Below are 144,179 nucleotides of genomic sequence, written 5' to 3'. Positions count from 1 at the left end.
AAAAGGCCCCAGGACAATAACTCAGTCGATAAAGTGCCTGCCCCTAAAGCATAGGACCTGAATTTGGATCCCCAGCACCTTTTAAAGAGAGATGAGATACATAGACTTGGGGTCACTGGGGTTGTGAGTGATCAGAGGACTGTTGGAAGCAGAGCACACACTAAAAGGCAGCTAGCAAGTGAGAGCATGCTGGTCAAAGCAGAACACTTGAGATACCATAAGAGGAATGCACCATTACAGGTCTCGATAGGTTAGCAGTTCTGGCCACAAAAGTGAGCAACTGAGATGGGGCAAAGAAAAATTAGTAAAAGGAAATTAAATAATATATTTGGTACTTTTTAAAAGTTTTTTTCCCCCTGGCGCTTTTTTTTTTTTTTTTTTTTTTTGAGACAAGGTTTCTCTGTAGCTTTGGAGCTTGCCCTGGAACTAGCTCTTGTAGACCAGGCTGGCCTCGCACTCACAGAGATCGCCTACCTCTGCCTCCCGAGTGTTGGGATTAAAGGCGTGCGCCACCACCGCCCAGCCTAAAAGCATTTCTTTACAAAGAATAGAGGCCAGACACGGTGGCTCACACCTGAGATCCCAGAGCACTGGTGCCTGATGTCAGAAGATCACTGTGAATTGGAGGCCAACTCTCACAGTCTCGTGGAGCAGTGTAGGAACAACTACGGGGAGCTGAGTGGAAGGTGTTTTACTTTCTCTGAGACATCATGCGAGGAAGTGTCACATTTAGAATGTCTTGGATAGTGGGACAAAGGCAGGAAGCAGTATTTGTAGCTCCATTAGTCCATGATGGTCAACAGTGTTGAAGCTAGTGTGGAGGTCCCTTGCTCGGGACTAAAGTTTCGAGGGTGGTTCTGGAACCCGAGGCTTCTCTCTAAAGGGCTCTCTCTGTCCTCCATGAAGAGCCCAGCTCCGGAGAGCAGGACTGCACTTAGAGCCAAAGCAAGTCTGACCTTTCCAAACTGACATCCACAACCCACCTCTAGGCCGCAAAGGCTGGGAGAGCTCTGGTAACTCCCTCTGCCTGAGGCTTTTACCTGGCTACCAGGGATGACTCCTAGCTGGGAAAACAAAGCAAAGCCAAACAGGTGTGCCCAAAGCCGTGGTTCTCAACCTGTGGGTCATGAACCCTTTGGTAAACGTCTATCTCCAAAAAATATGTATGTTACGATTCATAACAGCAGCAAACTATACAGTTGAGAAGCAGCAACAAAACGATTTTATGGTTGGCGGTCACCACAGCATGAGGAACTGTTGTGGTGGGTTCACAGCATTAGGAAGGTTGAGGAGCCCGGACCTAAAGGGTGGTGTCCCGGAAGTAGCCCCAGCCAATAGCAGATGGGGGGATGGGGGGATAAATAGCCCAACTTCCTCCCTCCGCTGTGTCCCAGAATCCCCCAGCAGTTTCAACAGCAGCTTGTTTAAAAATTCCTCCTTGTCTTCTTCCCCTTCCCATTTTACTTTCCCATTCTTCCGTGAGTATTTCCCAGGATCGCTGTCCCAAAGAAATGCTTGCCTGGAAAACAAATGTTTGCATGGGAAGCGCACCTCGGAGTCTGCTTCTGCAGAACCAAGAAACTGAGGCAACAGGTGCAGAGGAAGAGGGGACAGAGCTGAGGACCAGGAGGGTTCCCACTTCCAGCATCTTTCAGAGACCGGAGCGGAGGGCCAGGGAATGCAGACTTAATGTCAACACTGAAACCTGGCAGCTTTGCTGAGACGGAGAAGCTAATAAAAAAGAATAAGCAACCACATAAGAACTTGGGAGGCTTAGGAGCTGCTGAGGTTAGGAGTTTGACTAATGCGGATGGTGTTTGTGCTTGGGTGTGTATATAAATATGCAGGTGATTTTGTAATATTCTCAGTAAATATAAATAAATTAGTTATTTTTCCTTCTGATGGCTGCAATCCATTTCTGTAGCTTAAAAAAAACCTCCTCGTTCATGTTTTAGGAGATAAATTTTAAAAAGAGTTAGTGGTTCATTTGCAGGACTGTGGAACATCCTAGAAAGGTTGTACAAACATATTCGAAGGAAATTAGCAAAGAAACAGAGGTGTTTCCGTCACACCCTCCTTTCTGTCAGCCACTCTTGATCTCCACCACTTAAGCCCCAGGTCTGTATGGACTATGTGATGTGCACACACATTGCCAAGGTGCCTGTCTCAGTCTTCCTGAGCTAAGTTGTCTCCAGAATGAAAGCGCATGCTGGATCTGCACACTGTTGGGATCTGCCCAGGACACGCAACAGGCAGGTCAACCTCAGTCAGACACCAGTTGGCCACATGCCAGCAAGCAAGTCACCAGCCTCCCTCGGCAACTGTTTTCTCATCCACTTCCTGGAGAACAGGGAGTGCCTGTCTCCTTCTTTACTCGAAGCTCTGTGCCTTATAAAGTGCTGGGCTCAGTAGATTCCACACATTATCTTGGGGCTAACAACAACTCAGATGATGGGTGTGGAAGAACATTCCTAAGTAAACACACACTCCCCAAGGTTAAGGGCAATCTGATGGAACGGGGTGTGGCTCATTTGGTAGTGTTTGTTTAAGATGTGTGAAGCTTGGCTTCGATCCCCAGCACTGCTCACATTAGGTACAGTGGTGCACACAGGTAATTCCAGAACTCGGGGAGGAAGGTGGGAGGATCAAAAGCACAAGGTCAGAGCTAGGGTGACGACTCAGTCAGTAAAGAATCTGCCACGCAAGCATAAAGACCTAAGTTCAAATCCACAGCGCCCACCTGAAAACCGGGCCCAGTGCTGCAAATCTGTAACCCCAGCTCTGGAGGACGGCAGACAGGCAAATCTCTGGAGCTCACTGGCCAGCCAGCCTCACTAAATCAACGAGCTCCAGGTTCGTAAGAGACTCTGTCTCAAAAAATAAAACAGAAAGCAATAGAGGACAACATCTGACACTGACCTCTGACCTCCACATGCATACACATGTCTACACGCATACACACAGACACACATGCACATACACGAGCATGTGCATTTGCCATACAAATAAATAAAATAATAATTTTTAAAGATATACTTATTTTTATTTTATGCATGTTTTGCCTGCATGTCTGTAAGGGCACCATGTGTGTGCAGTGCCTGAAGAGATCAGAAGAGGGCAATGTATACCCTGGAACTGGCATTATAAGCAGTTGTGAGCTGCCATGTGGGCGGTGGGAATCAAAACCCAGGTCCTCTGCAAGGACAGCAGTGTTCTTAACTACTGAGATATCTCTCCAGTCCTAAAGGGACAGATTTAAATTTAAAAAGCTAGTATCTTCTTCAGCTAGATGGCAAGCTCAAGGAAGGCCTACCCAGGCTACATAAAACCCTGTCACAAATAAAATAAAGTAAAATCTGCCTTCCTTTTCTGGCTCACGACCACCCTAGTTTCTATATAATTCTTGCTCCAGCATTGCCACTATGACCATCCTGCCTTTCAATCTGAAAGTCTCCCTCCCATTCCCCTCAAGAGTAAAAAACACTTTAATTCTCTCTCTCTCTCTCTCTCTCTCTCTCTCTCTCTCTCTCTCTCTCTCTCTCTCATGTGCGCACGCACACACACACACACACACACACACACACACACACACACGGGGGGGGGGGTGTTGGGGGTGGCCCCAGGTACTCCAGCACAGTTAGGCTTTCATAACCACCTGGATTAAGGCCACCAATGTCTCCCAGGATCAGAGGAAGCACAGAAGCTACTGCTGAATTGAACCTCCAAACCTTCCAAATGACCCAATTCTCCAGTCAAATGATTCCCCTGTAGCTGGAGGTTTCTCTACTGCCCACCAGCTCCCGAATAACCACTCTGAGGATTGATATTAATTACAAACTTTTTGGCTCAGGCTTATTATTAACTAGCTCTTACAACTTAAATTAACCCATTTCTATTATTCTATATTTTACCACAAAGTTCGTGGCTTCTCTAGCAGTAGCTAATGTCTCCCTGACTCTGCCCTTTTCCTCACTATATCTCTTGTTTAGATTTCCCACCTGGCTATATTCTGCCTGGTTGTTGGCCAAATCAGCTTCTTTATTAACCAGTGGTAATAAAACATATTCACAGCATACAGAAAGACATCACACATCAATCCCTTTCAAGACCACACACTCTGGCTTCTCAGCCCAGGCAGTTCCCTTTCTTCCTACTTCAGCCCAGTACTCAAAAAAAAATTGGGGGGGGGGTTTCGAGATAGGGTTTCTCTATGTAGCTTTGATGCCTGTCCTGCAACTAGCTCTTGTAGACCAGGCTAGCCTCGAACTCAGAGATCCACCTGCCTCTGCCTCCCGAGTGGTGGGATTAGCTAGAGAGATGCTTCAGCCATTAAAGGCTAGGCTCACAATCAAATGTTTTTTTTTTTTTTTTAAATAACCAGACTTCACCCTCTGGCCACATAGAGGGGAGGAACCACTCCCACTCTGCATCACTGGGATGCAGAACCCAGTGAGTTGCAGCCACGCTTGACCTCCCTTCTAATAATTTCATGGAGAGGAGGATGTGGAACCCAGTGAATAGCGACCACTCCTGACCACCCCACTCCTGACCTCCCCACCCCTGACCTCCCCACTCCTGACCTCCTCCCTCCTGACCTTCCCCACTCCTGACCTCCCCTACTCCCGACCTCCCCCCTCCCGACCTCCCCCCTCCCGACCTCCCCCCTCCCGACCTCCCCACTCCCGACCTCTCCCACTCCCGACCTCCCCCCTCCCGACCTCCCACCTCCCGACCTCCTCACTCCCGACCTCCCCACTCCCGACCTCCCCTACTCCCGACCTCCCCACTCCCGACCTCCCCACTCCCGACCTCCCCCACTCCCGACCTCCCCACTCCCGACCTCCCCCACTCCCGACCTCCCCCACTCCCGACCTCTCCCACTCCTGACCTCCCCCACTCCCCTTCTCTTTTCTGGGACTCTAAGCTGACTTTGAGGAGAACACAGATGCACCCTGGACTAATTCACCAGATTCGAATCAGATGAAGAGATACACAGATGACAGTAAAGAGGAGGTTGCTGGGGTTCAGATCCTGAGGGCTGAATGGTGACTCAGCTGGTTAAAGTGCTTGCCACAGAAGCCTGAAAACCCATGTTGTAGCCCTGGGTCCACATGATGGCAGGGGAGAAGGGACTCTGGGAAGTTGTCCTCTGACCTCCACATGTTGAAGAGCTCATGTACACACATACACATTCATGGAAGCATGCACTAAGGCACATGCACACAGTCATAATAAATATTTCTAAAACCCAGACACATCCAGGTTTAGTGTCACATGGCTTTAATCCCAGGACTCTGGAGGCAAAGGCAGCAGATCTCTGTGAGTTCAAGGCCAGCCTGGTCTATACAGCTACCACTAATTCAGTCAGGACGTCGTAGTGAGACTCTGCCTCAAATAAACAACAAAAGCCTGACTCCACTATTCACGCTGCTCATCAGATGTGTGGCAAACTGCCCACTGTCTCCAAGACACTGCCCCACCATTTGTAAAGTGAGGGGACTAGTGGCCTTTCGAGGAGTTGAGAGAGCTAATCATATTGCCCGGCACTTTACAGCCATGTAAATGTCAATTCTCCTCTCTCAACTCAATGGGATTTCTTACTGAACCCTTGGACTTGAAACAAGCCCTTTCCTTAATGCTATCCTCACGAGCCCTCTCCTCCATCCCCGGAGGACAAGTCTTTCACAGGCATACTCTCCCTAAATGGGCTCTGTAGCATGATGCTTTTTTACAGAGGCTCAGAGGTGTCAGGTGACTTCTCCAAGGTCACAGGGCTCCTGAGAGGATAGCCGATTCAGCCTAATTCTCTGCCATTCCAAAGCACATCCCACAGCACTCTCCTTCAAATGGATGCTTGTGAATCAGAGTCACACGCCAGCAAAAATGACTGCACTCCATCAGAGTGGAAAGCCTTCATCCAGGAAGGGCAGTTTACTCAGGGGACCTATCATCTTATTTTCCAATGTCCCACAGTCCTTGAGTTGCCTTCTCTTGGATGCATTTTCCTCTACATCCACAAGATGGCAATGTTCAATAAAGTTAAATGCAAAGCCAGGGAACTTAAGCACCCGACAGGGGCAGGAAGGCCCCTGACTAAGCACTACCCTAAAGTACACTGGAGTAGAACAAACCTACTACAGCAGAAAAGTCTGCTTCATCTCCCCACCCCCACGACAAAGTGCGCACTCTCGGGAAGGCTGACCCCTAGTTCCTACATCACAAACAAAAATCAATGAACCAGACAAATAAAGAATAAAAATGGGGTGCAAAGGGAAGGAGAGCCTGTCAGATGGCTCAGGTAAAGGCCTGATGACCTGAGTCTGATCCCACACTGTAAAGTGAGAGAACTGACTCCGACTTCCACAGACATGCAGTGGTGCTCACATACATGCACACATGCACATATGCACACACACATACACACACACACACACAGACATACACACATGCACAGAGACACGCATGAACACATGTACACACAGAGACACACATGACAAAACAAACAAATAATTTTTAAAGAAGAAATTAAAAGAAGTAGGAAAATGAAGAATGAGACCAGGTTTAATAGCAAAAGAAAGTGACAAATACCTGACAATAAGAAACTTCAGGTAGGAAGGCCTTCTCCGGGGTCATGTTTCAAAAGCACAGCTCAATATGGCTTGAAAGGCATAGTGGATACAGAAGCAGCTCTCAAATGCCCTTATTTCTCCCACAAAGAACAACTAAAGACCAAAAACATTAAAATAAACATTAGTAAGCTCTAAAAGTTGAAGAGAAGGCAGACAAACTCAGAGCCTCAAAATCCACGGCAAGACACAGGGTCAATTCTCAAGTTGATTTTTGTGACAAGACTAGTTATCAGAGAAACTGGCTACTTGAAAACACTACACACACACACACACACACACACACACACACACACACACACGGACGAGTGGACAGACGGACAGATGGACAAACCAAAAGCCTATCTCTTACCAAATGACCAGGAAATTGGCAGCCTAGTAGAAATGGCAGATATGCTTGTGTGTCTGTGGTATTATCGATAGGATCCACAATCAACTCATATCACTGAGCTATATTTCTAGTTCTTAAAAACATAAAATTTTTGGATAGTGATCACTCAGCTACAGTCAAATATCATAAGCCTGTTTCAGCCTTGCTCTCCCCAGAAAATGTGAAGCAGAAAGCCTGAATTTCCTCCTTTCTACACAGCATCCTCCCCTGCCCTCGCTACAGCTACGTCCAGCTGGCACAACTTCAGAAAGGGCCAGCAAAGGCTGGACTCTCATTCTTGCTGAGCCGTTTCAAGCACCACCTGACTATGCTGAGTGGTCAGTAGGTACCACATGGGGATCTGAGCTCTACCACCACCAGGTAGTAACGACCTTCCCCTGTGGTGTGATCTGGGGCCACTCGGAGAGCCTGAAGTCCCGCCACCCCCCATCAGCTACAAGAAGTCTCTATACCCTGAACATCCCTAAGGCCAGGAAGGAAATCTGAACTGTGTCTCCACCCAGCAATAGCAAGACAATATCCCCTTTCTTCTACCAAAGCTATGGCAAAGAGAATCTATTGAGATACAATATTTAAATAAAATTCCAAATCCTGTAACATCTAAGATGCTTGGTTTCAATTTTTTAAAATTTACTCATATGTCTTAGTTATTTTTCTATTGTTGTCGTAAGATACCACAACAAGATAACTTATAGAAGAAAGAGTTTATTGTGGACTTACAACCAGAGATAGAGCGTTTATGGCAATCATGGTAGAATTATCTAAAAGAAGAGTTAAAAGGAGCTACTTAATCAAAGGGAAATGACACCCCGCCGTGGGTGGTGTGTGCATGGTATGAGTATGTGTGGTGTGGTGTGTGTGTGTGTGTGTGTGTGTGTGTGTGTGTGTGTGTGTGGTATGTGGTGTGTATGTGTGTGTGTGTGTGTGTGTGGGATGTGTGGTGTGTGTGGTATATGTGTGGTATGAGTGTGTGTGTGTGTGTGGTGTATGGGTGTGTGTGGTGTGTGTGTCTATGTGGTATGTATATGTGTGCATGCAGTGTGTGTGGAACATGTGTGGTATATGTGTGTGGGGAGGGTGTGAATGTGTGTGTGTTTAGGCCCGAGGTTGACGGACATCAGATGCCTTCTCAATCACTCTCTCACTAAACCTGAAGCTCACTGACCCAGGACTAGCCAGTGATCACCACACACAGCTTTTTACATGGGTACTTGGGATCCAAATTCAGCTCCTCAAGCTAGCATGGACAAGGACATGATTGGCTGAGTCAACTCTCCCACCTTTGGGGTTGTTTTGTTTTGTTTTGCTTTGCTTTGCTTTGCTTTGCTGATGGAGGAGGGTTATCTGTCTATTGTGTTATTTTCATTGGTCAATAAAGAGACTGCCTTGGCCCATTGATAGGACAGAAAATTAGGTAGGCGGAGAAAACAGAACAGAATGCTGGGAAGAGGGCTATGAGGCAGAAGCCATGGAGCCAGCCACCAGGTCAGACATGCTGAATCTTTCCCGGTAAGCCTCACCTCGTGGTGCTACCACGAGATTATTAGAAATGGGTTAATATCAAGATATGAGAGTTAGTCAGTAACTAACTCTCTAGAGATAATGGGCCAGGCAGTGCTTAAATGAATACAATTTGTGTGTTGTTATTTCTGGGACTAAGCTAGCTGTGCGGGAGCTGGGCAGGACGAAAAGCAGGCCTGCCTGCAGCCCCTCACTACAGATGGCGCCCACGTGGATAACTGCATCCACAGAAAGCCTGAGAAAGTTTGGGAAAGAATGGAGTAAAGCATGTTTTCTTGGTAGCAGCAATTTCTCAGGTCTGCTCTGTTTGCTAGAGCAAGCATGCACTCTCATCTAAGGGAGGCTTCCTGACTCAGCTTTAGCTGCAAAACTTTGTAGCTCATTAAGAGGTCCTGCCACGAAACACTTAAATGGTGTTGGTGAAAAACTGAATGCATGCTTTTCGGTTTTCAGCCGTAGCAGGAAAAAAAGCTGCGCTGCTTTAAAATGTCATCTTTCTGGGCCGTCGTGCCAGGGCAATCTCTGACTGTTTCAGGCAGGCAGTCCGACTGAGTGTGGTCTGTGAGCAGAATGCTGCAGCTTGCTTGCTGACAAGGACCTTGAAACGCCATAGAGTTGTGGCAGTGAACACAGCTCTGGCTGGTACCTCTACCATGAGTCTGGAAAGCTAAGAAATGGACTGGGTCTAGCCATCAAAGCCACGGTTTTAGACTCATGTGGTCAGAAAAAGAGATATACAGTAAAAAGAGAGTCAAAGAGGAAGGAAAACCTCTAAATGGTTTACTATGAGTTAAAAATATATGTAGGCTAAAGGTTAAAGTTCTTAGGGTAAAAAAGGAAGAAAGAGAGTAGTTGGGTGTGGTGGTATACACCTTTAATCCCAACACAAGGGAGGCAGAGGTAGATTGACCTCTGTGACCTCAAGGTGTGGTAGTACACACCTTTAATCCAGTGCCTGGGAGGCAGAGACAGACAGATCTCTGTGAGTTCAAGGTGTGGTAGCATACACCTTTGAGCCCAGCACTTGGGAGGCAGAGACAAGTGGATCTCTGTGAGTTCAAGGACAGCCTGATCTACAGAGTTATTCCAGGACAAAGATATACAGAGAACCTGTCTCAAAAAGTAAAAATAAAAAAAAAAGAAATAGAGGTTAAAATAAAGCCACATAGAGATGGAAAATACACAGAGAATCTTGATACTGTGTGTTATTCTGCTCTCTATGAATTGTTTGAATGCTGAGGAAGGAGCAACAGCTGCTAAAAGATACTTGTTTATAAATGCTGCTGAACTAATCCAAGATAGATATGTTGAAAATACCTTGACTTCTGAACTTGGATCTAAGGATATGATACTTTGGAAAGGAGGTTCTTCTTTTGTTTTCACAGAGGATGAGACCCTGTGGATTGCTTCTATCCCAATATGGTATGATAGACCACGCCCTCCTGAAAGGTTGCTGTGAACACCCTCAAAAAATTTCTTCACTCAACTGCCGACTGAGATGAACCTGGCAGACAGGTTATACCATGAAAGACCTGATTAACTGCGCCCCTATACAGCAGGAAGAAGTTTGGAGAGAAATAATTACGTCCATATTCCCAAATATTGTTTATAAATGTTCCTTTACATTTAAAGGGGGATATGATATATATATGAATAATTTCATTGGTATGGATTTTAAGGTCAATTTTGTTATATGTATATATATTTCTGATCTTGACTGATGTATTGTGATTGTGTAGTTCATTTTAAAAATGTAATGTATAATTAGAAAATATAGGTTGTTAATGGATAATCATCGATAATAGTAAAGCTTGTAGTAATGTTAGTCTGATTTTCTAGAAGTGCATAGATATATTTCAGATAGACATTCATATCTTTCAAAGACTACAGAACATGGCATATAATGTTTTAATAACTTAGGACTTTTCATGACAATGAGACACGTCTGCTCCTGGCAGCACCAATCTACTTCAAGTGGAAGATGGGCATCGAAGAGGCTCCTTATGGAGTTGGTTAGCCATTTGGGCAAGAAACTGCTCTTGCCTGGACTGTTATATAAACTGGACACAGAGAACCTGCAGAGAGAGGACTGCTGAACTTGCCTAAAGGTGAGATGATCTTTCGGGGTTCCTGATTCATGAAAGAGTCTGCGAGACATTCTGCAGGACACAGCAGATAGTGACTGAATTGCCTTTGAAATTTCCTGCTTCATGAAAATGTCTCTGGATATTATGGGCCTGAAGGCTGAAGATGGGTGCCCCAACGATACAGAGGAACTTTGGGTGACTGTCCAGGCAGCGAGATGTCTCTGTCATTTCTAGAGTTTTGGAAGTTGCTTACTTCTTGTTTACTTAGGTAATATATCCTTCTGGAGTCTTTGATGGAGTTAAAGAATGGATAGTCGTAGTTATAGTTTTCCATTATTATGATAAAGATTTAGTTATAAATATTGTGACTGTAATTCTTGCTTGATAACTGTTTTGTTATGTGTAATTTTACTATGTTAAAATGAAAGCCTTTCTTTTTTGTTTAAACAGAAAAAGGGGAAATGATGGAGGAGGGTTATCTGTCTATTGTGTTATTTTCATTGGTCAATAAAGAGACTGCCTTGGCCCATTGATAGGACAGAAAATTAGGTAGGCGGAGAAAACAGAACAGAATGCTGGGAAGAGGGCTATGAGGCAGAAGCCATGGAGCCAGCCACCAGGTCAGACATGCTGAATCTTTCCCGGTAAGCCTCACCTCGTGGTGCTACCACGAGATTATTAGAAATGGGTTAATATCAAGATATGAGAGTTAGTCAGTAACTAACTCTCTAGAGATAATGGGCCAGGCAGTGCTTAAATGAATACAATTTGTGTGTTGTTATTTCTGGGACTAAGCTAGCCGTGCGGGAGCTGGGCAGGACGAAAAGCAGGCCTGCCTGCAGCCCCTCACTACACTTTGCTTTATTTGAGATAGGATTTCCTGTACCCAAGACTAGATTCAGATTCACAATGTAGTGAGACCAGGCTCTCATTCTTGATCCTCCCACCTCTGCCTCCAAAGTTCTGGGACTGTAGATATGTACCACCACACTCAGCTGAGAAAGTGACTTTTTCAAAAGGAACATGCCCATTAATAAGGGTGAGGGAGGACCACAGGCAAATGCAATAGAGCTTCCTTCTGCTCTTGAGTTTCCCACATTATGTTTAACGGTTGAAGCAAGAACTCTGTAACATGGCTCTTGGTGTAGGTGGAAGGTTTAAGACCATTGTAAATGGGACTGGCTGGAGGGCAACAAGTGGAGTTAAGCTGTCTGTACTTTACTAGAGTGGTAAAGCATGGACAGCAGTGGATACTGATGAACTGTGTGCACATACTACCTAGAGCAACTGCAATAAAATCCAACAAAGACACACTCAAAACACCACAGTTAAGACAGAATGCACTTCTTTAAAGTGTTCTACAAATTCAACACAATGGGGAGAAAAAAATAAAACCAAGAAGTAAAAGAATAACAAACAAACTAAGAAAATCGCACACTTCAGCTCTAACATTATCAGTAATGGCAGTGAACACAAATGGACTAAATGCAGACAAGAGAAGAGATTAAGCGGGCTTTGGTCAAAGGGTGCAACGCTGCTGCACTGAGACAGGAGAAGCAGTTAAGTACTAAAGGTGACATATGCTAATTAGCCTAGTTCAGTCATTCCACATTACACAAATCATCTCTTTGTCCTATATTATTACACATGGTCATGATTTGTTTAAAAAACCAAGACCAGCACAGGGCTTAAACACAATGGTTTAAGCATAGCGGTTAAACGCTGAGACATCTCTGGCAGAAACAGGAGCAAGCAAGGTGGTTGCAGTTTGTAATCCCAGCACTCGTGAGCTGGAGGAAGATGAGCTCTAAAGAGGAAGTTTATGGTCAGCTCAGACTGCATGAGACACTGTCTCAAAACAAAACAATATATGTATGTATAAAAGGCATTTGGAAAAGTGGGAAAAGATATATGATGAAAACATTAATTAAATAATATCTAAGTGACTCCACTCAGTGGTGGAAGGCTTGCCTGGCATGTGGGAAGCCCTGGGTTCCATTTCAAGCACTGCAAATTTTTTTTAAAAAAAAATTTATACTACCATCAGATTGAGTAAATGTCAGAGCAGAGAAAATTACCAGAAATGGGTATTATCAATAGTATATCCCTTTCACAACATGGCTTTCAGCAAATGCCTACCACAAGTTAAGGGCACAAGGATTCATTTAGCTCAAAACTTTCCAACCATCCCAGCAGGAAATCTGTTCACATCACGGTGAAAAGAAAGAGGGCAAGGGTTGGAGTGGATAAAGGCAGAAGGAGGGGGGTTTTCTCCTTCTTCCCACTTACTCTATCATTAGGACTCTGAGTTGTGGGATGGGGTACCCACATTCAATGTGGCTCTTTCTCCTTTACTTAATCCTCTCTGGAAGTAACCCCACACTCCCAATGTTTCATTCAAACTTAATTGTCACAGGCTGCAGAGATGTCTCAGTGTTTAAGAACATGTATTGTTCTTCCAGAGGATCAGAATTAAGTTCCCGCAGCTCATAACTATCCATAACTTCAGTTCCAAAGTGACCTCATTCTGGCCTCCATGAGCACCTGCACTCACACTCAGACAGACAGACACACACTTAAAAATAAACCTTTAAGTTGGGCGGTAGTGACACACACCTTTAATCCCAGAACTCATGAGGCAGAAGCAGAAGCAGGGGGATCTCTGTTAGTTCAAACCCAGACTAGTCTACAGAGTGAGTTCCAGGACAGCCAGAGCAGCAGAAAAACCCTGTCTCAAAGTAGAAAAAAAATTAAAATCAGTCTTTAAAAAATAAAAATTAATACATCCAGTGGACAACTGGCAAGTATTCACCCCCAGCAGAAAGTACATTCAAGGCGGTACGGACCACAGACTGCAGAGACCATATCCTAAAGCATATCAAACCTCACCAAATTTAGCGCTACTTCGCACACGTGGAGATCAGAGAGAACTTTCGGAAGTCAGTTCTCTCTTTCCACTGTGGGTTCCAGGAATCGAACACGGGTCGCCAGGCTTGCTCAGTAAGCACTTTGCCTGATGATCCGTGTCACCACCAACTTAAAAGAACTGAAATGATAGTTTACTCTTTGGCCTGGACAGAGGCTTCCATGAACAAAGTTGCTATGGCTCGCCTCCTCCACATTTGCGAAGCCCAGCTTTGTGCGGAAGGGAGTCAGTTAACACAAAAGTGCAGGACTTCAAGATGTCCTTGGCCTCAAACTTGGCTTTATTCCTGGATGAATACAGGGACTCCCTGTCCTTTGCCATCGGGCTCTGGCAAGGACACCAGAGAGCTGTTTGGGCTAGAGAAGGAAGGAGTTCCTCCTGCTTCTGTGTGTCACCTACTGAGCTGCTTCACCCTGGGTAGCCATTATCGGTGACTGCAGCACCTGAAACCAGTTGCCATGTCCGAGGACTTGAAGAGACAACCTTGCCAGGCTTTGGGAGTATATGCTGCTATCCCAACACTTTGGAAGAGGCCAAGAGAGGACAATTGTATTAAGTTTAAGGCCAGGCTGGGATACATAGTGAATTTCAAGCAAGGCAAGTCTGTGAAGTGGAACCCCGTCTCAAGAGAAGGAAGAAAGGAAGGAAAGAAGGAGGCAGTTATCAGGTTGCACCAGTCCAGGCTCTATCACTTCCTGTCACCTATCACTTCCTGTCACCGATCCTCACACTGGGTGTAACATGAGGGGGCCGGCTTGTTGGGGTTTCCATCCCACCCGGTACCCCGCAGCCGGCAAATCCCAAAGAGAAATCACACACAGGACTCCATAAGGTTATAAACTGATTGGCCCATTAGGTCAGGCTTCTTGTTAACTCTTATAACTTATGTTACCCCATTATCCTTAGCTACGTTAGCCACATGGCTCCGTACCTTTCTCAGCTGGGCAAGTTACATGCTGCCTCTTCGGTGGTCTGCGCAGGAGTGACAGAGGGAGCTTCCTGTGTCCCAGAATACTTTCAGTCTCTTTGCTCCACCCCTACTTCCTGTCTGGCTTTCCCGCCTATACTGCCTGCCTGGCCAATAAGCGTTTTATTAAAATATGATTGACAGAATACAGATAATTCTCCCACACCATTTCCCTCTTTTTTCTTTTTAAACAAAGGAAAATATCCATAGCCCATTTGTTGGGAATGTGGGTGTAGTATTTCAGGCTACTTCCTGCTGGTTGGGGGTGCTGATGATCTTATGGGAACCTAAAGAAAATTTAGAGTTATAATCAAGTCCTGACTGAAGTATCCTGTGAGTCTCGATCATCTCAGGCAGCAGTCTTGAATCTGTTCTGGATGTAGAACTCTGTCATCTGGGCCATCTGTTCCTATCGGAGATTTCTCAGGTGGTCTTCCTTTTTTGAACCTGATTTTTCTTAACTCAGAATGAATCCACAGCCTCTCAATTTCTGTGGAAACAAAAGCAAAATCTCTTCTCCAAAGTAACATACCTTTTGACTTCAATTTTGAAGCCAAGGTATTTTCAAAATACCTATCTTGGATTAATTCTGCAGCATTTATAAGCAAATGTCTTTTAGCAGCTGTTGCTCCTTCCTCAGCATTCAAACAATTAAAAGAGAGCATAATAACACACAGAATCAAGATTCTCTGTGTATTTTCCATCTTTATGCGGCTTTATTTTAATCTCTATTTCTTTTATTTTTTCTTTTAACTTTTGGCTTTTTGAGACAGGTTCTCTGTATATATCTTTGTCCTGGAATAATTCTGTAGACCAGGCTGTCCTTGAACTCACAGAGGTCTGTCTGTCTCTGCTTCCCCAGTGCTGGGATTAAAGGTGTGTGCTACCACACCTTGAACTCACAGAGATCCTTCTGTCTCTGCCTCCCAGGCATTGGGTTTAAAGGTGTGTGCTACCACACCTTAAAGTCACAGAGGTCAATCTACCTCTGCCCCTTGAAGTCACAGAGGTCAATCTACCTCTGCTTCACAAGTGTTGGGATTAAAGGTGTGTACCACTACACCCAACTACTCTCTTTCTTTCTTTCTTTTTTTTACTTTAAGAAGGTTAACCTTTAGCCTGCATATATTTTTAACACACTGTAAACCATTTAGAGGTTTTCTTTGTCTTTGAATCTCTCTTTACTGTATATCTCTCTTTTTCTGACCACATGAGCCTTTAATTTACTAAGCAATAGGGAGAGCCGTGGCTTTGACGGCTAGATCCAGCCCATTCCTTAGCTTTCCAGTCTCCCGCTGGAATACACACTAACAAGGCCGAGTGAGCAGGTGAAGGTCCACTCCTCTAAGCCTCTCCCTTTTCTTTTTGCAGACATAGCAAAGTCATGTGCTTTCTGAGGTTGTTACCTCCACTTTGTCTTAGTTTGGGGTGGCCTTCCCAGTTCTTCAAACCTAGTAAGCAATTCCTCCGAGTAAATGCTCTCAAGTGAGCTACTATGGAGATCATATCATATGACACCAGCTCCCACACTGGAAGACCACTTCCCAAGTATGATTGTTGCTAATGACCATCACTCACATCTGTAGATGGTGGGTACCCTCAGGACCCTGTAGGGGAGAGTTATCAATCAGTAACCAGTTCTCAAAAAGATGCACCAAGCATGGGAGTAGTAACGGTCAAGGCCTTGTTTGTGGACCCCACCAACCGGCTCCATCCTCCCCTGCCACCCCGGCTCTGGATTGCTCTTTTTGTCCTCAAGCCCCACTTCTTTTCCGTCTCCTTCCAAACCATCCATTGCAGTGTGCCCATGTTTCACTGAGGACATGTACACTGCAACCTATTTCCTGACAACCTATGTTGTTCGACTTTTCCTGAGAAGAACAAACGTCTATTTATCCCAGACAGGACACTAATGGCAGACCAAAGACATGATTCCAAACTCAACTTTAGCTCAATGAACCAGTGAGTTATGGGGGTTACTCACTGGGGCCTGAGCAGCTGCAGCACTGAAAGCCTACCCCAGCATCAGGACCAACTCCCGAAAGTATCCCTGGGACCCCTGGACAACATGCACACCGTTCAGCTCATCTCAGTCTCTTCTCCCCAGCAAGTGTCCACTGCTCTTACAACATAGGAGAGAGGCCTTGTGAGTCTCACCAGCTTCTGAACTTCCTGTTTCACTAACTTCCTGAGTCTTGAGAACCTCCCTCCCTTGGAGAATGCCTCAGTTCTGAGGAAACAGCTACATAACAACTACATTCTATGGTAGATGGAAAAGCACGCACGACAACTTTCGAGCGGTGATGGATCATCCTATTTACACAGGCTTGATTCCTGTGAGAACAGCAGTGCTGGTTACCAGGCTTTCTCATGCTTTGCCTTGGCAGCACTCATTAGGGTAACACCTCCTTCCTCCTCCTATGATCCACGTCTGTCAGTAAAATACAGAGGAAAATGATTCATCATTTGTAAGCAGAAGCATGGAAGAACTGCTACATGATCTCCATCACACACACACTGACCACTGCCTCTGGCAGCCAATGACCTCCAGGAGGTCAAACCTCCCTCCACCTTGTCTCTACGTGAGGCACAGCAATCTTGACGGAACTGGTGGCACAATCAAGAAATAAGCCTTTGTTTCCAATCACCAGGCTTGGGGCTTTATTTAGTTACCAGGGCAGGGCTCCTCCCTATTCTTAAGCTGGCTCTGAGTGCTCCTGTCTGGTTAGCAGGCTTTGGTGCTTTCTGGAGCCCCAGCACTGAATGTTAATTGGATAGTGGAGGACAGCACTCTGCTGTGAAGTCCTGTGAGGGACCTTTGGGTGAGTACACAGGCCTGGGAACAGGTTGACGCTCCTGCAGGTCTGGAACGGCAATAATGAGCCTTCCAAAGCTGGGGCTTGTAACATGAGGGCCAGCTTGTTGGGGTTTCTGTCCCACCCAGTACCCCACAGCTGGCAACTCCCAAGGAAAATCAATCACACAGAGATCTCTTTAAGTTATAAAGCTGATTGGCCCATTAGGTCAGGCTACTTATTAGCTCTTATGACTTATATTACCCCATTATCCTTATCTATGTTAGCCACACGGCTCAGTACCTTTTTCAGTGTGACAGCTCACATGTTGCCTCTTCGGTGATCTGGGCAGGAATGGCAGAGGGAGCTTCCTGATTCCCAGAATGTTCCTGTTCTCCTTGCCCTGCCTCTACTTCCTGTCTGGTTGACCCGCCTATACTTCCTGCCTGACCAATAAGCGTTTTATTAAAATACATGATTGACAGAATACAGACAATTCTCCCACACCATTTCCCTCTTTTTTTTTTAAACAAAGGAAAATATCCATAGTTCATTTGTTGGGAATGTGGGCATAGTATTTCAGGCTACTTCCTGCTGGTTGGAGGTGCTGATAATCTTATTGGGACCTAAAGAAAATTTAGAGTTATAATCAAGTCCTGACTGAAGTATCCTGTGAGTCTCAATCATCTCAGGCAGCAGTCTTGAATCAGTTCTGGATGCAGAACTCAGACATCCGGGCCATCTGTTCCTACCGGTGATTTCTCAGGTGGTCTTCCTTGATCAAATCTGATTTTTCTTAGCTCAGAAAGAATCCACAGCCTCTCATTTTCTGTGGAAACAAAAGCAAAATCTCTTCTCCAAAGTAACATACCTTTTGACTTCAATTTTGAAGCCAAGGTATTTTCAAAATACCTATCTTGGATTAATTCTGCAGCATTTATAAACAAATGTCTTTTAGCAGCCGTTGTTCCTTGCTCAGCATTCAAACAATTCAAAGAGAGCACAATAACACACAGTATCAAGATTCTCTGTGTATTTTCCATCTTTATGTGGCTTTATTTTAATCTCTATTTCTTTTATTTTTTCTTTTAACTTTTGGCTTTTTGAGACAGGTTCTCTGTATATATCTTTGTCCTGGAATAATTCTGTAGACCAGGCTGTCCTTGAACTCACAGAGGTCTGTCTGTCTCTGCCTCCCCAGTGCTGGGATTAAAGGTGTGTGCTACCACACCTTGAACTCACAGAGATCCTTCTGTCTCTGCCTCCCAGGCATTGGGTTTAAAGGTGTGTGCTACCACACCTTAAAGTCACAAAGGTCAATCTACCTCTGCCCCTTGAAGTCACAGAGGTCAATCTACCTCTGCTTCCCAAATGTTGGGATTAAAGGTGTGTACCACCACACCCAACTACTCTCTTTCTTTCTTTCTTTCTTTCTTTCTTTCTTTCTTTCTTTCTTTCTTTCTTTACTTTAAGAAGTTTAACCTTTAGCCTGCATATATTTTAACACACTGTAAACCATTTAGAGGTTTTCTTTGTCTTTGAATCTCTCTTTACTGTATATCTCTCTTTTTCTGACCACATGAGCCTTTAATTTACTAAGCAATAGGGAGAGCCGTGGCTTTGACGGCTAGATCCAGCCCATTCCTTAGTTTTCCAGCCTCATGGCAAAGTTGCCGCTGGAGCCATTTTTACTGCCACAACTCTATGGCATTTCAAGGTCCCTGCCAGCAAGCAAGCTGCAGCATTCTGCTCACAAACCACACTCTGTCGGACTGCCTGCCTGAAAGAGTCAGAGATTGCCCTGGCAAAACAGCCCAGAAAGCCGGCATTTTAAAACAGTGCAGCTTTTTTCCTGTTACAGCTGAAAACCGATAAGCATGCATTAGCTTTTCATCAACATCGTTTAAGTGTTTCGTGGCAGGACCTTTTAATGAGCTGCAGGGTTTTGCAGCTAAAGCTGAGTCAGGAAGCCTCTCTTAGATGAGAGTGCTTGTTTGCCTCTAGCAAGCAGAGCAGACCCAAGAAATTGCTGCCACCCTGAAAACATGATTTACTCTATTCTTTCCCAAACTTTCTCAGGCTTTCCATGGATTCAGTTATCCACGTGGGCGCCATCTGTAACATGAGGGCCAGTTTGCTGGGGTTTCTGTCCTGCCAGGTCAAGCAGGCCCTCATGTTACAATTGGTAGACTCAGGAAATTACTCTTTGGCTTCAGCCAACCATCTGAAAGGATTTAAGCAGAAGGCTTCTCTTTCAGATTGTAACAGAATAAACAGGCAGGAGAGATGGTTCAGTGGGTTAAGGAACTTGCCACAGAACCTGATGACCGGAGTTCAGTCACCGGAACTTGTGCTAGAGAGCTGATTCAGTGGTTAACAGTGCTTGTTGCTCTTCCAGAGGACCTGAGTTCCATTCCTAGTACCCATGTCAGGGCAGCTCACAACTGCCTGTACCTCGGGCTCTGCAGGATCTGAGGCCCTCTTCAGGTCTCCTTGGGCAGCCTGCATACACGTGGAACACACACATACACAAGAAAAATGAAATCTTGGCACCGGGCAGTGATGGTACACACCTTTAATCCCCACAGGCGGATCTCTGTGAGTTCGAGGCCAGTCTGGTCTCTTGGATTCACCTTGGATTCAGGAAGGATTCAGAACTGCAGGGTCTGCATATCAGAGAGGTAATGTCTGTTCCTGGATTTTTCGGTTTTGAGCTTGACTTGTCTCCGCATTGGGAAGGTTTCATACATGCTTTGATGCTTATCTTAGCAATTCTCTTATTTTCCATCAGAAATTGCTTAAAAGATGAATCTTGCCAAGTGGTTGTTGCAAAGGCGGAGGAAATTCAGGACAGAATATCAGAAACTGAATGCAGTGGGAGGTTACACGCGCGCGTGAGAGAAAAAATTAAGGAAAAAGGACCCTCCAGGAATTCTAAGGAAGTAGAAATGGGGGAGAATATTGGCCCACAAGGCCAAAAGTTTTCTGCAGGAGAAGAGGAAGGAGAAATGGATACAGAGGAGGAAGTAGAATTAGCCAACGGCAGGGCCATGAGGCTATCCCAAACGGCCCATCCGTCTCATTATAGGCTACACCTTCCCCCAATTGCCCCTTCGGCGCCTCCTTATGAGGAACGCCTTGGGCCAAAGACCTTTTCATTTATCCCTGATAAGGTCAAGAGAAAGCTACACTTGGCTTTCCCCGTTTATGAAGGGGAAAACGGGCGAGTACATGCACCTGTGGCAGCAGAGGCAGCCTTGTTGCTAGTAGAGGAATCCATTAAGGAGGCACAGCTGTGCCGTATTGATGAGACTCAACCATTTGCTCTATGCATGTTTAAAACAAGAAAGGACATTGTTCGGATTCGCAGCGGCCCAAAGATTTGGTTAAGTGGAAAGATGTGCTTTCTAATGAATGGAAAGGCCCGGATCCCATCTTATTGAGATCCAGGGGAGCTGTTTGTGTTTTCCCACAGGATCAAGAAAGCCCATTCTGGCTGCCAGAGTGATTGACCCGAACAGTGAAGAGTGATCCACAACACACGGATTCGCCTGAGGACCTGGCTGCTGTTCCTCCTGCCATTTTGCGGATGGATGACAGAGCACCGATGGAGGACACTCTCAGCCTTCCTGAAGTTGTTACCAGTCAACCATAGGATGGCTGTGTCTCCCCGATTTTTTACAACCAATAAGACTCTGGGCCCCCTCCCTACCGTCCTAGAGATGATTTATAAGTTTGGCTGTAGGACTTCAGTCCTGGGCCGTGTCTCTCATTCCCCTACTTCAAAGAATGGGTGGGGGTGGAAATGTTTTGGAACAGTCCTATGCTATGGATTAGTGTTTTTCCTCTGGATGGTCTGCTGACTCAAATCCCAAAATTGTAGGGACAAAGTGGTTATTGCACAAGCGCTGGCTGCCCTGGAACAGGGGGCCTCTACTGATGTGTGGTCATCTATGTTAAAGCAGTAGGGTTTAAGCCAACCAGCTCCTGCACCCCTAGGACTGTGGTCCATTGCACAGGGTGGAGTGCTTGGCTTAGCTAGCCCTGAAGGTTGTCGAGCTGAAGAGCATCGCACAGAGAATGGCCCTCTCTGAGAGATAAGTCGCTCTGCTTAAGGGTTTTCTGCTGTATATTCCCTTTCCCAGAAAAATGGCAGAGGGCAGGCCGGATAGGTTCCAGGTGTCATGAGCCTAGGGACAGATTCCGTGTAAGCCCATTTTTATGTTTTCATTTTGGGAAGTGCGACCTCTATCTTTACCTTCCTAGGGAGTTGCCTTTCTGCAAAGAAGTAAAAAAAGGGGGATATGTGGAGGGCCGGACCACATTCTCCATTGCTTCTAGGAACAAAGGTAGAGATTGACCTCTGTGACCCCAAGGTGTGGCGGCACACGCCTTTAATCTCAGCGCACGTGCTTTGTAACTCTCTACCGCTGCGTCCCTGCCTACTCCCGAGGTTTCACCTGGGACTGGGAGCAGTTTGACCAATCCGAGAATGACACGTCCGAAGCGGGGTCTGTTTCCTTTATAAGGGATGGGTTCCATCTTATCTGGGTCCCCTGGCTATGTTGGCTTATGCTCTGCTCCCAAGAGGATTAAAGCCATTCCTGCAGAAGGATCCTAGTGTTCCGTGTGGTTCTTGCTGGCGAGACGGTAGCGCGGGACACTGAGAATCTAGAGTCCGTATTTTTTTTTAATTTTTTAATACAGTAGGCATTTATTAAGTGCCCATTAATGCCAGATATTTTACTAGAAGTGAAATAATACACTGATAACACAAAAGGTAAAAAGAGACTGGGGATACTGCTCGGTGGTGGAGCCGTGGCCTAGCAATAGGGAAGAAGACAGCCTGTTACAGTAAGGACCACATTTCCATTTCTTGAGGGGTAATTCAACAAATTATTGTTGTTCACTGTATTAAATTCATGGTATTACTACAATTTTATAATCTTTTTTGTCAAGTTCCTATTTTAATTGTTAAGGAGAATGGTGACCATACCCAGGGACTGGGGCAACTGGTTGACCTCGTGTTCTGTCCCCAGAACCCATATTTAAAAGCCAGCACTGGGAAAACAGAGACAAACATCTCTGAGACTCTCTTAGCCAATCAGTAAGCCCCCTTGGTGAGCTACAGGCCAAGGAGAGACCCTGCCTTAAAATACAAGGCCGTAGCCAGGGAGGCTGCTCAGTCAGTAAAATGCTTACCATGAGAACCTGAGTTTGATGACCCAGTTAAAAAGCTGGGCACAGTGGTACAGGATTGTAATCCCAGTGTGGGGAAGGCAGAGAGAGGAGGATCCCTGGCACTCGCTGGCTGGCCAGCCTAGCCTAATCAGCGAATCATAGCCTAATCAGCAAGTTGCAGGTTGCATTGAGAGACCCTGTCTCAAAAGCCAATAGGAATGACACCACAGGCCCACAAGCATTGTGCACACATATACATGTATCAAGCCTCTACACACACTCACACATACACACACAATTTGAAGCTAGTTTGTTTTATACATATAATACCATCTACAAGGTGCCAAGACATCATTTTTCATTAAAGAAGTCTGTGTAGACTATCGATGTTGCTCAGTGTAGAGCACTGCTGGCTTGTGCAGGCCCTGGGTTCAGATCCCAGCACTACAAAGGAGAAAACAAAAGTCCATATATTGCTCAAATTAAGTGATAGTAATTAGCGCTTTAATAGGCACTTCTGATGCTTTTAACCTTTGGCCCAGATAGACTGGCCATGGACATGTTATGAAAAGTCAGTTGCTGTCTTCTTTTCAGCTGTCCATAGCGTGCAGTGTTGCTGTGAGCAGAGCATAGGTAAATGCGTGAGTGGCTCTTCAGGCCCCCACTTCTACAGAGCACGGCGACTTCAACAAAGGAGCAGGGATTTTCTTCTCTGCTTTATTTTTATTTGCAAAATAATTCCCTTGCCAGAGGAAGGCAGAAGGCCAATAAATGTTGAGAGGGGTTGGAGGGGTTACACCTGGGTAATAACACTCGTTGCTCTTACAGAGGAAACAGATGCTATTCCTAGCACCTGTATGGCTGGCTCACAGCTGTGTAAGTCCAGTCCCCAGGGATCTGATACCTTTGCCATTCTCCTGTACTGTTTATTTTAGACATGCATGGCCTGTTCCATCTGTGTAACTCGGGGGCTCATGCCCTAAGAAGAGCAGGATGAAGGTGACTGTTTACCCGCAACAGGGCCAGGGATTACTGGAACTGTAGAGCCCCCAGTGAGACAGGTTGGTCCCCCTTGGCAAGTACACAAGTAACGCCGCCATGTCTCCACTTTCAGCGGAAAAGGAGAACCAGTGACTGAACTCAGCTGGCATTCCTGTCGGCAACTCCTCTACCAAGCGGTGACCACAATGTTGGCCCATGCGGGCTTTGAGTGTGCTAACGAAAGTGTCCTAAGACCCTAACTGACGTAGCACATGAGTACTGCCTCAAGTTCACCAAGTTGCTGTTCTTTGCTGTAGACCGGGAGGCCAGGCTGGGACAGACCCCTTTCCCTGATGTCATGGAGCAGGTGTTCCATGAAGTGGGGATTGGCAGCGTGCTCTCCCTGCAGGAGTTCTGGCAGCACCGCATCAAGGACTATCACACTTACATGCTACAGGTGAGGTGACCCTGACTATCACACTTATATGCTACAGGTGAGGTGACCCTGGGGCAGTCGGCAAAGGTGTCATAGTCTGGGAATGTTCGGCAGGGTCTACAACATGTGTTCTGGAGCGTAGTGCACAGGTAACGTAACCCACTTTCTCATGGCCTGTTGTTTCTCTGTCCTCACACTGATCTAGTGAGATGTCAGGGCCTCTTTCAGTCAGCGGACAGCCCATTCATTGCTTCTGTCTCTGGAAGACATACACAGGTATCTGGAGTCGCAGACACTCGTCCTCAACAAGTATTTACTGAAGACTTACTATGAGTCAGGCATTGTGGGAGACTGTAGTTTACAGGTGGGTAAACGCTTGTGAGCTTACAGTAGTCATGAGAACAAAAGCAGGCAAGCAAGTAATAGCCACAGCAATTCAGACGTCCCTGAGGGCTGAAACTGAAGACCCAAGGAGTCCTGGAAGGGCGCCTGAGGGTAATGCAGAGCACAAACATCTCTCCACTTCCTGAGGGTTAGGCAGTTTCAATTCTCCACTTAAGATTGACCAGGAGCTTGGCAGTGATGGCACACGCCTTTAAACCCAGCACTCAGAAGGCAGAGGCAGTGGATCTCTGTGAGTTCGAGGCCAGCCTGGTCTACAGAGCGAGTGCCAGGACAGGCTCCAAAGCTACAGAGAAACCGTGTCTTGAAACACTAAAAAGAAGTGGAGCGGGGGTGAAGCGTGAGTGACCAGGAACCTTCAGCGTCTAACAGAAAGCCTTTGCTTAGGGTCCAGATCGCTGCTTCACTCAGTGTTTGCCTATATGTCACTTGTCTAACTTTTAATTAATGATCAAAACATTTTCTGACACATTTTCCTTTGTATGTCTGTATCATAAACTCTGACCGAACCCATTGCCAGTGGAAGTTGTTCTTGTTGCTTTGTGGTGCTTGGGATACCTGGCCTTGCACACCGTAAGCATGCACTCCCACTGAGCTGCACGCCCAGTCCTAGCAGCAGAAATTTTAAAATTCATCTTTCAGGCTGGCTCAGTTAGTAAAATGTTTGCCTCAAAAGCATGAGGACCTGATTCATATTCCCAGGGCTCATGAGATGCAAGGCAGACACGGTGATTCCTGGAGCTCGCTTTCTCAAAAAAGTTGAAGCACCTGAGGAAAGACAACAGAACTGACTCTTTGACCTCCATACACATGCACTCAAGTGTGCAAGTAACACAGACATACACATGCATGGACACATGTACATGCACATACATGCACACACTAGAAGGAAAGAAAAATAAACAAAAGTACACCTCATGTATTAACTTGTACTCTGCTGTCTTCTCGTTGGGTACCACCAGTTGACTATCCAATCTCCTTCTGAAATATCCTTGGAGAATTAATTCTTGTTTGCCAACAGATTAGCAAGCAGCTGTCTGAAGAATATGAAAGGACTGTCAATCCTGAGAAGGCCACAGAAGACACTAAGCCTGTGAAGATCAAGGAGGAGCCTGTGAGTGACATCACGTTCCCTGTCAGTGAGGAGCTGGAGGCTGACCTTGCTTCTGGAGACCAGTCCTTACCCATTGGGGTCCTGGGAGCTCAGAGTGAGCGCTTCCCGTCCAACCTGGAGGTGGAGGCTTCGCCACAAGCTTCAAGTAAGGAACAAAGTGTATTCATTTTGATCCAAGTTCTGTCCATCTTAGCAGTTAATGACATCTCAGAATCATACTCAGAGTAGGAGAAAAGCCGGCATGGGCAGAACGGAAGTTGCTGGGACAGACAGAGCTTAGGATACACTCTGGTTAAGTAACCGTGTTTCCTTGACAGAAGTTGTCTAAGAAATTGCAGACCAACGGGAATGAAATTGTTCTGCCTGATTTGAATAGGCTGGTCTCTTGTAGGTTATAGCTGTTATGACATTAGGAACCTGGACAACTATTCATCACTTTTTCATTTTTAGGGAATTATATGTCTATTTGTTTGTTTAGTTGTTGAGACAAAATCTTGCCATATAGTCTAGGTTGATCTGAAATTCAAGACCTCCTGCTTCAGCCTCCCTTGTGCTAGGATTACTACCCCACACACTGCCTGCTTCACTGCCTGAGTCAGTTAAATTGCAAATTCATTTGGATACTTACTTGTTTACAAACATAAATGTGTAAGAAATTTAAGTATCAAATCTTCAGATGTGACCCAAACAGAATTAGGCCAGTGTTAAGCATGCTGAAGGGAGGCGTCGCCAAGGAAGAAGTCACAGTTAAGAGCAGAGCTGCACTACCTGAGTACAGAGAGGTAGTGTTGGACCCTAGAGTCCAGTCACCGAGGAGGAGTTGCCCCAAGAGACCACCACAGTTGATGGAAAAGCATGAGGATTTTATTAGTTCTCTCACGACAGGGTCTTTCAGCATTCGAGAAGCCAAAAGACCCCAAATAGCTGGTATAGGCTACTTTTAAAGCAAAAAGCCACAGAAACAAAGGGGGGAATCTGGGGATTGTTTTTCCAACTATTAGGATTCGCTGATTCAAAGGGCTTTAACGATGATTGGTCTGAGCCAGGACTGGAGGGTGGTTGCCGGATCAGGTGAGGTAAAAGGAAACATTTGAGGGTTACTTTGACCCCTTCCCAGGGACTGAGTCAACATCTAAGGGTTATCTTGCCCCAATCTCAATAACTGAGTTCTATCTGGAGAACATCCACAAGGACACAGGGGGGTAGAAAATCCCCAACATTCCAGTACTTGCATGTGAAGTTGTTAGGTCCTTGGTTCCCAGGGGAGGAGGGGAAGCACTAAGGCACGGAGGCTGAGAGGGTTTGGAATTGTCAAAAATGGCTTCAGAATTGTCTAAAATCTTAAAGAGCGACAGAAGATACCAGCACTCTTCTCTGGCTTCTCCATATAGATGGGCACACATACCTACTGATTTATTTGTCTAATACACACACACACACAGAGGGTGGGGGGGAGGAAAGGATAAACTAGCTGAGTAAGGCCTGTAACTATATCTGCCTTTAAACATAATCTTTCCAGTGGGGGTGGGTAAGGTGAAGGAGAGAAAGATGAAAGAAGTTGGTAACTTGGGACTGACATTTTGAACCATAGACATCCTTAATCCAGGTGTAGAACAGCAATGAAAACAGTGCAAAGGAACTGGGTGGTGGTGGTGCACACCTTTAATCCCAGCACTTGGGTGGCAGGGACAGGCAGATCTCTCTGAGTTTGAGGCCACCTGGTCTACAAGAGCTAGTTCCAGGACAGACACCAAAGCAACACAGAGAAACCCTGTCTCAAAAAACCAAAGAGAGAAAGAGAAGCAAGCAACACAAAGTCAGCCCTGAGTGGGAGATTCAGTTGCTCCATTTGGCTCAGCCCAGGGCTTATACTCTTTGCCTTCATTTCTAGGTGCACAGGTAAATGCTTCTCCTCTTTGGAACCTGGCTCATGTGAAAATGGAGCCTCAAGAAAGTGAAGAAGGCAGTGTGTCTGGGCATGGCGTGTTGGGCAGTGATGTCTTTGAGGAACCAATGTCAGGCATGAGTGAAGCTGGCATTCCTCATAGCCCTGAGGACTCGGACAGCAGCTATGGTTCCCACTCCACTGATAGCCTCATGGGGTCCTCCCCCGTTTTCAACCAGCGCTGCAAGAAGAGGAAGATTTAGCTTCAAAAGGACACTTCCAGTCTGGACCTATATCAGCAGAAAGTGTTGTTTAGATTGTTTCTATAAGTAGTGATTGGTTGGTTTTGGGTTTTTTGTTTGTTTGGTGTTTTTGTTTTTCGAGACAGGGTTTCTCTGTAGCTTTGGAGCCTGTCCTGGAACTAGCTCTTCTAGACCAGGTTGGCCTTGAACTCATAGAGATCCACCTGCCTCCTGAGTGCTGGGACTAAAGGCACGCATTATCTATGCCCCGCTGGATTCTTATTTTTAAATACAATGGGCTTTCCGAATTTTGGAGAAAAGGTTCTTAACCTAGTTACATTTCACTTTGGCATTATTTTTGTACTTTTTCAGAACAGCTAAGCCACTGTCACAGATGGATTGTGATAGTGGCAGTAATCAGACCAAAGCACTGTCCCCAGCTGTTATTTTACTGTGGGACAACACACTTTTCCTAGCTTCTCTCAGCCATCTCTCTGGCAGGGTTGAGAAGAATCATGTCACTTTGATGCTCCCTGCAGAGGTGTGAAGCTGAGATTGCTTAATGCTTAAATGTCAAAGCTTGCATAGCGTCACAAATATATGGCATTATAGATGTCAGACCTTCATTCATTTATTTTGGAACAAGTCACGTCACTGGGATCCAGCAGTAATACAGGAGATAGTTAAACATAACGGAGCTCAGAAGGCAAGTTTCCAAGCCATTTCTGCTGCTCAAGCCTCTCACAAAATGAGAGCCCTGTGGTGACAGCCATTATCTTTATGCAAGCTGCTCTTTCCCCACAATTCTTCCTTTTCTAGATTATTCCATCCAGCCTCATCCTGCATTTCCCCCATGCTCATTTTCTGTGAAGAACGCAGACAGGGCCCTGCTGTAGTTGCTAGGTTGGCAGCCTTTGGTTTGCTTCAGGTTCTTTGTTGTTCTTTAAAAACACATTTAAGGAGCCAGAGAGATGGCTCAGTGGATGAAGACAACTTGATGCAACTTGAGTTCGGTTCCCGGGACCCACCTGGTGCAAGAAAACTCCAAGTTGTCCTTTACATGTCGTGGTGCATGCCGGGGCACAAACACAAATAAATTATTTTTGAAAAAAGTCATTTGAGTTATCCCAACTCTTTATAAAATTCTCTGACCATTCCATACATGTACATAATAAATATTTCCCTCTTTCGAACAAGTCCCATTCCTCATCCTTCCCCCACAATCGTCTCCCCCACCACACACACAGCTCCTTTCATGTCTTGTGTGACCCAGAGTTGCCTCAAGCATGGGTGAGAACTTACTGGAATAGGAGCAACTTAGCAGCCACTGTCTCACTGAGGAAAGGTTTGCACCACCCTCCCTCAACAACCATTCTTTGCCAACAGGCCCTGGGAGGGGCGGGGGCTCACGGGTGCCCTGGCATCACAGTGAATGCTGGCAGGCCTGTCCTGTGCAGTTTGTGAGTGCAATGGCTACATTACGTCCAGAAGGTAGCTTTTTGCTGTACATCTCCCATCCAGTGGTTCTGAAATTCTTCTCACCCCTTATTCAAGGTTCCCTGAGCAGGGAGGAGGGAACAGAGATGTCCTAATGAGCGCTTCACCATCACTCACTCAGTTCCGGGTTTCTGCATTAGCTGATGCCCACTGCTATAAGCACCAGTGAAGGCCGAGCTCAAACAGCAAGTTTAGACCCAATGACGTGTGTTCCCGTCTCAGAATGTTTCAGGATTTACTATGTGCATTTGTGTTAGCGCATGGCATGTGAGGGGGCATGTATGGGGAGGCCAGAGACAGCCGTGTGCAGTCAGTTCTCTCCTTCCTGCACACGGCTCCAGGGACCGAACACATGGCGTCAGGTTGGCATACTCTCCATTCCAGGTTTTTATTTTGTTTCTTTTTTTTTTTTTGGTTTTTTGAGGCAGGGTTTCTCTGTGAAACACTCTGGCTGTCCTGGAACTCACTCCCTAGACCTGGATGGCCTTGAACTCACAGACTTCCACCTGCCTCTGCCTCCAAAGTGCTGGGATTAAGGATGTGCACCACCACTGCCCAGTTAGTTCCAGGGTTTTCAAAGACAGTCACATCATATCCCCTAAACCAGCTTCCTGCAATCCTCCTGAAGTTATAACTTACTTAAAATATTTATAAATTTGCAGCCTGGCAGTGGTGGCACACGCCTTTAATCCCAGCACTCAGGAGGCAGAGACAGGAGGATCTCTGTGAGTTCGGGGTCAGCCTGGTCTACAGAGCGAGTTCCAGAACAGGCTCCAAAGCTACAGAGAAACCTGTTTCCAAACTATGTGTGTGTATGTATATATATATGTGAATTTGGAAATTAATCCTTAACATTCTTAAAAATCTATTCTGTTTCGATCCTCACTTTCCAGAATGAAGTGGCCAGCAGGCAGCTGGTGTATGTAAAGCTTTTAGCTCACTTAGAAAACATTAAGCACAGTGAGATAAAGACAAGCCGCTTGCAGAGCTGACGGCAGGAGAGGGAGGCGCCATGGAGAAGAGCAGAGTGTGTTCAGAGCTTTGCTTTGCAAACGGTTTCCCCTTACATAGGTCAGGCAAGTATGGTGGCCCCGCCCTATAGAGGCAGCACTCAGGTGGCAGAGGTGGTTTGAGATACACACAAGGGTGAGTCCTTTTTCTCTTCCTGTTTTAAGAAAGGGTCTCACTATGCAGTTCTGACAGGTCTTGAACTCAGAGATCCACCTGCCTCTGCCTCCCGAGTGCTGGGATTAAAGACGTGCACCGCAATGTCATGATGTTGGGCAGAGAAGATTTAAGCTTTGAAAAAAGAAAGAAAAAGCTCATATTTTTAGAGGTATGGAATATTGAATATTAAGATAAAATTCTATGTTGCTTTAAAATAATACTAGAGAACAGGCACCAAGTCTGAAAGGCAAATTGTGAGGACTGGGACTCAGGCTGAGCTGGGGCAATGCTGTGAAGGCAGAGCACACCAGGCCACCTGCAGGACTTCCTGAGCGGCCTGTTGAGCTCCCCACTCTGGTGAAGCCCATTGGAGAGGTATCGCTAAGACTCTCCTGGCTGCTGACCTTCCTTCTGTTCCACAGACTACACTCTGAGAACCAAGGTAAGCCCTTCTAGTTATGGATTATTGGGTGGATACCTAGCCAAACCCTGCGGTCACAAGCAATGCTTTATATTGTTCTAAGGACAATATAAACAGGACAGGTTTGGGGACCTGGTTAGGCGAATGCATCTGGGAAATTAAACTACAGCTTACAGCCGACCAGGTCTGCCTTTAATGCTCAGTTGTAACATCTATTAGTGATCACACAATTTCTAATCTGAAATCATGACACAGAGTTAAAGTTGAAAACTTTATCCAAGTCACCATTCAAACAGGATTCTTTATAACGTGTTACATGTCTTGTGCAAGCACACCTCACATCAGCACTGGCTGCCGAGGGCAACGCGCTGTCCCTCGGTTCAAACTCATTCTCCCCTCCCATTCTGCTTAAAGAACAGCAACTTAGATGCAGAGTCAAGAGCACAGTGCTAAAGAGCTGAGGCCACGGATCCAGCCTAGCCAAGGTCCAAAGTTGTCTCCAAGATGGAAGTTCTCCTTGTACAATCAGCAGCAAAAGACCTGAATTCAAACAATGCAGCTTGAAGTCTCAGGCTGAACGATTGTCAGCTTCCAGAGCAGTGAAAAGACACTTCCTTGCATAAATACCAGGAGAAGCTGACCAAGGACGGGTACCCACCTGCCAGCTCCACCTTCACCGACTTCATCTCAATCTGGAACCCTCAAAGAAGCTACTATCCTGCTCTTGACTGCAGCCCTGACTCACAGGAAGGGCTTCTCTGTGTGGAGACCCAGTACATTCGACTTCCAGCAACAAGTGGGATGGTCTATTTGTTTCTCTTCCAGTGTTGTGCCATTGATTCTTGCATGAAGTTCTGAAAGGCTGGCTCTTCACGGCTTTCCTCTGTAACTGTACGAGGGAAGGGTGATTCTTTGAAAACCCTCGGGATGACAAGCCAATCAGCAAGCCTGTTACCCACCCAACAGAAACCCCATTTTAAAATTATTTTTCACGTTTTCAAGACAGGGACTCACTATAGATCCCAAGCTGGCCTGGAACCCATAGTCCTCCTGCCTCGGTTTCTACCATCGAGGTTACAGGCATGTGCCATAACACCTGGCTAAAACTATTTTACGGCATTAAGGACTCACACCCTCCAAACATGCGGCATCTAAGTAAAGAAAACATCCCTTTCATAAATAATAACAATGAGGTCTACTCAGGTAGGCAAGAGACAAAAAAATATCCGTTGTAGATTTACCTACTGCTTCAGCCACCCAAGAGCTAGGAATAAAGTAGGGAACCACCAAACTTGACTGCTAAATACTCAAAACAAACAGAACAGTCAGGGCTGGAGAGGGGATTCAGTGGCTAAGAGCATTTGTTGCTCTTGCGTAGGCCCCAGTTTTGTACCCTGCAGCCACGAACCTCCAATTCCAGGGGATTTCTGACCTCTGTGGGGACCAGGCATTCACAGAGTGCATACACAAACATGCAGACAAGACTCTCACATACATAAAGTAAATATAAATATATCTTTAAAAAAAAAAACCAACATTAATGACTCAGGATGTAGCTCAGTAGCACATGCTTTTAGCAAGCAAGAGGTCCTGGGGTACACCCTTATCATCAATTAACCAAAACAGCAGTAACAGCCAGAACAGTGGCACCTGCAGGTCGAGTCAGCAGTTACAAGACATAAAAGGCATGGCACTGGGGTCGCCCACTGTGTGTAGCCCGTTCCTAGACGGCAGTGCTGAGCTGTATCAGTGGAAATCAAGCTGATCGCATACACTCAGGTGGAGCTGTACACAGGTACTGCTCTCTGCTCCTGACTGTGGATGCGACAGAACCAGCGTTTGAAGTCCCTGCCTTGACTTCTCCATCGTGACAGAACCTGGAATTTTGAAATAAACCCTTTCTCCTCTAAATTGCCTTCTGTCGGGCTGTTCTGTCACAGCAAAGGGATGAAATGAAAACATGCAGCGAGACCAGAACCCTCCACATAGGAAACTCTGCTGGCACCATAAGCTTTGCCACCTCCTATTCCTGCCACTGACCACAGGCTCAGGATCTTCAAGTCTCCGCCCACCACCTCTCACCTCTGTGGTCAATGTCATCAGTGTCACTCTCGGCTTCCTCGTCCTCTTCATCCAAGGTTCCTCGCGTCAGGATCAAGTCAGAAGGGTCCAGTGCAGGAGACAGGCTGTCTAGGGTTAAAACATTGATCAGTACAGACATGCCTTGGTTTCTGTTCGTCAAGAGTACTTTTCACGATTCACTGGCAGCATGAAAGTACTCTTGACGAATGGAAAAGGAGGAGCTGAGTCTTCTAAATGTATCAGAAACTTCACTTGTCATCTCTACAACTTCTACGATTGGTTCCACCGAGGAAAACCTAAGAATTGTATCCCTGAAACCCCAGCACTCTGCCTCACGAGCTTACAGACTGGAAGAAGCTGGTTTTTCCAATGAGAGATAAAGGAACATAAGGCTGCAAACTGGCAATAGTTCAAATAATGCAGACGCTTCTAGGGAGGATGCAGGTCAGGGGAGGACTGGAGAAAAAGGTTGAAATGATATGGAATATAGCAGCTGTAGCAACTTTCAAGCAATGGGAGCGGGGTAAAAAAGGGAAATCAAATATACTACTAGCTGGGCAGTGGTGGCGCACGCCTTTAATCCCAGCACTCGGGAGGCAGGGCAGGCAGATCTCTGTGAGTTCGAGGCCAGCCTGGTCTACAAGAGCTAGTTCCAGGACAGGCTCCAAAGCTACAAAGAAACTCTGTCTTGAAAAACAAAAAACAAAACCAAAAAACAAAACCAAAATACCACTAGAGGCAAAATTCCATACTCAGTGAGTAAGGACTAAGCCCTAAGAATGAGAAGTAAGTCTGATCCCGAAACTAAGTGGGACCTAAACCTACAGGAGGGTGTGACCACTGACCAATGTTCAAGTGACTGTGAGACTGAGAAGTTCAGCTGGGGAGGGTTGTGAGACGGGCTGAAGGCAGTAACAGGGAGGGAAACAGATCTCAGTGGCAACCGGGAGTGGTGGTGAATATCTTTAATCCCAGCACTTGGGAAGCAGAGGCAGGCAGATCTCTGTGAGTTCTAGGGCAGCCCTATCTACTGAACAAAGTTCCAGGACAGCCAGAACTGTACAGTGAGACCATGGTTCAGAGAGAGAAAAACGAAAATCTCGGGACAATGATCTACACAGCAATGATGACTAAAGACGCTAACAGTGAATGCCTCCTTCCACACCCAACTAAGAATTATGCAGATATCTGAGGGATGTTCCCCAAATCATCCATGGAAACTCTCCTTCCCATCTGGATGCTGCAGCAGGAGAATGAACACCTGTGACTCTGGAGGACCTTGGTGTGCACTCACACACAGATGGGGAGGGTGTCTGGAATGGCACGGAAGCATTTGTGTCGCTAGCTCTGCAGCCAGGTTCCCCTGTGCTGTGCTCTGATGAACACAAGGGAACAAAGGTCACAAATAGAAGCTTTTTTCTCTTAATAAGGTACCCCAAGAAAAAACTGTTGCTATATGGAGAAAAAAACCTCAAGTATATAATTTTTTTTGACACAATAAATACACCAAGCAGAATTTATATATTAAAAAATAAAGTCCATCTATTTGGTTTCTGGGTCCCACAACAAATTTCCACTCTGCTTTTTGTGGGCAGTCCATCATCTTGCCTCTCAAGGAGGTAGGACATATATATTTTAGACTTATTACTTTTATATGTATGAGTGTTTTCCCTACATGTATGTTTATGAATCACATGTAAGCCTGGTGCCCATGGAGGTCAAAAAAGAGTGTTGGATCACCTGGAACTGGAGTAGGTAGGTGGTCATGAGCATCATGTGGGTGCTGGGAATTACGCCCCAGTTCTCTGCAAGAGCTGCACTTAACTGCCGAGCCATTGCTGCAGCCTCAGGGGTGTGCATCCTAGACATTCCCTCTGAGGGCCAATGACAGAGTAACAGGAAGAAGGAAGGAAACGGGCAAACAGGAGGAAAGGAAGCAAAGAAAGGCGGGAAGGACAAAGACTAAGGTAGCAGGATAAAAGAGTGAAATACAGAACACAACACAAACCCACGCCCGTTGGAAGACCAAGCAGTTTAAAACAGTAACTCTTAATAAAGAAAATAAAATCCACTGCATAATGCAACAAGAAATATGCAAAATATACTCAGGATAACATTCCAGAAAGACACAAGAACGGCCAAATACAAAAATTCTTCCTGCTCGAGGAGGAAGAGGTAACCCAGTCATGTCGGTTCTTCCTGAACTATTTAAGAAGCACAAGCGAACCTCAACACAAATGCCGAACTTTCTGGGAAGCCAGAGAAGCTGATGAGGAAGTGCATGTGAGAAGAGCCAGGGAGGGGAAAGAGTACAAGGGAGACCAGTCTGCGCAGACACTGAAGCATTTTGTAGTTCTAACATGTACAGGCATGTAGGTAAAGAAATCAGTGTAATAAACAGGAGTTCAGAGCCAGCTAGACTGCTCAGTGGATAAGGGCTCTCGATCCCAAACCTGACGGGCACAGTCCTCTCCGAAGGGAACTGGCTACACCTAAGTAAGACCAAGTATTAGACAACAGTGTGTCCATGCTAATCTTCTCATTTTTCCTCACTGTACTGAGACGTTCTTTGCTTTGTTTCGTTTGGTTTATGAAGACAGGGTTTCTGTGTAACCCTGGCTGTCCTGGAACTCACTGCATAGACCAGGCTGACTCTGAACTCACAGAGATCCGCCTGCCTCTGCCTGCAGAGTGCTGGGATTAAAGGTGTGCATCACCACGCCTGGCTGGCTGTACTGAAGTTTTTGAAAATAATATCTTTACTTTTAGGAAGTATACACAGAGGATTAAAAGAGTATCATGTTTGCATGAGCTTTAATAATATCCAAAATTTAGTTATAACACACTATACAAGTACAAGACTTTCAGGGGAAACTCAGTGCAGTGTAAAGTGTGCACCATCATCAGGTACTTCTGTCCCAGATCACTCATGCAGAAGCGTGTATGTATGTCTCCCCATCGCCTGTCCTTTCTCTTTCCCGTTTACACAGACATCGCTGCTGTGTGGATCCACCCTCTGTTCTCTCCTAACACCAAGAGCCCTCCAATACCTTTGCCAGCCCCTGTGTCCAGGGCTACGGAGCCCATATCCTTCCGAAGACGCTCCAGCTGTTCCTTCTGCTGATCACTCTGGGCACTCGCCTACAGACGGGGGAAATGTCCTCACGTTAAATTAGGAGATCCCAGACTGATGAGATGGCTCAGAGGTGCCAGTGCTTGCTTGCAACTGTGTTGAACAATCCCATCTGTGGACCCCACATGACAGGAGAGAACTGAGGTCTGCAAGTTGACCTCCACATGTACTTCCCAACACAAATAAATTTGAAAAATTGTAATACTTTTTAAGGAGGTCTCTAGGACAGGGCTTATGACTGAGAAGCTGAGTGCTCAGCAGATGTGAAGCCCTGGTTTCAATCTCTGGCACAAAGAAATAAAATAAAGCAAGATAATAAAGATGTATAAATTAAGATGCCAGTTTTTTTTTTAAGGTAAGGTTTCATGTAGTATAAGAGGTAGGATTTCATGTAGTATAGGTCAGCCCAAACTCACTATGTAGCCATGGATCCATGATGACCCTGAACTTAACAGGGTCCACCACCATGCTTAGTTAGTACTAAAGAACAAGCTAAGTGTTCTTAAGCTAAACAAATATTCAACCAACTGAGCTAGGTCCCCAGTCCCCAAGTGCCACCCTTTTAGGAGATTAGGAATTATAAAAGTACTAGAAGCTGGTAAAGGGTAACAGATATGGAGACAGTCATGTGGGCCCAAGAGACAGCAGATTTCCAGTCATATGCTGAATGAAATAATTCAGAGCATATACCCAGAACCATGACCAGAGAACCCTCAAGTGGCGCTTGGCAAGAAGGCCCTATGATAAAGGACCGAATGCAGGCTCTGCCAAAGGGAGAGCCTCAACTTAGCATCTGGAACAGACCTTGAGATATCTCTCTATTCTTCAAAATCCTACAACAAGCCTTTATGTTGACCTCAGAGACTGGATGAGGTGGGGCATAAAAAGTCCTTGGTAAAGATATTTCAACAAAATTCTGATATTTTAAAACTTCAGATACAAAGCCTGTGTGGTAGCTCATGCCTGTAATTCCAGCACTCAGAAGGATGAGGTGGTAAACAAAACAAAACAAAAAGGATAAATATTCAAAGAGAAGAAAAACTGTTTGGAGGTCCTTCTGCATACAGACAACATAAACACCAGTTTACGAATTTAAATGAACAAGTGCTTGAGGTGGGATGTGGTGTCTCAAGCCTGCAGTCCTACCTGTTCAGGTGACTGAGGGAAGAGATCCCTACAGCCCCAAAGTTTCAGGCCTGCCTGGGGTACAGTGAGACCTCAACTCAAAACCAAACAGGGCTGGGCACACAGTTCAGAGAGTAGAGCACCACCAAAAACAAAGAAACAAAAAAAATGCAAGAATTTAAAAGAAACACATAGGGCTAGAGAGATGGCTCAGAGGTTAAGAACACTGGATGCTTTTCCTGAGTTCAATTCCCAGCAACCACATGGTGGCTCACAACAATCTATAAGGAGACCTGGTGCCTTCTCCCAGCATGGAGGTGTACAGGCGGGGGAACATTGTACACATAATCAGTAAATAAATCTTTTAAAATAAATAAATAAAAAATAAAAGAAACACACAAGTTCCAGCAGTTAATTATATCTCAATAAAGTCAGAAAAAAATTAAAATAACAAGTCAGGCAGTGGTGGCACAAGTCTTTAGTCCCAGCACTTGGGAGGCAGAGGCAGGCAGATCTCTGAGTTCGAGGCCAGCCTGATCTACAGAGTGAGTTCCAGTACAGCCAGAGTTATACCGATAAACCCTGTCTTGATAAACCTTTCCTTCTCATCCCTGCTACCTGAGTGCTGATTACAGCACAGGCCAGCATACCAGCTGGTCCCCAACTCCTCTGCTCAAGAGTCCCCTGCCCACTATGGTGACTGGCTGGGACTGCAGGCCTGTGCCATGTGTGGGTCAGACGGACTCTGACAGCTCTACCACACGCCCCTCTTACCAGTGATTTCTTCAGGCGCTCGTATTCAGGCCGATATTCCCTGGAGAAAGAAATGCCTTCTCAGTCCCTCTCCTGAGAGACCCACACTGCCCACCCCAACCTATCACTTCTGTCTGCTTAAAAACCTCCAGCAACAAGACCTGACATCACCAGTCTACCCCTGTGGAATTCAACAACTCCTGATGGCTGTTGTAGAGACTTCCAATGAAGACACCACAGCTGAGGGGCAAGGGCTCGTGCTGGTGTGAGGAAACAGCTGAGAAGACGGCTGCTGCTCGGGAAGGCCAATGTCTGAGGAAGCGATGGGCCTTAGGTCAACAAGACACACACAAAACCCTTGACGGCTCATCAGTGGGAAAATAATGTTGCCTGGCAACCACAATGTCTTTCTTAGGATCAAACTATGAAGCCAAAGCAGTATGCTAACAGGCAGGCTATGAGTCGTGGTCCCAGTGTCACAGGTGCTCTCCTTTAGGTGAATGGATCCCACTTTACACCAGCAGCTCTGGTTGTAAGATCGTGAAGAATAGAGAGGTGTCTCACAACTTGTTCCAGCAGTGACAACAGCTGTAACAGACATTCATGAACTGTCTCTATGATGGGGAAATCACTGTGCTAGAACTTCGCATATACGTCCCCTCGGTGCCAAATCCACACCACAGCTTCTACAGCTGATGTCTGACAGGGACAGAACTATCACCTCTTGTTTCTGAACTTTGTACAAGTCTTTTGTCCTACAATAACAGACCTGAGAAGTTGCCCTCGAAGCTGTAGTAACTATCAAGTGGCTCTTTTCAGAACAGGCTTGATGACCCCTGCCTGGCAACCACTGAGACCAGTGAACACTTTATATTTCTATCTTTTTAAAGACGGGAACAGACCCTGGTTACTTCTGAGTGTGGTCAGGCCTAATATACATATGCAAGTAAAAATACTTTACACAGAAGATGGAAATGCTTCTCCTGGCCAAATGACTACCGTATGAGAATGGGGGGTAATGGGGAACACATCAAGAGCCCCTCCTTCCTCACCTTTCGTACTCTTCTGCAGCACTGGTAACTTGAACACAGAGCTCATCAAAGCCGGTGCCCATCACAGCAGAGACACCCACCACCTGCCAAGAAGTAGCATGAATTTGCGTGTTAGACAAGGGCTCTGCTAATGAGCTGCCCCCAACCCATGAACAACACAGCACTACCAAGAACAAAATTACATACTTTACAGAATGTAAAGCTGGTTCGAAGCCAGTGAAGGCTTCAGTAAGACATTATCTGCAGCTACTGTCAACGAGGATAGGAGATAAAATTTACCCTGAGCGAGCTATAAAACTCATCTAACACCAGGCTCATGGAACGAGTCAGGTTACTGACGTAGGTAGTCTCTTGGTTCAAGGCATCTTGGAAAGTCTCAAAATCCTGCATCCACTCCACTGCAAAGCTGTGGTCAATGATGTCAGTCTGTGCCAGAGAGAAGGCAGTCATCAGCACGGCTAAACCATGGCAAAAGTCATCTAAGTAAGTGGTTGACAGCAAAGAACTCATCACCCACAGATGTTCTTTCTCTGGCGCCCGTTCCCAGCTCCACTGCAACAAACCATAAAGCAATCTGCCTTGGCTCTGATTAGTATTTCCAGAAGACTGTTCCTCTACTGACACAGAACCCCTGATGCTGAGGGACGGCTGACACACTCTGTCTGCCCTGCAGTCACTGGGGGAGAGGCAGCACTGAATACACACTCCGTCTGGCGGCATCTACTTCCCTGATGTGCCTGACTCTCCGCAGTAAAATCTCAATGTGCTAACACTGAAGTCACTTCTCACACCTACCCAGACCTTCTGACTCATTCCAGACTCTGTGTTAAAGACATGCTGAAACCCCCACAGGAAGTACTCACTTTGTTCATGACCACAATGAAAGGCAGCTTGGTTTTATATAAGATGCTGAAAAAAAAAAATCAAACATGGAGCCAGCATTATTGAAAGTATTTAAGGCCAGGCATAATGTCACATGCTTGGAATTCCAGCAGTCAGAAGGGAGAGGCTGGAAGTTCATGAGTTCAAGGCCAATCTGGGCATATAGTGAGAGTTTGTTTCTAAAAAAATCTAAAAGTATTCAAGTTCTGCGGACTAAGTAAAGACAACAGAAAAACCTTCAGTCTGAATTGTAGGTGGTATGTAGTCTCCTCTGCCAAAGGAAAATGACCACCAACATCAACCCCATATCATGTGTTAATATTGATCCTTTTTAATATTTTACAATTCTCTAATTTATTACTCAAGTGGAGGAAATGAGCATTTATTAATTACCCAAAATAGGACGGTTACTCTGGTAGGCACTTTTACATGTATGTATATGTGTGTGTGTGTGTGTGTGTGTGTGTGTGTGTGTGTATCCTTTAATCTATATAGATGCCATGTAAACATATACAATTTTTGCTTTGTTTTTAAGACAGGGTCTTATTCTGCGGCCTACACTAGCCTAGAACTAGTATGTGGTCCAGGCTGGCCTTGACTTTATAGCAATTCTCCTACCTCAGCCTCTAAAAATATTGTCCTACAGATTGAAAATTTCCCACATTTACTGAGGTAGATGCACATGATAAAATTATATATATTGCAGGTATGCATGATGAATTATTTTTAAAGTTGATCTCTCCGCTCCCTTTACTGATTTAGTGTCTGCAGTCCTGATGGTTGACCCAGGCCTCGAACGTGAGAGGCACACCCTCTCCTGCTGAGCTACATTCCCAGTCCTCTGACATTCTGATCCATGAATACACTGTGAAATTACTGCAGTCAGGATAATCAAGCAGCTGTGTTTTACTCATTAATATAACTGTGGAACAACGCTATCTTTCCATGTGGATCAGGACTTCTTGCATCCAATATGATGTTTGTTCCGACCTATCACACTGCTGATGGCTCCTGTCCATTCCCAAGCATCAGTTTCCGTAACTCTCCTTCAACATCAGTCTGAACTCACAGTGAACCAGGAAGCATCTTTTTTCTCCCAATGTAACATTTGGGATAAACTAAATGGGATAACATTTGGATTATAACTAAAAGCTGTTAATACTGTTCTTAATGCTATGGCAGGGTCTTACTCCTTAGTCTGTGCTGGCCTTGAATTTGTCCTCCTTCACCTCCTGACTTGGAATGCATTATCACACCTGGCTTCGACAAACTTTTATTAGTAATGTCTCCTCATGTTACATTTTTACATTACTTATACAAAACGTAAGCACCACTGACACCAGAGAACTCTCTCTGCTCTATCCAGACTTGGCTCTCCTCTGACAGGCGAGGAAGGAGGATGCTGAGAGAAAAGCCAATAGTACACGCCTCTCTTTAGGGCCTTCTCCTAACTGAGGACAATCAACTGAGTAGTAAATACAAATTATCACAAACCCAGGGGTATATAACCAGGACTCAAAACGAAGAGGGGAATAAAGTCAGAGAAAATAAAGCCGGAGAGATGGCTCAGCAGTTAAGAGCATTTACTATTTTTACAGAGGACCCAGGTTCAGTTCCCATCACCGACATGGTGACTCACAACTGCCTGTAATTACAGTTTGAAAAGATCTGACCACCTCTTCTAGCCTCCACAGGCTCCTGCACACATGTGTTAGACACACTCTCGTACAAGCCCACACACATGTAAATAAGTCATGTCTTTAAAAACTAAAAAGTAGAAAGAGAAAGAGGCCTCACAGCTGACAAAAGACCATGTCTACCAAGCATCGGTTACCTGCATGCATACAACATATTGGACATGAAGGTCACTGGGTTGGTACTTCGTGATGTGTCCATGACGTAGATGACCACTGTGGGAAATGAGGATGCCTAGAACACAGAATAAGTAAAGTCTTAATCAGAGGGCTCATTACCTGCTCCCATGCTCTTCCTCCCTTCTTGCCAAGAGAGAACGAGTGTTGACCAGGTGTGCAGAGCCCCGCCTTTCCATCTCATACTCAGCCCCAGGCAGCAAACAGAGGCCGAGCTAACTCTCCAGATGTTCTCATGAACAAGACCCAGAACACTCACCAGGGCCTCAGTGATGATTGTCCCAGAAGCTGACCAGGTGAATACTTCAATCTGTCCGGGTGTGTCAATCAAGACATACCTGGGTCAAGGAGACCATTAAAGGGTGTTATACTTGGGCAATTCTGAAGATTTCCCATCACAGAGAAAGCTCAATGTCTGCAGATCCAAGATAGCAATAACCTCTGCACATTGCCAAACAGTCCTATCGTGCCCAAAAGTTACATATTCCCAAAGCTCGTTCCAGGTCCAAGATTCATGCTACTGAGAAGAGACAGCACAGCCAAGCTGCTGTAAAGAATCGGAGAAAACTGTGATGATTACAGGAACACTGCACTACCAAGGGGACAAGAGGAAAACCAGAATGACACTCTCTGGGGAACCATCCTGTTTCTTAAGGACAAGGATGAGGAATGGAGGGCGTATAAGATCTACCTTAATAAATATACCTTTAGAAACAGGCAAACTTGGGGATGGGGTATAAGTCAGTGTAGAAAAAAGGCTGTACATGGGCTTAAGGTGTTCAACATCCTGGGTCCAAGCCCCACGGAAATAAAGCAGTAACAAAGTCAGCAAATAAACACAGGACAGAAACCAGGGAAACAGAAAGGGAAATTAAGGAGCGACTGCTAATGGTGGGAGGAGGGCTGTGTGAAATTAAGCAATCATGATCCATGCACCAGTATGTAAATATAATAAAATATATTTTAAAAAAAACTTCACAGAATGTGATCTCCAAAAAGCCTGTTTTGGTGATGGTACACGCCTTTAATCCCAGCACTCAGGAGGCAGTAGGTCGATCTCTGAGTTCAATGCCAGCCTACATAGCAAGTTCCAGGACAGCCAGGGCTACACAAAAAAAACCCTGTCTCAAAAAACCAAACCAAAACAACAACAAAAAAACCTGTCTTATTATTTTTTCTTATATTTCTGATAGTGAGCCTAGCCTTTAACAGCTGAGTCATCTCTCCAGCCCTTGTTATTTTTTTCTAATGAAAACAAAGATCGACCTCAATTACAATCCCATCTTTGTAAGACTTTATGCATAGAATAGGTGAAATGTCAATCCCTGAACAACAGTAATTGGTACTAGGACTGAGAATGACAGTTTCATGTTTTAAATATTATGTATTCTTTTAAAATAATTTTTCTATTAAATTTATTTAGTTTACATGTGAAAGTATAGAGCTACAGCAAGCATATGGGGGCCAGAGGTCAACTCATAGTTCTCTGCTTCCCTACCTGGGTCCCAGGAATCGGACTCTGGTTTGGTGGCAAGTGTCTTTGCCTGCTGAGCCATTTCCCTGACCCATGGAGATTCTTTTTCTTTGAGACAGGATTTCTCTGTGAAACCCCAGCTGTCCTAGTGAATTCTTTATAATGAGCTTGTTTCCTTTTTTGCTTTTTTTTTTATAAAACAGTAAATTATCTTTCTCCCTTAGAAAAGGTAAACATATCAAAATTTAATAATAGTTAATGAGAAATGATGCCTTCCCCATCATGGTAGACTGTGTTCCCTCAAATGATGAGCAAATATCTTCTTCCCTTAATCTGAGAAAGGAGAAAGAATTAAGTGTTTCTCCAAAAGTCATGTAAAACGAAGAGAAGTGTTGGGAGGTGGGGGGGAAGGTGTCACCGTAACTGGGAGTAATCCTCTGTATTAAATGTCATCTCAACAATTTTCTTGTCCCCTTTGTTTGCATTTCTAACAACTTGTCTCAGTTAAGAGTTTTAGAGGTCAAGGCTCTCCAGATCCTCTCAAAGTCTAGAAATGTGTCAATGACAGGCAGGAAATGAGTAGGCATTGAGACCACCTACTTGAATGTGTTCTGGGCCTTCTCGATAAATTTCATCACCTAGAAGAAAAAGAAGTCAATTGTAACAGGATCTGATTCCAACACAACACCAGAGGTCACCCTCCAGGGTGGCCCATGTTAAATCAGCATCACAAAGCACAACCCAAGGACACCAAGCAAGGGACTCAAGGAAGCAGAGCCAAAGTGGCAACTCTGTCACTGAGAAGTCAGGGTCCCTGGCACACTGGCCACAACTGTGTGTTTTAAAGAGCCAGGTCAAACTGTGTTATCCAGGCACACTGTGGACTTCAGGCCATTCAGCCTCCTGAGCTGGGAACTCTGGTACAAACCACGCTGCTGGCTGTTGCCAAATGTTAATGTCTCAAGTAGCAGAATCAGAGTAAAATGCAATGATTATAAGCCACTCTCATGGGAGTGACAGAGAGCAGAGGATGGCAAATACTCATTGCAAGAAAAAAGTGTATTATTTCACCATCCCTTGCTGTAGCTAACCGCAGCACCCTGTACCCTCAGTACCACCATATGCTGATAGCAGGCCAGAGAAAGAACCCAGGTCTCTTGGATTTTGTTTTGTTCTCACAAATATTAAATGCGAAGGACCCACCACACTTAGAGGCTGTTGTCTACCAAAATGCCTGCTTATTTTCAGTATGTCTCCACTTTAGCGGCCCTGCTTATTCTGTGATCAGACGAGAGCACACAAGAGTCAGGTTTTACAGTGCCATGCCTATAAATGTAAAGGAAGCCTTACCTGATCAAATCTGGTAGCAAAGAGATTGAGTGAGGTCACTATGCCACCATTTGGCCCAAGTCCATATCTGAGCATTCAGTTAAGGATTTAAACTGCACAAGTGAGATTATATAGTTCATACCTAGATTGTCATTCATCCAACAGCATTATGTTTAATCTTGACATTATGTTCAGTATATAACAGTATTAGTGTTCAATTAATGGGTACTGCCAACCCAGTCTTTGACAACCATATGACCTTAGTGTTACAAGAATCATTTACTAGCAAGGTCCTCCTTGTTCCTCTATCATTTTAGAGATGGTCATACAAGATAACGACAACAGAAGGGCCAAAATTTAGTGAGGACACACGTGTCAAACAGTGCAGACTGCTGGCATCAGTTATTAAAATCATCTACGGAGCCAGACATGGTAGCTCAACGCCTTCAATCCCAGCATTCAGGAGGCAGAGGCAGATCTCTGTGGATTTCGAGCCAGTCAGAGCTACATGTAACACTCTTTACTGAGCCTCACTAACTAAGCTACCTAAAGTTACTTACAGTGAGCCACATGCCATGCGGAAATCAATCCATAGGAATTAATTCAACTCATCGTATTTTTCTTGAGTTTCCAGGTCAAATTCATAGTTATCAATGACTATCTCACCCAAGGCAACATCATTTCACTGGACCCCGGCAGCTACCAAGTGGTCACTCATTTACTGATCTCTAATTACAATCCCTGTGGTCTGAGCATACTAAGAAACTGAAATCAAATGGCAGGGAAGTATTGCTGGGAATCTCTAATCTCTCCTACATTCATCTTATTTATCTGACATCTTTCTAATATGATGATTTAAAGGAAGCTGAGTGTTCTACTTGTGTATTTCACAGTTTGACAGGAAAACCACTCCCTCAAAGTGGGGAGCAATTCTGCAGGAACCAGTCAGTCCCTGGCAGATGAGGAAAATGATACTGCTTCATGACTTCTTTATACTTCACTGTGTCACGAATATCTGAGGGGAAAAGAGAGAGAATGGTTTATTTTCTGAGGCATGGTCTCAGTTGTCCAGACTGTCTTTGAACTTTCCATGTAGCCCAAGCTGTCCTCAAACTCTGAGCGATTCTCCTGCCTCAGCCTCCTGGGAACTGAGGTTGCAGAGTCTCACCATAACTGACTTAGGCTTCTGAACCAGCATTTTCTTATACCTTTCTCCATTTACAGTGGCTTCCTTCCTGACTAAGAGAACCACTGAGTATCCTGTGAAGAAGGTTAGGCTCCTGGGTGTGATGGTGCACACTTCTAATCCCAGCACTCATGAGGCAGAGTCAAGCAGATCTCTGTGAGTCTGAAACCAGCTTGGTTTACGAAGTGAGTTTCAGGACAGCAGGACTACATAGAGAGACCCTGCCTCAAACAAACAAAAGAGTTAGGCTAGAAGTTCTTAATTATGATAGCTATTGTCTGAAACAAGATTAAACATTTTAGAGAATTTCAATGGAAGTGGGCACATACACAGGGGCAAAAACAAAACAAACAAAAAGCCTCAAACCAAAAACTACGGCCTGGTAATAAAGGCAACCTACCCACCAGGGGCTGGAGAGCTGGTTCAGTGATTAAGAGCACTTCAGGCTCTTGCACGGGACCCAAATTCAGTTCCCAGCTCACAAAGGTCTCCAAGTCCCGTTGCAGGGGTTCTAGCGCCCTCCCCTGGACTCTGAAGGAACCAGGCACATACCGTGGTGCACAGATGCAGGTAAAACATCCACACACATAAAACAAAAATCAATGAATGAGAAGAAACCTACCCACCAGTCTGAAGATGACCAATATTACAATTTTACCCTCAAGTTTCAATAGGAAAGTTTTTGTAAAATCTTCCGAAAATGACTTATGATTCTTAAAACAAGATCTCCCCACCCTCCTTAAATTGCATATTTGGGGTATAAGAAGTTTAATAAGATTAACAAGTGACAGTTATGGCCAGGGATCAGGAAGCCTGAGCCCAGCAAGAACCCTGTCCCTGGATCAAATGAGTCTACCACTCACCCCCACTTTTTCTCTCTTTAAAAAACAAAAACACAAGCAGGGTTTGGCTATGAAGGTCTCACTGACCCTGACCTCTCAATATTCTGCCTCAGACTCCCTTGGATAACACCCATACATAATCTTCCTGATAGTTTCAGTCAGAAATTCTATTCAGAGCAACACACACACACACACACACACACACTGGTTTTTCAAGACACAATGCCTATTTTTAACGCCCCCCCCCCACACACACCACACAACTTTGGGAACAGAAAGGTCCTTCCTACTGATCAGAGTGAATTATATCAGAACCTATAAACTATTACTACACTCTGACAAAAGAAACTAAATGATTTATGTGTTATTTTTTAATAGACTTGATGTCACTTCTTCACAAATGAATTACAAGAGTTTCACATACTAAGGACAAAAGAGAAACGGGGTGAATGGAAATGATACAAACTTAGGAATTGTTAGAATAAAGAGAGGGCTAAGTCTCAACAAGGAGAAACCTGTTGTGTATCTCAGGCAAGTCCATAGTTAAAAAAAGAAAAAGAAGATAGTGAGTTAGTTCAGAAAAAATGAAAACTGAAGGCACTCACCAATATTGGCGGGAAAGGGGACTTCATGCACAGCTGGGTCCAGGTTGATGACGTAAGGCGGGGAGCCTTTCTTGTGGAGGTGTCCTGTGAGCCTCTGCAAAATAAATAAATAAATAAATAAAACAAACAAACAAACAAACAAAGCGGGAGAGGGTTGGAGGGTGGTGATAAACGCTAGGACAAGGACCAAAGAAGTCTCATTACTTTACTGCCAAGCCTATAAAATCTGTAGCAATTTCATTCTCCCCTCCACCGATTACACTGAACTCTCAATTTAAAAGCCATCTAGCTCGAATACAGACCTAGCAGACCTCCTCTGCCCTCCATCACCTCTCCACTAACTTTGAAAGTCCCTGTAAATGTCTTTTTTCCTATCTCCTTTACTAAACATTAACTCCGTGAAAGCAAGATCCCTGTCGATTTCATTTTCACTGGATAGTCAGAACTTAGAACGTGGTCAAAAAAAAAAGAACACCCAACTCCTCATGCAAAACCAGTGTATTGGCATTATATCCCCCTACTCTTCAACCTCGGGCCTTCAGAAAAGCTGCTAATTCACAGCCAGACAATTTCAGTGGCACCAAGCATGCCCTAAAGTTACAGAAGGTTGCCTTAAAGGACCCAGGCTAGGGTTCGAGGCTTCGGGAGTCACAGGCAAGACCCCAGAAAACCACGCGCCCAGACCCTCCAACTCCCAGACAACTTCCTCCCTTCCTCCCTGGCCACGGGCAACCTGCCGAGCGATACTACCGCTTCCGCGCAGTGCACGTCACCTGTACAAAGGTAGTTTTCCCGGATCCCGCCATTCCCAACACCAAGAGACACACGGGGAGCTGGGGAGCCCCGGAGCCTTGGGGCTCAGCCGGAGCAGCGGGCGCCGCCATCTTTCCTGAGCCCCGCCCACTGCTCCACGGAGACGCCTACAAGCCGGATATTCGCGGCACTCCGGGCTGCGATTGGCCGGAGAATACGCCCTCTCTGCACTTAGAACTGCGATTGGTCAGATGATCCGGCCTCGCTGCGTTTAGGGCTACGATTGGCTGGAATCCCCATACCTGCTGGGCCGCGTTCTGTGGGCTCAGAATGGCGTCTAGGCATCAGACTCTCTGGGGTTGTTTAGTTGCTGTAGCTGCCAAGTAGGGGCTTTGGACAAATGAAGGGGAGTGTAGGGAGCAGGGAGAGTTGACAGGTAGGACCCGGGAGGGGCAAAGTTTGTGTCTCGAAAGGCGCAACGAGGTGGGATCCCAAGCCTAGGGTCATAGGGTCACAAACCTGTCAAGATTGTGAGGTTAGCCTTCTATCTTATTGATTAAGAAGAAAAAAAATTTTTTTAAACGGTCATTATTTTCTAGAAAATATTAGGTAAAAACTGGGGTAACATTTGAAAGGATGAAGACTGTCCTTCAAATAACCATGGAATGAACAGTTCAGGCAGAGTCCTCACTGAATGCGAAAGGGATGAAAAAAGAGAGGGGTATTTGTGACCCGAGTGTAGCTGAGTAATTGATACTGAGGGATTTGAGTAGAGGCGAGTAGTAATGGAGGACCTTCACCCCTTATTCTCAAAGGGACGAGAAGAAATTTCCAACAGAATGTTTTCCCAGGAAGATAGTGGCCTTCCCTTCAGTCACTTAGCTCAGCCCAGTCAGCCACCTAGTACAGGCTGATAAAATGGCCTAACTCAAGAACAGTGGTCTTGCTCTAAGAACAAGGAAAAAGCTGACTTAGCAGAATGGGAGGGAGCAAAAGTCCTTGTACCCGTGCCAAAGCAGCTTCAAAGCCTCTTTGTAGTTATGCCTTTAAAAGCCTAACCCACAGAGGAGATACAACTCCCCTCTCTACCTCGCTATAACAGGGTCAGTAGACAGGGATTCCAAACATGTTTGTATTACGCTGATTAAACCTTGCTTATTACAGTCTGGGCCTCCCTGGGGGGTCGTAATCTGGGCACAACAGTATGAGTCTCATGAGGGAGAGACCGTATAACAAGAGACTGTGACCAGAAATGCTTTAGTTGTCCATTTGTATATCCGTTTGTCCCAGGGAAGAAGAAAAGATGGTTAAAGAAAATCAAAAGTCCAAGAGAAACATGGTAAAACTCCTAAAAGTCCCTAGTGTTACAGTGTAGATGACTGTTAATCATATTCCAAGCACAAAGGAAATCCCACCCATTATGTTAGAAATAAAAGAGGGCTCATTGTAATTTTTAAAACTAATTGGAGTCACAGCAGGCGCTCAAACTTGGGGATAATTTAATGTTTAAAATCCTTTTGTATAACACCAGTCCTCCCAGCACTCAGAAAACTGAGGCAGAAGATTGTCAAGTTCAAGGCCAGAGTGAAAAACAAAGGGTGGTGAGTACCAAGAGGCGGAAGTAAGTCCCAAATGCAAATTGTGTCCACAGCAGATTAGCTACCAAGACCTGCTGGGCATGGTGGGTAATTTGAGGCGAGGGAGACATGGTACCTGAAACATATCCAGTCTCCTGTCCTTGCAACACCCCTTTCTCTTTTCCTTCCCAACTAAAGGGATCTGGGGACACAATATAGATTATCTTGACCACATTGTTCTAAAATTTCAATGGTACACAACCAACCAGGAGGCAGATCTGGGTGGTGGACCCCCAAAAAAGCCAAAAGAGTAAAACATCACACAACAGTCCCCACACCTTACAAGAATAAGTTTGTTTCCTAAATCTATTATACCCTGCAAAACATGTTTTTCTTTTTTTTTTAAGATTTATTATATATACAGTGTTCTGCCTGCATGTCTGCTTGCATACCAGAAGAGAGTAGCAGATCTCACTACAGATGGTTGTGAGCCACCACATGGTTACTGAGAATTGAACTCAGAACCTCTAGAAGAGCATCCAGTGCTCTTACCCTCTGAGTCATCTGAGTCATCTCTCCTACCCGCGAAACATGTTTTTCAACCTGCACTGAACTTATGACCCCATGATGTATGACTGACCTTTATCTTACAAAATATGTTCTCAAGATACCTTGTTCTATACCAGTGACCACCTATCCCATAATGTATGACTCTCCTTCAAATTATATATATATATTATAAAGAATATATATTATATATAAATAAAAGCAAGAATATATATATATATTACCTTTCATTGTATTTCTTTTCTTGTCTTTTCTTTTTTTTTTTTTTGAGACAGGGTTTCTCTGTAGCTTTGGAGCCTGTCCTGGAACTAGTTCTTGTAGACCAGGCTGGCTTCAAACTCACAGAGATCTGCTTGGCTTGCCTCCCAAGTGCTGGGATTATAGGCATGTGCCACCATCACCCAGCTCATTGTATTTTTTTTTCTAACAGCCAATTACCCGACCCATGTAAACATGCTTATAGCTATTTTCTATTGACCTTAACCTTTCCCATAAAAGGAATCTCAAGAAGCCCATAAAGGACTGCTCTCTGAAAAACAATCCCTACTTAGGGTGAGACAGCTGGCTGGCAAATCCTGGGTGCATCTCTACAATACAGTTTGCTTTACTTAGACAGTGGTGGATTTGGTCTCTCTCCTAGCATAATCGGGTTGAACAAGAGTCGTTTTGAAAATTATTTGTAAATAATAGCTGAAGTTGAACATATACCACAAGCCTGGGTTGTTTGGGTACATGCAGAGAAACATGTCTCTTTTCCAGGTGTACCAAGAACACTACACACGAATAACAGAAGTTACAATGCATTGATGCTAGGAACATTCATCAGAGAAGACACCTGTGCTCCAAAACCCTCCCTGACCTTCCAGAACTGCAGACAAACGTTGTGTGCACCCTGTTCCCCGTTTGTGTCTTTCTCCAGGTAGCATATGGGCAGCCAGCAGCGGTCTTTCTAGTAGAACGTTAGTAAGAGTGGCAGGCTGCTTCTAGCCTTGTAACTGTACACTGTGCTATCTCCCCCTTTCTTGGCTAGATCAGATGGCTTTATAGGGCCCTAGAGGAGAAGAGTGCACAAAGATGGAAGATGTGTGATCTTGTGAAGGAGAGCCACCTAATAACACCTATCTGAAACCATTAATGGGGCACTTACCATTTCTAAGCTGGGCAGTGGTGGCACACACTTTTAATCCCAGCACTAAGGAGGCAGAAATAGGAAGTTCCATGTGAGTTGGAGGCCATCCTGGTCTACAGAGTGAGTTCCTGGATGACCAGGGCTGTTATTCAGAGAAACCCTGTCTCAAAATAAATAGATTAATAAACAAACAAATAAATAGCTCTAGTATACAACTTTTTCTGTCTAGAAGGAAGAATGAATTGTAATGTATTTACACACTGGATTATATCAGCTATAAATTTAATAAGGCCATCTAATTATGAATAAACTTCAAAATAGTGCTGTCTGGGAAAAGCAAGTTATAGACACATCAAATGTACCACTGATATGTGTGTGTGTGTATATATATATTTGTATAAAATGTATGTGTGTTCATGTGTGTGTATATATACAAACATATTATATATGTTTATATTTATATTTGTGGACAGGAATAAGTAACACCAAACATAGGCTAGGATTCAGGGGGATTTCAACTGAATTTTCATGTTTATTTTCAGTACTAAGGACTATATCTAGGGGCTTTCCCCTTACTACACTGCCCTTATTACGCTACCACTGACTTACAGCTGCCCTCTCTTACATTGGTTCCCAAAGTGACCTTGAACTTGGAACCCTCCTGCCTCAGCCTCTCAAGCAGCTGGTGTCACCCAGCACACAGCTCGCATCTTATTTCTGTACAAGGATAAGGAGTGGAAGCTCGTTGTACTTCAGAAAACAACTTTCAAGACGATGGGTGCGCTGGCTCATGCCCGTGCCTGTAGCACCCAAAAGGCTGGCACTTGTGACTTTGCTGTGAGCTCAGTGGCTACACAATAAAATTCCAAGGCAGCCCTGAATACCAAGTGAGATCCTGTCTCAAAAAACCAAAAGATACCAGGAGACAGAGGCAGGTGGATCTCTGTGAGTTCGAGGTCAGCCTGGTTTACAGAGTGAGTTTCAGGACAGGTCTGAAAGCTACAGAGAAAACCTATCTCTAAAAAGAAAGAAAGAATAATTTATCTCTCCTACCTCTTTCTTAAAAGCAACACTTTGGATATTTTCCTCACTGCAACCTGCTCTTTGCTCTTTCTCACCCCCAATCTCTTCAGTTTTGGGGCAAACGGTTCCACTGTGTGTTCAGCCAACACTGTGTGTAGAAGCCAACAGCATCATTTTCTCTTGTCTCCTTGACTCTTGACTCTCTGAACCTTACCAGCTTCGCCTTCCCCTCCTCAACCCAAATTCCTCAATCACTCATCAGCAATACTTCTTTAAAATAGGATTTCACATTTAGTGTGTGCACATGAGTGTGTGTGTGTGTGGGCATGTGTGTGCGCATGAGGGCATGTGTGCGTGTGTGCACATGTGTGTGTGTGTGCGGATGAGGGCATGTGCACATGTGCGTGTGGGCATGTGTGTGCATGAGGGCGTGTGTGCATTGTGTATGTGGGCATGTGTGTGCACGAGGGCGTGTGTGTGTGTTTGTGCGCGTGTGTGTGCATGTGTGGGCGTGAGGGCATGTGCACCATGGTGCCCAGGGGGAGGTGAAAGGACCTGCTTGAAGGAGTCTGTTGTTTTCTCTACCCTGGGTTTTGGGGATCATACTCAGCCCGGCTGCATACACCCTTACATCCGGGCCATCTTGTTGGCAGTGCTTTTGTTACGTGCACAGTTTGCTTTTTAAAATGACTCGCCTCACTCTGAATTTAGGGCCTTTGCATTCAGTCCTTGTCTCTTCCTGGGATGTTTCCTTTCCCGGTTTGTTCAGTAGGCTTTAATATTTAGGTCTAGCTCCGTGTCACCTCACTCACTCTCTCAAACATCAGCCCGTTCCATTTTCTCCCATAAATGAGAATGCTCGCTAAGGTGGGTGGAGTTTTGGCCTTACAACAGACTGAGGCTACAAGGAGTGATTTATCACACTGTGAACCCTACTTTATGAAAAATCCCATGTCATCCAGCGGCCCTCCATGGGAACATGTGAGAATCACAAAAAATAAAAAATAAAAAATCTCAAAGTGATTTTCCAAGCCGGGCCATGTGCACTGTCTCTGTCAATTTAACAGCCTCCCAGTAGACCGAGACGGTGGCAGAGCCTCGCTGGTTCCAATTCTTACTTCTCCGGCTAATAAATAAATTACTTTGGATTTATTCTTGATTTGGTCCATAAAGAATGGTTGAGTGTGACCTCGGGGCCACCCTATTGTTTGGGGCCAGGGCCACAGTTATGACTTCTCTCTCTCTGTGCCTTCAGTTGTTGTCTGCCCCTAACTGAGGCTTCCTGGACCCACTGCTCCTCCTTCAGCAGCTCTTTCCAGGCCTCTAACTGCCTCTTTATAGACTCCAGCTTGTGATATTCCTGGACCTGCTTCGCTAGTTTCTCCTGTAACTTCTGATACTCTCTCTGGACACTAAAGCAAAACTCGGAATTCACCTTCTTGGCTGTGGACTCCAAGGCCTTGGCCTTATCCTTAACCTCCTTGGTGCCACCCTTCCCCATCTGCAGCCATTTTAGCTCCTGCAGCTGTCTGTCTAGGAGCGTCTTTCTCTGCAGGAACTGCAGGTGTGCCTGATGGTCTTTTATCGATGTCTCCACTTTCATGTTCTCCAGCTCCTTCTGCAAGGCCTGCATCTTCTTCTCCTGGCTCTCCTTTACTTCGTTAATATGCGTCAACGACTGAGCCTGCTGCCTCAACTGGGACTGGGTGTTTCTTCCCTGCAGGAGCTGCACCTGAAGGTCTGCATTTTGTTGGGCAAAGCTGGATGCCAGTTCCTGCTTCCTTCGCTTCATCTCCCCGCATTCCTGAAAATACTGATTCCACAGGTCCTCGTGCCTCTTTTTACACTGATCGTTTCGTTTTTTTAGGAATCTCAAGAAGTAGTTGTTCTCCATCTCTAGATAGAGCGTCTCCTGCTGCAGCAGCCTGCTGTCTTGCAGCAGCTGCTCCTGCTGGAGCCGAGCCTCTTCTATATTCCTGCTCAGCTTCTCCAGTGCTTCCACTGTCCTTCTTTTAACTTTGTTCTCCAATTTTGTTAGCCTCTCTGGCTTGAAAAATTCATTTAGGATAGTAAGATAAACTGACGGTTGGGGAGAGTCTTTGGGGCTCTGGGCAAGCCTGGAGGAAGAACAAAGGAAACATTCCTTTATCAGTTTTTTTTAAAAGATTTATTTATTTATTTATTTATTATCCTTCCTGTAGGCCAGAAAAGGGCACCAGATCTCATTATAGGTGGTTGTGAGCCACCATGTAGTTGCTGGGAATTGAACTCGGGGCCTCTGGAAGAGTTGTCAGTGCTCTTAACCTCTGAGCCATCTCTCCAGCCCCCCCTTTATCAGTTCTTAGGCACAACTGAGAAAACAATAACCAAAACCTAACCCAGACCACTGTATTATTGTGTTCTTTTCTTTCTCCGAGACAGGGTTTCTCTAACAGCCCAGGCTGTCCTGGAACTCTTTGTAGACCAGGTTGGCCTTGAACTCCCACAGATCCTCCTGCATCTGCCTCCCAAATGCTGGGATTAAAGGTGTGCACCACAACTATACTGTATTGTGTTCTTACAAAAAAAAACTTTTTAATTCCCATCATGCTCCAGACAAGGTTAGTGTTGGTTAGACTTCTATCAATTTGACACATGTAAGAGCGATCTGGGAGGAGGAACTACACTGAGAAATGACCCCACCAGATGGTCTGTAGAAATCTATAGGACATTTTAAAAATTAATTACTAATGTAGGTGGCCCCAACTCATGGAGTTAAGAAGACACCTCTAGGCAGGTGGTCTTGAATTGACTAAAAAAGCAGGCCAAGCAAGTCAATAAACAGTGTACACCACAATGTCTGCTTCAGTTCCTGGCCCCGGGTTCCTGCATTGTGTTACTGCCCTGAATTCTTTTGATGATGAACTGTGATAGATAAATGTCAGCAATAAATTCTTTCAAATCCTTTCAAGTCTTAAATTGAATGTGCAAAGTTCAATTTGTTCTGGCTCAACAAACATATCTTTATTTTTTTTGTCAGAAATAAAAACGTTAATTTAAAAAAAATCCTTTCCTTCCCTTTCTTTTTTCCCTTCCCTTCCCTCCCCTCCTCCCTCCTCTTCCTAGTGTTGCTTCGGTTATGGTGTTTTATCATAGCAACAGAAACCCTAAGGCAGGGTTTCTCACCAAGCCTGATGCACAAGCTAGACTCACTGGCTGGCCAATAAACATCTGGGATCTGCCTATTTCCATGCCCCCATCCCAACCTTAGGGGATACAGGAATGTGTTGCCTTGCTCAGCTTTCTAAGTGGGTATTGGTGATATGAATTGAGGTCCTCTTGCCATGTGGTGGGCACCTGAGCCACTGGGACATCTCTCAGGTTCTTGCTCTTCCATCTCCATTACCAAACTTAGGAGATATTTCACTCCCATTAGTCTCCCTCCTCAGTACCTACTTGGTTCCGGAACTCGGGTGTTGACTGGGGTGAGTTTGGAGGTCACTGACGGTCTCTGTTGAAAAACTAGTACCAGATGTGTACCTTAGGGGAGCACAATTTCCAAGTGGTGTCTTTACTTTGCGGTCAACGTGATGGAACTTTGCAGAGTTAGAGTTGATATCACATAATTTCTTTGTCTTGACTACCAAATTAGTCCTAGCAGATTGACTAGATTTGTTCACAGATCTTCTGGAGCTTCTGACCTTTGAAATTTGGTTGCCCTGCTCTTTGAAGTCCATCTCCTCTCTCACTCTTGAGGAGTAGGGCCTTGCCCCTCCCAGGCCCTATCCTACCACTACCAACCCTCGTTGAAGTGCCCCATATACCTTCTCAATTATCCAGCCCTCCCATCTCTCAGGCACTATCACCAGCTAGCCCCGGCAGGGTAAAACCCACAGAAGCCGTATAGGCCCACCACTGTACCCTATTCTTCAGATTGGCATCAAATGTTCCCTGCACAATGGTCTCATGGAATGTCACATTAGTTTCTCTAGTGATTTGTTGTCTCTATGGTGAGGGGTGAGACTGCAGCTTCTGCTGAGCCTGAGACCTCATGGGGCATCAGGCCACTGTGTGTCCGTTGGTAGTGGGAATGGCCGGAACTCAGAAGAACCACTTTTCTAGAAATGACTACCTTGAGGAGAGAAGGGGCCTGGTGAGATTGCCTGTGGCAGGAGGTGTAACATGAGGGCCTGCTTTGTTAGGGTTTCTGTCCTGTCCTGCTCCCACAGTCGGCAAGGTCCCAACGAAAATCACACAGAGGTCTATATTAATGATAAACTGATTGGCCCACTAGTTCAGGCTTCTTGCTAACTCTAATAACTTCTATCAACCCATTATTTTTATCTATGTTAGCCACATGGCTCGGCACCTTTTTTAGCAGGGCAGGTCACATCCTGCTTCTTCGGTGATTTGGGCAGGACTAGGGAGGAATGGGCTTCCGTCTTCCCAGCATTCTTCTATTCTCATTGTCCCACCTTTACTTCCTGTCTGGTTGTCCCACCTATACTTCCTGCCTGGCCAATCAGCGTTTATTTAAACATGATTGACAGAATACAGACAATTCTCCCACACCAAGGAGGAAGGTCAGAGCTGAGTCAGTTTGAGGGTAGCCTGGTCTACAGGGCTAGAAGAAAGCAGGTAAGGAGGTGACAAGTGTCAGGGAGGTGCTGTTTAGTGGCTAATCAAGCAAGTTTTTGAGCCAAAAGTTTGTTGAGCAGAGGGGTAGCATGTGGATATTTAGGGAGAAGGAATGAGTGCCAGCTATAGGCATGGTCAGTAAATGGATGAAAGCTATCAGGATTGATTCCAGGATCTTACCCATCTAGATAATAACTCTACCATAAACCTACATCCCTTTATCTCTTTATTGCTTCACTTGTCCTCAGTTTTCCACTCTCCTTCTCATTCACTTCCTAAAGGTTTGTTTTTATTTATGTGTGTATGTGTGGGCCTGCTTGTCAATAAGCATGCTTTCCTGTGGAGACCAGAAGAGGGCATGGGAACAAATACACACACACACACACACACACACACACACACATACACACACACACACACAATTTTAACAATTAAATGAATGGTGGAGGCTGAGATGGTCAGAGTGATTACCTGGTGTGCAAAGAGCCCTGAGTTCAGTCTCCAGCACCAATTAAAGCTTGGTGTGATTGCACACATTGTAATCTCCTGACTGTCCTGGAACTTGCTCAATAGTCCAGGCTGGCCTCAAACTCTAGAGATCCGCTTACCTCTGCCTCCTGAGTGCTGAAATTAAAGGCGTGCACCACCATTCATCCATTCACCCATTCACCCATCCATCCATCCATCCATCTATCCATCCATCCATCCATCCATGTGTCTCTATTAATAGGACTAGAAATGTCACTTGCTGTTAATAGAAAAAATCCTGAGTTGTATAGAAATCTTTTTTTTTTGGTAATGATTTATTTTTATTTATTTTTATTTTCTGTGTTCTGCAAGTATGTCTGATGGAGACTTAGTGTATATATATATTCATATATATATATATATATATATATATATATATATATATATATATATGTGAATGATGTGGGATGTCCTTTGGTATATGTGTTGCTTTTATTGGTTAATGAATAAAGTTGTTTCACAAATGGCTTAGCAGAGTAAAGCCAGGCAGGACATCAGAATGGCGAGAGAAAGTAGGCAGAGTCAAGGAGACACCAGATAGCTGCCAAAGGAGAAGGACTGGAACCTTTCTGGTAAGTCAAGAGGTACATGCACACTTTTCATCTGCATTTATAGTACATGAGACCATGCCCAAAATGGACCGATATCTTAAAGGCTATTGGCTGAAGAAGTTTCCGCAGCATATACTATTTGTGTTGGTTAGGTTTTTGTCAACTTAACACATGCTTGGGTCATCTGGGAAGAAGAAACCTCAATTGAGAAAGTATCTCCATCAGACTGGCCAAAGGCAGGTCTTTGGTTTTCTTTCTTCTTTCTCTTTCTTTCTTTCTTTTTGTTTTGTTTTTTTGAGACAGGGTTTCCATGCAGCTTTGGAGCCTGTCCTGTAACTAGCTCTTGTAGACCAGGCTGGCTTCAAATTTAGAGATCTGCCTGCCTCTGCCTGGGATTAAAGGCCGGCGCCACCACTGCCCAGCTGGGTTTTTTTCTTAACTGATGACTGATGTGGGAAGGTCCAACCCACTGTGGGTGGTGCCTGGATTACATCAAAAATCAAACTGAGCAAACCATGATGAACAAACTAAATGCGGCTCTCCTCTTGCTTCAGTTCCTGCCTCCAGGCTCCTGCCTTGAGCTCCTGTCCTGACTTCCCTTCATGAAGGGTTGTAAGCTGTAGAATAAAATAAACCTTTCCTCCCCAAGCTGCTTTTGATTATGGTACTTATCACTGAAACACAAACCAAACTAGGACAGTACTCCACTGCGTGACTGCCACATTTTACCCATCCTTGTGGATGGGAAAGATAATGTATCGGAATAGGTTTTTAAAAAAGGAGAAATGAAAGGACCTAATTTCTCAGATGTTCTTCCTTCATAAATGGCTGACTCGGAGTTTTATCCTGTGAGGCATCATCTCAATTGTATCTAACTGGCACATTAGCTTCCTTTTTCTTTAAAAGAGGAATTTACTGCCGGGTGGTGGTGGCACACGCCTTTAATCCCCACTCGGGAGGCAGAGGCAGGTTGATCTCTATGAGTTCAAAGCCAGCCTGGTCTACAGAGCTAGTTCCAGGACAGGCTCCAAAGCTACAGAGAAACCCTGTCTCGAAAAACCAAAAAAATAAAAAAATAAAATAAATAAAAGGAATTTACTTAGTCACACTTTGAGAGATATTGGTCCTACCAGACATGTTGGGTGTGGCAGACCAAAAGCTCACATCCTGGCATGAAGGAAGCAGAGAAGAGGGAATCTGGATGAGAACTCTCTCCCCAGTGCTAGGGCCCAAGCACAGCCCCACGTACATGCTAGTCACCCACCAGCCACAGAGCTCTGTCCAATTACAGTCACAGTCTTCAAAGCACATGCATCAGTTCTACAGATTTCAGCATTAGCTGCCAACGCATTTACCAACACAGAGGGCAGGAAAGGCAACAGGTAAGTCATCTAGCTGTGTCCTACTGGCCTGCGGTTAGAAGATGAGAAGAGATTTTGGTGGGTAAGCGGTACTCTGTGATGGGCATGCCATGCACCTTGTCATTCCCATACAACTCTCCCACACAGGTGGGCAAGAGGAGTCCCTCTGCACAGACCTGGGACTGGATCGCATTCTTCCGGTAAATGCTCAACTTTACTAGATATTGTCAGATCATTTTCAAAGTAATTGTACCAAATTTCATTACACACACACACACACACACACACACACACACACACACACGAGTTCACATAGCTCAACATCCTGTATGTACCAAATAATGCCTCCCTTGTTCATATTATTCTAGTGAATTTTAAAGTCTGAATACAGTGACTAGGCCAGGCTATAGCAGTTTTGTTGATTCCTGGCTGTGGGAAGGGGAAAGGGCCTGCTACAAACAGCTCTCAGGAAACAACACAGGAAACAGGCCATGTGCCCTACACCAGCTCCCTTCTGCTGCAACCACTGTGACCAGCAGATTTCAGGAGCCAAGGAATTATGAAATATGATATTGGACTTCTCCCCCCGAGCCCTGTTCTCAGGCATCTTCTGAGTCCCATGTGGTGTCAGCAAGGGGTCCAGCAGCAGCGCAGCAGCAAACAGACCCACAAACTTTCTGAGTCATTTTATTTGCCTTTGACAAATATTATCCAAGTCCTTGTCACTAGAACTTAACATAGCTTCTCATTTCTCCTCCTCGACAACCCTCATCTACTACAGGAGCTTCAGGGGTGTCAGCAGGAATAAAAACAGCACAAATACATCATTTCCTCGACTTGACTCAAAACGACCCCTTCTGGCAGTGCCCAGTTCAAGTTTCAATGCCCCGTTATTGAAAAGTGGTCTTCACAAAGCACACATGATAAAGCTATAGAGGAGCACGGAGAACAGAGACCTCAGGGTGGCAAACAGCCTTTCCGAGTTTGAAAAGGTAGTATTTGTCCAGCTCAAGGTTAACTCTGTAAGCGGCAGATGCCATACAATAGGCAGGAATATAGAAGAACAGTATTTACACAGAAGGAGGAAGAGAAACCAGAAACACGACAACAAGGCTACTTACTCTAACCCATGTTCCAAAGATGTCCACCCTCACGGGGAGAGAGCCCACGGAACACCACCAGACAGGCATGAGGTACAGAGAGAGACCACTCTTTCCGGCTCCAGAGACATATCTACATCTGGTGTCAAAAATCTCACAATATAAAACAGATAGAACTCCATATACAAAACAGTAGGACAATAGTCTCAGAACTGTCAGGGATGGAGGCAGGCTAATGCCCTGGGTGAGGACTTAGGTAGGTGTGGCCTAACAAGTGAGGTAAGTGCAGGAAGAAGGAAATTTCACCTTGCTTTGCAACCTCGGTGACATTTCCAGAGGCCAGGGCATCGAGTCAACACAGAGGGACTAAGTCGTTTCAAAACCCAAGCTCCCAGGGCAATGATCCTGGGAACCCAGGAAAGCGGAGCAGCCATTTCGACCACTGCCCTTCCCTTCCTTCTCACCTTAGTGTTCAGGACACAGACCCCTAAGGCTGTGCTTTCATGCCTGTGGGTCCAGTTAGTCCCTGCTCCAAGCATAGTGAGCATCTAGCTTTCTCATGTTAAATCATTTTCTTCCTCTCAACAGGAAAATTATAGACAAGTATCGTCCGCCAGGTTCTGCTTCCTGTGGCTCAGGGTCATACTGTAACACAAGCGGCAGTTCTTTCTAGTCCTCTTATGTCACACACACTGAAGGATAAAACCTGTCACAATTTTTTTTAAAAAAAAAATTAGTTTGGAACTGTCTTATACGCTAAATGATGGAGTAGACACTAGATCAACAAAGATCCCAAGAACATTCATAACCCAGACAGGAAAGAAAAAGAAAGCCAGCCAAAGGTTTCTTAACCTTGTGCAGGGCCTGGGGGCCTGCAGATGCTTTCCCAGGGGAGCTCTTTGGACAACGGAAAAAGCAAAAGGACTCTAAAGGGAATACGAACCTACTAAGGCAGGGAGGGGTGAAAGTGAACTAGTCAGGAAGACCGTGAAATGTACACAGAGGAGCTGAGAGTCACAGCCTGCCAGCAGCAGCTGAAAGCGTCATCACTCAGCCCCAGGACTCAGGCCTCCCCTGCACATGTCCCCATGGCAACAGCATCACAGCCACTCTCCTAGGCGCATGCTCAATGGCTGCCTACTTCCTCCCTCGTTTGTGAGTGATCTTGGCCGGCTCTGCTTTCTGGGACTGTGCTGGCACTGGCTCCTGCTCGGTTCCCTTACATAAAGTCGACACCACCAGTTCCTCATTCCCATCCTGCCCCTTCCCTGCCCTTGGCTCGGACTGGCTCTCTGCAGGCTCAGTACGAGGCTGCTGCTGCCTTCTCAGAGACCGCCGGCTCCCGTGCTGCTGCCGCTGCTTCTCTTCCTCCTGCTGCCGCTGCTTTATCTTCATCAACTTCTCAAAGCTTTTGGTGGTTGTCGGATTTACAACGAACTAATCCCAAAAGGGGCAGAGCAGAAATGGGGCCACTTAGAAATACCAAGAAGGATAAAATGAAGGGACAGGAAAAACGGAGAGAAGATAGTGTCAGATATATAGCACAGGAATAAGGGGAGCACATGGGACCTCTCCATTTTAAACCGGAGAAATCCAATATGCATCAGTTCTCATTAGCAAGTGCCGTGTAATGCAGGATTCTGTGTAAATTAATATGTGATCCAGGCACAATGTAGTGATGCATGTCTGGACTTCTAGCCCTTAGGATCATTTCTGGACACACAGAAGGTCTGAGGGCAGCCTGGCTGCATCAAGATCTTGTCTCAAAAATCCAAAACCTGGACTGAAGAGATGACTCAGCAGTTAAGAGCACTCTGCTCTTCCAGAGGAGCCAGGTTCTGTTCCCAGCTTAGCAGCATCCCACGGCCAGCTGTAACTACGGCTCTAGAGGATCTGACACCTGCAGGCACATAGGTACATGCAGGCACACACTTTACACAGCAAAAGAAAAAGGTTGTGATCATAGAATGTATTTATTGGCATGGTGTCACCTGTCACCTCCTTCTGTGTAAAGCCGTGGGATGGAAGGTCTGGATCACAGGGATGCTCACTTCATGACACTATAGTGACAGGAACATGACTCCCATCAGATCCCGAGTACAATTCTCTTTTCCCCTGCTTTCTGTAAGTCACTTGATTTCTTTGAGTCTCACTTAGAAAATTATGAGGCAGAGGAAATTTATCATAAAATATTCTTCTGGAAATGCAAAAGCCTAAATCTTACTAAGTAAGCGAATTACTTATTCAGTCTCATAGGTGGGACTATCAACTCATTGGAAATGGCTAGGGCAGAGGAGTGCTACCACAGGACAGATCAGCAAAGTCCCAAGTGCCAAGTGAAGCCTCCCAACTACATGATGGAAGGCGACAGGCACTGCCACCTATGTCTAATGAGCTCTTGAAACAGGGAAGTCCAAACTGATATGCCTTCAGTGAAAGACACACACAAAGACTTGGTAGCAGCTCATGTCAAATACCTCACTGCTATTTATTTCTTTTTTCAGACAGGGTCTGATGGGGCCGAGATGAATGCATCTCTGATTCAGAGTTGTGTTATGCAATAATATATAAAGCATCAAAAACTAGTTGTTGGCGGGCTGGAGAGATGGCTCAGTGGTTAGAAGCACTGGCTGCTCTTGCAAAGGACCCAGCACCCACATGGTGGGTCACAACCATCTGTAATTCTAGTTCCAGGGAAGCTGTAGCCCTCTTCTGGCCAGGCACCATATGGTAACATAACACAAGGCAAAAAAACATGACATAACATGAAGGCAAAACGACTATGTGCATAGAATAAAAAAAAACCCAGATTATTGAAAAGCATTAGAACATCTGGCTTTTTGTCAGATGAAAAGGCTGAAAACAAGATCAAACATGTAAGTCCAACCTGGCTTCCAACTGGTCTCATTTAATCACAGTTAATTATAGGGGCTCAAAGAGGCCCAACCATAGTGATCTCAAATATCTTCACAGAAAAACTCAGTTACACTACTAATGTCATAGGGCATTTGAACTCTGGCAAGTTCTCAACCTTAATTTCTTTGCCAGTCCTAGTTCATGAAACCAGGGACAAGGTCCACTTCTTATAGCTTGAAGAAGGACACACGAGGCTACAAAGACACTAGGGAAAGCAGAGCCCGCACCTCGGCATGGACAGAGTTGATGTGATACTTGACACCACTCTCTGACACAAATTCTTTCTGACACAGAAGACACTTGTATTTTCCAGCCACAAAGTTGCCCTGTTTCAAAGACAGAAAGAAAATTAGAGGTAAAGTCAGGAAAACATACCTGGGCTTTGTTCCGGGACTGTGGGTAATGAACAGGGGAGTCTACTTAACCAGAAGTCATGGGGAATGGTCCAACATGGTGGTAGAGTTTATGAGAAACAGCTGAGACAAACTCTCACCACTACACACCTGTTCTGGTGCCACTCGGTGCCAACACCCACTGTGCCACGACACAACCTGGCATTCTCCTTCCACTATGTTCCAAGCCGCTGATTCTTCTTGGCTCCTTTTTGCTTCACGTTTAGCTTATCTTGACTCCTCCCCACCAATAATCAAACTCCCCAAGTTCACTAGGGGCACCAGGTTCCGTCCTTTGCATGGTGAACCATGGTGGCAAACGGTGCCTTAGAAATCCCGAATGAGACAAATATCATCCATAGTACCTAGTTTAAGGACTCAGAAACCAGCATCAAGATGATGCTCTCCTAAGCACTGCTACAAAAACCTGCTGAGATGCATACACCTCCCGTGGTGCCTCAAACTGAGACCTCTCTCCCCTCCTAAAACTGCTCATGTCATGGTGCTCATGTTGTCCGAGCAGATACTTCTGAATGGGACTGGAAAGTGGCAGCATTTCCCATGACTCATGGGTGGTAGGATACCTGGGTCACCATGGAAACGGTTCAGAGAGATGAGTGGTTATTAGCATGAAGCCCTGTCCTGTCTCACATCCCACGGGGCCAGTAGAGTCTGGATGGGTTTGGAGGATCTTCACCAGTCCAAAAAATTTTTTTCAGGTAGATTATGGCAAATTAAGGCAAGGGAGCCCAATGCAAGGATCAGGGAGAAGGAAGCAGTCTCTGGTTGTGACTCCAAATTCACAGAGCTTTCTTCAAATTCCCTAAATGAGCAAGGCATGGCCTTTTCTGTATCCTGATGCACCCTGCTATACCACCCAGTACAAGACCAAAAATGCCCACAACACTGAGGTCAAAGGGCAGCCTCTGAAGATGGTGACCAACAGAATGACCAGTTGTTCACCTAAACTGAGTTCTCATCCCTGCCAGACTTCTGGAGAGGGCACATTACGATAGTAAACTGAAAATGTTACAAACCAGTGTACAAGAGCCCAGGTGAGCTTTAAGGCCAGACACACTACTGTAGACAGCCTCACAGCCCTGAAAAAGAGAAGCAGCAAGGTGAGTCCTGCACACAAGGAACCTTCTCTGAGCAACGTAATCATTTACACTGGCTAATTCCATATCAGGAGCTAGAAGATCAGTCGCCAGTGTCACAAACCAAATACTAAAAAGCACACAAGAAGACAGAGGCGAGGAGGAAATCCAACAGAGAAGACAATAAAGAAGGCAAACAGTAGGGCCGAGCTGTCCCTTTCCCTTTCCCGCTCTCTGATATGTAACAGAACACTCAAAGTTTCAGAGTTATGTTTTATTTATTTATATCAACTATATCTGTATTTATTTCTTCCAAAAGGACTACACTATCAGCTCTGGTACTAATTTTAAAGATAGCAGCAAGTCTCTGCTGCTCTACCATTGAGAAGCGGAGTCCATTCACACTTTCTCTGAGTCTGGGTTAGCCCTACAGTGATGGTCTGAATTAAGAAATATTCCTCCACAGACTTCTGTCTTAGTTACTCAGTTCCTGTGAAGAGATACCATTGACTAAGGCACCTTATAAAAGAAAGCATTTAATTAGGGACTTGCTTACATTTAATTAGGCTATGGGTGGGCCATAACCATCATGGTGGGAAGGACGCAATAGACAGGCAAGCACAGGGCTGGAGCAGTAGCTGAGAGCTTACATCACCCGTAAGTTGGAAGTAGAGCCAGAGTTAGCTGGGAATGGCCTGGACTTTTGAAACCTCAAAGCCTGCCTGTCCCTAGTGACACACCTCTTCCAACAAGGCCACATCTCCTAGTCCTTCCCAAACAGTTCTGCCAAGTAGGAAGTAAGCATCAAATAATCGAGCCTGTAGGGGCATTCTCATTCACACCGCCACAGCTCCCATATGCTCCACTTGGTGGCACTGTTTGGGAAGTTGTAGAACTTCCAGGAAGTGTAGTCTTACTGGAGGAAGTACATCACTAGGGGTGGGACTTAAGCATTTATAGTCCCACTCAATTTCCTGTTTGCTCTCTGCTTCAAGCTTGCTTTTGAGGGCATGAACTTTCAGCTTTCTGTTCCTGCTACCACGCCTGCCCCTTGTGGCTATCCTCCCCACCACATGGATTCTATCCCTCTAGAACTGTGAGCCCGAATGACTCTTCCTTCTACAAGCTGCTGGTCACAGTGCCACACCAACAGAAAAGGACGAATACACCTGTGTTGCAATCGACAAACAGGAACTATGAAATGACGCTGTACAAACTGTGCAGTGGGACCTCAGAAGGGCTGCACCTTCTACTTCTGTGTCTGAAGCTGGTCACTTACATCCCCCACGGGCAATCCTGCTCTTCTGCAGACAGAGAAGACAGATGGAGTGCCACATGCTCAGTTGAACGCAGCTGATGGGACATTACAGTTCACTGCACACGAGTGACCTCATATGATGCTGCGTGTAGCAGCAGGGCTATCCTGATGATCATCAGAATTATGGCGGTACCCGGTTCTGAACAAACTAAATCATGGTTGCACGCCTCCACACAGTTCAAGTACTTCATCATGAAACAATCAGGAACTAAAGCATCAGATTCTCCAGACTTTATATTATTTACTGATACAATGAAAGAGGAAGAGTCACCTGGTTAGGACACTGGATACGATGGTACTTCTTGATATCCGTCTTCCACTTGTGCAGTACTTCCTGGCTGAATGTAGGCAACCCAGGGCGAGTGTATTTTAACTAGAAGACAAGAAACACTGGATTGCAACAATGCAACTCCCAACCAAGATACCTGCAAAGCTTCGCACCAACTTTAAGAAAGGCGTAGCTATTTTATTTCCATCATGGAAGCCTGAGTATGGGTATGTGAACATGAGTGAAGTACCTGCAAGGACCAGAGAATGGCTTTGGTTCCCTTGGGGTTGCAATTACAGGCACTGTGAGCTGCCAAAGGTGGGTTCCAGGAACAAAACCGGGATCTTCTACAAGAGCAGCAAGTGTGCAATGCCCATCAAAATCTCAGCAAAATTCTTCAAAGACCTCAAAAGAACGGTACTCAATTTCATATGGAAAAGCAAAAAACCCAGGATAGCCAAAACAATCCTGGGCAATAAAAGAACTTCTGTAGGCATCACAATCCCTGACTTCAAACTCTACTACAGAGTTACAATACTGAAAACAGCCTGGTATTGGCATAAGAACAGACAGGAGACCATTGGAACTGAATAGAAGACCCGGATATCAATCCACACATCTTTGAACACCTGATCTTTGATAAAGAAGCAAAAAAAAATCAATTGGAAAAAAGAAAGCATATTTAACAAGTGGTGCTGGCATAATTGGATATCAACATGTAAAAAAATGAAAATAGACCCATATCTATCACCATGCACAAAACTCAAGTCCAAATGGATCAATGACCTCAACATAAAGCCAGTCACACTGAACCTTATAGAAGAAAAAGTGGGAAGTACACATGAACGCATTGGCACAGGGGACTACTTCCTAAATAGAACCCCAGCAGCACAGACACTGAGAGAAACAATTAATAAATGGGACCTCCTGAAACTGAAAAGCTTCTGTAAAGCAAAGGACATGGTCAACAAGACAAAAGAACAGCCTACAGAATGTGGAAAGATCTTCATAACCCCACATCAGACAGATGTCTGATCTCCAAAATGTACAAAGAACTCAAGAAATTGGACACCAAAAGATCACATAATCTAATAAAAAAAATGGAGTTCAGACCTAAACAGAGAATTCTCAACAGAGGAATCTAAAACGGCTGAAAGACACTTAAGGAAATGTTCAACATCCTTAGTCATCAAAGAAATGCAAATCAAAACAACTCTGAGATTCCATCTTACACCTGTAAGAATGTCCAAGATCAAAAACACTGATGACAACTTATGCTGGAGAGGTTGTGGGGAAAAGGGAACACTTCTGCATTGCTGGTGGGAATGCAAGCTGGTACAACCCCTCTGGATGTCAGTGTGGCAATTTCTCAGAAAATTAGGGAAAAACCTTCCTCAAGACCCAGTAATACCACTTTTGTGTATATATCCAAAGGATGCTCAATCGTGCCACAAGGATATGTGCTCAACCATGTTCATAGCAGCTTTGTTTGTCATAGCCAGAACCTGGAAACAACCTAAATGCCCTTCAATCAAAGAATGGATAAGGAAAATGTGGTACATTTACACAATGGAGTACTACACAGCAGAAAAAAACAACGACAGCTTGAATTTTGCAGGAAAATGGATGGAACTAGAAAACATTATTTTGAGTGAGGTAACCCAGACACAGAAAGACAACTGTCACATGTGCTCACTCATACGCGGTTTTTAAACATAAAGCAAAGAAAGCCAGCCTACAAACCACAATCCCAGAGAATTTAGACAACAATGCGGACACTAAGAGAGACTTACATAGATCGAATCTACATGGGAAGTAGAAAGTATAAAAAGACAAGATCTCCTGAGTAAATTAGGAGCATGGGGATCTTGGGGGAGGATTGAAGCGGGAAGGGAGAGACAGGGAGGGGAGCAGAGAAAAATGTAGAGCTCAATAAATATCAATAAAAATGTATTTAAAAAAAAATAGCAGCACGTGCTCTTAACTACAGTTAAGTTTCTCTAGCCCCTCACACCTACTTCTATAAATGAGGCATTTCAGCAGCCTACAAGATCAGGTGAGCACACAACAAAAGCAGTCTGTGCAGCCTGTCTGCAGACAAACTAGTTCAGTCTTAGATCCTCCCACACCCTAGACAGCAAGTCTTCTATGGTAACATTTCATCTGTATTTTTAGAAGAGAAAAGTGAGGTGATGGTACATACCAGAGAAATAAAAAAGCCCATGAGGACCCTCAACCAGAGTACAGGGCTGGTGTCATTCAGAAGCATAACATCTCCTTAGCAACTAATTCCATTTGCCACTCTAGGTCCCTTTGTTAGAGGATGACCGTCAAGAAAGCACTACTTTTATAAACTAAACCACCCTATTGACTTAAGTTAGAAACCATGCAACTGTGGAAGAAAAGAATGAGGGTGATCTTCATGAAGACACTGGAGTGATTTCCAGGATATACTCTTTTTCTTCTTCTTCTTGAGGAAAGATTTCTTTGTGTAGTCCTGGCTGTCCTGAAATCTCCCTGTAGACCAGACTGGCATCAAATTCAGAGATCCACCTACCTCTGCCTCCTGAGTGCTAAGATTAAAGGTGTGCGCCACCACCTGCAGACACTCCAGGATATATTTTTAAGTAAACTAAACCAGGGAATAAACAAGAATCCAGGAAGATGGGAGTGTAATAAAATGTACAAGTACCTGGCCCTGCATCTGGTAAAGATGCAGGAAGGATGAACAGAAACTAGCGAGTTGGTCATCTTTTGAAGTAGGAGGGAAAAGGACAAAATGAAAAGGAAAATACAGGGCTAGAAGGATGGCTCATTGGTTAACAGCACTGACTGTTCTTTTAGAGGACTCAGGCGGTCCAGTTAGGACATCTCTAACTTCGGTTAGGACATCTGCCACTTGAGGGGCATGGACACATGACTCTGAAACAATCTGATGCTCATGCAGTCTAAGCAGCACTGACCAGGTTTTCACTGCTAGACAAGGAGGGATGAATAGGAAGGAAGGCTGGAACTGGTCATATTGGACTGGAATTTAAGCATCATGTCTTATAATCACACAAGCCTGTGTGTGTAGAATAGCTGTAGTAGTTTGAGATGTCCTCCATCGCCACAACCATTTGAACACTCAATTTCTAGGTGATTACACTGGTTTTTTAGGTTTAGGAGGCATGGTCTCATTGGAAGGAGTATGTCACTGGGGCTGGGCTTTAAGGTTTCAAAAGTCATGTGTCATTTCCAGGGCACTCTCTTTATTAACTGCTTACGGTAGGAGATGTAAGTTCTCAGCTGATCCAGACGCCATGCCTCCCTGGCCCACCATGCCATGATAGTGATGAGCTCTTATCCCTCTGGAACGGTAAGTCCAAAAGAAACTCCTTCTTCTGTAAATTACCTTAATCATGGTGTTATTTATATCAAGCAATAGAAAAGTAACTAATAGTGTGTGTATGTATGTGTGTGTGTGTGTGTGTGCGCACGTGCGCGCATGATTAAATATGGGCTTTATGTGGGAAATGAATAACCACATATATACAATAGTTCCACACTGGCAGGACCCAGAAGCAATGAAAGCCAAGTAGGCATAAACACACTTAGCACTCAGATCTTCTACTACATATTCTAAATATATTTTCTTAATAGGAACCAGCATATCTTATAAAAATGGCTAATTTCAGGAGTGGGGCAGGGAAAATACAAGCTAATTTTTCAGTATCTTATGGTGTTTAAAAAAAAAGTCTGGGCTGGAGAGCTGGCTCAGAAGTTAGGAGCACTGGCTGCTCTTCTAGAGGGATGGGGTTCAGTTCCCAGTACATACATAATGATTTAATGATTAACAACCATCTGTAACTCAAATCCTAGGGGATCTGATGTCTCCTGGCCTCTGTAGGCACCAGGCATGCACATGATGCATGAACATACATGTAGACAAATACTCATACATATAAAATAAGTTTTTGCTTTGTTTTTTATTTGTTTGTTTGTTTCGTTTTTCTGTGTTTCTCTCTGTAGCCCTGGCTGTCCTGGAACTCACTGTGTAGACCAGGCTGGCCTCGAACTTAGAGATCCACCTACCTCTGCCTCCAGAACACTGGGATTAAAGGTGTGCATCATCACACCCGACAATAAATGGCCTTTTTGTTTTTGTTTTTTTAAACAAAGACATGTTTAGGTACATCAAAAGACTCAGGAGTGTATTTGACATACCATTAACACTCCAAACTGGGTCAACTGGAGGAGAAAGCTAAATACTACTAGTAGTGAATTATAATCTATAGAATAAAATAAATATCTAAAAGAGTAAGTCTCTATGCAAAACTAAAGAGTCTCCATTTGCCAATTCAAGCAACTGTAGCTCATGAAGATTGAGTATGGGCCAGCAGGAAGGCTAGGTACTTGTCACCAAGCCTGAGGACCTGAGTTTAATCCATAAGATTCACGTGATGGAAGGAAAGAACAGACTCCTCCTTCAAGTTGTCCTCTGACACCCGTATGCATCCCTCTCCATAAATAAAATACATTTTAAAATATATATAAAGACCGTGTATGTAATGTAATTTCAGTTACTATTCTTGTCACTATTCCTTAACTAATTCAGTACCACAGCTATTTTGTTTGCTTTTGTTTCTCTGGAACAGGGTCTCACTATGTAGTCAAGGCTGTTCTTTTCCATGCGTTCTTTCCCCTAATCTCCTAGTGCTCTGTGCACCGCCACACATGGTGTAGTAACTACTTGTAAAGCATTTCCTTTGTATCACATAGTTAAACAATCTAGAAATGACTTAAAGTACATAGGAGGTGCACACAGATGCTAGGCAAAGTCCATACCATTTGGTAAAAGGTGCTTGAGCATCCATAAGATGTTTGAGTGTCTATAGAATATCATCATTTGTGAGATTTTCTACAACTAATTCCTCATGAGTTATGAGGGAAGGCTTCGCTGCTAGTAATAATTTTTTCTCACAGTACACTTACAATGAATAACTACACAAGTTATAAAATAAATGAGTTTATGTAACCCCATAGTAACACTTGCTGCAGGAAAGGTTCATCAGTGAATGCTGACTGAGTATGAGACAGAAGATCTTTGCACAGGCTTGGTCTCTATTCCAATGATGCTCTAATTAAGGGACCCGTGTAGTTTTATCCCTGAGTTAGCTGGAAGACACTCCCTTGCCAACTGATCAGTTAGCACCACAGAAACTTGCTGCTGATCACATCAGTATCATATAACTTCTGACTCGATGCATCAAGTCAACCAGGTTCAACATTGCCTGGGTAGTAGTCCTATAAAAACCATATAGCCTTCAACCTAGGCTTGAGAGAACACCACACAAATCCATACTTGGAAACATCTATACAATAGTGTCAATGACACGTGACCTTACCTTCCGATCGTCGGGTACCAGGTCCTGGAGCACCTTCCTCTTCGGCCATTCCTTGGTCAGTTCAGCAGAGGCCAGCTCCTGCAGATGGTACACAGCTATCTTGGCAGAACGCCACTGAACTCGACCTCCACCCTTTGTCTCCAGACTCATCTCCTTCAAACAGTCCAGCTGTGCTGATTCTGGGAAGAAGACCTGCAAGAGTGAGCCATGAAAACACGCATGAAACAGAGTGCCTTCAGTCACAGCCAGTGATTAAACAAGATGCACTTCTTAGCAGTATAAAAACCGTGACACTAGCACATGGGGGCAAGACAGGCAGATCCTCAGAGCTCCCTGGCCAGCCAGTCTAGCTAACACAGATAAGCACCAGAGTCATTGAGAGATGCCATCTTTAAAAATAAGGTAGAGAAAAACTGAGGAAGACACTCAATGCAGACATCTGACTTCAACATGTATGTTCACACATGTGCATGCACACCTACACATGCACGTGTATATACACACAAACACATCCATACTGATATTTCCCCACCTCACACAAAGGGGAGGGCAGTAGGAGGAGATAGCGCTGTCTGTTAAGGTTGCTCCCCCAAACCCACATTAAAAAGATACGTGTGGTGGAACATTCATAATCACGCCACTCAAGTAGCTGAGACAGGAGGAAATCTGCGGCTCGAGCAGGCTAGCGAGCCTAGCAGAATGCCAAACCCTAGGCCAATGAGAGACCCTGTCATAATAAAAAAGGTGGACAGCTACCGAGGAATGACACCTGAATTGTCCTCTGGCCTTCACATTCATGCACACCCACATGTACCTGTACCTATACAGATGTGTGCATGCATATACGGGTGCACAGAAAAGAGTGGAAATGGAATATAGAAACAGAGTCAAGACAAAAAGAAAAAAAAATGAAGAACAAAGAAAAAGCCCCACAAAAAATATAAAAAAGAGGGAATGTTTAATTTTAAAAGTACAGTAATGGGGATTGGAGAGATGGCCCAGTAGTTAAAAGCATTTCTGCTCTTGCAGAGGACCTGGTTTTGATTCCCAGCACTCACACCATAGCTCATAACCATCCGTAACTCCAGTTCCAGGGGATTGGAACCCTTTTCTGACTTCCATGGGTACTAGGTACTCACACGGTGCACATATGCACACTCAGGGAAAATATTTATGCATATAAAATAGATTCATAAAAAATTAATATAGTAAAGCTTGGAGAGATGGTGGAAGGAAAAAGTACTCGTCATGCAAGCATGGGGATTGGAGTTTGTATCCCTGACACCCACAGAAAAGTTGGGTAGGCACAGCAGCCCACCGGTAACCCCAACATTTAGGAGGTAGAGACAAGCTCATCCTGGCTAGCTAAACTGTCCAGAACTGCTGAGTTCCAGATTCATTCAGCAAGAGAACCTATCTTGAGAAATAAGTAAGTGATCAAGGAAGACAAGATCAACTTCAGACCTTCATACAAGTGCATATACATGCATGTGCACCTGCAAATACATATGTGCCTAGACACACACACACACACACACACACACACACACACATATGTTGTGGTGGTCTGAATGACAATGGCCCCATGAGTTCTGATGTTTGAAGACTTGGTCCCCAGTAGATGGAACTGTTTGGGAAGGATTAGGAAGTATGGCCTCGTTAGAGGAGGTGTGTCACTGGGGGTGGGCTTTGAAATTTCAAAGGATCTTGCCATTCCCAATTAGTTCGCTCTCCCTCTGCCTTCTACTTGTAGATTAAGATGTGAGCTCTCAGCTGTCCTGCCACAATGAACTCTTAACCCTCTGAAACCATGAGCCTGATTAAACACTTTCTTGTAAGTTGCCTTGGTAACTAAGACATATGTACATCCTATTCCCCTACCCCCCATTCTCTCCATAGAAGAGACAACAAAAGCCTTCAAAGAGTAAACAGGACACAAATGAGGAAGCAAGGATTCACAGAAGATACAAGAGGAAGTGTCTAGAGAAGAATCAATACTTATAGGCCCGTGCTCTGACCTCATGTGATATGCCAGCCTAGCCTTTGACCTGTATGGTTTTCCACAGTGCTGACATTTCAGGGTCAACTTCTCCAGCTCTGCTGCCTCTTTGCCACATTTTCTAACATGGTACAGATATCCCATAATGCTGGTGAAGGTACTGGAGCAACTATGGGCATAGGAAAAAAGCCTATGTCAGAATCATACACGTTTCACATGATCCCTAAATTTCTCAGGCCTTGCCATGCACCACAAGCCACAGACAGTGAGATTGCAAAATGCTCACCTACATTTCCCATTGGCACCACCCTCCTTCTAGGCAGTACTGTCTATGGTCATATGATCAATCAGTTGAGTAATCATTAAGAAAGTAGAAGCATACACCTACTCTGCATTAGAACTTCCCTCTTTGGACTGTGACCCAAACCCACCCCGGTATCAACTAACCAGCAACATCCAGTTCATTATAGTATGAGCTCATGAGATGAATCTTCTTCACCATGCTAAAGGAAGATTAGTAAAGAAGCCCTTTTGTGGGCTGGAGAGATGGCTAAGTGGTTAAGGCCACTGATTGCTCTTCCAGAGGTTCCAGGTTCAATTCCAAGAACCCATGTGCAACTTACAACTATATGTAACTCTAAGATCTGATAGATACCGTCACATGAACATACATACAGGTAAAACACCTGTGCATATAAAATAAAATAAAATAAAAATAAAAGAAGAGGAGGAAGAGAAGGAAGAAAAAGGAAGAAGAATGAAGAGGAGCAGGAGGAGGAAGAAGGAGGAGAGGAAGAGGAAGAAGAAGGAGAAGGAAGCAGCAGTGGTTCCTTCAAGCAATGATGAGAGGGAATATATTTGTGGAAAGGAGAAAAACTAAAGAACTAACAATGACTGCAAGAGACATGGAAAGTAGGTACCACCCAATGCCACCAGACGGCAAGGGAAGAGGGAAACAAATGGGAAAGAACAACAGAAAGACACAAACCTAAGACTCCAGAAGGATCTGCTGCCATGGGTTCTTAACTCCCGCATACACCTGAGCTTCCCCATTCTCTTGAGAATCGTTTGCAGCCGCTCCCTCTTGCTGGGCTCATCTACCTCATCTCCTGCCTTCAAAATTGGTTGGAAAATAAAGAGTAATAAACATGATTTATGGAACAGAAAACAAAACAGCACTCCCCCACCTCACCCCCCCCACCAAAAAAAAAAGACAGAAAAATCAACAGTTGAACTATGAGCAATACTGATACCATGAAGTCCCAAGTTCCGATTGTTCTGAGAGATTGGTCTTGGTCTGGGAAAAATAACTTGCCTCGAGGGAGTGGTGAGACTCAAAAGTTCTTGTCTATGAATCACTCTGGGAGAATTTACTTGGCTCCCTGGAAACAGGCTCTTTCCTATCGCAAAGTATCCCGAGAGGAGACTCTGGCTTTCCTAAGACGGGAAACTGGGCCCCTGGACATGAGACAGGCACGTGCTGAGTGACTTCCTGGAATATATCACCGAGTTTTGAGTTTGTTTTTAGTCCCAATCTGGTACCAGAGTATTGCTGTATTATGGAGGATGTGGATCCACGTGTCCACATCTTTAAGGGCATTCTTTTCTCGTGACCGTGACATAGAATATGTCTCTGAATATAGCTTTTGACCACTGAAGTCTGTGAAATCATCCTTGGACCCCTCTCTAGTAGGCTCTGGGAAAATTCCATCAGTTCAGCTGGAACCCCAAATAAATTCTGAATAGATCGGCAGATATCCATAGTGGCTCCTTCTGTTAAAAACGGTTGAGAACAAATCTTCCTTTCCATAGTGGTTCCCAGAACATTCCCCAGCATTAGCATATTGGAGAGATACTTCCTGGGTAGTCGCTGCCTACAGACATGACTTTCCCAGATGTTCAGTTGTCTGCCCAGGAAAGAATGGATAGAGTTTCTTCGAGATCCTAATCCTGCCTGAAACTCTGAGGGTAGTAATCTCAGTGGATACAGAGAATAGCTATGCAGTGAATTCCCAAATTCTTCCATTTGCTTCTTTTCAGTTGATTCCTTAGTTAAGACATCCATTTCCCAGATCTCAGGATATAGGGATCCCACAGAGTTCCCTGTTTTATCAGAGGGAAGGACCAAGGGAAGAGCTGATGACCGTATTATTGTTCTTAATGATGTTGGGGTGCCCCGAGCGGCCTGGGAGGCAGGCGGAGGCTGCCGCCAGAGCAGTGCAGGTTCCCCGCAGCAGCAGAGCTGGTCCCACCATGTGGCTGGCTGGAAGAGTCAGGTGGGCGGGTGCGGCGGATAATAGTAAATAGACGTAAAGCTAAACATAGAAGTAAACATTTATTACTTAAAAAAGAGGGAGACAGAGAGACATAAAAACAGACATAGAGACACAGAAAAGACATGTGTTCACACGCCAAGAGAGAGGGACAAAAAAGAGAGTTAAGATGGTGAGGAGGGAGGTCAGAAGTGGCTGGGAGTGGGCGTGGTTAGCCCTTAAAGGGACCACAAAGGAATAACATTCCCGGATCCTTTTTATAATAAAAAGTAGAAGGTTAGACATTACAGTTTGAAGGAATTGGGGCGGTGAATTTTCAAGACTGTTTCCGGCTGATTTGTGGGCATCGTCTTTTTTTTGGGGGGGGGAGATCCGAGAGAAGGCTGGGTGCTGGTCACATTCTGGCATAGTTGGTCTCTGCTCCCGACAGGTGTTTGTGGCATGGAAATGTCTGTTGTCCCTTGTACCTGGTTAGGGTATTGGCAGAAGAGAAGGACAAAGATAAATTAAGAAAAAATTTTTAAGACCAGGGAATTGAGGGGCATGTATCTGACCTGTTTATGGTGGGTTCTTTAATTTGGCTCCCTGGAACTCATAAGAAAAATAGAAGTTTTAGACATATACATTGTATAATGGCTGTGACATATTTTTGTACAATGAAAAGTACTTTTATTTGTTGAGGCAACCTGGCAAAACCTCTTAGCTATCAGACTGTCAGAGATCTTTGAGAAGGATAAGATTTTACTCGAGTTACTGATTAAAAAAATGACAGAGAACTTACTTGGTTGGCACCCAGTGCTACTCTTTTGGGTCCTCCCTGGCTGCTGAAGGTTGCAGTTGACCTTTGCTGTTTAGTGCAGAGTCTGTCAGGCTTTAGAAGACCTTGTGGGCTAAGAAGTCTGTAGGAAGACAGGCTTACCTTACCCAGTCAGCTAGGCTGTTGATTCCAGTGGTTCTGTCCACGTCTGGAGGTCTTTAGTTTAGGTGAAAGGCAGTTTTTGCCCAATGGTCAGCGTTTGGCAGTCAAAGCGAACTGCAGATGGACGTTGTTCTGCAACTGCAGATGGATGTTGTTCTGTGACCGTTTGTCTTCTGTCTTCTTGGAGGAAACAGAGTGCTTGCTAGGAGCCAACCTGTCTCTTTTTGTTATGAAAAGTTTTTTAAATAATTAAATACTTAAATATCGCATTTCCCAGATATCTGAGCAGTTGAGGCTGTTTATTAAGCATAGCTGCAATATAGAATCTGTCTGGAAGGTTGGGTTTGAGTTTGACTGCTGGCTTTTAACATTTATAAGATTTATACTCGTAAAAAGACAAAAAGAAAGAAAAAAACTGTAACATTAAGATTAGTGGCCGAACTGACAATGGTAGAGAATAGCTTAATATTAAATATAAGAGAGCTAAAAGTACATACCTGTTTAAAATATGAGACTTATGATTTTGTAGTCTGAAATGAGATGTAATGAATAATTATTATACATAGAAAGATTGAACAGGAATTAGGCAAAGTGCATGTCTCTGATGGGCCCTATCAGAAGCGCGTCACTATGCAAAACACCTGTAACCAGAGTTAACGAGAGGATTTCAGTGAACACCGAGGAGGGGGAGGGAAAGGCAGGACATACATAAGAATGGAAGAGCTTGGTCATGTGACCTGGCTCTCAGTGAATCTAGCGATAAAGTCACCTGACCCCAATGAACATGGCGGCGGCCACGTGTTGCGGGGGGGGGGGGGGGGGAAGTTACAATTTTTGAGCTGTAAGGATTTTAAGCTTAATAAAGAGTGACCTAGAGGCGTGATCTGCCCTGTTGCTGAGCTGCCATGCCGAACCATAAGCCGCAGAGGGGAGCAAAAGACTGGAAGCGAAAAAACTGCACCATGTCATGACCGGAAGGAATTTTAAAAGCCGGGGGCCACCTGCCGTGGGCAGTTGTTATTTAGAATGTGAATCGTGAAAACCCACGCAAACAGACAATTTAAAGACGGATAGGTGTGGAGGATTTTAAGTAAGGCATATTTAGGCTGGAACGACTTGCTTTCCCAGGTCAAGACCGTGAAAAACCTGCAAAAACTGTGGCATCTCGAGCCTACAGCAGGAAGGGCTACCCATTTAGGTGAGATGCAAGCGAACATCAGGACATGTGTCCAGGCGTCCGAGGTACACATGTGGGATGCTGTTGGCTGAACCGGATCAGCCAATTCGACCGCGAGAAAGATAAGAAGGAAGAAAAGAATGAAATAAAGAGGAAGAGAACTGGGGGCCCCGGGTCCCCAGGTGCGGGAGTGCTGGGAGCTGGCCAGGCCAGTTGTCCCAGGCACGAGCTTAACAAAGAATGCAAGCCGTAATGAATGCCAGTGAAGGGGCGAAGAAGTCCCCGCCCCAGCCTAAAAACAGCGGGAAAACCGGCCAATCCCGGGTTAAAAGGCTCAGTTAAACTGGCTGGAGTGGGGAAACTCACGATTAGAAGCCGGTGTTATTTGTAGGAGTCATGGACAGGCAGACGGGACACATGGGTCGGTGTGGAGAAAGCCCTCAGGTTCCGATTCAATCCCAGAAATTGGGAGCTCAGAGTTCCGGATGAAACCTGAAGCTGGGACCCTGGCTGGGTAAATCTCTCGAGTCCGCGGCACCAATATTGTTCTTAATGATGTTGGGGTGCCTCGAGCGGCCTGCGAGCCAGGCAGAGGCTGCTGCCAGAGCAGTACAGGTTCCCCGGGGAAGCGGCTGAGCTGGTCCTGCCATGCGGCCCGGGAGAGTCAGGCGGGCGGGTGCGGTGGATAATAGTAAATAGACGTAAGACTAGACATAGAGGTAAACATTTATTAATTAAAGGAGAGAAAGAAAGGCAGAAATAGAAAAGAGAACAGAGAGAAGAAAACACGTGTGCACACGCCAGGAGAGAGGGACAGAAGAGAAAGAGTTAAGATGGTGACGAGGGAGGTAAGCAGTAGCTGGGAGTGGGCGTGGTTAGCCACAAAGGAATAACACGTATAATAGTGTCTGTATAGGATTTTGGAGACTGCAAAATGCCAGCATTAAAGTTCTTCATATTCAAGGCTCTTGGCACTTCTGGCATTCCAGAACCCTGAAGGGGCCCTAATTCGGTTGTTTTGACAGAGCTTGAAATAAATGGGATTGGAGGGCTGCTTATGAACCTAGAGAAGTAATTCTCTGATTGTAACTTTTCTGATGTTATCGTTTCCAAATCTCTATTCTGGCACACCCGTCCTTGGTTCAAATCCATTTCCAGTACTTTAGGAGATTCTCTTTTGATTCCTACAGATTTTCCAGCCTGAAGCCTTTGCTTGTGAGGTAATACTGGAGGTTCCTCAAGTGGAGATGTTTGCTGTAAGATTAATTCTGTAAAATTCTCTTGAATATTTGCCCTTCGAGTTTGTTCTATAGGTTTTATCTTGTCTTGAAGATGTGGTCTTGAGAGTAAATTCAAAGAATCCTTTACTTTAATTCTTGATCTTGTGGCAACTCCTATTGGTTCTACAGCCTGGGGACTTGGTCCTGGTGCCAGTTCTTCAGATTTCACAATCAGAAGCAGTGGCTTGGGACGCAATATAGTCTTTATCACTTGAAAGCCTGATAATTCTATCGTTTCTAAAATCTGATGTGTTGGCTCTGTGATTAATTTCTTAGATTGCACATTTTGTAGCCAAAGTCTTGGAGCAAACTCTGAAACTATCACATCACACAGTCTGGGAGTCAAATCAACATATTTTGACCCTTGAGAGGTCGGCTCCGGTATCATCACTGACTCTATAACTTGAAGTGGTGGTCCAGGAATCACTGTCACAGATTCAGAAACTCGAGGAACTTGAAGCCGTGTCTTTGCAGATTCTGTCACTTGATCGAGTGGCTTTGGGCTGATCCTTAGAAAGTTTATCATTTGATCCAGTGATTCTATTGGAGTTACACTTTCTTTTCCAATGCTTGCATTCTGGGGCTTTATTAGACTCCTTACTACCTCTTCTGTCTGACATTCCTCAAACGCCAGCTTGACAGAGGCTGTATTTCCCACAACTTGATTGGTTGGCTGGGCGGCCAACTCTGAGAATTCTTCCCTTTGCAGCCATAGCTTAGATTCGGGAATCTGAGGTCCTGGTGTTATCCCTGGAGCAGAATCTGGAACATGGTAGAATGGCCTTGGTGGCGGTACTACAGATTGTTCCCTTGGGGATCTTTTCTCAGAGCTCAGCACCACAGGTCCTAAGCCTTGAGGATATGGCCTTGGTGATTTTTCTGCACATTCAGACCTGTGGCACGGAGCAAACTCTGAAGAGTTCCCTCTCTGAGACTGTGACCCTGGTTTCACATGCATAGCTCTAACTGTTTGAAAACAAGGTCCTGGTGAAAATGCCTCACTTCTTAAGTCCTGCAGACCACAGCCAGATGTCAGATTTACAGAGTTCGTACAAAGCAATGACTGTTTGTTCAACTCTGGAAACATTCTATCTTCAGGCAGTGGTGTTGGTAAAACTTTCACAGAGTCCACACCAGTTGACTGAGGCTTCAAAGTCAACATGGGTTGTGCAGTTTGCTGCCGTGACTCAAATTGATTCTTCGAAAGTGGGATCTCTTGAAAATTTGCCCCTTCCATTAAGTTAGATGGCTTCACACCTTGAAAAGGGAGTCCAGGGTTCAATAGAACAGATATTGGACACTGAGATTCTGATCCAGGGGCCCATTCAAAGGACTTCATGTTTTGCAACTGTGGCCCTGAACTAAGCTTCACTAAATTTATGGGTTGTAATTTTAATCCTGTATTCAATTCAGAAAAATTCACACATTGTTCCTGTGGCCTGGGGTTGTATTCTACAGGTGCTATACCTGCAAGATTTGACCCTGGAGTTAATTCAAGCTTTAAATCTTGCAAGTGCTGTCCTGCGTTAACTGTTACAGGCATCTCTCTTTGAATTCCTGTCCCTGGGTTCAACTCAGAAAACTTCATACCTTGAAGTTTAGCAGCTTCGAAATGTGGCCCAGGGTTGTATCCCATAGAATCTGCAGACTGTGATTCTTGTCTTCGAGTACATGCAGAAAAATTCACATTTTGCAAATGTGTTTGGACACTGCACCAAACAGAATTTACACACATAATTTGTGGTGCTGGAAATGTTATACCTGAATGCGTACCTTGAAGAAGTGGCCCAAGATTATTCCTATTAGAATGTTCACACTGAGGGTTTTGCCCTGGAGTGCATGCAGAAGACTTCACACCTTGCAAATGTGCTTTAGGATTGCACTCAGTGGAATTCATACATGGAGGACTTGGCTCCGGGGTGCATGCAGAAGAATTCACACACGAAGGACTTGGCTCTGGGGTGCATACAGAAGAATTCACACACGAAGGACTTGGTCCTGGGGTGCATACGGAAGAATTTACACACAGAGGATTTGACACTGAAGTGCATGCAGAAGAATTTACATCTTGCAAATTTGGCTCATGATTGTACCCAGTAGAAGCCACACATTGCAATTTTGGTCCTAAAATACACACAGAATTCATTCCATGAAAATGTGGCCCAAGATTGCTCCCAGAATTTATACATTGAGGGTCTGGCTCGGGAATGCATGCAGAGAAATTTGTGTTTTGCAAATATGGTCCAGGTTTATATTCACTGGAATTTGTATACTGAGAATTTGCATTGGGAGTACATGTAGAATTCACATCTTCCAAATGTGATCCAAGGCAGAATTCCTTAGATGTTATGCCTTGAAGGTCTAGATCAGGGTGCAACTTATATGATTGTACATTTTGTGTTCCCGTCTTGGATGTCATGATATTTTTACAGTGAATCTGTGGCACTGGACTCGAGTCACAGAATGTCCTACCTTGCAACTCATGTTTGAATTCCAGAGATGACTCATCTGGCAGCTTGGACTCTGTGCACACCTCAGGAACTTTTATCTCTTGCAACTGTTGCTCTGAAGTGAATTCCGTAGACTTCAGGTCTTGAACCTTTGTACATACTTCTGATGACTTGATATGTTGCAAATGTGGCTCATGACTGAAGACTACCGGTTTTACACTTTGAAGCTGTTGCTTTTGATTTAATTTGTGAAACTTCCCGTCTTGCTTCAGGTTTCTGGCACTGAGTTCAGAAGGTACCACACAATAGATTGTTGAGTCCGAGTCCTCCTCAGCGAATCCCACAACCTGCAATTCTGCACCATGATTGATCCCCATATCCTTCGCTGCTTGGACATTTGTAGGCTCGGGTTGCACGCCTTTCAACTTTGATCCAGGCTTGACTGCCTCAGGTTCCATACCTTGAAGATATAATTCTGGGGTTAACATGGATCCTTTCCCGTCCTGGAACTGAGGGGTTTTCAGCTGCAAAATCTTCCTGTCAAGTGCCTTGCAGAAAGTCCGCCTAAGAGATTTTACATCCTGCCACAGTGACTGGGCCTCAAAGCCCATGGGTTTCTCTCCTTGAAGCATGTTCTCTGAAAATACTTCATAAGTCTTCATACCCTGCAAGTATGGGCAAGAACTGACCTTTGTAGGTCCTGCATCTTCATGCTTTATCCCCAGAACTGACTGAGAAGATTTCTCATCTGGTAACTGAGGGCCCAAGTTGAACTCCACAGAGTCCCCACTTGGAGACTTTGACTCCACAGTCAAAGATTCCATACCTTGGAGCTTTTTCCCATGAGCCAACTCAGATGGCTTTTTATTTTGTGGCTGTGGTCCTGAATTAAGGTCCATTGCTTTTACACCTTGGGATTTTATATGTGTTGCCAGCTCGGAAGATTTTATACTTGCAACGTGATGTTCCATAGAGTTTACACCTTGAAGTTTCATATCCAAGATCTGCTCAGGATATTTAAAATCTTGTAAAGGGGGTGCTGAGTCCAGCTCTATTGATTTTGTGCCCAAAAACATCTTCCTTGGGATGAAATCAGGTTTCTTACCTTGTAACTTTGAAGTAGGTTTGCTTTCTACCAATCGCACACCATGAACCCTCTTCTCTGTAAGGACTTCAGACGGCATACCTTGTAATTGTGGTCCAGGAGTAAAGCCCATAGCTTTGACATCTTGGACCTTTATACCCATGATTGTCCTTGAATATTTCAGATCTTGTAACTGTGGGCCTGATTCACAGTCTTCCATCTCCATTTCTTGGGACTTTGTCCTCAGAACTGAATTGAATTTTGTACCTTGCCACTGTGACCCATGTTTACAGTCTAGCTGGACACTTTGATTGGCAAATGGCTTACCTTGACTTGACGTGATACATTTCATATTTTGGGACTCTGTTTCAGGTGTCAAGTCAGAACATTCTGCACTTTGCCACTGGGGCCCAGAGTTGATCTCAGATTGAGGTTGTGTTCCTGGGGGTGACCCTAAGAGTTTCACTTCTTGTGGTTGCATTCCAGGCTTCAATCCAGGAGAGCCTGTGCCTTCTAAGTGAAACCTGGGTTTGGATGGGAATTTTATATTGTTAATCTTTGACCTTAAGTGTGGGTCACCTCCTTTCATACTTCTAAACTGGAGCTCCGATTTAAAATCAATAGTTTTGAACCCGTGAGACTGTTGTTCCGGGGTTGACCCTGAAGGTTGTTTACTTTGTAACTTCGACCCTGTAGTAGTTAACTCACTAGAAGTCTTCACGTTTCTTAGTTGTGCCAAAGGGTTTAACTCTTTAGCCGTGACATCTTCAGATTGTAACCTAAGATTCAGTGTAGATTTCTTAGCTTTATAGTCAGACACTGGGATCCACTGAACAGATTTCGTATTTTCAAGCTGTAATCCACGGTGTAATGCCACACTTTTTACACACTCAGACTGTGGTTCTGATCCGTGGTGTAATGCCACACTTTTTACACCCTCAGCCTGTGGCTCTGAGTTTTCCCCTTCTTGTAACTCTGGTTCTGGCGATGCCTCGGGGGTTTTTATGTGCTGTACTTTTGGCTCAATGTTAAAATCCACAGATTTATTCCCTGGAAGTTTTGGCCCTACAGTCGTTTCAGGTGGTTTCACACCTCCCAACTGTATGGATGGTTTCTGTTCTGTAGATTTGACGCCTTGAGATTGTGACCCACGATTTAACCCTAAACACTTCACACCACGGAACTCAGGTCCTGGTATCCACTGAATGGATCTAACACTTCCAACTGGTGAATCTTGGTTTTGAGGCTGTGGTTCTGAAGTGGATGTGACATTTTCTCCTTTCTGTAACTCTGGTTCTGGGGACAATTCAGGTGTCTTTATATGGTGTACTTGTGATTCAAGGTTAAAACCCACAGATTTTTCTCCTTGAAGTTTTGGCCTTACAGTCGTCTCTGATGGCTTCACACCTCCCAACTGTATGAACGGTTTCCGTCCTGTGGGTTTGACACCTTGAGATTGTAACCCATGATTTAATCCTAAAAACTTTACACTGTGGAACTCAGGTCCTGGTATCCACTGGATGGATCTTACACTTCCAGCTGGTGGATCTTTGTTTTGATCCACAGTTTTGATTCCTTGAGGTTGTGGCTCTGATGTAAAGTCAAAAGTTTTTTTCTGAAGCCCTAGTGCTAACGGAGAGGTTTTTACTTGCTCTGACTGTGGCTCAAGATGAAACCCTACAGATTTTTCTTCTTGAATTATTTTAGACCTGACAGTCAATTCAGGGGGCCTCACACCCCTCCATTGTGTAGACGGCTTCAATTCTGTAGGTCTGGTACTTTGAGATTGCAACCTAAAGTCTGGCCCTACCCATTTCTCACTTGGAAACTTAGATATTGGTATCCATCGGACGGATTTTGTACTTCCAATCTGTGGCTCTGTGAGCACCGAGACTTTCACCTGGTGCCCCTGTGGCCCTGGAGTCACCTGGCATGGTTTCATACTTGGCACCTGTGATTCATCTAGGACCTCTTCAGGTTTTACACTGTGAACAACTGGTTCAGGAGTCAATTCAAATGATGGTATATCTTTAAATTGTACTTTAAATTTGATCTCTTTGGGTTTTTTATCTGCAGGTTTGGCTTCTTGACCTGACTTCATGGACAACACATCTTCTGACTGAAAATGTTTGCTCAGCTGGTCTAAAATCCCACCTTTCCACTCGGGTGATCTTACAGTTATCTGGTCATCCTGTCCAGGCTTGGGAGTTAAATAAATGGGTGCCATTCCTCGACACGGTTGTGTTGAGATTAAATTCACAATTTTTTCTCCTGGGATTCCTTGTGTTTTGGCTATATTCACAGGTTTTAGACTTTGTGGCTTCAAATATGAGATAATCACATGTTTCCTATCCTGCATTTGTGACTGTGAAGTCAGTTCTTTGGGTTTTATACCTTGTAGTTGAGGCCCTTGCAACACCTCCATAAACTCATCTTGAAACCGTACCCCTGGTACAAAAGTCACAGGACTCTCTTCTTGCTTCTTGGGTTCAAGTTTCAAACCCATGGCCTTTACATCTTGAGCATGTGTGTCACGGGCCAGTCCCACAGTCTTCCAATCTTGAATTGGAACGGTAGAAGTCAGAACATCTGGCTGCGCTGTCAGTGGGGTCAGATTTTGAGTTTGGATCAAAGCCCTAGGTTCTGTAACATGTGGCTGTCCTGGTGGAATTATCTGCATGGAATCCACAGTTTGCTGTGCCACTGGAGTTGCTTTTGTATAATCAATGGCTTTAGGAAGTTCACTGGAGCTAATTTCCAATATATTTTCATGTGTTGGACCAGGAGTAATCCCAATGTGTTTTATGGCTTGATTCTGTGACCCCAAGGTCATGTTCGATGTTCCCATGACTTTATGCTGAGGCTGGGGAATCACTTCCACAGTTCCCAGAACTGATTGCTGTAGCCCTAGACTCCTATCTTCTGGTCGTATGGCTTGGTGGCCATGCAATGTATCCACCTTCGCCGATTCCATAACTTGGCATTCTGGCTTTGGGGCTATTCCTGCTGGTTCTATGACATGTGGGTGTAATTCATTCACCATCCCCATGGAATCCATGATGTGAAGCAAGGTCACAGGAGTTACCTTCATATTATCTGTGACTTGACTCAGTCTTGAGGCCATACTCTTTGATTCTGTAGCTGGATGCGGAAGAATTTTTACTATTTTTGGTTCAATTACTTGATCTGATGGCCCAGGAGTTATACTCGCTGTTTCTGCTTGATTTGATGGCTGCGGGGGAAACCCCATGTCGTCTCTCACCTGTGCGTGTGATTTTGAGATCATTCCCATCAAGCCCATAACCTGAAGCAATGCCTCTGTAGTGACCTTTACACTGTCCGTGGCTGAGCACGGTACCTGGGCTGTCAGTTCCACTTCAGTTACTTGTGCCCTTTGTAGTTGAATCCTTTGAAGACCTAGGACCCTCTGATCTATATTCAGCTCTAACACATGCTTTGGATCCTTTTTCAGTACAGTGTTTTCTTCCTGAACTATGTTAATGGGAGATGGAGTGCCCATTGATATAACTAAAGGGTTGTATCTAAGAACCTGGTGGTCATTCTCAGCCTGTAACTGCTTGTTTGAGGTAAGCGGCTCTGCCACTTCTGTCCTTCTTAATTCAGAATTCACCCCAATGTTTACATGGACATGAAACGATGGAACATCTGGAGATCGGTTGGTATTTTGCTCAGCACTCTGAGGGATGAGTTTAGGTAACTGAGTTTTGGGGAGCCCTTGTTCAGGGACTCCTTGTACAACCATCAAATTATTGAGTATTTCCCAGGATTTCTTCACGGGCAGAGGCATCACTTGTGCCAGCAAAGTAGAAACCTTCTGAGATATGTGTCCTTCCAGTTCTCCTCTGACTAAAGGAGAGAGCTGAAAAGTAGGCAGGGATGAGCCCTGGCTTCTGGGAGTGGATGTGGACGGTTCCTTTTGGGAGAAAGCAGGTAAACTATGGCTCCGGAATTTCCACGTTGCTCCTTCAGGAAAGATTGGAAGATAAGACAGGTTCGAGCTGTCGTTGGATGATACAGAGGACATACTGGAGTCAGAAGAACTGTTTCCCATCTTACAGTAGCAAGAAGGTGGGATAGCCTCCCGACCCACAATGTCAGAGACAGAGGAGGAAGATAAATCTTGGGACTCTTGTAAACTCATTTCCATAAATGTAGACCTGACAAAAAGAAATGTTTTCATTTTCTTTGGAATCAGTAGGCACAAAATCAGTAAAAAGAGAGAGAGTGGTTGTTTCAATTCCAAAACACTTTTGGTCTAACACTTTGGTTGCGTTTACAAACATCAGTTGTTTGTGTAAAGAATCCCTCCACCAAGAGCAAAATGTGTGAGTCAGTCAGTAAAGTACATGCTATTCAAAGAGAGAAGCTGAGTTCCATCCCCAGGACCCACATGAAAATAAAGGGACAAAGTGGGTCCCCTGGGGCTCACTGGACAGCCAAGGCTAATTAGTGAGTCCGAGTGAGAGGCATTATCTCAAAAATCCAGGTGGATGGCTCCGCAGAAATGACACCCAAGTTTTGCAGACACGCAGACACACACACACACACACGCACACACACAACCTGTGCTTGCCATTAAGCCAGAAGACCTGTGTTCGATCCCTAAGAACCACATGTTAGAAGGAAAGCACTGACTCCTGTGGCTTGTCTGCTGACCACCATGTACATGATGTGGTACACATGTGCACACATGCACAAAAATACACACACACACATATGTACATACACTGTGGGGCCTAGAGAGATGTCTCAGCAGTTAAGAGTAGCGTCTGCTCTTCTAGAGGACCCAAGTTTGCTTACCAACACCCACATGGTAGTCTACAAACATTTGTAACTCCAGTGCCTGGGGATCCAATGCCCTCTTCTGGCCTCTGTGGGCATCAGGCATGCATGTGGTGCACAAACACACATGCAAGTAAAATACCCATATAAAACATGGAATAAATAAAGCTCAAAATATTGTTCTCCGTTGCTCAAACTCACTTTTCTTTTACCTCCCTCCTTTTACTCCCTCTCTCTCCCCTACCGAGAAACTCTGTTTCCTGACCTTGCATTTTCCAGCTGTTGGAAAATCCGTTGAAGACTCCTGTCTATTGACCAGAATACATAGTCCTGGGTCCAGCCCATAGGAAGTCCTGAAATACTGAGCACAAAAGGGGATGTCAGTGGAATTGAAGTGATATTAATAAAGTACCAATAAGAATAGGAAGTTAATTTAGGAAGGAGGCAATTGCTATCACAGTAAACGAAGTAAAAGTCCCAGGACTTTACATATAACATTTACGGTTAAGGTGGTGTTGCAGCTAGGATTTCCACTGTTGTGCTGAAACACGGTGACCAGAAACTTAGGGGGACAGGGTTTGTTTCAGCTTACAGTTCCAGGTTACACTCCATTGCTGAGGGAAGTCATGGTAGGATCTCAGGGCAAGATGGATTCAGGAGGCAGCAGCTAATGCAAAGGCCGTGGAGGAACCCTGCTTACTGCCTTGCTTTCATGGCTTGCTCACCCTGCCTTCTTGTACCACTACCAGTCCATGGGTGGCATCACCCACAGTGAGCTGGACCTTCCCATATCAATCATCAATTAAGAAAATGTAGCTGGGCATGGTGGCACACACCTGTAATCCCAGCACTTTGGAGGTAGAGGTGGGTAGATCTCTGAGTTCAAGGCCAGTCTGGTCTACAGAGTGAGTTTAGGACAGTCAGGGCTACACAGAGAAACCCTGTCTCGAAAAACCAAAATAAAATTAAATTAAATTAAAAAAAATCGCAGCACAGGCGTGTCCACAGGGCAATCTAGACAGGGCAATCTTTTCCAAAATGATGCCAGTTTGTACCATGTTGACATGAAACCAGCCATCATGGTATTTGTCATAGGACAGTCTGAAGACACACTCTGCTTACCATGTTAGATCAGCTTCAATGATATTCATCATTCTAGCTTTTTCCAACTGTGAAACTGTAACAAGAGTAAAGAGACCGTGAGCACAGTGACTACTGACATCATCTAACAATTAGGGGAGCAAAGATGAAGTCACATCATGAAGCTGGTGAGTGGCACAGCCCAGCCATCAAACTTTGCTTTGTAAGCGAACTATACTGTCTTCATTGTGTACTACAAGTGACCCCAGAACGCAGCAGTGGGGGACATGGAGATCCTGATACATCTTTTCCTCTAAAGATGTCTATCCCACATCCACATCCGTGGTAGCAGAATAAAGGTGATGGACTGCCCTCACCAAACTCTTGGTAGTTAATCTTTGCCCATTCTCCTTTTCCATATTTTGGGCTTCCCATGAAAATATATGGGACAGAGAAGCATGAGGAAAGCAAACAATGGAGAAATTATGGAGCTGTTTGCATGACTTTGGAAGTGAAGATGTCAGAAAGATGGGGGTACTCTTCAGGACACCCTCTTTTTCAACTTTCTTCCACCCGCTGTTAAAGACTAGAGTCTGAAAGCATGGCCCACAGATCAGTCACCAGCCTTGAGCTGATCAGCAAGGGAGAGAATCATTCTGACCTGTGAGTTTCTGGATTTGTTTTGGATCATGTTGCTTGGCAATCTAGAGAAACACACAAAAAGAAACAAAGTCAGGTTTATGCTCTAGATTGGGGGTTTTATGGACAAAACATCTTACCTTATCTATGGGATACTGACACATTTTATATCAGGTATCAACATGGTTGTCATCTGTAACCATATTATTAGTTACCTTCTCATCTAATTATGTGTGAATAATTTATTAAATATACTAAGAGACCAGCAAGATGGCCCTGTAGGCACAGGTGTTTGACACCAAGCCTAATGATCTGAGTCCATCTCTGGAGCCCACAGCGTAAAAGAAGAAAAGCAATTTTCACAAGTCATCTTCACCTCCACATGCATGCCATGGGCGTTTGTACATGGATGTACACACATACAAATTAGTCCTAGATTATTGTGTGTAGTACTGAGACTCTAGAGATAAATATGAGTCCTGTATTCTAGAGACTTGCATTCATAAGGAAAATAGCCAACTAAACAGGTAAGATGCCATATGGGAGCCAGCAAAATGACTCAGTGGCTAAAGATACCTGTGGCCAAGCCTTGGCAACCTATGTTCAATCCCTATGACCGGTATGGTATATGTAAAGAACTGACTCTTTCAGGTTGTCCTCTACTTCCACACTCCCCTGGCCCCATGCCCTATGCACACATGCACACACACACACAAACAAATATAATTTTCATTTTGTTTTGTTTTTGTTTTTCGAGACAGGGTTTCTCTGAGCAACCTGGCTGTCCTGGAACTCGTTTTGTTGATCAAGTTGATCTGGAACTCACAAGGGTCTAACTTCTGCCTACTGAGTGCTTACAAATGTAATTTTTAAAACATGGGGTACCCACTCAGGATAGTGTTTTATAATTCCATCAATTTGTATGCAAAATTCAAGATGTCATTTTTTTTACTGCTGAATAGTACTCTAATGTGTAAATATGCCATATTTTCTTTATCCATTCTTCAGATGTGGGCCATCTAGGTTGCTTCCAGATTCTTGTTATTACAAATAATGCTGCTATGAACATAGTTGAACAAATAAATGCCCTTGAAGTATGATTGAGCATCTTTATGAGGTAACCCAGTCCCAAAAAGATGAATATGGTATGGACTCACTCATAAGCAAATACTAGCTATAAAGAAAGGACACTGAGCCTATAATTCATGATCCTAGAGAAGCTAAGTAATAAAGTGAACTCTAAGAAAAACATATATAGATCCACCTGGAAAGTCAAAATAGACAAGATCGCCTGACAAAATTGGGAGCACAGGGTGGGGGAGAAGGAAGGGTAGAAGGGGAAGGTTGGGGAGAAGGGGAGGGGTTAGAAGAACTTGAGGGAATGGGATAGTTGAGGTGGAGGAAGGACTGAGATGTGAGCAAGGAGATAGCTTGATTGAGGGAGCCATTGTGGGATTAGCAAGAAACATGGCTCTAGATATAGGAATTTACAAGGATGACCCCAGCTAAGACCCTAAGCAGTAGAGGAGAGGGAGCACCAATCTTAATTTGCCCTGTAATCAGACTGATGAATGTATTAAATATCACCATAGAACCTTCATCCAGCAACTGATGGAAACAGAGGCAGAGACCCACATCGAAGCACTGGACTGAGCTCCCAAGGTCCAGTGAAGAGTGGGAGGAATGAGAATATGAGCAAAGAGGTCAAGACCATGATGGATACACCCACTGAAACAGTCTACCTGAGCTAATGGGAGCTCACCAACTCGAGTCGGACTGGGAAGGAACAAGCATAGGATCAAACTAGTCCCTCTGAATGTGGATGACAGTTGTATGGCTGGGGCAGACTGTGGGGTCACTGGCAGAGGCACCAGGATTTATCCCTACTGCATGTAATGGTTTTTTGGGAACCTACTCTCTTTGGATGGATACCTTGCTCAACCCAGTTATAGTAGGGAGGACCATGGACCTTCCCCAAAGCAATGTGCCTTACCCTCTCTGAGGATGGATGGGGTAGGGTGGGAAATCTGCTTTGAAGCATTCTGTCCTTGGACTTAATGACTAGGAACTTGTGAGAACTGAGAAGCATTGACGTGTAAGTGCTGTGACAGCAGACGCTGAATAACAGCTGAATTAAGTACATTCAAAACTGCTGGAAGCGGAAGAGAAAGAATTCCTATACTTGCCCCTGAATTAAAGAACTGTCATAGCCACGTGAATAGTGGGGTGAAGAGCTGGTGTGTTTTCAGAAATATCGGGCATCAGAAAACAGCAGAATAAATTCTTCAATGTGCTAAAAGAAAACAACTGCCCATCTAGACTTACACTCCGCAAAACTACTTAAAAATGTAAGATAGGGCAGAGAAATTGCTATCGAACATAAACATAGTACACCTAACTGGGTAGGCAAGAGCTTACAGAATGATGATGAATATAAATATTTGGAATTTATTCAAACAATGTATGAATGTTTAATGTGACAGAGACGCTTGCACATCAGTGTTTACCGCAGCATCATTCATAATAACTAAGTTATTGAGCCATATGTGTGCAGCTGCAGAGGAATGGGTGTTAAATATTTCTGTATACACAATGGATTTTTTTCTGTCATGAAGAAGTTACATAGTTTTCAGGGAAAGGGATACAATTGGAGCTCGTCTGAAGTCAGCTAAGCCAGAAAGACCAACACCATATGATCTTTCTCATTTTTAGTTCCTAGATTTTATATAGACACATAAAATCACAGGCATAAACATGCCGTTAAAGCAGAAATGAAATTACCTGCAAGAGTAAATGAAACCAATGGGGAGGCAGTGAAGACGAGTGGGGAGGAAAGGAGGATTATGCTCAATGTTCAACACTTACTCTGTGAAATTATTCTTATGGAACAGCACCATACACAATAGAGATACACAGTGAAAATGATTTTTTAAATAATGCATAGCTATTTAAACATAACACAATGATCAATACATTACACCATACTAACAACATAAGTGGGAAACTGTCATGGTCATCTCAATGGTGCAGAAAAATAAAAACAAACATCTACTTGTGTTTTCTTAAGACATTTAAAAAATTAGAAACACCAGGGAGCTTCCCCCAACATACACTGGGTCCAATGCTATCCCACAACTTGATATGTAGAAACCCTAACCCCCAAGGTAATAGTGTTAGTAGGTGGGGTCTTTGGGAGGTAGCTACATCATGAGATAGAAATCTACAAAACATTGTTGTAGAAAGTAAATAGTAATTAAGACATTCTTTGTTCATGGTTGGAAGGTTTGATGCTGAAATGACATTACCAACACAATCTATAGATTCTGTAGGGATACTACATAATTCCCATCCAAACTCCTTTTTTGTATAAATGATAACTTTGTCCTAAAAATCCCTGTGGAATTACAAAGGTCTCTCAGGAGCCAAAACAATCTTGAAAAAAAAAACAGTAGGAAGGACCATATTTTCTGATTTTAAAACTTTGTACAGAGCTGGGCAGTGGTGGCATTAACCTTTAATCTCAACACTTGGGAGGCAGAGGCAGGCACATCTCTGAGTTCAAGACCAGCCTGGTCTACAGAATGAGCTTCAGGACACCAGGGCTACACAGGGAAACCCTGTCTTGAGAAACAAAACAAAACAAAGAAATGAAAAACTGTGTACAAAACTACAGTACTCAAAAATAGTTGTGGTTTAAGAATCTAATATTAAAAATCAGCTGGTTCTCAATACAGGCTCCATGACCATTCAATGAAAACAAAATAATCTTCAACAAATGGTGCTGGGACAACTGGATAACCACATGGAAAGGAATGAAGGTGGGCCTTTACCTCATACCCTATTTAAAAATGAACTTGAGATGGAGTAAAAGCCTAAATGTAAGAGCTACTTAAGTCATGAAACTCTTTACAGATAGAAAAGGAAGAACTGGGCTTGGGAAGATGGTTCAGCAGTCACAGCGCAGCTCTTGCAGAGGACCCAGGTTTGATTCCTAGCACACATAGCAAATGCTCACAATTGCCTGTAGCTCCAGCTCCAGGGGGATCCAGCACCTGTGGATTCTGCTGGTACCTGTGCTCATGTTCAGACTCACAATTATACAAACACAATTTTGTACACACACACACACACACACACACACACTTTCAAAAATGATAATGATAAATCTTTTTTATCGTTTTTTGAGACAGTGTTTCTCTGTGTAGCTTTGGACCTGTCCTGGAACTCACTGTAGACCAGGCTGGCCTCAGACTCACAGAGATCCACCTGCCTCTGCCTCCCGAGTGCTGGGATTAAAGGTGTGCACCACCACCGCCCGAATGATAATAATAAATCGAAGCAAAAGAAAGGAGTGTAATGGTTAATTCTTATGTCGACTTGGCTAGGCTATGGAGCCCAGTTGTTTGGTCATATATTATTAGTTTAGAACACTTCTTTGACAGTAATTTTACATATGATTAACATTTAGAATCAGTACAATTGGAGCAGATTGCTTTCCATACTGCAAGTGGGCATCACCCAATCAGCCGAAGGCTTTAAGAACAGATACCAGGCTGGCCTCAGACTCACAGAGCTCCACCTGCCTCTGCCTCCCAAGTGCTGGGATTAAAGATGTGCGTCACCGCGGCCCAGCTGAGAGCCAATTTCTTAATTTTAGTCACTATTCCTTTGGGGAGTGTGTGTGTGTGCGTGTGTGCGCGCGAGCACACACGCGCACATATGTGTGATAAAGAACAATCTGGTCTTTGTTCCAGATTCTTAGTACGAACTCCCAAAACCCCTGTAACTCCATGAGCGTTGAGGGTGTCCGTTCCATTATTGAGATGGAAATGTGGATTTGCTTCTGTTTAAATTGAGGAAGCTGGAACAATCACCATTCTAAAATCTAAGACCTGACCACTCAATATATTTATGCAAAGTTGCATAAGTACCAAACAAAATATTAGAAAACTGAATCTAATAAATCTAATTAAAGTATTGGAGCCAATATTACAAATGAATTATACATTTCCTAGGAATTCACAGTTGATTTATTATCTTGCATTCTCATGCAATTCGGTACATTGATTGAACAAACAAGAAAAAATTCGACCATCTAAATAGAGGCAGGAAATATACTTACTACTTAGCACCCAGTACAAAGAGATTAAATTTAAAATTTTAGAACATTTTTTTAAAAATTAACACCAATTCTTGCTAAAATTTCCTTGATTTGCTAAATAATATTTGAAAAACTACAGAAAACATTATACATAACTGGTGAATTATTGAAAATGTTCCTTGACTTAATAAAAGACAGACGCCCACAACACACTGCTCCTGAATATTGTACTGAAGTCATATTCATAAATGAAGGCAAGGAGAACAAAGTCATCAATAAGAACTGGAAAATAAGTAATAAAACTGTTGTTATTTACACATAACATGATTTAGAGAATATTCCTACAGGAGAATAGATTCAAAGTGATAAACTTATCAGGGTCCTCTAAGCAGATCCTTATGGAAAGATGGATTTGGGGGCTTCAGCATCATTTATACAATGGTATTTACAAGGGGCAGCGGTGGCACATATCTTTAATGCAAGCTCTCAGGAAACAGGAGAAGGTGGATCTCTGTGAGTAGGCCAGCCTGGTCTACAGAGTGACAAAGTGAGTTCCAGGGCAGCCTGGGCTACACTGAGAAACCCTGTCTTAACCCCCTCCCCTGAAAGAAAGAAAGAAAGAAAGAAAGAAAAAAGAAAGAAAGAAAGAAAGAAAGGAGGGAGGGAGGGAAAAAAACATTATTTACAGTATTAAACCAGTATACCAGGCCTGAGGATGTACTTCAGTGGTAGACTGCTTGCCTAGCTCACCAGACCCCGAATTTGATTCCTAGCACTAAAAATACATAAAAAGATAGATATAGGTGATGGAAGACGATAGATAGATAGACAGATAGACAGATAGACAGATAGACAGATAGACAGATAGACAGATAGACAGATAGACAGATAGACAGATAGACAGATAGACAGATAGACAGATAGATAGATAGATAGATAGATAGATAGATAGATAAAATGCCATACCAGAGCAGACAATATGTGCCTCCTGATGATTATCATAACCTATTAAGTATGTCCTTTCTTCTCAACAAAAAACAAATTCCTCCTGGTTCTAGTTTATGTTGAGTTGCAAAAAATAGAATATTTGTCATCAGCTCATCTTTGAAGGAAAGGGTTTAGTTGGTTTCATGGTTCCAGAAGTCTAAGAGCCTAGTGCTACCATGTCCTTAGCTTTGCCTGACGTCTTTGTACAGCTTCAACTCACAGCAGAAGTGGAGGAGCTGGGGCTGCGTGTGGAAGACAAAAGGATTCCGACTCCTGTGGTGGCTAACCCAGTCCTCAGAGAGTAAGGGGTCATGCCTGGGAGACCTTACCCAGTCTGCAAAGAAGGGTGTGAATCCCTCCTGAAGGTCACACTTTACAACCCTCTTCCCCTGGAAAATGCATATATTTCTACATGAGTTTTGGAAAAATCCCAACTCACAGAAAGTACAAGAGGCAGCAAAATTTATCAGATCACAACATGGAGGGTTTTTTAAAAAATAATTTTTCCTAGTTCAAAAATATTTTATGCCAGGCGGTGGTGGTGCATGCCTTTAATCCCAGCACTTGGGAGGCAGAGGCAGGCAGATTCTTGTGAATTCAAGGCCAGCCTGGTCTACAAGAGCTAGTTCCAGGACAGGCTCCAAAGTCACAGAGAAACCCTGTCTCAAAAAACCAAAAAAAATATTTTATACATGCATACAATAAACTATAATGATACCCACCCCTCCCCACTCCAACTTCCCCCTCATACCCCACAATATATCCAACTCCCAGCCTCATGTTTGCCTTTCTTTTTATAACCCACTAAATCCAATTAACATCGTCCTTATGTGCACGGCTACACAGCATGGGTATTTGATCAACAAAATGTTGACTGTAAAATCTAGAGAAATGTCCCTTTTATCGAAAACTTAAATAACATTATTAAAGAAAAGAGAGATTTTGTAGATTAGAATAAGGAAGCATTCTGGCAAGAAACCTGGCTCTAGAGAAATTCCCAGGAATCCACAAGGATGACCCCATCTAAGACCCTAAGCAATAGTGGAGAGGGGGCCTGAACTGGCCTTGTCCTGTAGTCAGATTGATGACTATCTTAAATATCACCTCAGTACCTTCATGCAGCAATTGATGGAAGCAGAAGCAGAGACCCACAGCGGAGTCTGTCATCCACAGTGAGGGAACCAGCATAGCACCTAACTAGGCCCTCTGTATGTGGGTAACAGTTGTATGACTGGGGCAGACTGTGGGGCCACTGGCAGTGAGACCAGGATTTATTCCTACTGCTTGTACTGGCTTTTTGGAACTCATTCTCTTTGGAGGGATACCTTGCTCAGCCTAGATATAGTGGGGAGGGCCTGGGTCCTGACTCAGAGCAGTGTGCTAGACTTTGTGGACTCCTCTCTGAGGAGTGGATGCGGGGAGGTGGAGGGGAAGGGAGGAGGGGAGCGAGTGAGAACTGGGATTGCTATGTAAAATGAGAAACAAAAGTTTTTACTAAATAAATAAATAGAAATATACTGTTTGCCAGGCAGTGGTGACATGCACCTTTAATCCCAGCACTTGAGAGAGAGGCAGGCAGATTTCTGTGAGTTCGAGGCCAGCCTGATCTACAGAAAGATCTCCAGGACATCCAGGATTACACAGACAAACTGTGTCTTGAAAAACCAAAAGAAGAAAAAAAAAAACTAAAACAGACAAACAAAAAAAAAAAAAGGAAAAAAAATGCACCAGAAATGTAAAATCATTGCTTTGCCTGGAAGGAGCACAGACCTGAATTTGATCCTCGCTAACATACACACAGACACCCAGATACTCACACGCTCACACACACTCACGTCCACACACACTCACACACAAATTCACACAAACAAAAGCGCACAACTGACTTGAATAGGCAGTTTACAAAGAAGAATTTCCAAACAACTAATAAACCTGAGACATTGCTCAATGTCATTTATTGGGGGCAGGATGCGGGGTGCACGTGAAACCACAGTGAGATGCCACACACTCACTGAAACGACTCAATAAAGAGGTGGGCATGCCAAGTCTGGGCAAGATGGCAGGACTGTGGGAGAGCCAGTCACTCATGGTCTGCTCAAAGGACCGAAGACTCAGAAGAGACGTGATCTACTGATGTCTCAAACACATGAACCATGTACTCAGACAACCCCTCTCCCGCTGGAAATAGAAACTCCCCAACCAAGCAACACTTGCAATTCACTTCCTGAGACCTTTTTTGTTTTGTCATATGGTTATAAATCTTTCTTTGTAAGACAAGCTCTCTCTACCATCTGCCTCCTATCCATGCAATGGACAATATCCACACCACTCTTACTTACCACATTCTTTTCCATAACTTCCCCAGAGTTAAGTCATATGAATGTTCCATTTCAGCTGGAAGTCCTAGACAGCACTTCCTCTATATCTAGTAATTCTTCCTCAGTGTCTATTTGATAATAGATCCTAAAGCTACTGAAGCTACTTCTTTCTTCTTTTTCTTCTCCTTCTCCTCCTTTTTGTCTTCTTCTTCTTCTTCTTCTTCTTCTTCTTCTTCTTCTTCTTCTTCTTCTTCTTCTTCTCCTCCTCCTCCTCCTCCTCCTCCTCCTCTTCCTCCTTCTTTCTCTTCTCCCTCCCCTCCTCCTTTTCCCCCCTCCTCCCCTCCTCCTCCCCCTCCCTCATCTCCTCCTCGCCCCTTCCTCCTCCTTTTCCTCCTTCTTCTCTTCCCCCTTCCCTCCTCCTTTTTCCCCCTCCTCCCCTCCTCCTCCCCCTTCCTCATCTCCTCCTCGCCCCTTCCTCCTCCTTTTCCTCCTTCTTCTCTTCCCCCTCCCCTCCTCCTTTTCCCCCTCCATCTCCTCCTCTTTTCCCCCCTCCTCTTCCCCCTCCTCCTTCCCCCTCCCCTCTCCTCCTTCTCCTCCTCCTCCTCTTCTTCTTCTTCTTTCTCTTCCCCCTCCCCCTCCTCCTTTTCCCCCTCCATCTCCTTCTCTTTTCCCCCTCATCCTCCCCCTTCTCCTCCGCCCACCCCACCCCCTCCTCCTCCTCTTCTTCTTCCTCCTCCTCCTCCTCTTCTTCTTCTTCTTCTTCTTCTTCTTCTTCTTCTTCTTCTTTCTCTTCCCCCTCTCCCTCCTCCTCTTTTTCCCCCTCCCTCTCCTCCTTTTTCTCCCTCCTCCTCCCCCTCCTCCTCCCTCCCACCCCTCCTCCTCCCTCCCACCCCTCCTCCTCCCTCCCACCCCCTCCTCTTCCATCTCACCCCCTACTCCTTCATCCCACCCCCTTCTTTCTCCTCCCTCCACCCCTCCTCCTCCTCCTCCTCCTCCTCCTCCTCCTCCTCCTCCTCCTCCTCTTCTTCTTCTTCTTCTTCTTCTTCTTCTTCTTCTTCTTCTTCTTCTTCTTCTTCTTCTTTATTTTTTGAGACAGACTCTCTCTGCTTAGTCCTGGCTGTCCTGGAACTCACTATGTAGACCAGGCTGGTCTTGAAATCAGAGATCCTCCTGCCTCTCCCTCCCAAGTTGGGATTAAAGGTATGCACCACCAAACCCATCCTAAGACTTCTTGAAGTGAATTAAGAGAAAGACAAGGTGGGTAGTGGTGGCTCATGCCTTTAGTCCCAGCACTTGGGAGGCAGAGGCAAAAGAATCTCTGTGAGTTCAAGGCCAACCTGGTCTACAGGAATCAGGAGAGCCAGGGCTACACAGAGAAACCTTGTCTTGAAAAACCAAAACAAAAAGAAAAAAAAAGGAAGCATCTATCAGTTCTGTCTCAACTCCCCTCTGCCCTCCATCCAGGTCCTCCTATGGTCCAGAGGACAGGCATTTAGACAAACCTATAGGCCGTCAGCATGAAGAGAAGTGACCCGAGAAAGAGTGGTTATCACGCACCTGTGTCTTGGCTGCCACCTGAACCTGGTATGCACCACAGACTAAAACACCAAGTAACATTAGACTGAGATACACTGGCAGTGGAGCAGCGAGACCCCACATTAGCGCCATTCCTCAAGCCTATAATCCTCTCAGCTACAGTTCCTGCCTTTATACTGAGAGTCCATGACATCACAATAGGCACTGTCAGGGAAAGCCAGTCTGGGGGTGCACTCAGGTACCAGCTGCTGCCCTTCCCTGTGTCTGCCTGTGGCTCTGAGAGCTCTGGTATCTAAAGCCCAGGAAAGAATCTATCTGTGAATCTCCTAGGGTTCAGCTAGACAGACTTGTCATTAAGGGGGGCATGATGAGGCAGACTTTCAAAGGTCTTCCCAAATGACTTGTTCTGACTCACATTTTCTTTGGAGCTGGTCACTGGTCACTGTCAAGTTTGGACTGGGTCTATGGCCACAACTTGCAAACTGCAGGTTAGAACACAGAACCAAGTGGAATCTAAGAGAGCTGGGATAGATCAAGTGGAATCCCTCAGGGACCTAGAGGTGCTTGGTTTTCTAGGTTTACAAGTCTCCACATTTCCCAGTTGCTGTTGCCCTGACACACATCACACTGAGCAGTGGCCTTAAGAGAGGACCGATGGTCTCATTGCCCAGTTCGGTCATTACGCCACCCATCACTCCATCTTCCCTAGAGTCAATGCAGTGCAAACAATATTGATGTGAACATTGATAAAGAAAAATGTTTTTTTCCATCTAGGAACACTAACGGACTACTGCCTAGTAGGCACCGTTTTAGAAGACAGACTAGGTCTTTTCCCCACAGGGTCTTCCGTCTATAGGGGCAGCGCAATTCATATTCTTGGGAATCCCACTAAAAAAAATAAATAAATATGGTGTGCATGCTTTATGAAGCACTGTTCAACTTCTACAAGGATTTTAATTATAAAGAACTCTGGCTTGTACCCTGAACAGCGGGCAGGTGCTAGCCACATAGCATGTATGTATGTACACCAGGGTACACCAGCCTAGAGCTCTGGGAAGTAATTAGCAGTGAAATATCCCTTCGGGTTCTTAAAACATTTGTGTGCAGTTCAACAGGAACCCTTAAAGATTTACTTTTCTATTTTAAATCATGTGTGTATGCGTACGCACGTATGAGTGCGGATGCTGTGGAGAGGGGCCGAGAGGGTGTCTGCAGGGACAGGTGTGTGAGAACCGCACAACATGGGTGCTGGGTACTGAACTTGAGTCTCTGCGAGAGAAGTCTTCATTCCCCACCTCCGGGCCACCTCCAGCCCTAACAAGGAGCTTTTAGGCCCTGTCATTCAGATTATGATGTCAGCGTGTCCCTTAAGGGTTCATGGGGGGGGGATTTTATCCCATAGTGAGGCATTAAGAGAGTAGGAACTTAATTCAACTACATAAATAGTTGTTAATTATTAAATAAAATAATGTTTACTATTTTATCTAATATTTTTACTTAACATTTTTGATACAGGACCCAGTTGGGCCTCAAATTCTCTATGTAGCCAATGCTGGTCTTGGACTTCTTCCTTTTTTAAATTTTATTTAAAATTTCTTAAAATTTATTTTACATATTAACCACAGTTTCCCTTCCCTTTTCTCCTCCCCTCCCATCCCCTCCCCTGCAACTTCCTTCTACCCCCTTTCTAACCACTTCTCCATTCAGAAAGAGCAGGCCTCCCATGGGCTTGAACACAGTACAGCACATCAAGCTGAGGTAGCCCCGACCTCCTCCCCCTGCATAAAGGCTGGGCAAGGTAATCCAGCTAAGGGCCAGGCCCAGGTCCTGATCTCACTCCTAGAAGCCTTACACACAGACCAAGCTACACAACTGTCACACACACGCAGAGGACCTGGGTGGGGCCTTGAACTTCTTGGTCTTACTGCCACCACCATCCAGGTGCTGGAAGGGCAGCGTAAGCACCACTAGCCTGACCTCAACTGCGGTTAAAACTGGGAGCTTTCCGGGGAGATTAAACATGAAATTATGCAAGCGGAGCCCCCATGGCCAAAGACTGCTAGCCTTAGAAGGGGAAGAGATAAAAATGGACATATGTACACACATGTACTCCCTATCTCTTGCCATGTGACAACCCTCTCTGTTCCACATCTTGATTTTACCAGTGAAAGGTCACCAGATGTGGCCTTTCAACACTGCTTCAACTCAGAACCAAAATAAACTTCTTTTCTTGATCAAGGAACCTCCTAGTCTGTACAGAAAAGATATCCTTTCTTTCTTAATTGCTTAGCCACCATGCCTGGGATGTATACAGTCTCTATATGTCCATTCAGTCCACTTGCATAGTGTCTATGGCTGCTTTCATGTCACTTTGTCACAGGTAAGTAGCTGTGCTGAAGGAATAGATAGCAGCATAGGAAATCTTTATATGCCTTTAGTAAATATCTTTTCTGCCAGTGCTGAGAGTTTCAGACCAGGGACTCATATATGCCGGGCAAGGACCTGACTACTAAGCTACCCCCTAGTGAGTGCCTTTTTACAAATCCTATCTCAAAAAATAAACTAAAAACACTGGCGTATTTACTATTAACTGAACCTCAGCCTTCATTTGGATGCCATATTTTCCACCAATGTTCAGGATCCAACCCATAGTACCATGTTGCTGGAGACCAAACCCAGAGTTCTCTGAGGGCTCCACCAGCGCTCAACCATTGTGCCAGTAATAGAAAAAGAAGAGCCCTAAATTTGTGTCTCTGTGATGTTCCCTGTATGCTTAGACTGAGATTGTGTTGGTGGGGTGGGGTGGAAATGGACACCACACAGCTGTGGCATGTCCTTCTTATTCCAGCACGCCAAGAGGGACATGTGACTAACTTGTGGTACCGGTCTCAAGTCCTTTGCAGGGCGGTGCATGCCACACTCCCCACCTGAAGTTATTATTTTCTTCCGCTCCTACTTTGCTTCTGGAAGGGGCAAGTCTATACATCTGACTCCTGTTGGAGGTACGGGAGCTGGCATGATTCAGTTCCATCCCCTGGAGGAATACTATAACACAACACATAGCATTTGAAATTTGTGAGTAAGAAAAATGTGTCTCCCTCTCCCCATATTCTATTTGCTCATTTGTGTTTATTGGTATGGATGCGCGTATATTTCTTTTGTACTTTGTATTATGACTCGATACCATTGTTATTCATTTTGTTGCTAAATTTTTCCAGCTTTAGCTGTGAGAAGCTCTTCTGCTTCTTTGTCTTCAATACGTCCCATCATTCTGGAGTTTGGGGCCCTGTAAACCAGAGCTCATCTTCCCGTGTCTTTCACTCTGTAACCCTCAGCCACCAACTAAAAAATGGACCCAATTCTTCCCTCTCCCATGAAGGGAATGCTTTATCATCTAGATTCTATATACAATGTCTGTCCTCACAATACTAGGATCTAATCCATATGTTTAATTCAAAATGGATCTAGGATTAGATCCAGGATCTAATCTGCCTTGAATTTAGATGGGATACTGGGCATTTTGCTATGTTTATGAGCCCATATATGGAACCAGGTTGGTACTTTCATCCCCTACCTTTCTTTGACCTTACAGACTCTTTAACTTATTCAAGACCTATACAAGCCTGCTTAAACCTCCCAGCACCACCTACGTTGTGAAAATAAGAGTTAGCTGACCTGGAAGAATGGAGTTCCCTTTTTAGTGTATTAGACTTCGTGTACAGTCAGTATCCAGCTGCCTCCTAAGCCAAATCCTCTTGGCTTTGATCCAGCAAATGGATACCCAAGAGATCATTTGCTTTTCCCTTCTTCAATCCAGTGGTCAGCTTTCTGTCAACATTTCGGCATCACCGCTGCCTTCTCTGGTTGTTTTTCTCTCCTCAGATGTTTGCTTTCTCCAAAGAGTGCTAGTTATTTGGAGACAAGTTGTAGCCCATCCATCTCTGGATAATTCTTTGGGGCAGAGAGAGAGAGAGAGAGAGAGAGAGAGAGAGAGAGAGAGCGCGCGCTCTTGATATGAAGCCTCCAATTCACAATCTCCTACTGCTCCTCTCAGATGAAGGGACTACACAAAGCAGCACCATGCCTTACTCAGTTCTAACCTATCTCTGAACTGTTTTAGCTCTGCCTAGAGCCCAGAATCCCCTAAGAAGGACCCAACTCTGTTGTTCACGCCGCACGCTGGGAGCTGTACAGCCTAGTCTCAGATCAGTATAAGACGTACATGTTCTATGGGCTTCCTCAGGGCAAGGCACCTGTGGAAACAGACTCTCACTTGGCAAGACCAGTGTAGGAATTTGCAAAATTCATGCAGCTTGCAGGTTCTTTTCTCTCTCATTATTTTGGTGATTCTTTGGGTGGTTTTTAGTTTTACCCTGTCAGCCACACGTGCAACAGCTGTAACTGCCCCTGGAAATTCTGCTCCTTTTTAAATATTTTCCCCTAATATTCAACAGGTTGCTAACACTTCTCAAATCTCTTCTCTGGAGTTGCTAACTACAACTCCCAATCCTGGGAACTTTTCTGACTCGATAGAGACAGGTACGCATGAGAGAACAACACTTCGAACACTCACTCTGCCTCACGGTTCTAGAAAGGAGAGTAAGGCATGCGTAGACAGAATAGGGGGAAAGTCTTAGGGATTCACACAGTGCCAACTGTTGATAGTAAGGTCCCTGGACACCAAGCATAGAATCATTGGTAGAATCTGGTATGCACCAAGAGGAAACAGACAATGCAAAATATGGGATGGAGAGATCCATCTTTACCATACACAGGAGCTTGTCTTGGTGGGAGACGCATGGTACAGTGAGATGGGAAGAGTGCTTATCAAAGTCTGCCTTCTACAGAGAGATCGAGACATAGGACCCTCTTGTAGGAAAAAGAGCTATATAAAAATACACCTTGCAGACATGAACCAATGTCTGGGTTTAAATATTGTCCTTAAAGCATTGTTCCCATGTCTGTTACTTTTAACTTTGTAACCGCAAGCAGCTGTCAGCTGACAAGCGCCAGAAGAACAGGCTGTGTCTGGCTCGATATTGTTAAGGCCTGCAAAAATACTGAACTCTATGTCTATAGTAAGGTATTGTAGCGGGTGGGACAGTGTATTTGGGGAAGCATAAAGGGAAACAATGGGTTTTCATACTGTATTCCTTCATTTGTGATGTATTTCTTAAAGTCTAAAATAGAAGCCAATAATAAAGTTGTTCACGTAACCCTGGTAAGAAAATTTCTGGTAGTTATAAATAAAGACAGCCTGAGCTATTCGGGGCCTCTTGAGCACAGCCCACTTGGTGGTCAGAAGTTTTCCTTGGCCAATGTCCCTTCCCTGCCTCAGGACCTGAACTCAGGTAGAGGCTAAACCCTAGCAACGTAACACTGTAAGCCTTCAAAACATTCTCAGGTTTTATTTGCCTCACTTCAATCTTATTTGTTCCAAAAGTTTCCTTGATTCTTGACTTCCCCAGTAATACCCCAAAATAATTCCCTCCAAAGGGGAGGTCCTGGGAGTAGGGGGGAGGGGGTGTGTGTGTGGGGGGGGGGGTTACGATCTCTTAATTGGCTATTTCTCTACCACAAGGGGGAGCCAGATCTCTTCAGTAAGAGCCTTGGCTGCAGGTCCTATAAACCGCACCTGGTATGAGTCCAGGTGTCTTTGATTTATCAAAACCGTGATTGCTGAGGTCTAAAACTGCGCAGACAAATTTCTAGTGTTTGTAGGGTCCCACCACCAAAGGGTCCCCAGCACAGCCAGAGTTCCTTTGCTCTTTCTTGCAAACACAGGGAGAGGGTGCCGTCAAAACCCTCCACTCTCCGGTCTCTAAGAGTTCAATTCCCAGCAACTACGTAGTGACTCATAATCTGATGCCCTCTTCTAACATTGTATGACATTTAATGATGTACTCATCATTAAAATATGAATAAGTAAAATTTTTAAAAAAACGAAGCTACAGTACTGAAAACAGCCTGATACAGGCATAAGAACAGACAGGAGGACCAACGGGACCGAATAGAAGACCCGGATATCAATCCACACATCTTTGAACACCTAATATTTGATAAAGAAGCAAAAAATATCAAATGGAAAAAAGAAAGCATATTTAACAAGTGGTACTGGCATAACTGAATATCAACATGTAGAAAAATGAAAATAGACCCATATCTATCACCATGCACAAAACTCAAGTCTAAACGGATCAAAGACCTCAACATAAAGCCAGCCACACTGAACCTTACATAGGAGAAAGTGGGAAGTTCACTTGAACGCATTGGCACAGGAGACCACTTCCTAAATATAACCCCAGGGGCTGGAGAGATGGCTCAGAGGTTAAGAGCACTGGCTGCTCTTCCAGAGGTCCTGAGTTCAATTCCCAGCAACCATATGGTGGCTCACAGCCATCTATAATGAGATCTGGTGCCCTCTTCTGGCCTGCAGGAATACATGCAGGCAGAACACTGTATACACAATAAGTAAAAAAATAAAGAAATTTTTAAATAAATAAATAAATATAACCCCCAGCAGCACAGACACTGAGAGAGACAATGAATGGGCCCTCCTGAAACTGAGAAGCTTCTGTAAAGCAAAGGACACGGTCAATAAGACAAAATGACAGCCTACAGAATGGGAAAGGATCTTCACTAACCCCACATCAGACAGAGGTCTCATCTCCAAAATATATACAGAACAAGAAATTGGACACAAAAAGATCACATAATCCAATAAAAAAAATGGAGTACAAACCTAAGTAGAGAACTCTCAACAGAGGAATCTAAAATGGCTGAAACACACTTAAGGAAATGTTCAATATCCTTAGTCATCAGAATAATGCAAATCAAAACAACTCTGAGATTCCATCTTACACATGTAAGATTGGCCAAGATCAAAAACATTGATGACAACTTATGCTGGAGAGGTTGTGGGGAAAAGGGAATACTTCTGAATTGCTGGTGGGAATGCAAGCTGGTATAACCCATTTGGATGTCAGTGTGACGATTTCTCAGAAAATTAGGAAACAACCTTCCTCAAGACCCAATAATACCACTTTTAGGTATATATCCAAACGATGTTCAATCGTGCCATAAGGGCATGTGCTCAACTATGTTCATAGCAGCTTTGTTTGTCATAGCCAGAACCTGGAAACAACCTAAATGCCCCTTGATTGAAGAATGAATAAAAAAAAGTGGTACATTTACACAATGGAGTACTATACAGCAGAAAAAAATAACGACAACTTGAATTTTGCTGGAAAATGGATGGAGCTAGAAAACATTATTTTGAGTGAAGTAACCCAGACACAGAAAGACAATTATCACGTTTACTCACTCATAGGTGGTTTTTAAACATAAAGCAAAGAAAGGCAGCCTACAAACCACAATCCCAGAGAACCTAGACAACAATATGGATACTAAGAGAGACTTACATATATCTAATCTACATGGGAAGTAGAAAGTATAAAAAGACAAGATCTCCCGAGTAAATTGGGAGCATGGGGACCTTGGGGGACGGTTGATGGGGGGAGGGGAGAGGCAGGGAGGGGAGCAGAGAAAAATGTAGAGCTCAATAAATAACATGGAAAAAAAGAAAAAAACAAACAAAACTGGACACCTAAGCGCAGATCATTTGTTTGATGAGAACAGTCTTTAATAATCTTTTTGTCTTTGATCATATTATTGAGAGAGCTAATGCTAACCTGTAAGCTTCACTTGCCCAAGGACAGATAACTTCCTGGAATGCTAAGGGCATTCACTTCAGTAAACAAAACTGGTTGCCCCAACTGGACAGGATGTGCTTGATCACAAGGTAGGCAGGAGGTACACCTGCAGGAAGTGCTCAGGAAGCATGCTTGCCCCGATTGGATGAAGTAACCTTGTGGATTTTGCCTTTATGAGCACCTATTAACCTAATTCAGCACCATTCTCTGGGAATCCTGGTTATGGACCTGGCCAGTGTCCATCTTTCTGGCCAATATTTATTAAAGTTTGCTTTAATTAGACAGTCATGGATTTGGCCTTTCTTCTCGAAATTTTCAGGTATAACAGTCTATTTTTTAATTTATTTACTTCTATTTTTAACATGTATGGGTACTTTGATGGCATGTGTGTCTGTGTACCACATGTATGCCGTGTACTCGGGGGCCAGCAGAGGGCATCCGATCCTCTGGAACTGGGGCTGACAGTTGTTATCTGCCCTGTGGGTGCTGCCAATGAACCTGGGTCCTCTGGAAGAGCAGACAAGTGCTCTTTGAAGGAGACTGGACAGTAGGGTCTTCCTCCGGGACCCCAGATTAGGCCCAAGTCACATCCAAACACCTGTTTGACCTTGCAGGTGTAAGTTTTAAGAGGAGGAAAAGGGGACGTCTGTGTTAGGGTGGGCTAGGACATAGTGGGATATTTTGAAGGGCATGTTAATTAGGTAAACCAAAGGGGGCTTTTGATTGCTGGACTTTGGTACTCATCCTCAGCCTGGCATAGGAAAGTATCCAAATAAAGGAAAGAGCCTTCATGGTTTCGCTTCAGGAATGTAATCTAATGGTTTTTAGCGAGGCAGAGGGAATGGGGGAGAAAGGCCAGGCCTGTCAGAGGCACGCGCTCCAGTGGGCTAAGTGTCCCTTTGCTCTTAACTGCTAGGGCATCTCTCCAGCCTCCAAGTTTTCCATTTGACCCTTGAGGGATCCATAAAGCCATAGATCCCATACAAGTGGGAGGAGCTAAGTACTGGGACTCATCCACCAGCTACAGTCTCGCTGAAGGCAGGGGTGGTGTCCAATTCTGTCCTTCTAAGGTATGAGATTGTCACACAAACCCTTGGAAGAATGCATACAAGAAACTTTTCTGTCCACTTTTTAAAGGGTTTCCCTTTATCACTAGTGCATGTGTGGGGATGGAGAACAAGCTGAGCCATGGGGAGCCATCCAGGGAGCAGCATTCTCTACGGTTTCTGCTTCAGTTTTCGCCCTGACTTCCCTCAGTGATGGAGTTTGACCTTGGAGTTCTGAGAGGAAATAAATACTTCTCTTGCCCTGCTACTTTTGGTTATGGTGTTTTATCACGGCAACAGAAAGCCTGAGACAGATGCTATATGCCATTTATCACATTGCCTGTAGGAAAGAAGCCAATTAAATCTGAGTTATAATATTAGGATTTATCCCATTAAGTATCACTAACAAAGTTATTTTGAAGTTTACATGATTGACTTTAAAGTTCCAATGGAGAAATAAATCTACATTTATAGTTAGGAAATCCCTTAATATTTAATGAAGAAAGGACTAATCCTTCCAAATATTAAAATGCCATAAATCCTCTATCATTAAGCTCATGGCACCAGTGCATCAAGAAACAGGCCAGCGGGAAAAATAGGAAATCCAGACTGCTTCTAACATTAAAAAAAAAAAACCATGCAAACTCACTGTTGATCAGTGCACATGAAACTTGAATATATGGTACATGTAATATCCTTCGTCACTCAAGACAAGCTATACTTCAAAATTAAACTGAGACAATTGGTGTGGTAGTTTGGGTGAGAATGGCCCCAATAGGCTCATGTATTTGAATGCTTGTTCCACAGTTAGTGGGACAGTTTGGAAAGAATTACGAGAGCCCTGTTGGAGGAGGAGTGTCACTGGGGGTAGACTTTGAAGTTTCAAAAGCCCACACCATTCCCAGTTAACACTCTCTGTTTCATGATTGTTGTCTCAAGATGTAAGCTCTCAGCTGGGTGGTGCTGGCACATGCCTTTAATCCCAGCACTCGGGAGGCAGAGGCAGGTGGATCTTTGTGAGTTCAAGGCTGTGAGTTCAAGGCCAACCTGATCTACAGAGAGTTCCAGGACAGCCAGGGCTACACAGAGAAACTCTGTCTCAAATAATAATAGTAATAATAAAATAAAAATGAAAAATATAAAAAAGATGTAAGCTCTCAGCTACTGCTCCAGCACCATGCCCGCCTGCCTGTTGTCATTGTCGCTGCCCTGATGGCCATGGATGCCCTCTCTGAAACTGTAACCAGGCCTCCAATTAAATGCTTTCTTTTAGAAGTCGCCTTGGTCCTGGTGCTTAGCCACAGCAATAGAAAAGCAACTAAGACAATTTTAGGTAATTACCTGGAAAAATATAAATGAGTTCATGCCTTGCTGCTTTCACAAGAATAAACAAAATTCCTAAGAACGGCAAGAAGAAACAGAGGTGCCATACCAGCATGCGTGTGGGAGGAGCTTTCTGTGCTTCAAGTTCCAGATGGCAATGGAGAGATTGACAAATTCAACCTCGGAAAAACTGAAGCAGACTTCTTGCAAGCTAAAGCCAAGAGAAAATATTTACAACATGCATCAGAAATAGAACACTAATGGCTTTGTAAAGAACTCAAGGCCAAAGGAGTCAGCGAAGATTTCAAAGCCTGTTGGATGATGGAAGAAGTCTGTAATCACAGCATGTTGGAAGCAGGAAGAAAGGGGCCATTATGAATTTGAGGCTGGTTGATTGACATAGGGAGGTCCAGGACAACTGAAAGAAGGAGTTAGGAGGGGAACAAATAGAGAGGGGAGGGAGATGGCGGAGAGAGAAAGATGCTCCACTTCTCACATCATAGAGATATAGGCTGGGGTGTGGCTCAGGGGCAGAGCACTTGCCTAGCATGTGTGAAGCCCTGGGTACCATCCCACTCCTTCAAAATCAATAACTAATATAATATAAACGAAAATTACACAGAAATGGAATAAAGCTAGACAAAACTCTCTGGGAGGCTGTATGGAGCCAGCATCAATTCAAACTTCAACTGTGGAAAGCAAATGGTACAAAGCCTATGGAAGAAAAGTTTACAACATAGAGCAAAATAATATTTGTATTTAACCTTTGACAAAGATCTAAATTTCTACATATTTATCAAAAGAAGCACTGAGATATGTGCATAATCATTGCTTTGTTATTGGCAATAGAAAAATATTCTTATTTTATGCCCCAAATAAGAAATTGGTCAGGTCAATTATCACACATGTGCACACACAGCTGTCGGTGAAGATGAGATTCGTACATTGCAGTTGAGTAATATTCAGAAAATATTAAGTAAAGCACATGGGATGTAAATTGTATGCCACCCTTCTCCCAAACATAAGAGGGTGGTTTGTTTGTTTTTCATTTTCTTTTTTTCTAAAAAGAAACATACAAAGTATGTCTAAATATGGATGTGAATAGGATCGAGGAAGTCACCCTGAATATGCTCTCATTGTGAGGATTAAAATGAAAAATTAGTACTAGAGAAAGTATTAAGGGAAGCAAAGCATGACACACACCTTTAATTCCAGCACTCAGAACGCAGAGGCAGGTGGATCTCTGTGAGTTCGAGGAGGTCAGCCTAGTCTATAGAGGGAGATTCAGGACAGCCAGGGTTGTTACACAGAGAAATCCTGTTTCAATAAATGAGAGAGAGAGAGAGAGAGAGAGAGAGAGAGAGAGAGAGAGAGAGAGAGAATGTATTAAGGGGCTGGAGAGAAGGCTCGGGGTAAAGAGCACTTGCTGCTCTTACATAAGATGAGTGAGACTCGCAGCAGCCACAGTTTACGATCACCTGCAACTCCAGTTCCAGAAGATGCTACGCCCTCTTCTGGTCCATGGCACTGCACACACATGGTGCACATACAGACAAGCGTGCGCGCACACACACACACACACACACACACACACACACACATAAAAATAAAATAAAAGACTGTATTAAAATACATCTAAGCCATGCATAGTGGTAGATGTCTATACTCCCAGGGTTCAGGAGGCTGTGGTAGGAGGGCTATGGGTTCAAGGCCAGTGTGGGGTATATAAAGAGTTCTAGTCCAGCTTTGGCTACATAAAAGCCCTGTCTTTAAAAGAAAAAAATCTAAACATTTAACAACAACAGAAAATTCATGAGTCCATAATGACACTAAACAAACACAGATGGGGTGGGGAGCGAATAGGAAGTTCCTTGGAAAAGAAAGCCAATTAATGAATATAGATAAGAGGAAGAAGGCTAGAAATAGAAAATCACCATTTGAGAGTCACCACGGGAACAACTGAGTCAAGCAGAAATCATCAGCAGATGCGAACACAGTGGGTACGGACAGCTGGGTGACAGGATGCAAAGAAGCAGAGCAGCCGTCACCACCACTGAAGAAGCCACCATAGCCTCGCCAAGGAAGAGACAAGCAGATGCCAGGCGATCCTGATGTGACATGCCAGTCTCCTCCAAAGGAAAACAAAAACAAAAACAAAACAACATAAGCCCGAATATGACGAAAAAACAATACAGCAAGTTGTTTGTATGTGCTGGAAAAGTGAGGTACACTCTGGGAAAGATTTGCCTAGACTTCTAAAAATATCAATGTCAAGAGAGACAGGGAAAAAAAAACCAAACCAAACCAAAAGACTGTTAAGTGAAAGCCGAGAGACCTACTGGCTAAAGTCAGGAGATTATCCTTGATTGGATTCCAGGTCTGGAGAATAACAGCTTCCCCAGGGACATCTCGGGAAATCTGAACTTCGGTAATGGTATCAGATTAACTGTCATTCCCAGCATGGATAATTACATCGTTCTGACAGCAGCAAATGCCCTTGTGAGTAGCACGGGTATTATGAAGTGATTGGTGTGAGCTTTGGTTTTTTTGGATTTTCTTGTTTTGTTTTGGTTTTGGTGTTTTGAGACAGGATTTCATGTAACTCGGGGTGACCTCAAACTCATTATGTATCTGGGGATGGTCTTGAACTCTTCCTGATTTTGCTTCTGCTCCCCCCTCCTCCAAATGCTAGGATTGCAGGTATGTGCCACTCTGCCTGGCATAGTGTGAAATATAAGATAGTTTCACTTATCTTTCAGGTAAGCAAGAGAAACAAAGGGGATGAAGTAAATGTGGCAAAGGACTGGGGAGGAAGGCAAAATGTTTCAAATTAAAAACAAAGACCAGGGGCTAGAGAAACGGCTCAGTGGTTAAGGGCACTAACCGCTCTTCCGTAGGTCCTAGGTTCAATTCCGAGCACCCACATGACAACTAACAACTGCCTGTAATTCCAAGATCTGACACCCTTACACAGGCATACATGCATACAAAACACCAATGTACATAAAATAAAAATATTGTTTTTTAAAAAGTGAAGACCACCAGGCAGTAGTGGCGCATACCTTTAATCCCAGCACTCAGGAGACAGAGGCAGGAGGACCTCTGTGAGTTCGATGTCAGTCTAGTCTACAAGAGCTAGTTCCAGGACAGGCATCAAAGCTACAGAGAAACCCTGTCTCAAAAACCAAAAAAACAAACAAACAAAAAAGTGAAGAGCATTACAGTATCAAAACTATTTCTACAACCAAAGATAATCAAGTCTGTGCCGGTTTTCGTCAACTTGACACACACTAAGTCACCTAGGAAGGGAGACTTCCGATGGGGAATTACCTCCATCAGACTGGCCCATGGGCATGTCTATATGGTGTCTTCCTGGTTGATGACTGATGTGTGAGGGCCCAGCCCACTCTGGCGGGTAAGGCCGCCCCTGAGCAAGTGGTTGTGGTTGTATGAGAAAACAGGCCGAGAGCTGGTGAGATTGCCCAGTGGGTAGAGGTGCCTGCTGACCATCTAAGTTCAATCCCCTGGATCTACAAGGTAAAAGAGAGCCAACTCCTTCACACACACACACACACACACACACACACAAATAGTAAAATGTAACAGAAAATTCAAGAAAAAAGAAAATAGAACATGAAGGATAAGCCAGGAAGCTGTTTCCTTCTCGGTCCCACCTCCACTCTTGCTTCCTGTTGGAGCTCCTGCCTGACTCCCCGAAATGATAGACCGGAAAGTGTAAGATGAAGAGTCTTAACCCTTCCAAGTCGTTTTCGATCAATTCCCATCACAGCAGCACATAGCAAACTAGAACACGGTGCCAGTGGAAACCTACATTTTCAGACAGTTCCATATGGAAAGATGAAGGCAGCATCAAGTGAAAGACTGAAAACCACATGGGAAAAAAAACTAATAGATTTGAATACAGACAAAATTTAAATAAAATGTCGTTACATTCAAAGCAGAAGTAGCCGGGCATAGTGGTACACACCTGTAATCCCAGCACTCAGGAAGCAGAGACAGGCAGATCTCTGTGAATTCAAGGCCAATTTAGGTTACAAAGCCAGTTCCTGGACAGCAAGGGCTACACACACACAGACACACACACAAACCCTGTCTTGAAAAACAGGAAAAAGACCAAAATAACAAAACAAAGAAAGAAGGAAGAAAGGAAAGAGGAAGGAAGGAAGAAAGCAAAAAGAAGGGGCTGGAGAGAAGGTGAAATTGAGCACACGTACCTTAGGAGATTGCTATGAGAACTGAGCTAATATATATGAAACATTCATAGGGTATAAAGGACTATATTTGTATTAAGAATCAGGATTGTGTAAGTGTGGAGAAGAATAGACAATGTCAAGTTAATCAGAGAAGACTTCTTCAAAAGCAGGCGATTTCGGAAGAGAACATTGAATGTAGGGCCTGTGCCAAGAAGTAGAGGTACAACACAGGAACGCTTAGAGCAAAAGACAGAGGGGAGTGGGTTCTCCACTAGGGAGAGACAGTTATGTAAGACCTCTGGGTTCTCTCTGAAGAGATGGCTCTGCAGTTAAGAGCACTGGCTGCTCTTCCAGAGGTCCTGAGTTCAATTCCCAGTAACCACATTCTGGCTCATAACCATCTGTAATGAGATCTGGTGCCCTCTTCTGGCCTGCAGGCGCAAATGCAGACAGATCACTGTATAAATAATAAACAAATGATTTTTTAAAGAGTTCTTGGTTCATTGAGGCTGTGTCCTGGCTCTGTCTGAAAGCTTCCAAAAGGAAGTAGGTTGAATAAAGATGAAAGGGCACACCTCCCCCACCGCATCCCCTCTGGGCGCTGGTTCTGACCCATGAAAGGTCAACTGTGAGAAAAGTAAGGCCCAGAGATATAAATTTGTCTTCTCTCTTGGGACACACAGTAGAGCTGAACTGGCATCCAGATTTCCTGGTGCCTGCTCCAAACAAAACTGCAAAATGCACACAAACGTCTTACGATGTCTATGATGCCTCTCGGTGTGTCTCCTGATTATAAGTTTACTATTGCACAAGGGCTCCACCGTAGTCCGAACTGCATTATGTTCAGCGTAGGGTGCTGTGCAAAAGAAAGAGCCTTAGGTAAACAGAACAGAATGCTGGGAAGAGGACAATGAGGCAGACGCCATGGAGCCAGCCACCAGGTCAGACATGCTGAATCTTTCCTGGGCTTTTCATGATGAGACACGTCTGCTCCTTGCAGCACCAATCTACTTCAAGAGGAAGATGGGCATTGAAGAGGTTCCTTATGGAGTTGGTTAGCCATTTGGGCAAGAAACTGCTGTTGCATAGACTGGACACAGAGAACCCGCAGAGAGAGGACTGCTGAACTTGCCTAAAGGTGAGATGATCTTTCGGGGTTCCTGATTCATGAAAGAGTCTGCGAGACATTCTGCAGGACACAGCAGATAGTGACTGAACTGCCTTTGAAATTTCTTGCTTCATGGAAATGTCTCTGGATACTATGGGCCTGTTGTCTGAAGATGGATGCCCCAACGGTACAGAGGAACTTTGGGTGACTGTACAGGCAGCGAGATGTCTCTGTCATTTCTAGAGTTTTGGAAGTTGTATTCTTCTTGTTTACTTAGGTAATATTATATCCTTCTGGAGTCTTTGAGGGAGTTGAAGAATGGTTAGTTATAGTTTTCCATTATTATGATATAGATAAAATAGATATAAATATTGTAACTAATTCTTAGTCAATAACTGTTTTGTTATATGTAATTTTACCATGTTAAAGTGAAAGCCTTTCTTTTTTGTTTAAATAGAAAAAGGGGAAATGATGTAGGTGGGCCTTCTGTTATATGTTATTTTCATTGGTTAATAAAGAGACTGCCTTGGCCCTCTGATAGGACAGAAAATTAGGTAGGCGGAGTAAACAGAACAGAATGCTGGGAAGAGGACAATGAGGCAGACGCCATGGAGCCAATCACCAGGTCAGACCATGCTGAATCTTTCCCAGTAAGCCACACCTCGTGGTGCTACACAGATTATTAGAAATGGGTTAATCAAGATGTAAGAGTTAATCAGTAACTAACTCTCTAGAGATAATGGGCCAGGCAGTGTTTAAATGAATAAAAAAAAAAAAGAAAGAGCCTTAGACCTTTAGGGTGGTGATAACGACTTCAGTATCAACAATTAACCTGTCCCAGAGAACAAATGAGTGCGTAGTGATTGGTGGCCTATCTTGCCCTTTCTGTAGGTTCCTGAGAAGAAATGAACCCTGTTGCCTTGGCAACTCTGTTTAGAGACCTGATAATTTGAGAATTTTCTCAGCTTGGGGAGGAAAGAAGAAAAACAGATATTTAGGCTTTTTCCCATCTAACTTTGAGGGGTTTTTTTTGGGGGGGGCTCCTCTCCTGCAAGCATTGCCTTCTCATCCTTGCCTACCTGGATGTAGCTTCCTTCATATTCAAAGAAAAGAAGTGGCCATGTGATGCTGATGATGGAGGGAAAGAGCCTCTTTAGAGGGCCCTGAGGGGAAAGAGATAAACAGGGGTGCTGTGTTCCAGAAAGCCTGGGCTGTATCACACCCAGATCTTCTCCCCATTGCTGGACACTCACCGGCAAGGACTGCCCCACGGTGCCGTGCACCAGGGCCTGGATGTTCGTGGTCTTCTCTTTCACCTGCTCCACCAATGCCTGGACCTCTGTGAGGTTATCTGGATGGGACAGGAGGCATCCGAGTTAAAAGGATGACCTATGAGGCTGTTCTTCCTGCCACTCTGGGGCCTGCCAGGACACTCCCTCTGCCCCTCTGTTTTATGTCAACTTGAGCCAAGCCGGAATCATTTGGGGAAAAGGGAACTTCTACTGAGAAAGTGCCCCCACCAGAACGGCCTGCGGGCAAGCCTGTGGCACAGTTTCTTGACTGATTATTGATGGGCCCAGTTCACTATGGATGGTGCTATCCCTGAGCTGGTGGTCCTGAGGGCAATAAGAAAGCAGACTGGGCAAGTCATGAGGAGCAGACAGTAAGTAGCATTCATCCATGGATTCTGCTCTGGGTCTGGTCTCTAGGATCCTGCCCTGACTTCCCTCAGTGATAGACTTATAAACTGTAAGGCTAACAAAACAAAAACAAAAAACCTTCCCCATCCAAGTTGGTTTTGGTCATGGTGTTTATCCCAATAGCAACCCTAACTAAGATACCCTCCCTCTGACAAGGCACCCTGAGACTCAGAGTGGCAGCCCCTCTAAACCACTGCTGCTTTCAGTCCACTGGTCCCATCTTCCCTCTCACCATCCAGGGTGAAAATGAAGACCACGGTGTCAGTTTCCACGAGGAATGGCAGAATGGCCGTCAGGAAGTCCTCCTGGGAGAAAGTGAACTGGGGACCCTGGGGCAGAAGAAGGATGCTCAAGAGCACAGACTTGAAGACTGAAGGGGATCATAGGAGGACATCTATTACAGCCCTTTGGATTTTACTTGAAAAGAATCAGTGTTCAAAATGGTAGCATTTTACCAAAGGTGATGTAGCAGGTCAATAGACTAAAGCCGAGTTTTCGAGGGTAAATTCAGAGCCTTCCATACTGCAGCGCTTTGAGGCTCCAGGACCTCTGACCTACATTCCGTCTCAGGACTGTTTACACCCTCCACCTGTCCTCCCTCCATCCCAGCCCCCACTCCTCTACGGCCCTCTGCACACCCATGAGTTCTACAGCTTCCCAAGTCCTGTCCTCTTCCGACCTGGTTGGTGAGCTCTGCCTTCTGGTTAAACATGCCATTGTGGTCACCCATGAGAAAGCCACGGATATCTTGGAAATCTGGGAAATTTAAGATGAGAGAGAAAAGAACGGTGGGCTTTGGAGGATAGGAAGGTTCTACTCCAAGGGCTGTCATGGGGTCAGGAAGTGGGATGTGGAGTGAGTGGTAGTAACCCGTGTGGGAAGCTACAGTTAAAGCACTGGGGTGGGACCTGAGAGATCAAGGACCGAGGTGGCATTTGGAGCTTCAAGTGAAGAAAGCATTTGACTGAAATGCCTGTTTATGTAGGACAAAATGGGCGGGCACTGGAGAACCTTGGTGAGGGCGGGGGTTGCAAGAAAATGCTTTGCTAATGTATCCCAATTGGCGGGGATGCGTTGGCTCTGGAAGAGCATCAGGACTTGAGCCTACCAGCACCGAAGGTGTAAATGCACTCTACTCCATCCATGATGGCGATGATGCCGAGGGTCTGCCAGCCAACTAAGTACACTCGGCCCTTCTTCTCCAGGCTGAGAATGAGCTAGAGGCCAGGACACAAATGATCACCGTGAAAAGAGGCCGCAGAATAACACGAAAGTAAATACACCTAAGACCTTCCAACGTGTAGACCTATCACCCTTGCCACGCTAGCACATCTCACAGAGTGTCCCCTGCTCTCAAGATATCCTCTGCAAACACACAATCACATACCTGGTGCTGACTTGCTTCATCAGGGTGGCAATTTTGGAACTTTGACTATAGGTCACCTGATGAGCCCGCTCAAATGTCCTCAGGATTTCCAGAAGGCATCTGGAAAAAAATTCACTAGCTCCCAAGAAGGACCTGGTGTGCCCCGCCCCAGAAAAGAGCTTGGTACTCCTACCCACACCTAGGGGATGCCACAATTCCCATTTTTAAAAAAGTTTTGCTAGTTCATTCTGGAGGAAAGCAGGGGAAGGAGGAGGAAGAAAGATCCCTGTTAATAAGAGCAGAAAGGATTCTATTTTTAAAAAGGGCTGTAGTGGGAAAAGCAAAAGCCAAGAGAAGGGTGGACTTGAGCATTCTAGAATGGGCCAGAGACTCTGGTAAGGAAAGGAAGTCGCAGCAGGCTGGGTTCTAGCCTGCATGTGTCTTAGGAGCTAGGACCTCCCATTTCTTCCCCCGTGTCACCATGGTGTGGATCTGATGCCCAGCTTGTCTGCTTCCTCCATACCTTTGAGAGGCTGCAACACCTTGGTCCACAGTCCTATGTGCCGCTAGCAGCAGGGTTTCCAGCAGAATCTTGGTGGCGCTCCCGTCTTTCATCCGGGAAGAGCCACTGAGCCTCTCGGGCTAAGGAGGTAAGGACACTGACTGGGAGAAAGAACAACCCAGGAGTCTACCAGTTCTCCAGTTCATGACCCCTGAGCATGGAGAGGTGTTGGTAATCCTTCGGATGGAGTGTGGATCCCTGGGCACAAGCGTGTTTGGTGGTCCCCATTAGATGCTCACTCTGATTAGTGAGCCATGAGCACATCTTTTTACCAATGGCCTTGACTGTTTTATAAGGATGGGTGCTGTCTCTTGTCAGCTGGGTCAAGGGCTTTCAGAGAATACGTTTTGTTCTTGTTCTTTTGTTTTCTTTCTTTCTTTCTTTCTTTCTTTCTTTCTTTCTTTCTTTCTTTCTTTCTTTCTTTCATTTTTTTTCAAGACAGGGTTTCTCTGTGTAATAGCCTTCACTATCCTGGAACTCTGTAGACCAGGTTGGCCTCGAACTCAAAGAGAGTCCCCCTGCTTCTGCCTCCAAGTGCTGGAATTACAAATGTGAGCCACCACTGTCCAGCCAGAGAGTATTTTTCTTTCTGAGAACCTTCCCTACCATGATTTATGGTAGTCTGCCATTCCTTAGTGCCAAATTTCCCATGCTCTGGACAGACACAGGGAACAGACACTCTCTGGTACAGATTTATGACATAGTACCTCACAAAGACTGCAGCAAAGAAAATGACATGACCAGTGATTAAAACAGAAGACTAAGGACTGGGGAGATGGCCCAGGGCTTAACAGTGCTCACCGCTCTTGCAGAGGACCTGAGTTCAGTTCCCAGTACCTACAACTGGGAAGCTCACAGCTTCCTGTAACTCCGCTTCAAGAAAACTAATACCCTCATCTGGTCTCCATGGTCACCTGCATGCACACACACACACACACACACACACACACAGAGAGAGAGAGAGAGAGAGAGAGAGAGAGAGAGAGAGAGAGAGAGAGAACATAATTTTGAAAATAAAGTTTTGAAGAAACAAACAAACAAACAAGAAAACCAACCAGTAGAGTCAGGATGAGACATGAGATGTGAGACCAGTGCAAACTATGCACACCATGGAATTTCCCTTCCTATCTCACATGAAGATCGAGGGGAAGGGCCCAGATGTGCCCACTACTGGCAAAGGGAGGTAGGAAGCAAAAATTTTGGTTAAGGAAAAAGGGAGTCAGGCTGTAGTGGTGCACACCTTTAATTCCAGCACTCGGGAGGCAGAGGCAGGTGAATCTCTGTGAGTTCAAGGCCAGGCTGGTCTATAGAGTGAGCTCTGGGACAGCTTGAGCTACACAGAGAAACCACGTCTGGAAAAAAAATAAAAAGCGTCTCCCCGAAAAAGTTAATAAAATCGCATCCTGGTTTTTAAAGCCATATTTGACATGTGAATCTGCAAGAGACCAGATGAGACCTAACAGCGGGTGGTCGAGGCTGTCTGTTCATAGATAGCAAAAGGCTCTTTTGAAACCGTTCTAGACTCTCTGACCTGTTCCAGCTCTTTTAGACTGTTCTAGAGTCTAGAAGTGCTTACTGCTTACTAATCTGAGAAACGCAGTTAAAAAGAGATAAAAAAAAAATACATTTTGAGTTAAGAAAAAAATAGGACTTCATTGGAAACATGTGAGTTGACATGAAATTCCTTGGGGATTTGTGAACAGGGGCCATAAGATCAAAGATTCCCAGCAAGTGACAAGCAATTCCTGCATGCTTGAAGAGGCGCATGGAGCAAAGAAAGTCTGGCCTACCCCAATGGCGGGATTGAGCAGAAAAGCTTCCTGTTCCTCTTGCGTCTTCTGCATCCGCTCTGCTACTTGCCGGAATGTTGATCTCCAGTCTTCAATGGGGTCATTTCTGAGGTCCGGAGAAACACGGAGGAGAAAGTCCTGCCTGTGAGAATCTGAAGAAAAGGCCTCACTGCTGGTTAGGCTCAGTGAGGGAGTGGGGTCAGAGGTCAGCTACTTCATAGAGAAATATTTGGAGCATCGGGGGTGGGGTGTCCCTGAACCCCAAGGATTGGGCTAATAATACCTCCAGCAATAAAACCAACATTCAAGTTTAAAGTTCTAGCCGGAAGTTAAGTGTCAACACTACCACCTTATATTCCATCTTAGACTCCTTTGAAATCCTTCCCATCCTTTGAAATTCTGAGGAGTGAACCCCTACTACCTGAGGGAGGAATGCTGGTCCCGAGTGAGATATAAAGTTACGCTATTAACTGTAGCATCTGTTGGTGACTATCACCCTATAAACTAATCAGGAACAAAGCAATGTGTTAAGGAGACAAGAGAGCTAGTACAGTCTTATGAGCTAGTATGTGCTTAGCTACAGATTGTAGAATCTCGAAAGTGTGAGGGTCTTCCGAAGTGGGGGATGATTTGTGAATTGCTCAACGTGGCATGGCCTCAAAAGACTGAGCCAACCCTGCACACAGCATCCCTGGTTGTACTTTATCACATCCCTGACAAGATTCCATTCCTTTTTGAACTATTTCTTTTATTTTGTGTGTGTGTGTGTGTGTGTGTGTGTGTTTCCCTGGCACAGGGATAGCAGGCACACAATAACTCCTTCTGGAACTATTTTACAGATTTTTCTCCTGTGTGAATCCTGAGGCAGACAAGATTCACCTATTTCATACCCATTGTGTAAAGTGCCTTTCTATTGCTGCCCTCAAGTTCACTTCTAACACTTCCTAGAGACCCTAGAGAGAGGAGACCTAAGGAGGGAATAGAGAAAGCACCAACATTGTGCAGTAAAAATTGGGATTCCCAGACTTCGTTGAGCATCAACACCCAGGGATGTGGGGGGCGGAGACAATTATGTTTTGTAGTAACCACCCAGTTCTGGACACCGCACCTACCCTGAGGTTCAGTCTCAGCAGGTACGCACAGAGCCCTAAACTGTATTTTTGTAAAGCTTCAGAGACAGCTCTGAAGATGAGCCAAGACAGGGAGCCACCACTTTAAGGAACAACTGGAAGATCTCCACGCCTACGTTGTTTGAAATTCTTCATTTCACTTAGTCACAGGGCCTGAAATTAGCACCCGCTGCTGCAGATATATTTTGGGTGAAGAGTCCTCCATGAAAAGGATCAGGGCTAAGAGTACCACAAACTCATTTACACCTTAGTACGAGTCACACGACAAGCCTGGAATCTCGGACTGGGAAGAGAAAGAACCAGGCTCTCCCGCTGCAGTCCACGGACAGGAAACCCTCAGGGTCACTGGGTGATCCAATCCAATGGCTTATTCAGCAAGATTTCCCAAACTTGGCTGTGCATTGGAATCACTAAGAACGTTTTAGCAAAACAGATATGTCATGGCCTTACCCTAAATCAATAAAGAATGGCATCTGCACAGTATTAGTTAGCCACATGGAGTGTCAGATCAGACCAAGTGGCCTTTTGGATAGGACAGCCTGGGCTACATAGCAAAATCATGTCCTCCTCCTCCCCAGACCAAAGAAGGTGGGAGCTTAAAAGTCAAGAGTTCAAAGCCAGCCTGGTCTACAAGAGAAATTGTCTCAAAGATAAAAAGCGGGGGGGGGGGGAGGTGAATGCATAGCTCAGCGGTAGAATGTCAGCCCAGCATGTGGCATGTGCAAAGCCCTGGGATACATCGCTAGTACCACATAGAGCAGCACATGCAGGAACTGGAAGGAGATAGGAGAGATATGGGAGATGCCCTGGGTCCTTGGGCTGAGAGACCTTCAGTTCTGGCAGATGAATAGACTTTTAGACATCAGCTGTACAGCATCATATCTGTTGTCAGCACCACCAAACCACTGACTTAGAAATCTCTTCGGAGAGCAATGTCTCATTGTGCTTCCTATCACAATGGTTAACACATGAATACTAAATAGAAGAACTCTAAGCCTCTGGCTCAGACCTGTAACCCCCCACGTTCAGAAGGCTGAGGCAAGATGATTTTCATGAGTTTAAGGCTTGCTTGGGCTACTAGTAAGTTTCAGGGCAACCCAGGTTACAGAGTGAGACCCTTTTTCCAATAAATACATAAAGAAAGGATAACCTACATGTCCTACAGTAGGGAAAACTCAACTGAGACAGTGATATCATACTGTGGAAAATTATAAAGACAAAGATAAATTTATAGATAAAAGATACATTTGACACATCGAAAGATGGCCCAGCAGTTAAGATATCTTAGCGTTCTTCCAGAGGACTCAAATTCAGTTCCCAGCACCCATGTTAGGCAGATCACAACTGCCTATAACTCCAGCCACAAGGGTGCCCTCTTCTGGTCACTACAAGTAGTCACACGTCTCTCTCTCTCTCTCTCTCTCTCTCTCTCTCTCTCTCTCTCTCTCACACACACACACACACACACACACACACACCACAATTAAAAATAAAATTAAATCCTAAAAGAATAAAAAGGGATTGGCAATATGGCTAAGCTAGTCATGGCACTTGCTACCAAGACTGATGACTTGACCTGAGTTTGGTTTCTGGAACCAGCATAGTGGGAGAAAAACTCCACTACTGCACGTTGTCCTCCAACCTCCATACTTGGGCCTGAGGTATAAATATGTGCGTTCTCTCTCTCTCTCTCTCTCTCTCTCTCTCTCTCTCTCTCTCCTCCCTCCCTCCCTCCCTCCCCCCCCCCCTCTCTCATTTTTAACTTGAAAAGGTGAGAAAAGAAAGACTGATTTTCTGTCACTGGTAAATTCTGACTGAAACCAGCTTGTTGGAGAAAAGAGTTTGTTTAGCTTGCAGGAGACAGTCCATCATTACCAAAGTCATGGTGGGATCCTGGAACAGAAACTGAAGTACAGACCACAGAGCTACTCTGCTAACTTTCCCAGCTACTTTTCAGTTATAACTGCCTAGGCATGGCCCTGCTCACAGAGGGCTGGGCCCTCCTATATAGTAAGCAATTAAGAAAATGCTTCACTGACATGCCCATGTACTAACCAATCTAAAGGGGGCAATTCCTCAACTGATGGTCTGTCTTCCCAGATGTCTCCAGACAATCAAGATTAGCCATCACCATTTAGCTTGCAGTTTGTGTTTCAAGTCCAAGATCAGGTGTCCCACTGGTTTGACCTCTAGTGAAAGGAGCAGACTTCAATCACCAAACAGGAAGTCAAAGAGAGGCTGGGGATTCACAACTTCTTCTGAAAACATTCTCCCAGTGATCAAGGCAGCTTTCCATGAGGCCTCACTTCCCAAAGGATCAAAGGATTTATCACTTCCCATGATGCTTCCCAGGGGACCAAGACTACATTTGCAAAAGTTGTAAATAGATGGGGCGCTGAGACCATAACAGTGAGAAAGAATGGTAAAGCAGATTATGAAATGGCAAGGCGTCCACATTTCTGCCCGGGGGTTGGGGGGGTGGGGGGGGTGGGGGGTGGGGCGTGCAATCTATCCTTTTAAGCTAAAAGGACTCAGGACTCATTGACATCAGGTGATCTCCTGGTGTAGCTGGTTTAATTATAATATTTGTTGTGTAGTATAGTAGTTTGAAAGAAAATGGCTCCCCACCTGGGCGGTGGTGGCACACGTCTTTAATTCCAGCATGTGAGAGCCAGAGACAGGCGGATCTCTGTGAGTTAGAGGCCAGCCTGGTCTACAAGAGCTAGTTCCAGGATAGCCAGGGCTGTTACACAGAGAAACCTTGTCAGAGAAGGAGGAAGAGGAGGAGGAGGAGAAAGAGAAGAAAGTGGTCTCCAAGAGGAATGGCATTATTAGGAGGTATGACTTTGTTAGAATAATAGTTGTGGCCTTATTGGAGGAAGTGTGGGGCTGGAGAGATGGCTCAGTGGTTAAGAGCACTGACTGCATTTCCAGAGGTCCTGAGTTCAGTTCCCAGCAACCACATGGTGGCTCACAACCATCTATAATGAGATCAGGCATACATGCAGGCAGAATACTGTATACAAAATAAACAAATAAATCTCTTAAAAAAACAAAGAGGAAGTGTGTCACTATGGGGCTGGGCTTTGAGGTCTCCTGTGCTCAAGCTAGTCCCAGTGAGACAGACTACTTCCTGGTGCCTGCAAGATATAGGACTCTCAGCTACTTCTCCTGCCCACGTCTGCCTGCATACCGCCATATCTCCCTATGATGATAATGGACTGAATCTCTGAATCTTAATTAAACATAAATGTTTTCCTTATAAGAGTTGCAGTGGCTGCTGGGTGTTAGTGGTACATACCTTTAATCTCAGCACTCAGGAAGCAGAAGCATATGAATCTTTGTGAGTTTGAGGCCAGACTGGTCTACAAGACAAGATCCAGGATAGTCAAGGCTATCCTGAAAGAAATAGACAAACACTGTCTTGCAGGAGTGGGGGGAATAAGTAGCCATGTAAGCTGTTTGTAACATTTTGGGGGCTAGAGAGATATCTCAGTGGTTAAGAGCACTGAGTGATCTTCTAAAGGACCCAGGCTCAAATCTCAGCACCCACATAGTAGCTCACAACTATTTGTTTATAACTTCAAAATCGGATACCCTCAGGCAGACAATCATGTAGGCAAAAAGCTGAGGGTGGTGGTGGAGGTGGTGGAGGTGGTGGAAGAAGTGGTAGTGGTGGAGAAGAAGGAGGAGGTGGTAGAGGAAGAGGAAGAGGAGGAGGAGGAAGAGGAGGAGGAGGAGGAGGAGGAGGAGGAGGAGGAGGAGGAGGAGGAGGAGGAGAGATGGCTCAGAGGTTAAGAGCAGTGACTGCTTTTCCAGAGGTCCTGAGTTCAATTCCCAGCAACCACATGGTGACTCACAAACATCTATAACGAGAGCCCTCTCCTGGCTTGCAGGCATCCATGCAGGCAGAACATTGTACACACAATCAATAAATAAATCTTAAAGGAAAAAAAAAAGAGTTGTTGGGGTCATGGAGTCTCTTCACAGCAATAGAAGCCCTAAGACATGTAATTATATATGTCAAAACATCAAATCATACATTTTAAATATGTGCAATCTGTTGAATAGCAGCAAAGACTTTTAAAGCACCATTTAATTATCATCACAGTTAGCCAAACACTGATCCAGGCAGGGAACGCCCCCTATGGTGGGGGAAAATCAACTAAGAAGCAGGACAAAATGTATTCCGGTTAGCAAGAATTAACAGCACCTCGAAGTCCACATTAAAGATAACAAATCTCCAGGGAAAGCGATCAATCAAGACCACAGTTAAAGTAAACCAGGGACAGTCACAGATGCAAAGATTGAGAATGATCTTTGCGTAATGCTGGAGGCCCTGAAAAACTGTCATCTTTACACCCTGAATAGAATAGAAAATGACCTGAGACATGACTTTCTCTCAGGAGTACCCCATGCTCCCTAACCCATCCTGTGAGGCTTGCTACATTAAACCTTCCCAGAGAATGTTTTTTATTGTGAACTCTCTAATTGTCTGAGCCCACACCCTGCTGCCCCGTGGCTTAGAAGGCAAAACAAGACTCCCACTTTCCCTCTCTCCGTTTTTATATAATGATGTTTACCAGACTGTCTTCCCACCTTCCCAGGTCTTCCCGGGGTACCTGTTTTCTGTCCCCCGCAGCAGTCCTTCCCCTTTCTAGACCTGGCTTTATGTAACAACCTCTTTAGGCAGACCCTTTCTTGGTTTCCTCATTAGATGGTCACCTACCTGCCTTTCCTTTCTTTAGAAACCAATCTATACGGGCCATATTTCTGAGCCCCAAACTGGGACGTGTGGATGTAGCTTTATGTTGCTTGGATTCTCCTCAGACACCTGCAATCACACACACACACACACACACACACACACACACACACACACCTGAAAATAAATATTACCAAAAGAACACTGTTAGCTGGGTCTAGGTGTGGTGGAGCATTTGGGAGGCAGAGATAGGTAGAGCTCTGTGAATTCAAGGCCAATCTAGTCAAGATGGTAAGTTCCCAGCCAGCCTGTATGTGGTGAGACCCTGTCTCTGAAACAAAAGCAGCCTGTTAGGTGAAGAACAGAAGTCATCTTTGTTGGAAGAAGTCTTGGAGTAATTCCCCAAATTTGAAAAGCCTCCTTCTCACTGGACTCCTGAGTGCCACTGTTCTTTATGGTTACCAGTATGGCTGTTGACAGACCATGTGCTCATCCTTCACCAAAAGCAGGTCACTGCCTTTTGGGCCTCAAACATTCCATATCAGTAGTCACTGGGACTTAAGTGGAACAGGCGCTTAAAGAGAAAACTGGTTCTTAAATAATGGCTCTTCTGAAAAATCCTAAGACTCTTTCCCACCCCGCTCTCAGACTGTGAGTGTGGGCTAAGCCCCAGACTGCCCTAAGGTTATACTGTTGTCCTCTCCTCCTGCCAGCTCCAGCTCCACAGGGTACTTTCAGAACATCAATTTTGCAGCTGTTGCAGGCTCTATACTGTGTTCACTGCAGGTGACTTGAATCATGGACCTCAGGAAGGGGCCGTTCCAGCATGCTTTGCAGACAGGCCTGTCTCTTGGTCAGCAGGGTCTGGTTAAACACTGGAAGCGTAGGGAGAAGGCAGCTCTGGGATATTGACGCTCCCTCACTGGGGAGCCAGAGCTGCAATTAACCCACGGTGCACTTGGCCTCTCTAACTCCAGGTGGCTTTTTCCTCCTTTCCTATACACAACCCATTCAGGATGGCCAGGTGTTCAGATTAGATCTGAGAGCAGGCTCCCTGCAGTGAAATAGCAGGCCTTCTGCTCACATCAAATTCCAAATGCTCGAGGCACTTTTAGTCTGGCTTGGTGTTTTTCCTTTTCATCACTCTCCATTTCACACAGGTCTGCCTGTTTGGGTCTGTTTCATAAACGTGTATTTCTCTTCCCTAGGATCATCTTAGCTGGATGGCTAGGCCTTCCAAATACCAGAGGAATGATTTGTGCACTTTCCTTCAACGGGGGGGAAGAGGCTGCCATCTAGTGGCCAACAGGGTGAGTGTGTGCCTGCAGCATGCCGAACAAGTGTGGGCAAGAATGTTGTCCCTATACCTGCCAATTTCCAGGCACATTGGTGACAGCTCACCACACACTCAGACGGGCTGCCTACATTAAGATGCTAAAAAAGGGGCAGGTGAGAGCGCTCTTCTTTAGTGTGGAAAGATGAGCTGTCCTGGTTTACCAGAGACTAGAGGTTGCTAAGGATAGAGGACTTTCAGAGCTGACATCTGCCAAGTCCCAGGAAAACAACAAACTGGTCACCACTGCATCTGGAGAGATGACACAGCTCTATCGCAGAAGCTCTGAGAAACAAGGGACGTTGGGCTTCTAGCTGTGGGCAGAAGACACTGGGCTTCAGGGAAATGCTGTCCTAGAGAGAAGAGACTAATCAGCAGGAAGAGGGTCAGCTAGGAAGTGGACAAGTTATGGGGCTGTGGTGTAAATAACTAGCCCAAAATATCATGAGCAAGAGAAGGGGATGAAGTGCTGGAGAGATGGTTCGGCGGTTAAAAACACTGGCTGCTCTTCTAGAGATCCACAATTCAATTTCCAGCGCCCACATGGCACCTTACAACTGTCTATAACTGTATGAGATCCAGTTCACTCTTCTGGAGTGCAGAAATACATGCAAATAAAACACCCATATACATTTTAAAAAATAGACAAATCTTTGGGGGGGCTGGAAAGAGGACCAGCAATATGGCTAAGCAGGTAAAGGCACTTGCCCCACCAAGCCTGACAACCTGAGCTCCTTCCCCATGGTGGAAGGAGAAAACTGACACTTGAGGTTATGCCTCTAACCTCCGCATGTGTCTCTACCACACACACACACACACACACACACACACACGTAAATAGATGTTTTTAAAGGGAGAGAGACTGGCTGAGACTGGGAGCTGCTCCACAGCCTCCAGACTTGAGGGATGATGCTAACAAGTTCCGTGTCTGCTCCTACAGAGTTGACCTTGCTGATCTGGGCAGTGTGGTGCTTGAATAAATCCCCAATGCAGTCTTAGTGTTTCCAGTATACCCATTTTAGCCACACCCAAAAAGGGAACAAGGACCAGGTACAAGCCTGCAATCAGAGCCTGTAGGAGTTAGAGGCAGAAAAATCAGAAGTTCAAGGTCACCCTCCAACTGCATGGGGAATTCCAGGTATTCCACATGTGAAACCCTACAATGAACAAGAGTGGGGCACAAGGGGGGCTGGAGAGATGGCTCAGAGGTTAAGAGCACTGGCTGCACTTCCAAAGGTCCTGAGTTCAATTCCCAGCAACCACATGGTGGCTCACAACCATCTGTAAGGAAATGTGCTGCCCTCTTCTGGCCTGCAGGGACATATGCAGGCAGACCACTGTATACTTAATAAATAAATAAATCTTAAAAAAAAAAAAAAGAGTGGGGCACAACAGTTTCTGCCTGTAAATTGGGAGGTTTGAAAAAGGAGGATGTCTATAAGTTCGAAGGCAACCCGGACTATATAGTGAGACTCCATCTTTGAAAGGGGCAGGGGTGGGGCAGTGAAACCTTTTTTGACTTCATAGACTGTCTTAGTTTCTTATCTATTGCTGTGATAAAACAGCATAACCGAGGCACTATAGAAAAAAGGGTTTGGGGGTGCTTATGACTCCAGACAGAGAGGAGTCTACCACCATTTTGATGAGAAGCATGGTAGGGCTGTAGGCAGGCATAGCACTAGAGCAGCAGCTGAGAACTCATATCCAGATTCACAAACAGGAGGCAGAGAGAGAGCACACTGGGAATGTTTCAAGTTCTTTGAAACCCTTAATCCTGTCCCCAGTGACACACCTCCTCCAGCAAGGCCATGCCTTCCAATCCTTCCCAAATAATTCTCCTAATGTGAGTTCAAGTATTCAAACCTATGAGCCTACAGGGGCCGTTCACATCTGAACCACCACACAGACTACGGTTTTCTCACCTCCACTTCCCAGCCACCAGCCCTGGATTTTTCACCACTGCTGGAATCAAAGAGGAACAAAAACAAACAAACAAACAAACAAACAAATGGCCCTGGGAGGATGGTTCAGTACATACAGAGTCTGCCATGTAACCTTGAGAATATAAATTCAAATCCCTAGCACTGTGTCAAAAGCAGGGCATTGTGTGACATGCTGCAATCCCAGCGCCAAGGGGGCATAGATAGGGATCCCTGGGACTCACTGGCCAACTAGACTAGTCTAAAATATCAAGCTCCAGGTCTCAATGAGAGACCTTGTCTGAAAAAATAAGAAATGGTGTCATAGTGACATCTGTTATGCTTTCTCTACACCGAAACTACTTGGACTCCATCTTTGATTAAAGAAAACAAAAGGATGTGCACTTCTCCCATCAGTTCTGATGATCAGCCAGGGTGTTAAAGAATTGTTATCACATTTAGAAAAAAAGAAAAATGTGCATGGTTCCTGGGGTACCACACCTGAGGTGGACCTCTGATCTTACAGAGGTGCATACACATCTGTATATACCCAGGCACCCAAATGTAAATACCTCTCTCTCTCTCTCTCTCTCTCTCTCACACACACACACACACACACACACACACACACACACACTTACACACGCACAGATGCACACACACCTTAATATGAAAGGAAAGAAGAGACTCTTTTCTTTGCCTTAAAATCTAGGCAATGTTGAAGAATGTCAAAGGTCCCTTGTCTATCCATGCACCCAGGACTATGCCTGGTGTCACTGTCTAGTGAATGACAAACAAACCCCCACCCTCGGAGGACTTCCAGCCAACAGAGAAGCCAGGCATTAAAGCAGAATTACAAGAGGGTACTAGGGTCACTGTGAGGCTGCTATAACTGAGGCAGGAGAGGTGGGGACAGAAATGAGTCCCCTCGGGAAAGAAAAGGGTAAATAAAGGGAATGAAAATAGCAGAGAACAGCCAAGGCCAGGGACTAAGGCAAGGCTGGAAGACTGCAACACTGCAGGAAGTGAGAGTGACCAAGGAGGGCGCCAGAGCCAGCCAGGCCTGGAAGGTCTGTGTAAGGACTGTGCACTTCCTTCCAAGGGTCGTGGGGCTGTTGGAGCAGAATGACACAGGGATGACAGGGATGGAAAGGCAGTTTTCTCATTGCTGATTTCAAAACACCCAGCAGAAACAACCTGAAGGGTGGGAGGGGCTTCATCTCATTCAGAGGTTCAGATTTGGTTTCATTCCAGCAAAGAGAACCAGGTGGAGGGTGCAGCTCGTTTCATACTAAGAGGGTCCAGGAAACAGAACTGGGGATGCTGGGGTTCTACTGGCCCTCTGCTTTCCCACTTCTGGAGAGGAACGACCCACATTCAGAGTGGTTCCTTCCCACCAGCTGTCCTCTCTGGGATCTCCAGAGATGTTCCTCACCAGTCCCCCAGGGATTCTAGATCCAGGCATGTTGATAATTAATGACCATCACAAGGAGGCTGAGGCAACAGACTGAAATTCAGTAAACCTCACTTTCTTATCCCTGAATGTAGAGTTGAGCAACATGCTGCCTTCTCCACATTCCTTCCTTTCTTAAGTGTTTCAAAGATGGTGTGGGCACAAACAGGGCTGCTCAGGTGGTAACGCTCCCTCCTCAAACGCTAGCAGACTAGGAGGTCCACTGGGTAGACACTGCAACTTTTCCTATCAAAGCATCACTGAGTGAGGAAGATGACTAAGAAAATAGCTTTGCTCCCACCCCAGATGGCGGGGGAGGCTGGGAGCCAGCAGCGAGCCAGCTGCAGGCCCACACAGTGCCCCTTTTTCTTTTTATAACTAACTATATTGATAGTTTTTATAGTTGGATCAACAACGCCAGCTTATTGCAAACCTGTATATGTCTCAAGTCTGTTTCTCTGTACCTGCTGGTCTCACGCGACTTTACAGAAACAGCCCAACACTTCCAGAGGTGGGTGGCTAGGTTGAGCACTTGAAGAAGATATAAAACAGAGACTCCATTCTAGTGTTCAAAGAATTCATAACAGTCAGGAAAGGAAAAACTGAATTCAGTAGGAAAAAAGGACAATGACAGCATGTGCACTTCTTGGTTGGGAAACTGAGTCTGGGGTGACGTAGGACTACGTCATCTAAAATTAAGGTGGAGTTGGTGCAGAGGACCAGACTGGTTCAAGTCACACAAAGACCTCTGGGGAAGGTCTTGGGGCCCTGCGCCTGTTCTGCGGGACTGAAAACAAGCAGGGGCCCAAGTCTCTGGCCAAGGACCTGCAAGTGGTCCCTTCAGCCATAGAGATCTTCACTTTGGTTCCTCAAACAACTACAGGCTTAGGACATTTCCTTGCTTGCTTTTCCTTTTGATTCTTTGTGTAGCCCAGGTTAGTTTGTAACTAATAGTGATCTTTGTCTCAGTCTTCCAAATAGCAGTGCTAACCACACCCAGTATTGGCCTACTTTCTCTGTGGTTCCCTCTTCCAGGAAATCTCTGAGCTTTCATCACTACTTCCTGTTCTTGTCTTCTGGAACCACAGCAATCTCACCTCCTCGTGAAGGCCTCTTTTATCAATGCCCAGTCACTAATGAGCCTCTCTCTTCCATGTAGCATGGTGCTTCCCTTCCTCATAAACCCAACAGCCATCAGATGCTGCATTGCTCTGGCATCTCCCCCAACCACTCCCCTGCCCTGCAGATGGTGCACTCTAAGGGATGGGGATCTTCTCTGTCTGTTCACTACAAGGGCCCAGTCAAGCAAGAAGATAGCACAGGGTTCTTCATAGGACATCTGCAGACAGAAATCAGGGGAAGAAGTGCTGTAGAAACAACTTCACCCAGGTAGACTTGGAAACTGCCATTTGTAAGTTTATCACATTCAGAGGTGATCAAGGGGACAGATGCTGACCAGTCACAAGACAGGAACCCAAGTACTCAACGAACTTTCTTTAGTGATCATCTTTAGTGATCAAAGTATTAGAAACTATAAATTCCAGAGTGATTTGGAGAGTATAAAAATAAAAAAGCAGGGGCTGACAGATGGCACAGTGGTTAAGAGCACTTGCTGCTCTTGGAGAGAAACTGAGTTCAGTCCCCATGATCCAGTTCCCATGACTGGTGGCTCAGGATCACCTATAACTCTAGCTCCAGGGAATCTGATGGCTTTTCCTGACTTCTTTGGGTACCTACATGCACATACACACATACACATATAATAAAATAAATGTTTTTTAAATGAGAAAACAGAATGGGGGAGCTATATAACTCTGTATAGAGAGCCTATTTAGTGTGCACAAAGTCCTAGGTTCTACCCCCAAGATTTAACAGCAACAATATACACACTCACACATCCGTATTAGAAAGCTTAAAGTAGAGACTAAGTATACATACATATATTCATACAAATATGCATACATACAGATCCAAACAGCTGAAATCCATAATGCTCCAAAATTCAAAACTCCTTCAGTATCAACAGACAACACAAGTGGAAAATTGCACAGCTGACCTCATGTGACAGGCCTCAGGGAAAGTCTGGGTGCCCTAGTATGGTGTCCGTGGCGAGACACTTGCTTACCATGTACAAAGCCCTGGGTTCAATCTCCAGCACCACAAAGATTAAAATCAATTGAATAAAAATCACCATATAAAAGATGCACAAGAATTATCTTCTGTTTCTGTGGACAAGCTGTATATAAAGAGGAACTGAATTTCATATTTATATTTTGATCCTATCCCCAAGGTATGATTTTATGTGTGCGCAAACATGTTTTTTAAATCTGGTATCTAAAACCCTTCAGGTTCCAAGAATTTATGATGAGGGATACTCAACCTGCAGTCGCCACTCTATAAACTACAAAAGGCAAACAAATGTATAGCTACTACTCTACAGAGAAAATTACTACAATGTTATTTATATAATACTTTGCCTATTTAGATTAAGCTTCAGCTTGGCAAAAACTGATTTAGAAGCAGCATTTCAGAAACCCATCTAGTATAAAAATGGAATCATTTCTACAAATGAGGGCAGAATATGAAGTTGTGTCTATTCTCAGACTGTTGTTTTCCTTTCGCACTGTGCCCACTGACAGCTGGCTTCACTTCGGAACAACTTTTGGGTCTGTCTGTTTTCTTTCTTAAAAGGCTTCTTCTTATTTATTTGTGTAGTACATGTCTTGTAAAAAAAAAATCAGAACTACAAGAAAAGAGAAGAAAACGAAATCACCTGTGGTCGTATGGCCTAGGAGTAACGAAAAAGAATATTTTCAAGGGTGTCCTTCCAGATCTTTTCAAAAGACTGGAATCATGTGTGGGAGTGTATAGAACATGAATGTGAACCGTGTACAGATGGCACAGTGTGGTAGAGAATGCAGAAGCGTTTAGGTCTGTAGGCTTGAAGTCAAATAAAATTGCCAGGGGGAGAGAAGAACATTATAATACAATAAATAAGTAAGACTGGTCAAACAGACATAGCAATTCTAAATGAATGTGTGCAAAAAGAAAACTGATAAAGTTGAAAAGAGAAATAGGCAAACCCAAGTTATAGTTGAAGACTTAAAAACCCCTGTCTCAAAAGTAGTAAAGACAAAATGCAAGGGCTAAAGAGATCAATCAGTGGGGAAGAGCATGCACTGTTCTGAAGAGTGCCTACATTTCACTGCAAGCACCTACATGGGGCTGCTCTAACTCACTGTTACAGCTCCAGGTCCAGGGAGTCTGGTGCCTCTGGCCTTTGAAAGTACCTGCACAGAACATGTGTATACCATGCACGCGCGCACACACACACACACACACACACACACACACACACAGAGAGAGAGAGAGAGAGAGAGAGAGAGAGAGAGAGAGAGAGAGAGAGATCAACAACATCATCAATAACAAGGTCTGATTTACTATTTAGAGAACACTGTATCCAATCACAAAATACATTCCTTTCACATATCAATAAACAAAGCAAGAGAATTACATCCTGTGTCATAAGAATTAATTAATTAATTAATAACACTCAACAGATATAAATCAAGCCAGCCAGCAGGGTGGAACGTGGGAAGTGAAAGCAGGAAGAAATGGAGTTCAAGGTCTAGGCCAGTCTGGGAAAGAAGAGAACTTGACTCAAAAAAACAAACAAACAAACACAAAACGAAAACAACCAGAAAACAGTGAAAAGTAAGAGAACAGTAGAGGGGAAAGGAAGGAAAGAAGTCAGAATGGAAGGAACAGAGGGAGGGAAGGAAGGATGAAAGGGAGGAAAAGAATTAAGGACCAGCAAGATGTTTCAGCTGGAAATAAGCTCATAGCCTATCCAAATAACTATATTGAGATCCCTGGGAACCATATGGTGCAAAGACAGAATCAATTCCCAAAAGTTCTCTGCCATCCTACACACACAAGCCCATATATGTACATACATGCACACATGAGCACACAAAGGCACATACACAGGCATATACACATTGAATAAATGTAATTTTTAAGACAGAGAAAGTTGAAGTCATACAACTGTATTTTCTGCTCACAATGGAATTAAACTAAAAAGCAATGGAAGACTTCCCATCTTCCCAAACTCAGAAATGAGACAGCACACTTTTAATATTTCATGGGCCAAGAGGTCTCCTGGGGAGTTATAAAGTACACTGAGCATGTGGAGTGAAAACACAACCTATGGAAACATGAAGGATGTCACAGAGCAGGTCTGGAAGGAAAACTTCCAGTGCTAAGTGCTCACATTAGAAAAGAGAAAAGAGACGCTAATAATATAGCTCTTACCCCAAGAGTCTTGAAGAGGAAGAGGGCAACAGCCTGCCAAAATAAGCAGGAGAAGCCACAATGACAAACACAAAAATATCAGTGAAAGAGAACTGTCTCTGCAAAGATCAGGAAAACCAAGACATGTCTAGCAAGACTGGTAGAGTGAAATGAAAGCAGATCCAAACAATGAACAGGAGCTCACCGCAGACCATGCACAGATCAAAAACATAACCTGGAAATATAAGAAATAGCTCAACATACATAAAATTGATGTGCTATATCAAAACTGCTATTTTTCACCAATAAACAAACAACAACAAAAACCACTACATCACATCCAATATGAAGCTTTGACTAGCCCTATGACTTCAAAGACCGTATTATTACCCTAGGTCAGTATGGTCCCAGTGGAGAGTTCTATGAAATGCTTAAATAAGAACATCAGTTAGGAGTCACTTCCCAAATCATGTGAGGAAGTTACTATATACCTTTAAAAAAAAAGCCAATGAAGACAGTACAAAAAGAAAACTACAGAGCAATGTTGTTCATGAAAAATCATCATCACAGTATTAGCAAAAATAGAGGCTGGAGAGATGACTCAGTGATTAAGATCACTTGCATAATCATGAGGACCAGAGTTTGGATTCCAAGCATGTCTATAACCCCAGCACTGCATGGGACAGAGACAGAGGATCACTGGTAACTGCTGGTTTCTAGCATATCTGAGGAAACATTAAACTTGTTATTCTTTTGGCCCTTTAAGGGGCAAGCCACGCCCACTCCCGGTGGACCCCCCCCCCCCCGACCCCTGCCCCACCATCTTTGATTCTCTCTGTCTCTTCTTGGCACGTGTGCATGTCTCTCTCTTGGGCCCTTCTCTGTCTCTCTCCTCTTTTTCTCTCTCTTTCTCTCTCCTCTAAGTAATAAATATCCGATTCTATTCTGTGCGATGTGTCTGCCCACGTGCCTTCTACCCGCCACCTGCTCACACCCGCTCGCCACATGGCAGGACCAGCCTGCCCCGCTGTAAGCCACTCTCCCAGGACCCACCACGTGCAGCTCAGGACCCACTGGGCACCCGGTTGCTCTGTGGGGGATCTTGCAGCATTTTTAAAAAATCTCATGTTCAGGGAGAAGCTTTGCCTCAAAGGAATAGGGGAAAATGATAGAGAACATTTAATCTTGCACAGGCATGCACACCACACACACACAAACACACACACACAAATTAGCAAAAGTAATCAATGTATAAAAACAGTTGTAGGGCCAACAAGATGACTCAATGTGTAATGCACTTATGCCAAGCCTGTGAACCCATGGGTTTGATCCCTAGAACCCACATGGCAGAAGAAGAGAATCAACACCTGAAAGCTGTCCTCTGACCTCCATGAAAATAATTATGTACCTGACCAAGTGAGGTTTATTCCTGGCAGGGATGTAAAATGAGTTCAGTACTCAAAAATCAATCCTTGTAACTACTGTAGACTAAAGAATAACCACATGATTACATGAGCTAATAATGCAAGAATTCAAGGAAGTTCATGATTTTCAAAAGTCATCAGGAGGGGCTGGAGACATTGCTCAGCAGTTAAGAGAACTGGCTGCCCTTTCAGAGGACCTAGGTTTGATTCCAGCACACAACCACCTGTACCTCCAGTTTCAGGAGATCAGACCCCCTCTTATGGCCCCTGTGGGCAGCAGGCACACATGTAGTGCACAGACATACAATACAGGCAGGCATGATGCCCATTCATATAAAATCATAAAATACACTTTCTAAACTTTTTACAAAGTTTTCAGGAAACTATACACACACATATGTTTTTCCTTTATACTATTTAATATTCCTTTAAAAATGCTGCTGGCGTGCCCAGTCGCGTGGCCTGTCCAAGATACCCAGGCAGCGGACTCGCAGAGCAGCCGCGAGCCAGGCAGAGACAGCTGCTAGAGTGGTGCAGATTCCCCGCGGCAAGAGGCAGAGCTGGCTGTGGGTAGGCAGGCAGGAAACAGAGACATGGACATGTAAAATGAGATTAAAATATTTATTCAGGGGGTTATGGAGGAAAAGGGGAGGGGCAGAGAAAGAAAGAGAGAGGGAGAAGGAGAGAAAGGAAAGACAGAAACAGAGAAAAGGAGAGAGAGAAAAGACAGAAAACATGTGTGCACACGCCAAGAGAGGGAACAGAAAGATGGTGACGAGAGGTCAGAAGTCGCTGGGAATTGGTGTGGCTTGCCCCTTAAAGGGACCAGAGATCAAAAGGAATAACACTATTGGTGTCAGTATATATTACTAAGCCTTTCCACAACCTAAAATATGTTCACCTTTATATACACACTATTGTGGGTTTTTGTTTTCTTCCAGACAGGGTTTCTCTCTGTAGCCTTGGCTGTCCTGGAACTCACTCAGTAGATAGACCAGGCTGAGTCTTCAAACTCCTGCTTGCCTCTGCCTCTCAATTGCTGGGATTAAAGGTGTGCGCCACCACTGCCCAGCTTTTCAAAATTATAGTTTTTAAGCAAAAAGTGTGGAATTATATCAAATATATTCTACAACTTAATTTTCTTATCCAATATATTTTGGGATCTTTTCTGAGACAGGGACTTATCGTGTAGCCCAAGTTGGACTAATATTCTTTATATATCCCAGACTGGCCTTACCTCTGATTCTCCTGCCTCTTTTTGTTCTCCTAAGTGGTGGGATGACAGAAGTGTGACATCATGTTTGACTACTTGGGGTATTTTACTATAGCAATATTCTCCTTTTCCTCTTTCCTGTCCTTCCCACCCTCTTTCTGTTTTGTTTTGTTTTATCGAAGACAGCATTCTATGCAGTCCAGAAGGGCCTCAAACTTTCTTCTATAAGAGAGGACAATTTTGACCACCTCATTCTCTTGCTTTCACCTGGCATGTCTTGGGATTACAGGCACACACCACCATGCCTGTCTTAAATAACCCACTTCTATCAAAGGCTACATATAATGTATCATAATTTGACATTTATGTTACGTTTTCTTCCTTTGACATTGTTAGTTTTGTGGAGTACACTGTTGGAAACAAACAAACATTTGCACAAATCTATTCTGGTGTTGTTTACTAGAAGAATAAGTGCATAGTCTAAAGTTTTGGCCCTTTAATTTAAATATTTATTTTACGTTCTAGGAATTGAAGTGAACCCAGGGCCTCATGCAAACTAGGCAAACATTTTTCCACTGAGTTGGGTTTTTTTGTTGTTGTTTTGTTTTTGTTTTTCAAGACAGGGTTTCTCTGTAGCTTTGGAGACTATCTTGGAACTAGCTCTTGTAGACCAGGTTGGCCTCGAACTCACAGAGATCTGCCTGCCTCTGCCTCCCTAGTGCTGGGATTAAAGGCACACACCACCACTGCCTGACTTTTCCATTGAGTTTTATCCCCAGCCCTTTGTAAATTTTTATTTTGAGTCTGAGTCTTGCTAAGTGGCCCAGGCAGGTGTTTGAATCTCAGCCTCCCAGTAGCTGAGATTATAGGCCTGTGCCTTGAGGCCCAAACTGCCTTATCTATTTTAAAATATAATTGCCAGGTGTGGTGCAAGTACCTCTAATACTAGCCCTGGGGAGGCAGAGACAAAAGAGAGTTCAAGGCCAGCATGAGTAAGGCCCGCAATTTCCAGGCCAACCCTGTCTCCAAAAAGAAAAGGGGTGGGGGAGAGGAGTAGGTGTTAAGTTTAGCTAGTACCTTCCAAATTTATACTGTCACCTACAGAGAGTAGACAGCTCACATCTGTAAAGCTAACACGAGGTTTTTTAAATTCTTCTAGTATAAGCCATGGCTATAATCCCAGCACTTGAGAGATGGGGAAGGAGGTTCAGGAGTTCAAGACTAAAAGCAAAACGAAACAAAATTCCCCTGTAACATATTTGTGAGAGTAACAGATATGTGGAGAAAAAAAAAATCCCCTGACATAGAAGTCTGGATACACACACTAATTAGAAGGGTGAGACATCAATACACGTAAAAGCAGAGAGACACAGATAAAGGTAAATAAATGCAAGGACAAACAGACTGGATGGACAGATACATGGCTGATGGATGTACATGATATGAAATGCCATTTGGTACAGTTGAACATACACAACTTTGAACATCTGGAAAGGCAACTGCCATGAATATGTTAGACTATTTCGGTGGCAAGGGAAATACTATACTATATAAAACCCCAACATGTGGAATTCTAAGCATTAGACCAAAGCAGAGCATAGAAGAGATCAGCCACACCTTAACCTCTACTGGTGACTTCCCCAAATTTCTTAGCTCCTAACCTGTAGCAACCTCAAGTTAGGGTGGGACAACAGGCTTAGTTTCCGAAATTACACCTTACATCCTATATTTTCTAGCCAAGTAATTTAATACTTCACTGGTCTGCTAAGCTCAGAGGCTCCTTCCCTTGAGCTCCAAGACCCTTTCCCTCTAAAGTCAATAAACACTGAGGTTTTCTTTTGCTGCAGGTTGCTAGTGGGTCTACCATATTCCAGCGTCCCAGACGTGAGTAGCCGGTATTATGTAAAGGATCTGGCCACCAGGAATCTGTGCCAGAATATCTCTCTAACAAACCTAGAAATCATCTTTAATATTTAAAATATTAAGCTGTGTTGGAGAGGCAGTTCAGCAGTTAAGAGTACTTGCCTGCTCTTCTAGAGGAAGCAAGTTCAGCTCCCAGCCCCCAAGTCAGGCAGCTAACAACTGCCTGTAACTCTGGCTACAGGTGATCAGAGGCCATCTTTTTTTTAGCCTTGCTTGGTACATGGATACATTTACACACAAGACACACAAATAAAAATAAACCTTTTTCAAAAAAAATCCACTAAGGTGACTATATCAAGAAGAAAAGTCTGGAAGGCTAAGTGGACATTTTTCTAGGAAGATATGCAAAGGATAATTAAGAAGTATATTCTGAGAGAACAGGGATAGTGGTACACAATGCCATTGGGGGTGGACAGCAGGAAGATGAGCAATAAAATAAATTGAGAGGGTCTCTGCATTCTCATCATGGTCCTAGAGAGTTCTGGAGGGAACAGCTTCCTGGTCACCCACAACTTGACACAGAACAGAACATGTACTCTTCTGGTAGCAGTCGGGCAGTACAGCTGAGGGATAAGGGTACTCCAGCCCTGGCCCTTTCTGCTGTTTTCTTTGGGGATGTCTGCAGTCCTAGGTTCTTTCTGTCCAAGCCTCCTTCTTTGCCCGTCTCCATCCAAGCTTCAGATACCCAGGAGAACCGATGTCCCTCTCCAACTGACGGCAGCTCCCTTGTGTTCATGCCTCCCCGGCGTTTCCTTCATTATCTCTGATTCGTCTGATGGCAAACTGGCATCTGCTTCCCGGAGAAGCTGAAGTATTGCACAGAGGATATGTGACTCTGCTGGGAAAGATGTTGGGTGGTAGCACAACACCTGTTCCTACCAGAGCCACCAGCTGTCTCAGAGCTTAAGAAGACAGTCACCATGCCAGGCGGCACTTTTTGCTACTACTTTCTAGTAAAGAATAACTGGTGAAATGAAGAGACCATGCAGATCTGCAAGTCTGAGCTCAACCTGGTCAACACAGTGAGACTGTAGCTCAAGGCGGGGGGATCACATTTGAACCAGAATAAGCTATGTGTGCTGCAGATTGCAGAGCAAGGAAGTAGAGGTGTCCAAGACCATTAGAACTCAGAATACTTAGTGAATCCCTGACGACACCTTCTCATAAAACTATCTAAGGAATAAACCCACATGTCACATCCATCACAGCAATGCCTACTCTCTGGTAACAATCTCTGTATTAATTTGATTTTTTATTGCTGTCATAAGCACCCAAGATCAAAAGAAACTTGGAAAGGAAAGGATTTATTTTGGTGTACAAATCAAATTATCATCAAGGGATGCCAAGGCAGGAACTCAACTCAGGAACTTGAAGCAAAAACTAATAGGGAAATGCTGCTGACTGGATTGCTTTCCCTAGCTTGTTCATCACCCACAAAACTAAATTTTTAGTAGTTTGATTATTCTACGAGAAGGGTCTTACTATGTAGGCCTGGCTGCCTGGAACTCTCTTTCTAGACTAGGCTGGTCTTGCATTCAAAGAGATTTACCTACCCCTACTTCTTGAGGGCTAGGATCAAAGGTATATGACACCACACCCAGCTCAGGTTTGGATTTTGGTTTTTAGATAAGATCTCACAATTGCTGGGTGGTGGTGGCACATGCCTTTAATCCCAGCTCTTGGAGGCAGTGGCAGGTAGAGCTCTGTGAGTTCAAGGCCAGCCCGGACTACAAGAGCTAGTTCCAGGACAGGCTCCAAAGCCACTGAGAAACCCTGTATTGAAAAACAATAACAACAAAAAAGATCTCACAATTGTACTTTAGGATTGTCAAGAATCCTCTGCAATCATCTTGTCTTTCAAGTGCTAATAGTAAAGTTTGAGCCACCACACTTGAGTTTCACCTAAGATGTCCCAGCTGTTATTCGACCACCATCCTTTTCAACTTGTTCATGTAGTATACACTACTACATACAAGCATGTCTGTTCTACATCTCGACACACACACACACACACACACACACACACACACACACACACGGTGGAGGGGGAGAATTAAAAAAGAAAAGCATAGTGTTTCTCCCTAAGTTCTAGGAAATGACTGAGTACAACTGTAATCAAATGTTCGAAAAATGGGGGAGGGAGGAAGGGAGGGAGGGAGGGAGGGAGGGAGGGAGGGAGGGAGGGAGGGAGGGAGGGAGGGAAGAAAGAGACAGGAAGTAGGGAAGAAACAGTTGCCTACCAGTATAGTGGACTATGATGCCCCATAACCAAATGGCACTGTTGACTGTCCAGGGTATGTTCATCTTGGCAGCAGATGACCCGTCCAAGAGAGACAAAGCCAACCCCTGCTCCAGGTCTTTTGGAATCCTCACTGAATAAGCTGCACCAGTGGGAAAGCACTGCTACAGAGGAGCTAGCCCTATAGCTGACAGGAGGCTCCCAGGAGCACAGTGGGACACAGTGGGCATGATGCTGAGGGAAGAAAATGCTATTTATAGTCTGATAAACAAGCATCAGTGTCAGATTCTACTACGTGCTTACTGTTTTCCTAACTTTGAAATTCTATAGTTTTGTCTTTCTTTATCCATGGACCCCCTCCAACACAAGAAGCCATCCACTTACACATCCTCCAGAGCCCATGGTGGAGGCAGAAAACAGAAGCATAGATATAAAAGCAATAAAAAAAATAAATAATCAAACTCTACTACAGAGCTATAGTACTGAAAACAGCCTGGTACTGGCATAAGAACAGACAGGAGGACCAATGGAACCAAATAGAAGACCCGGATATCAATCCACACATCTTCGAACACCTGATATTGGATAAAGAAGCAAAAAATAACAAATGGAAAAAAGAAAGCATATTTAACAAGTGGTGCTGGCATAACTGGATATCAACATGTAGAAAAATGAAAATAGACCCATAACTATCACCATGCACAAAACTCAAGTCCAAATGGATTAAAGACCTCAACATAAAGCCAGCCACACTGAACCTTATAGAAGAGAAAGTGGAAGTACACTTGAACCCATTGGCACAGGAGACAACTTCCTAAATATAACACCAGCAGCACAGACACTGAGAGAAACAACTAATAAATGGGACTTCCTGAAACTGAAAAGTTTCTGTAAAGCAAAGGGCATGGCCAACAAGACAAAACGACAGCCGACAGAATGGGAAAAGATCTTCACTAACCCCACATCAGACAGAGGTCTCATCTCCAAAATATACAAAGAACTCAAGAAATTGTACACCAAAAGATCACATAATCCAATAAAAAAATGGAGTACAGACCTAAACAGAGAACTCTCAGCAGAGGAATCTAAAATGACTGAAACACACTTAAGGAAATGTTCAACATCCTTAGTCATCAGAGAAATGCAAATCAAAACAACTCAGATTCCATCTTACACCTGTAAGAATGGCCAAGATCAAAAACATTGATGACAACTTATGCTGGAGAGGTTGTGGGGAAAGGGGAACACTTCTGCATTGCTGGTGGGAGTACAACCCCTTTGGATGTTTGTGTGCCGATTTCTCAGAAAATTAGGAAACAACCTTCCTCAAGACCCAGTAATACCACTTTTGGGTATTTATCCAAAGGATGCTCAATCGTGCCACAAGGACACATGCTCAACTATGTTCATAGCAGCTTTGTCTGTGAGAGCCAGAACCTGGAAACAACCTAAATTCCCCTCGTTTGAAGTATGAATAAGAAAAATGTGGTACATTTACACAATGGAGTACTACACAGCAGAAAAAAAATAACGACAGCTTGAATTTTGCAGGAAAATGGATGGAGCTAGAAAACATTATTTTGACTGAGGTAACCCAGACACAGAAAGACAATTATCACATGTACTCACTCATGGGTGGTTTTTAAACATAAAGCAAAGAAAGCCAGCCTACAAACAACAATCCCAGAGAACTCAGACAACAATGCAGACACTAAGAGAGACTTACATAGATCTAATCTACATGGGAAATAGAAAGTATAAAAAGACAAGATCTCCTGAGTAAATTGGGAGCATGGGGACCTTGGGGGAGGACTGAAGGGGGAGGGGAGAGGCAGGGAGGGGAGCAGAGAAAAATGTAAAACTCAATAAATATCAATAAAAAATAAATAAATAAAAGGCTATCTCTGAGCCTTCTCTTCCAGCTTATTGACATAATTATGATCCTTTTTAAAAAACAAAGCCTTTTGAGGAATTATATAAAAGGATCCAGCAACCAAGGCCAGCACAGGTAATTTAACAAGACTGTCTCAAGCTAAAATAATGAAGGGGTTAGAAGTGTAGTGCAGTGAAAGAGTACATGCCCAATAAGTATAAGGTCCTACCTGGATTCAATCTCCAGCACTGAAAAAGAGAAGACTGTTTCAATTACTCAGTATTAATTAGCTTCGTTGTTTAAGAAACAGGACCTTACTTTGTAACACAGACTGACCTTGAACTTGAGAGCCTCACTTTTGCCTCCCAGGTACTAGTATTACAGGTTTGCCCCACCAGGTCCCATGTCTTTGAGATTTAAATTATATATATAGTAAAATTACTCATTAAATGTCTTAAAATTGTATTGGTCCAGCCAAATTTCTTAGACTGGCGCTTCTAGTTTTATCTGCTCATCTGCTTGCTTCTAGGCCTGTGTTTCCTACGTTGCCTCCAACTTGCTAACTCTTTCAGAGCATTTGACTAAGGGGATACGTGGTGGTTGAAAAAATGGCCCCCATAGCCTCCCAGGGAGTGGCAATATTAGGAGGT

At 44.5% G+C, this 144,179-nt stretch overlaps 4 protein-coding genes, 1 long non-coding RNA gene and 3 pseudogenes across 6 annotated transcripts; 1 reads left to right on the top strand and 7 right to left on the bottom strand.

Moving 5' to 3' along the window:
- The first annotated feature begins 23,585 nt into the window (after nt 1-23,585).
- Nucleotides 23,586-28,746, top strand: LOC148121904 (STAGA complex 65 subunit gamma-like; annotated as a pseudogene). The gene is made up of 3 exons (XR_015738216.1): nt 23,586-23,932; nt 25,335-25,572; nt 27,319-28,746. The product of XR_015738216.1 is annotated as an STAGA complex 65 subunit gamma-like (transcript).
- A 2,150-nt stretch (nt 28,747-30,896) lies between these two features.
- Nucleotides 30,897-47,877, bottom strand: LOC148121903 (GPN-loop GTPase 1-like). The gene is made up of 14 exons (XM_087907365.1): nt 47,747-47,877; nt 46,974-47,067; nt 45,316-45,355; nt 44,362-44,428; nt 43,612-43,649; nt 41,797-41,875; nt 41,501-41,595; nt 39,648-39,693; nt 39,064-39,210; nt 38,785-38,867; nt 37,754-37,793; nt 35,772-35,862; nt 32,722-32,829; nt 30,897-31,528 (listed from the first exon to the last, which is right to left on the bottom strand). Exons 1-14 carry the CDS (start codon nt 47,855-47,857, stop codon nt 31,446-31,448), a joined length of 1,122 nt encoding a protein of 373 aa, XP_087763491.1. The 5' UTR covers nt 47,858-47,877; the 3' UTR covers nt 30,897-31,445.
- A 5,219-nt stretch (nt 47,878-53,096) lies between these two features.
- On the bottom strand, nt 53,097-61,574 carry LOC148121902 (coiled-coil domain-containing protein 121 pseudogene; annotated as a pseudogene).
- A 1,433-nt stretch (nt 61,575-63,007) lies between these two features.
- On the bottom strand, nt 63,008-72,633 carry LOC148121901 (zinc finger protein 512-like). Its single transcript, XM_087907563.1, has 5 exons — nt 72,616-72,633; nt 71,558-71,749; nt 66,174-66,275; nt 64,525-64,587; nt 63,008-63,421 (listed from the first exon to the last, which is right to left on the bottom strand). Exons 1-5 carry the CDS (start codon nt 72,631-72,633, stop codon nt 63,290-63,292), a joined length of 507 nt encoding a protein of 168 aa, XP_087763689.1. The 3' UTR covers nt 63,008-63,289.
- Nucleotides 72,634-74,790: 2,157 nt separating this feature from the next.
- Nucleotides 74,791-77,998, bottom strand: LOC148121900 (spermatogenesis-associated protein 31H1 pseudogene; annotated as a pseudogene).
- Nucleotides 77,999-78,639: 641 nt separating this feature from the next.
- On the bottom strand, nt 78,640-86,900 carry LOC148121899 (uncharacterized). The gene has a single exon (XM_087907364.1). It carries the CDS (start codon nt 86,809-86,811, stop codon nt 78,754-78,756), a length of 8,058 nt encoding a protein of 2,685 aa, XP_087763490.1. The 5' UTR covers nt 86,812-86,900; the 3' UTR covers nt 78,640-78,753.
- Nucleotides 86,901-87,615: 715 nt separating this feature from the next.
- On the bottom strand, nt 87,616-99,334 carry LOC148121898 (uncharacterized). The gene is made up of 4 exons (XR_015738161.1): nt 99,225-99,334; nt 89,284-89,326; nt 88,665-88,719; nt 87,616-87,903 (listed from the first exon to the last, which is right to left on the bottom strand). It is a non-coding gene; the product is annotated as an uncharacterized LOC148121898 (long non-coding RNA).
- A 14,324-nt stretch (nt 99,335-113,658) lies between these two features.
- Nucleotides 113,659-118,313, bottom strand: LOC148121897 (glucokinase regulatory protein-like). Its single transcript, XM_087907562.1, has 7 exons — nt 118,196-118,313; nt 117,694-117,792; nt 117,415-117,512; nt 116,986-117,062; nt 116,539-116,635; nt 115,686-115,957; nt 113,659-113,700 (listed from the first exon to the last, which is right to left on the bottom strand). Exons 1-7 carry the CDS (start codon nt 118,285-118,287, stop codon nt 113,659-113,661), a joined length of 777 nt encoding a protein of 258 aa, XP_087763688.1. The 5' UTR covers nt 118,288-118,313.
- Between the last annotated feature and the right edge of the window lie 25,866 nt (nt 118,314-144,179).

The sequence above is a fragment of the Myodes glareolus genome, chromosome 6, assembly GCF_982192425.1.
Source record: "Myodes glareolus chromosome 6, mMyoGla1.1, whole genome shotgun sequence".
Taxonomy (NCBI): domain Eukaryota; kingdom Metazoa; phylum Chordata; class Mammalia; order Rodentia; family Cricetidae; genus Myodes; species Myodes glareolus.
The sequence above is the reverse complement of the archived record's forward strand: the minus strand, read 5'-3'. Positions and strand labels throughout refer to the sequence as shown.

Coding starts and splice junctions, on each gene's coding strand:
- LOC148121899 (XM_087907364.1), bottom strand. CDS start 86,811: ATGGGAAACAGTTCTTCTGACTCCAGTATGTCCTCTGTATCATCCAAC.
- LOC148121901 (XM_087907563.1), bottom strand. Junction 66,276..71,557: donor TGGTACCCGACGATCGGAAG/GTAAGGTCACGT, acceptor CTTGTCTTCTAG/TTAAAATACACTCGCCCTGG. Junction 63,422..64,524: donor ACCTGGGCTCTTGTACACTG/GTTTGTAACATT, acceptor TCTTTGAAACAG/GGCAACTTTGTGGCTGGAAA.
- LOC148121903 (XM_087907365.1), bottom strand. CDS start 47,857: ATGGCGGCGCCCGCTGCTCCGGCTGAGCCCCAAGGCTCCGGGGCTCCC. Junction 45,356..46,973: donor CCCCTTTCCCGCCAATATTG/GTGAGTGCCTTC, acceptor TTTTCCCCTCAG/ATATTCGTGACACAGTGAAG. Junction 39,211..39,647: donor TCATTGTGGTCATGAACAAA/GTGAGTACTTCC, acceptor TCTCTGGCACAG/ACTGACATCATTGACCACAG.
- LOC148121897 (XM_087907562.1), bottom strand. CDS start 118,287: ATGAAAGACGGGAGCGCCACCAAGATTCTGCTGGAAACCCTGCTGCTA. Junction 117,793..118,195: donor GGTGTTGCAGCCTCTCAAAG/GTATGGAGGAAG, acceptor ATTTTTTTCCAG/ATGCCTTCTGGAAATCCTGA. Junction 113,701..115,685: donor ATGAAGGAAGCTACATCCAG/GTAGGCAAGGAT, acceptor TTCTTGGCACAG/GCCCTACATTCAATGTTCTC.